Below are 144179 nucleotides of genomic sequence, written 5' to 3' on the forward strand. Positions count from 1 at the left end.
TGTATTGGGTCACCTTTTATCATTTGTCTCAACATTTTGATATTCCCCTTCCCTAGTTCAGATAACTTTTAATGCTTATGAATTATGCATATATATGGGAGTTTGGAATAATGGCAAATTTATGTTTTTAAATTCATCATACAAAGACGCATAAATAATAAATATAAATACAAATAAAGATATATAAATAAAAATAAATACAGTTAGTTTGGGGCTTATAGAAAGTTGCATGATCCATACTTTATAGTTAGAATTGATACTGGTTGATAAAATAAGAATAGATGACTTTGGGATATAGGAATTTAATTGTTTTGCCTATCAAAGCATCAGTTCAACCCTTTCAAAATGATTGGTTCTTTTTAAATGTCACACTCAAAATTCATTTATATTTACAGAAAAAATAGAACATTGCTTTTACTATTTTCTTTTTAATTTTCAGGCAATGTTCTCAAGTAGAAATGATCTGTTTTAAAGAGAGATTAGCATAGATATCATCATAATGTTTGTTTACAAGATTACTTATTAATCTATTACTTTATATTCTAACAGCCCAACTCTCATTCTGATTCAATCTGTTAACATAATGAAGTTCTTGAATTTCTCTCCTGTGCCTATTTCTGCAAGGTAATAAATCTCAAAGGTAAACTAAATTAAGTTCTCTAGGCATTATAAGACTCTGATTTGCATATTGTTATCTTGCTGTGTTATGTATATAAATGCACAGGAAAGACATTAATAGGTAACACCAATAAAAGTAATTCTTTTGAGTCCTAGAAATTGAGACAAATAAAACTAAAGCAAAAGCATTGGAAATGCTTAGCAGCCATTACTGTGTTATTCGTCTCTTTCTGCCTCTGGAATGGTCATTACACCATCTGAACAAGAACAGTTCTTCAGGCCCAGATGACCATTCCTGAAATCATAAACATGACATGGCTTAAAAAAAAAAAAAGGAGCAGTTCAACTCTTTAACTCTGTCAGTGTCATATACTCCAGCTCCTTGGATTTAACAATATTTCTACCCTGCTGTATAGTACAACATAAATAAAATTCAGTAGCTAAAAAATTCTTTTGTTAATTATGTCTCAGGTGAATGGAAGTCAACTTTCAATGACAATCTACAACCAAGTTCTGGGCACCATGTTTTGTCCTGTTTTAAACATTTACGTGTAAGCACTATGTGGAAAATATAAATTTCAAAAAAACCTATATAAGTAACATTTTGGATATAAATTTCTCTGAAATATAAATAAGCAAAATGAAACAATTCATTATTTATGGAAGAAAAAGAAAAATACCTTATTAATTGTATAATTCTTGGCATATACCACTTAACATTTCTTTCTTTTAGTTCAAAAAATTGCTCTCCTTAAATGTAAACATCCCTTGTATGTGTACAAAACTCAGCTTTCATGTCTTAGTTATGCCTTCAGGCAAATCATGGATTAATCTTTAAATAGAATGAAGGAAGTTTACAATTTGACAGCACTGAATAATAGCATATATGAAGAGAGGATGTCAGTAAGAATGGAAAGATAAAGAAAGGCAAATACTGAAAGTGATAACAGCTGCCATTGGTGTGGCACTCACAAATCCTTACACATACAAATGCTGAAACTTATACCATATATTACCTACAAATAGTCAATATTAAAATGATACTTAAATCAAGGAGTCACAGACACCCAAAATGTTCCCGGTATATTGGGTAGTTTGCATCTCACATTTTCTATTTATAACTATACCTGGCCTATGCTAATGAGTGTAATTTTAAAGCAGTAAATATCTTTTAGTTTCAAAATAAATATAATCTAAAGGAAGGAATGAAACTCAAATATCTATTCCAACTTTTATACGTAGCAGGGGAAGTAACCATTTCATTTCTCTTATTTACTCTTAGAAACATAGTTATTACATGATTTGCCAACCACAGTCAAAGGGAAATCTAAGAGTAGCACAGAGGTCCACTCACTCCCTTCTATCTCTGCTTCCTTGTTGACCCATGTATCCATCCTGTATTCAAAGCGTGTCCTCAGTGAAAACATCAAAAGCATATTAGTAATGCATGCAGCCATAGTGGAGACCATGTCAAATAATGTTTAAAGAATGTTTCTCCTAAGAAATATCTACACTTTAACATACTTTGTTAAACTAAAGTATTTAAGTATAGAACATGACTATGAGTTTTTCACAAGTAGGAAGAGAGCATAGTACTTAAGAATCCACACCATAATTTCCATCCTCTACCCAACTCTTGACCTACATCACAGTTGCAAGTATTTTCTGAACATTTATTTCAATGGTCTAAGAAAAAAAAAAGAGCCCAGATGCTTCACAGAGATATGGATAGAATTCACAAATAAACCTGCTGACTTATTCTGAGAAGAAAGGCTGATAGATGGACAAGGATTGGGTACATAAAGTGAGGATTCAGAAATAGGTTTATGCTTGCACCTGTGGAACTGTTAAACATGAAGAACCATGGTAGGCACAAGCGACTGAGGATATGGAGAAAAAACAGTTCCCAAAATTTAATGTAAATAAGCAAATTCAATATCAAGCAGCACAATTGAATCATTATCTACCCCTAGTATAAGTCCAAATCTTTTGTAGCATACATCAACGTATAAATGACAAGAGCTGGGAAAAATCATTAAACAAAAAAATTCAATCTCACCATTAGACATATGGAAATCCATGATACATTTGTACATAAAATATCCTTTTTCGGCTCCTGTGTCAAAGATCGGTCTTCAGCTGGTGGGACAATCACCCCCTTACTCTGCTTCTTGCCTTCTCTGGGGTGGAATAACTTCTGTCAGACATTGCTACCTCCATGATAGATTTCCTCCAGCCTAGTCAACAGCATGAGCTTACCATAGACTGAAACATCTGAAATCACGAGCTAATAGATAGATAGACAAACAGACAGATAGACAGATAGATAGATATGTAATATATATGTAATATATGTAATATATACTACATATATATTACCTTTGGATTGTTCTCTCAGGCATTATAAGTCACAACAATGGAAAGTCTAACAAAAAATAGTACCAGAGAAATGACCATGAAACTGTTACACGTGTTGCACAGGCCTATGTGAAGTTTGGAGATGATGGTTATAGAAAGACTAGGATGTTGTCATGAAAGCATGAGAGATTAATAGTCAATGACGGAAATAGCTCAAAAGACCAGATTATTGACAGGAATGTGATGAGTGAAAACAGGTTCAGGGAGTTCCAGATGGGAAGGAGGACTCTACTGAGAATTGGTTTTGAGGGGAAGTACGTTATATTCTGGCAAAGAATTACTTGGCACATTGTCTGTATCCTGAAACTCTGAGTGAGGATGAGTTGTAAAACAATGGATTAATCTATTTTCTTCGGTGGATTTTTATCATTGGGATCAAACTATCTGATAAAACAAGTTTAAGAATGAATGACTTATTTTAGTGCACAATTTCAGACATCTCCATCCATGCTAGGCTGATTTTATGTTTCTGGGTCTTTGTTGTGGGAGCAGGTGGAAGAAGCTTTTGTCTTCATGGTGGATAGGAAGCAGGGAGAGAGTTCAGAGACTGGAGACCAGGCAAAATCCTCAAAGTTAGAGTGCCCATAACCTACTTCATCAAACAGGAGCCACCTCCTAATTTTTTATATCCTCCATAAAGAGTGAAAATGGTGTCACAAGCTGAACACCACAGTTGACTAGATTGGAAGTACTCTTAACTGAATCAGAGACACTTGGAAAGTGTCTTTAGGTATATAGGGTATATAGGATTGTCAGGGGGAGGGAGGGAGAGAGAGAGAGAGAGAGAGAGAGTTTAACACCAAAAATGACATATTTGTGCATCATAGATGACACAAGCAATTTGGAAAAATACGTGTATATGCCAGGACAAGAGAGGGGAAAAAAAACCTGTGCCATGAGAAGATTTAGGGTATTTTGACAAATGAGGAATTTGAAAGCCTACAGGAACAGCAAGAATGGAACAAGGATAACAACATTCAGATTGTCTGGCTGCCTTAACATTTCTTAGCCTTCTCATAACCAAACTCCAACTGCTTTTTACATTAGGAAATGTAAATTTGGAAAAAGTTGACATAACATGTTCTACTTTACCAAAGTAGAATTCAGGATTGTGCTTACATTAGCAACAACTAAGAATATGCAGACCTTGTAGTAAGTACTCAAGATAAACATTTTTTAAGCTATGTATGTGTATGTGTGTGTGTGTGTGTGTGTGTGTGTGTGTGTGTATACATACACATTTCATCCTCCTACAAGCCTGAGAATTAAGTGCTTTTCAGCACTTAATTTCCAGCACTTTCACAGATGGTGAAGCTGAGACTCAAGTATTGTCTTTAAGATCACAGCAGCATTAGCTGGTATTGCAAAAACACAAACTCAGTTCTTTCTAACCAAGAAGCTATGTCCTTTTCATATTTCACTCATATAAAGTTGGTGAAGTTTGTTTATGACCAGGCTGTTCTTCTACTGTAATGGTAGGTTAAAATGTAATTCTGATGACTACAAAATGTGGGTTAGGATATTTGTAACTATAAAATGACTAACTTTGTGAACAAATTTGGAATTAAAAGATATACAAAGTTGTAAATAACTGATTGCTAAAGCCTAAAAGAGAACTAGCACCACTCAAATGCAATTTATTTTTTTATTCTTATTTATTTTAATTGCGTTTTGTAGGAAGTAAAATATGTTTCATATCTTTGGTTTCAACATTACTACATTTCTGAAGATGAAATAGACAATGACTTTGTTGAAAAAATATATGTTATTCTCTAAACATAACAGAAAGAAATTAATGAATAAATACTTTAATATAAAGATATGAAAACGATGGCTTATAAAACTGACAATTTTTATACCAATTTTATAAAAACCCATTGAGCAGGTAGTTATTACAAGTTTGAGTAAGTGTAGCTCATTAATATATAGCTAGGCATCCCTCTGTTATCAAAATATTCATGTAATAGTTTAAGTACCATTGTTTTTTTAGCAATTTGAAAATTTATCTGTTGCCAATGGTTGCCAGGAAATTGCACTTTCTAACAGAAATAATGGTCTGAATTAATGAATCAGAAAGAAACACATTCAGCCCTCAAGTTTTATTTTTACAAAATAGATCCACAGTAATTTTGACTAAGCCACTAAAATAAGTCTATTAAGCAATATTACTTGAAATTACACTTTTTAAGTATATCATCAAAAGGAAAGAAAGTGGTTTATTTCTTCTAAAACACATAATTATGTCCTTTTTAACGTTAAAATTCTTGACTTGCAATGAGGAGATTAGAAATATTTTGCATGACTTTGGAAAAATAATTTTGAGCCACCATTGAAGACTATTGTATAGTTATATATTTTATGGTTTGGGGGGGAGACTAATTTATTTTAAATGATTCTAAAACAAATCTCCCTTAAGCTTTCAATTCATTCCTTTGGTTTGGGTTTGGTTTCCATGAAAATGAAATTGAACAGATGAGTGCAATCGTCAAGACAAACTTTATATACCCAGCAAGGTTGTAGGGATGAACTGGAGAGAAAAAGAATTTACAGGATGAATTTTCAAAAATAAATAAATAAATAAAATAAGCACATGAACACTAGAGTTAGATGTGAACACAGAAAATAGAGCCCGTGGGCTGGGGATATGGTCTAGTGGCAAGAGAGCTTGCCTCATATACATGAGGCCCTGGGTTCGATTCCCCAGCACCACATATACAGAAAACGGCCAGAAGTGGCGCTGTGGCTCAAGTGGCAGAGTGCTAGCCTTGAGCAAGAAGAAGCCAGGGACAGTGCTCAGGCCCTGAGTCCAAGGCCCAGGTCTGGCCAAAAAAAAAAAAAAAAAAAAAAAAAAAAAAACACAAAAGAAAATAGAGCCTGGTCTTTTAGTTTACAGGGGCAGAGTGGATACTGGGCCAAAGAGATTACACATGCCTCACAGAGCTGGACTGAATACCTGCTCATTCACATAGAGGGGACAAGGCATGATGCAATGCTTCCAAGGAAATGACTTACACAGGGAGGCAAACTTAAATATATGAAGAAAGACCTTCCCATGCAGGCCTGGTGCTGCTAAGCAATGCCTTCAGCTGATATGTCCTCAATACTTCCCGAAGACAAAAGGGCTAAGATGGCAATAGAACATCTGTGTATCAGCAGGTCGACAGATGGACTGTCTGCAAACTGTAATTTCAAAATCAATAAAGAAATGAAGTGCATCATAAATCGGCTACAAAATTAAAATTCAAAAGATTGTTATTTTCTATGTATTATAAGGATGATGAATTTGAAATGGTCATAAATAATACACTACAATTTATCAAATGTGTATGGGAAAGAAACTATAAAACAAAACACAAGAGCAGGATGAGAGGGTAGGCAAAGTGGGAGAAAACGAGGACTGGGGTAATAATATTCGATAAGAAGTTTACTCATATATGAAACTGTAATCCTCTGTACTTCACTTTAACAATAAAGAAGAGGGAAAAAAAGGAAGTTTAGTAATTTCTGTACTTACGTAGTTCTAACGCCTCTGTACATCACCATTACAATAAAAAAAAGAGGTAGAAGCTCTAGAAATGAAACAAAAAAGAATTTTTAAATGCTGGAAAATAGAAATGCAATTTTAAAAATTCATAAATTAAGAGATTAAGTTGAAAAGAAGCATATTCAAAGAAAAGATTCAAATCCTGACCTAGTTTCGAAGATGCTGCATTGGTTTGAATATGGAATGGCTCTCATATGTTGTCATGTTTGACACTTGCTTCCCAGCAGATGGCGCAGTTTGTGGAGGGAGGTAGTGGTGTTTGAAAGGAGGCTGGAATTTGTTGATCTGAGGTCTACCTGGAAGCATGCCTTTGAAGGTTTTGCCAGGTGCTTAATTCTTTCCTCACTCTGAGCTACCTGTCCTATGAACTGATCAGCCTCTAACACCTTCTCCTGTCCCATGATGTTTTGGTTTTCCACATGCTCAGATTCAATGAAGCCAAAGAATATGGAGTGAAGCATTTGAAACCACAGCCAAAAGAAGTCTTCCTTCATTAAGTTGTTTGTGTCAGGTGTACCCTTAGAATGGCTGCCACATAAACTTGAATTCATGAGTATATAAATGCAGTTTAGCAATGTAGTATAATGTTTCCCCTGGAATAAGTAGCAGTAGCAATAAATGTTACAAGGATTAATTTTAAAATTGCACATATGGAAATAAAAGAGAGAGTCTCTCTCCTGGGTCTTAGGTAATCATGAAGTTTAATATCATTCTTTTCAAAATAAAATCTCAGAATATGTCAGCAAACATCGTTTTCTTTTTAGTTTTTTTTCCTGTTGAATCTCTGTTGCAATGAACTTTTAGTTTATTTTTAACTGATAGAAAGAAACATAGAAAATGCACTTATTTAAAGGGTACTTTTGATATTGGTATATGTAAATGATTTATAATTTTTTAAATTGTTTTGTAAAGGTGATATACAGAGGGGTTTACTGTTATATAAGTCAGGCAATAAGTGCATTTCTTTTTGAGCCCAGTCATCTCTTCCCTCATTTTTTTTCCTCTCAACCCCCTCGCCCCCAAGTTGTCTCCACCATAGTGTCTAATGAGTATCACTGCTGAATTAATTCACCCTTTGTCCCACCATTTCTATGCTTCCCCTTGCCCTATCCAAATCAGATTAACTTATATAAAAGATAAAAGGTACAGAAGTCAAAAAGAGTGACAAAATGAGAAATATAGAAAAAAACACAGAAAGTAAAATTAAAAACCCTCTTGTTTCCATTTCTTGGAATTCATTTTGATGAGCATCATAACATTTGCAAATATTTTCTAGTGAAAGCATGCAAATTCCTTCACCTAGCTGTTTGAAACTTGACCTATATCACCATAATCTCTAGTCATGCTTTGGTGCAAGAGCACACTGGAAATTTATTCTCCAAATTAACTGTAAGTTAGTGGCCCCTGATCAGCTTTTAAATTAGGAAGTACATCACCATCATCTATCTTGACCAGTCACCTCTTCAATTTTAGTCTCCATTCATGAGTCATAATCCTATGTTTCTTATCTTAAAGCTAATATGTTTCATCTATGCCCTTAAATAAAATTTCAGAATATATACTTTGGTTCATGGATATATGCATTGTCATTTCAGCAAAAACAATACCATAATTGCACTAGCATATGCAAAAACAGGGTTGAATCCTTAGAACTACCCACCAAAGAAAATCCCTTCTTTATTGATGCCTGTTGGAATTTCTATAGGATAGATGTGGACACTTATGCAATACACATACTTATATCTGTATGAGCACAGATCATAGAATCCTCATACTAAATTTAGAAATATCATGCTTTATAAAATACTTCTACCGGAAATGAAAGATAGCACCCCATACACATGAAGTAATACTTAATAAATTTGCCTCTTTGGGTGATAGTTTTTCTGATAAGCAACGATGCCTCACTGTTTTAGTTTGCATTTCTGTGATGATGCGGATGAGATTTTCTTTGCAAATTATTTGGTGACTGAACTGAATCAAGTTCAACTCAGATTTGCATTGGAGCTTGTCTCCTTTATTAATTATTATGATGGAGGGGGTGAGTCTGATAAAAGTACGTTGTATGCACATGTGGAAGTGTTTAAATGAAATTAAGAAGTTATATCTATGTTTCAGAAAACAATCCTTCAATAGTTCACCAGTTTATCACTGGTATCGTACCCTGAACAGAAAAGCTCATTCCTGCTTCTTTCATATTTTCTTTCATGCTTTGGTCTTGTACAACAATTGCTACCTACAGTCCTTTAGGCTAATTTCCTTCATTTTGTTTGTCATGAAAATTTCACAAGCTCGGCCGTGGGCATATTTGGGTTCTACATCTGTATTGGGCATTAAAAAAAAAGAGCAAAGCTTATTAATATTCTTTAGGGGGTATATTTTTCTAGTACTTCTTGAGTATGGATTTATATTACTATGCTCTATCATTAACAGTTGCATCTATTCTAAAATTTATATTTTCTTTGTCTATTTGTTCCCAGATAACAAAGATCACACTGGTTTTATTGCTGTTTATAAAAATGTCCCCATCTCAGGCTATCATTTCTGTTAAAGTGAACCCAGCAGCAATATTCACTGTATCTGCTACATATAATTTTAGAATGTAAAATTTGCCTCAGATAGACCACATACTCATTATAAACTTTGGAGATTTTTTTTTCTTATTTGTGGGTTCACTGAAATTAAGTTCTTAAATTCTCACATGTTTACACTGTTTAGTTATTGAAACACAATTGTGATGTACCATTTTTATTATTCAACTTATTTGGTCATCTTCATAGAGTAACTAATAATATACTAATATTAGTATATATTAATATATGCTGGTTTATTAATTTATAATTATATGTTAATAAATATGCCCTTTTCTCTTTTGGCAGTACTAGGGCTTGAATTCAGGCCTTTACACTAGGTAGGCAAACTCAATACTATGTGGACCATGCCCTCAGCTCCTTTTGCTTTATTTATTTTTCAGGTAGCATTTGGTCCAGGGCTGGTCTTCTGATAAAAACCTATTTCACTTCCCACATACTACGATTTCAAAGTTGCTATAATTCCCAGCCTGTGACCTGTTTCTCAGTAAAGAGTGCCATCTTGCCAGGTTGCTTCATTTTTGTAGTAAGTTTGTGCTTGAGTTTTATAATTACTTTAGTTCATGATTTTTAGTGGATTTACATAGTTATATTACTGATTTCAAAAGTTATAAATTTTTCTAAACATTTTATATGCATGTTACAGATCACATAAATATGTATGCTTTGTCATATATTTGAGATACATTGTAGGTAGTATTTTGTGTGCATATATTTAATATATTTCCCAGCATAAATGTTATATGTGTGCATAATTTTTCAGCCTTTTCATTAGTGAATAGAATTCAGGTAGAACTTGGAAAATCTAGGAGAAATAGAGAAGATGAACAAGGATTTATGCACTCAGAGTACTTTATTTATCTTAATGAAAATTGAATGAGGCTTGTTGAAACTGGTTTGGGAAGAGGGGGATAAAGAAAAGTGATGCAGGAGGTGAGTTTGATCGAAGTACATTGTGTGTGGGTATGGACAAATGGAAATGAAATTTACTTGTACAACTAATTGACGGTTAAACCTCTACTACACTAGAAAAGTATGCAATTACTATGTATGAATATTTATTTATAGCTTTACTATGGACTAGATAATCGCCACTCTTCAGTTCTCTACAGGAATGGACAGGGGGTGAAAGCACTAATCTCCAATGTCATTCTCCTTGTAGACAAGGCTTTAGCGGGAAACAAATTCAGATAAGAACAATGGGATTAGTGCCAGAGCTCCCTCAGTTCTCTCCATCATGGGAGGGCACAGCAAAAGCTTACTCTCTGTCAGGGAGCCAAATTGATAGGCATTTTAATCGTGGACTTCCACAACTATGAGAAACAAACTCTTGTTGTTTAAGCCACCCAATCAATGGCAATTATTATGGCAGCCCAAACTGACTACATATTTTTTCAAATTATTGTGTTTTTTTTTTTACTTAAATGAAGTTTGTTTTTCACAATTCCTTTCCTGCCCTTGACAAATCAAAATTCCTTTAGAATGTATTAGGTTTATACATTTGTGATTGCTATCATTATCTCTTCCTTCAATTTCATATTTTTTAAAAATGACAGTAGTTCTGCCTTTCTGCAAAGAAGACAGAGTTTAATAGGTCTGTCTTCCTCTGATTCTCAACTTCCTTCACAGACTTTTCTCCTAGAAAGCATTATATTTCTTATGAAACCCAAATAAAATTATACATAGAAGGTCAGAGTTTATTTGTGAAAAAATAAAATTTAAACTTTATAGGAAAATATAATGGCTTCTTATAGAGAGAAAACTTTTTTGTTTGTTTTTGCTTTGTTGAGGCAGGGCTTCCCAACTTAGCCAAGACTAGCTTCTAACTTAACATTTTTCCTGCTTCAACCTCCTAAATACTGTGTATGCCACCACACTTAGAGAGAAAAAAATATTCTGAAGCCAGATTACTTTCTAAAATTGTGTCTAATGCTGAATGAGAGCATTGTACTCAACAAATGAATAACACTAACTGACTGGTTTCTTTCTCTTTTGCTTTTCTGAAATTTGGTTGACTAGCTCTGAAAAAAAAATCAAGTGAAGTTTTATTCAGGGAAAAATCATATATTTTCTTTGTGCAAATTTTGAAAAATTTCTAGACATGAATATTTAGAGACTGATAAGCAATTTTCAAAGTTTCTCTGAAGTTATTTTATATTCCAAGGAATATTCACTGCTTTCCTCAACTGTACCTGAATAGCATGGGCAAAAACAAACCCTTTTTATTTCCCTTTCCACAGGCTTTTTCAGCAGACTTAACAATAGATTAAGAAAACACTGTGCAGTGTAATCAGTATATAAGACTTAAGAAACTATAAATACAAATCATCCTTAAATAATTGAGATTAATTTAGCCTTTATGAAACCAATTAAGTGAGATTTTATCGCCATCTACTGCCATAAAGTGGGATCACATCTTAGAGATGAAATTTACCACATCAAGGGCATTTAGAGTGGACAGTGAGTGATTCACAGCAGGTCTGGCCAAAGATGCTGCTTTTTGTTCCCTGGTTACTGATCTGAGAAATATCCATGCAAGGAAAGCTATTGTTGGAACTAAGAAATTGGCCAAATATTTACAATGCCAGTTAGTAGAATTAATCACTCGGGTATTCATGTTAAAAATAGAAAAGCTTGAGAAAAATGGAAATTCTGATTGGGTCAGAAGAAGAATATGATGGTGCTTATGTAAATCAAGGATCACAATAACACCTTGAAATAATAAAGTTCACATATCTCAGGATATAAGTGTGAATGTATAAATAAGGACACATTGGGATCTTGCTTTCTCTCTCACTGTCTCCCCTTCTCTCTCTCTGTCTCTCTCTAATGTAAATAGAATATTTCAATATACCCATTTTGGATCTGAAGTAATAAAATAAGCGAAAACAAGTAAAGAACATAGAGACTACTGGTAATGAAATCAATATACTTGATTACGTACTATGGTGATATATCAAGAGAAATCATCTTAATTTCACTAACAAAGGAATCAGTGTTATTGTGTTTATATGGAACATTTGAGAAAATATCATGCATTTAACCCACATGAGAGTCTTCAACCCAAAAGTAGCATGTTTATAAAGCATATCCTAAAAGTGTAGTCAAAGTAGAAAAATAAAGCAAAATGCATCATAAATATTCAGAAATTAAGAAATATACTCAATTATTGCTAAAGAAAACAAAAGTTAAAAGTTATAAATGAACAGTGAAGAGGAGAAAATTTAATAAAATTTAAACCTATGGTGTACATACAAATCAGAATTGAGGAAAAAATATGTTGTTCAATATGTCCATTATTAATGAAAGTAAATAAAAAGCAAAAAATAGAAATTCACCTTAAAATATTAGAAAATGAACAAGAAGCCCAATAAAATAAGGAAAGAGAATTGTAAATATGAACAATAAAGATATTCCCCTACTAAGAAACAACAGCTTTGCTATTAAGAACAAATAGATAAAAATAAAACTGTGATTCTCTGTATCTACTTAACATCCAAGCACAAGATTATATCAAAGTCATTCCAGGGAAAATTTTAAAATCAGATTGTCTTATAAGCCCAGAGGCATTTTAACATTCATCCTCGTAGCTTTCAGTGTGTTAGCTGTCACATCTAGCTCTAAATTTAGCTTTGCTGTGTTAGAACAAATTGGATTCTTTTGTTGTCTCCCATATCTACACAGGTTTGAAGGCATTCCAAATGTTTTTCGTGTAAGCTTACAAATGTAAATATTTTAGGCTCTCTGAGCACTGGTATCTGTGTGTTCCAACAACTACACCATGCCAAGTTGCTCAAAAGCAGCCCTGAATGCATGTGAACAAATGATTATGATTCTATTTCATTACAAATTTGTTTGAAAGTAGAGAGAGACAGAGTGACAGAGAGAAAAGGTAAATACTAACTTTAATAAGTTATCAGTTTCTCCAAACAAAATATTTATATGGAAATAAAGCAAAAATATTACAATAATTATAATTGCTATGAAGGTCAACATTTTGGTGGTGTGTTTCTATGGATCCATGTGATACCTCATTTAATAGCAGCATCAAGCCTGCTGTTATTGACCTATTCCAAACAAAGAAACTGGAGTGGAGGGCTGGGATGTAGCTCAGTGGCAAAGCTCTTGCCTAGCAAGTGCAATGTTCCGCGTTTGATCCCCAGTACCAAAAAAGAAAAAGACAAAAGAAAGAAAGAAACTGGAGTGGAAAGGCAGAATGTATTCTATGTTTTAGTGGAACGGTGGTAGTGTGAATGTTAATGTCCTTCCTGCTTGTGTCCAAGTTCTAATTATCTCTGTGAAATATCTTAGAAGTCCAGGCCTTGCACATGAGGGCATTTTTTTTTCCCCCTGGGAGCACTTACTCCATTTCTTAAAGAAAGACACTCTATCCTATCTTTGTCCATCCGTGCTCAACATTAGATTTTCTCCTTAGAAATTGTGTAAATTCAAGCAAGTCTGCCAGTCCTCTACCCATGAATGTGAATAGAGGACCCAAACATCATTTGAGACCCACAGGGAAGCTCTCTGTGTATTAGAGAGAACTTTGCACAGGCACAGTAAGTGCCTGTCTGTGTCAATTCGAAGGCCATAGCTGAAGAAGCAGGGTCTCATAGGGTTCAACTCTTCCACCTGAAATGGGAGTTCAATTACAGGTTCAAGATAAAGGAAGCCACAATGATCAATTAAGCTTTACTAGTAAGAATTCTGAGCCTAATTTAGTCCTTACTGGCTCTTTATATGACTTCTATTGGTTAAGTTCTTTAAGATGGAAAGAGTGAATAATTAAAAGCCTTGAAACCTCCTAATTATAGGAACCATAGGAAGTAAATGCCTGACACAACTTGAGAACAAATCTGAATTGTTTCTGAAATGTTGTCACTTACCTAAAGTATAGCCAAAGGCAGACTGACTGTGAAATAAGCTGCGTATCTCCCCTTTAGATTGCTGTAAGTGGGTTTCTTGATTGATTGCCTATAATGAGAAGAATGACAAATTATGGTCTCCACAAGATTCACAAAGCAGTGAAGAATAAATCCACAAGGTCAGTGGGAGTCACCACTGAAATGAAAGGTTTGACATAATGATGTTCCACCACACCATGATTGATAGCAGTACAATAGAATCCTGTAAGAAGAAGGATAGTTATCCACTCTGTTTTATTTAGTGCAGATGTTTGAGCCTCTAAAAAAGAAAGTACTTAATTAAGTACAGATATTCTTTTTTTTTTTTGGCCAGTCCTGGGGCTTGGACTCAGGGGCCTGAGCACTGTCCCTGGCTTCTTTTTGCTCAAGGCTAGCACTCTGCCACTTGAGCCACAGCGCCACTTCTGGCCATTTTCTGTATATGTGGTGCTGGGGAATTGAACCCAGGGCCTCATGTATACAAGGCAAGCACTCTTGCCCCTGGGCCATATCCCTAGCCCAGTACAGATATTCTTTACGTGAAAGAATGTGCTTAGGCCAGTAAGTGACTACGAGGAGGCCTGGGACCTTTAAAATAACTGCCTGCTCCTCCTTTGATATTCTACACTGTAGAGATCTTGACTAAAGCAATGGCTTGAGACACTTATAAAGCCTGTGTCTTCATCCAATGATGCAGGAATCACAGGTCCCCTGGCATGTCCTATGGATGTCACAGTTTGCACTCTGCCATTCGCTATTGGGAAGAACTTGAGGCTGTGAGAATTCTCATTGAGGACGCAAAGAGAGGTGAGAGGAATGTCTGGAAAGTAGAAGGTTCTTTCTTAAAATGTTTTCAGGAATAAAACTTGCTAATCACACATCATTGAAAATTATATTCACTCTATACATTGGAATCCTTCCTGTTGTATATAACAACAGTAATAAGATATAATAAATAAGAGTTTTTCCCATTGGTTTGGGTTTGGATATAAGATTATACCTAAGTTACATAAATATTATGTGAGTGTACACTGAATCAGTCTTAGCAAACAGTTGGTCACTTAGTATGTGGATTATATCTGCAACAGATAGGAAGAGATAAATATCTATTAATTATTATCAAAAGAGAAGTTAAACAGTTAGCTTTAAGCTCATGTTGGTGGAAAATGCATGTATTGAACTATACATCCCCAATTTGAGATATGCAACTAAGGGGAAAATCTAATTGTAGAGGAAAATATAAATACTGATTCTAATTTCCTGGGAATATTTGTTTTAAATACATGCTTCTAGAATACCACTTGTGTAATGATGTGCATATATGTATTCTTAACTTTCTCCTCCTGACAAGTTTGCACAGTGGAATTAGAAAATAGGTAATCTATAAATATATAATCTATAACCTAATAAAACATCAAAATTAAGTTTACTTATATTTACACTGACATTTGCCTCTCCTACTTTTACTACTACTATCACTAGCAATCTCTTACTCACTTTGTCTAACTCAAGGTTTGAAAAAAATACAATATATTGAAGCTTCCTAAATCTCTAAAAAGTGAAACAAAACAAAACTGAATTTCATTGACCTTAGAATGTTCCGTAAGTCTCATTTTTCTCCTACCTCAGCAAGCTGCAGAATAATTGGTTCTTTGAGGTTAGTCAATATCACTTCTGTGTTGCTTTGTAAACCCTCAAATGAAACAAAATTGTGAGCATGGAGTGGGAGTGTTAGATTACAATTATTGTTGAAGCAAATTACCACACATATAGGGACTTAAACATAGCACACACTTCTTACAGTTCCAGAGGTCAAGCATCCTCAAATCAATGTGATTACACAGTTGCACCCTAACTGCATCTCCAGGAAACAATCGATTTCCTTTATTTTTCCAGTCATTCTTTGGCTCTCACTTCATTGTCTCCCCGATCCTTTCAACATCTCCAAAAACAAATTTCTAAAACCTTCAAAATTGCATTTTGGACAACTTTCCCTCCCTTTTATAAGATCTCTATTGAGTATATTGAACCACACATCTTAAGATCATGATTTAATCATATCTGCAAAGTTAAGAGTTTGTTAAGTAAAATGGCAAAGGTCTGAGGAGTGGAGGTTGCACATTGTTTGGTGTGTTAATAGGAAAAGTAGAATTCGGTGCCTGAATTCGGTGTAATCCAAAAGAGAGAACTAAATTCAATCAGATGGAAAAGGAGAGATCTTTTCTAAAATAATTTAAGTTCATATCTTTTTTTTTCTTATCTGATCACTTAAACTTTAAGAAGTTATTGTGATTCTCTTGACATGGGAATTCAGGAGTAAGTCCTGTGAAATCAAAAGCCAGTCTTTTTGTAGATGGTAATGTCTTACTTTGGAATGTGAATTATTTACAGATAAAACTTGCCTTCCTCTTCCTATTGTCTGTCGCATTTGTCCTTAGTATGGATATAAAAATTGAAATCAGAGGAAATCTAGTTGAGAAATTCACATTTAATAAACTTTGCATAAGGTGTATATATATTAAATTATTTATTATTATTATTATTATTTGGCCAGTCCTGGGCCTTGGACTCAGGGCATGAGCATTGTCCCTGGCTTCTTTTTGTTCAAGGTTAGCACTCTGCCACTTGAGTCATAGTGCTACTTCTGGCCATTTTCTATATACGTGGTGCTGGGGAATCGATCCTAAGGCTTCATGTATATGAGGCAAGTACTCGTGCCGCTAGGCCATATTCCCAGCCCAAGGTATATCTTTAATTAGTTTCCTGATTATATTTAACCTCAAGTAAATGATGATAAGTGTGTAGATATTGGTGTTACTTTCATGATCATTCTTAAAATGTGTCCTGCATATTATGCTTCCTAACCCTTCCTCTCATCATGCAAGTTATATATTTTTTTAATAATTAGTTATTTATTATCAAAGTGATGTACAGAGGGGTTACAGTTTCATACATAAGGCAGTGGGTACACTTGTACAATTTGTTACCTCAAAGGTATAATTTTTGAAGTTATCTATGTCTCTGACTAATCCATTGACTAACCTATGTTCCCATTCATTATATTATTTGAGTCATATTTGTCTGGTTTTGAAAGAGTTTGTTCCAGACTCTGAATGAGAAGTGGGTGTTTGGGAAAGAGAGGAAGATGTACAGGTAACAGCACATTCATAAATTTCCACAAACTTTTCCATGCTCCTGAAGACAACAATGATGATAAAATGATGATGATGGTCATGGTGGTGGTGGTAGTGGTGGCCGTGGTAGTTTTGTTTCAAGATGATGGTAGTATTTAGTAATAAATATTTATTATCAGTGGACTCAGAATTTCTAGGCACTTCATCATTCATCATCTACATGACCTCTTTGTGCTTCATGCTTTTTACACAAAAAAATAGCACTTGTTTCAGCCTTTTTCTAAATATTTGTTTGGAAGTCTAAATAGGCCATTCCAGAAAAGTGCTCAAACCAAAGTCAGGTGACAATGACTCATTCCCATAATACTAATCAGGAGATCTGAGGATCATTATTTGAAGCCAGACCTGGCAGGAAAGTCCATGAGACTCTGATTTCCAATTATCTTCCAAAGAGCCAGAAGTGAAGCTGTGCTGCAAGTAGTAGAGTTCCAACCTTGAAGGAAAAAGCTACAGGACAGTTCCCAGGCCCTAAATTACACACCATTACACACACACACACACACACACACACACGCATACACACACAGGGTGCTTAAACTAGTGACTCGGTAGATATTAACCATTATGGATTATATCCTAACAGAAAAGTCCCCTTCTAAATAGTAAGTGGAAGGAAAAGCTGAAAAAGAAGAGAGATTTGTTTTGGGTAGGAAATAGTTCCACTTTGGAGGCTATAAAGTAATAAAAGAAACTGGGATAAAGAATACCAACGCTTGTAGTTCCAGCTACTTAAGAGACTGAGGCAAGAGAATCATTGAAGTTTAGGAGTTTGAGTTCAACCGAAGCAAAAACTTAAGATCCTATCACAAATACACACACACACACACACACACACACACACACACACACACACACAAACACTCTGAGGGAAAGAAAAGGAATACTTTTTTTAAGGTATTGAAGTTAGAGTTCTCAATAATCTTGAGTCTTTTAAGAAATATCAGAATCACTTTTTTTTATTTTTAAATGTTTAGATAACCATTTTTATCCATTCATTAGTAATGAGCTAAACTCTGACTCATATCCTGCCATGGGTAGTGATTGTGTTGCAGAAATGAAATTCTTACCTGTCTTTAGTCTTTATTCTGAGAGTAACAAGCATTGGGTAAACAATCAGTTGCACACGTAGCAAGCTATTAATGGGGAACCTGCTCCAATTATGGAAGTAGAGGATTTCTTCCTACTCAGAATGATCACCAACTGTTTCCCTGGGATGCACAGGATGATTTTGAGAAGCAGCATATCTTATTCTACGACCTCAAGTGAGAAATATGATGGATGCATTCAGTGATATGACTCATAGAATTAATAGAAATGAGGATTAGAAAGAGTTTAGACATGCAGGACACAATCTTTATTTATAAAATAAATACATTTACATTGGGTTTACATTCTGAAAAGAATTTTCAACAATGAAAATGACACAATGAAATCAAAGTGATTGTGAGAGAACAGTAGGTTGGCTGGTGATGCTGCAGTGTGAGTGAGTATATGGGCTCAAAGGCTCCATAGCAGTAGAAATCAGTAGTTCATCCGAAATGATGTAATTGAAGCAAGTGTCAAGGAGAAAGTACCTCGGAGTTGGTAGTCTACATTAACTAGAAGTACATAAGACAGACAGCTTCTGGAAAGATCAGAAGACCAGAAATTATGTTTGGATTTGTTTGTATTTTTAACAAATGTATCATTATGGTATATTCAGGGGAGAAGTCCAATGGTGAATCTCCTCTGAACAACTAGTGAACACTTTAACCACAAGACCAAGAGGCTGAAACCTGTTTTGGCAGAAGAAACAGGGGCAAGGAGGAGATGAAAGGAGAGAGGAATTGCATGGCAATTCAATAATAATACTCAATGTACATGTATGACAATGGATCCATATAACCTTAGGGAATGAATCGGATTGAAAGAGATGGGGAATGAAGATGAAAGGGGTAGCATTGATCAGGATGCATTGTGCTCAGAATTGTTTCTGATAGATTGAAACTCATTTGTACAACTAATTCAAGATAATTTTCATTTAATATGGAAATCAATGATCTAGAATTGAGACAAGGGGCTGGGAATATGGCCTAGTGGCAAGAGTGCTTGCCTCCTACACATGAAGCTCTCGGGATTCCCCAGCACCACATATATGGAAAACGGCCAGAAGGGGCGCTGTGGCTCAGGAAGCAGAGTGCTAGCCTTGAGCGGGAAGAAGCCAGGGAAGGTGGGGTGACATTGTATAGTTTGGGCTCTGTTCTTTCTTCCTGATCAGAAGCTCATTACTGTTTTGCTTCTTGATTTTCCCACCTTCACTGGGTCTGTTATCATAATTTTCTTTCCTTTGACTCTCTTAAAGGCATTCTGACCCCAGAGTAGGGTGTCAATGTCAAATCACCCTTTAAGAATACTATGTCAGCTTAAAGCAGGATACAGGGTTGAGTACTCAACTCTCTATGAGATCAGTTTCTGTATGCTATGATTTATAGTTCTTTGAAAGTCTATTCCTATATAGATTTCTAGGCTTCTATTATTTGATAAACACACTCATATGCACATTGATACTTAAATCAGTACTAAAATTACATCAGCAAATACACACACACACACACACACACACACACACACACACGGAGGCAGAAGTTTAATGTGCCTGATTTTTACTGATACTTGCAGTCCCATGGGAGTAAATTGAAGGAATTGCCATCATCAAGAAAACATAAGCAAATAAGCTCCAGCTTCAGACTTTTTCTTCTGTAAAAATAGAAGACATGTTCAAGAGTGAGTGTTAAGGGTGAAATCATCATACCATTGTATCTGTGATGACTTTTGACTCTTTTAAAGTATTATCCTTAAGTAGTTGTACAAAGGAGTTACTATTTTTAACTAAGAAGTTTATGAATACAAAGTATCTTGATCAATGTGCTCACTTTCAGCATTCGCAACTTTTGCTTTATCTCTCTGAATATTTCTGTGCAGAACTAAGGCATCTCTAACAGTCCAAACCAGGAAGACTGAGAAAAAGAGTTTGTCTTGGTTACCTCTAGATTCTTAAGCTTCATTGATGAGAGTTTTTCCCATGGAAGATCAACTGTTCAGCACTTTGAGATGGTTCATCTGACTCTTTGCAGCTGCAGTCAGCGAAGCCCAGTCATCCCAACAGCTGGGTAGGAGTTTCTCCAGATGTGCAGTGGCAGGAGGAACAAGGTTCCCCAAACATGGCTTTAATTCTATAGCAGCTGGGACAAAGTCTACATGATATTAGTGACAGCTACTGAGAATTGATCTAGAAAAGACATGTGTTAGAGAACTTCTAAGGTAATACTAAGTGGTCCAGGCAGGGTATGGTAGTGCATACCTGTAATTCGAGCAGTCAGCAAGCTGAGGTACAGAACTGTGAGTTTGAAGTCAGCCAGGGCTACATAGTGAGACTCTCTTTCTCAAAAACTTAGTGACAGCTATACTTGTATAACCTAAGTTTGCCTGTGAAGCTTGAGGAATAAATTCAATATATCTAGTGTTGCCATATTTGTGAATAATTTTTTGTTGATTTTTGACCATGACATTTAAGAATGGTTATGAACAGCCAGGTTTCTGGCTTTTTTATTTCCATATTTTAATATTTTTAAGGAGTAGAACACACCTTAATTTTCTGGGAAGAACCTTCCAGCTTAACATACCTATAATCCACATTTCTTAAAATAAATCATGGGTAGAAATTCTAAACATGTTAGTAAGAATAATGATAATGTTTAATGTCAAGCCTCACAATTTTACCCAAACACAGATTTGCCTCGTTTATATAGTGTTTACATACACAGATTAACTTTTGAGTATGCTATGTACTTTTCAAAACTTGGTGTGACGAAAAAATGGCTTCTTTTTAAACGGTTACAAAGAACATTTCCTGTTAAGCAAATTTGGAAATTAGTGCAGCTGGAGATTGGGTAGTTAGAAATAAGGAAGAAAAATGATCAATACACAAATCGTTTTCCCAAGTTGTGTTAACACTCCCATTTTGTATCAAAGTTTCAATAAAGGTGGAAATGTTTCTTGCCTCAAGAGATATAGTTATTTCCTTTTAATGTCTCCATTAATTGTATTTAGAAAGTGGATTCAAATTTAACTTTCCACTGATGGCTCTTAGAAAAGGAGCTGCATTTCAAGTCTCTGTGCGCCGCGAGGAATGTTATGTTCTTCCAATTCTTGGCATAAGATTCCAAGAAAATGTCAGTGCTTGGCCAGAATAGATCCATTAGGAGAAGTGAATACTTGGACAAGGCTGTGGCTATTCTTCTTCGGTAAATAGACAAGTCCCCAGGAGGATGCTTAGCTTGCACGGAGGGACAGTGAAGAAGCTGCCTCTTGTAACTGCCAGTAAACAACCTTGCGGAGAGGTCTCACCTTTATTGCCTTGATCAATTCTTAAGTTTGTTTTCCAGCTTTTTGTAGTCGTTGCCTCAACTTCTGCAGAATGACCTAATGCTACACTTTGGGAACCCTTCATCTTCCCATCCTTGCATTTCTGGAGCAATTCTTACCCAGCAGTTTGAAGGACATTGCTCTGATGACTGAAACTGAAACAGTTATCTGAGCTGTCTGGAAGTGAAACAATCTGATCTTCCCCGGGAAATATATTAACTAAGAAGGCAAGGGTACAAGAAATGTACCCAAGACCTAATGTATGAAACTGTAACCTCTCTGTACATTAGTTTGACAATAAATAAGTATTAAAAAAAAAAGAAGGCAAGGAGTCTGAGATAACAAGGATAAACTCCTCAACATCTTCCCGTTTGGGTGACTAGTGATGCAGTACTCCACACAGAACTGTCCAGAGTGATAAGCAAAGATTATCCTTACTACAAAACTGGAAAGAATATCCTATTTTTTAATATCAGGATCTTTGCATCATGAAACCTCATACTTGGTATGACTAAGATTCTGGTGTTGGCTGTAGTTAAAACTTAACCTGGAGTTCACATCATTTGTACAATAGATGTTAAACAAATTCTTCAAGATTCTCAAATTTTAGTAGAGATTACTGTTTAGAGACCAAAGTGTATCATTTATAGTAGGAGGCTGGACTTTACCTGAACTCATTACTTACATGCAATGATAATCTATTTTCATTAATAGCTTTTAGCTTAGAAGAGAACATGTGTTCAATGAATGCTGTCTTTAATAACAATTATCAAGTCAAACTCCAGAATTTGTTAAAAATGTATTAATTGGTGGTTTGTCATTACTTATTAATGTATTTAAATTTTATTAAAATTTTTTTTAAATTCTGGACTTTTAATAAATTATTTTTCTTTTTAAAGAATTCTCTAAGTTTTGCTAACTGGATTTTAAAACTGCAGAGCTAGTCAGGTATCCATTTATAAATTAAGCGTTCTGCCTTGTTGCAAAAGTTAATTTTATTTATTACAATCTACTTATGTCCCTACAAATAAAACAAAATGGATTCCTTTCTTTGTTTTTATTTTATGCTAAATGTCAGCAGAACATAAGCTGAATGACCTTCAACTAATCAAACTTTTAATAATTCGTGATTCTTTAAAGTTTTGAAACAAGTGAAGATGAAATAGACCATTGGCAGGCAATGAAGAAAGCATTTGGAAGGAGAATATAGGCATTTTGTATGCAGAATTTTAAAAGAGAACAATGTGCTGTATTATTAACATATGCCATTAGTGCCTATAATTTCAATAAATACATCTCTAAGAAATGAATACCCTCAAGTTTGATTTTGAGCTGAAATGTACATTATATACAATGTTATCAATAAAATTTGAAATAATAAATAACATTTAAGCTATTGTTCTTAAGTAAAATTATTCTCTAGACCCAACTGTAAGTATCTTGGACATTTTACACTCTTCCCAATCTCAATGCCACCAAGAATGCTAATGTGTCACAGTGAGAATATATTTCTCACATTATCTTCACCCTCAAAAAGCCTTTCAAGGTTTTTTACCCCCTCTGCTCTTGAACTATTGAAAATCATTACCATTGCAGCAAGACTGATTTTTGTACCATTACAAATACTGACATTTATTCTTAATGGCCTTGAGTGTGGAAGCCAAAAGAGCAATTGCAATTGATTATATTTAGAAAGTTCTTTTTTGTAACAGTTAAAGCATTTGTAGAAATTTTTAAATCTGCAATTATGCTTGTCTAAGATAATTAATTCTCAATTTTATGTAACATACACAAAAATGATTTTCTAAAGCAAGATTTTAAAAAATAAGATGTGAAACTTGTTCTAATTCTGTTCCCTTTCTGTTTCGCTACTCTCTCCCAGAAAGTACTAAAGATTTTCATTGCATTCTGAGTTCTCAACACAAATTATCTTATTAAAATAAAGCTGAAGCATTGATTTCATATAAATTCCCTACAGTCTGGCTGAAATTTCAAGATGTGACTTTTTCCCCCTTAGAGCACTTTAGTGCTATAACTTTTGTTTTCTTAAGCCAAAGTGGTTTTTAAATTGTCTAATGTCCTTTCTGCCAACTTACATCTCTCTCTTTCCTTATCTTTCCTTATAACCATTATGGGTGAGGTTCAAGCATTTGATCAGGAAGAGAATGAGTCTTAGAATTCTTTATTTTCTTTTGCTTTTTGCCAGTCCTGGGGCTTGAACTCAGGGCCTGAGCACTGTCCCTGGCTTCTTTGTGCTCAAGGCTAGCACTCTACCACTTGAGCCATGGTGCCACTTCCGGCTTTTTTCTATTTATGTAGTGCTGACAAATCAAACCCAGGGCTTCATGTATATGATGAGAGCACTTTACCACTAGGCCATATTCCAAGCCCCCAGAATTCTTTGTTCTTATCTTTTTTCTTTTTTTTTTTCTCAAATTTTTATTATCAAACTGATGTACAGAGAGGTTACAGTATCATACGTTGGGCATTGGATACATTTCTTGTACTGTTTGTTGCCTTGTCCCTCATGTCCCCCTCCCTCCCCCCCTTTCCCTCCCCCCCCAAGGTGTTCAGTTCACTTACACCAAACAGTTTTGCAAGTATTGCTTTTGTAGTTATTTCTCTTTTTTTACCCTGTGTCTCTCAAATTTGGTATTCCCTTTGAATTTCCTACTTCCAATACCAGTAAACACGGTTTCCAATATACTCAGATAAGATTACAGAGATAGTGTAGGTACAAACATAGGAAGGTGATAAAAGAACATCATCAATAATAGAAACTACACATACACATAGGACGTTGAAAGTAGTTACAACTGTGATATATCAATTGTTTCCATAACATGGAGTTCATTTCACTTAGCATCATCTTATGTGTTCCTAAGGGTATAGCTATTGGACCTTGTGATGCTCTGCTATGACTTGCCTAAACCTGTACTAATTATTCCCAATAAGGGAGGCCATAGAGTCCATGTTTCTTTGGGTCTGGCTCACTTCACTTAGTATAACTTTTTCCAAGTCCTTCCATTTCCTTACAAATGGAACAATGACATTCTTTCTGATAGAGGCATAAAATTCCATTGTGTATATGTACCACATTTTCCTGATCCATTCATCTATGGAGGGGCATCTGGGTTAGTTCCAGATTCTCGCTATGACAAATTGTGCTGCGATGAACATTGTTGTGCTGGTGGCATTACTGTGATTTTGTTTGTGGGCTTTTGGATAGATACCCAACAGTGGGGCTGCTGGGTCATAGGGGAGTTCTATATTGAGCCTTCGGAGGAATCTCCATACTGCTTGCCAGAGTGGCTGAACCAGTTTACATTCCCACCAACAATGAAGTAGGGTTCCCTTTTGGCCACATCCCCTCCAACAATTGTTATTATTAGTTTTCTTGATATAGGACATTCTTACTGGGGTGAGATGGAATCTCAATGTTGTTTTGATTTGCATTTCCTTTATGGCCAGTGATGTAGAGCATTTTTTCATATGTCTATTGGCCATTCTCATTTCCTCATCAGAGAAGTTTCTTTGTAAGTCTTTAGCCCACTTGATGAGGGGGCTATTGGTTCTTTGCGGTTTTGTTTTGGAAGAAGGTAATTTTTTTTAGTTCTGCATATATTTTAGAGATGAGGCCTTTGTCTGTTGAATGTCCGGTAAAGATCTTCTCCCAGTCTGTGGGCTTTCTGTTTATCTTGAGAGCTATGTCCTTTGCCCTAAAGAAGCTCTGGAGTTTGATGCAGTCCCATTTGTCCAACCTTTCTTTGATTTGTAGCCTTTCAGGGTCTTTGTTAAGGAAGTTCTGTCCTGTGCCAAGGAGCCCAAGTGTTTCTCCTACTCCTTCCTTTAGTGTTTTCAGGGTGCCTGTTTTGATTTCAAGGTCTTTAATCCATTTGGAATTGATTTTGGTGCAGGGTGATATATAAGGATCTAGTTTTAGTTTGTTGCATGTGTTGAGCCAGTTAGGCCAGCACCACTTGTTAAAGAGGCTATCTTTCTTCCATACTATTGTTTTAGCTCCTTTATCAAAGATTAAGTAGGCGTAGTTCTGTGGGTTTAATTCTGGGTCTTCAATTCTGTTCCATTGGTCTTCAGGCCTGTTCCGGTGCCAATACCAAGCTGTTTTTATTACTATAGCTTTATAATACAGCTTGAAGTTGGGTATTGTAATTCCTCCAGCACTGTTCTTTCTGCTTAGGAGTGTTTTTGCTATTCTAGGTCTTTTATTGTTCCATATGAATTTCTGGATTGCTTCCTCTATTTCATTAAAGAATGGTGTTGGGATATTAATGGGTATTGCATTGAATTTGTAGATAGCCTTTGGCAATATTGCCATTTTGATTATATTAATCCTCCCAATCCAGGAGCATGGGAGGTTTTTCCATTTTCTTAGTTCTGACTTAATTTCATTTTTCAAGCTTTTAAAGTTCTCTTCAAAGAGGTCTTTCACTTCTTTGGTTAAGGTTATTCCTAGGTATTTTATGTTTTGGGGGGCTATTGCAAAAGGAGTTGCTTTCCTGATTTCAGCCTCGGTCTTCGGGTTGTTAGCATAGAGAAAGGCCGTTGATTTTTGAAGGTTTATTTTATATCCTGCAACTTTGCCAAAGTTTTGGATCAGCTCTAGTAGCTTGGGGGTAGAGTCTATGGGATTCTTAGGTATAGGATCATGTCATCTGCGAAGAGAGAAAGTTTAACTTCATCTTTTCCTATTTGGATCCCCTTCTTGCCTAATTGCTCTGGCTAGGAATTCTAGTACTATGTTGAAGAGCAGGGGAGAGAGTGGACATCCCTGCCTTGTTCCTGATTTTAAAGGGAATGGCTTTAGTTTTTCCCCATTTAGAGTTATGCTTGCTGTTGGTTTGTCATAAAGTGCCCTGATTATATTCAGGAATGTTCCCTGGAATCCCAGTTTTTACAGGGCTTTTAGCATAAATGGGTGCTGGATTTTATCGAACGCTTTTTCCGCATCCAGCGATAAAACCATGTGGTTCTTTACCTTGCTCCGGTTGATGTGGTGGATTACATTAATTGACTTGCGTATATTAAACCAGCTTTGCATCCCTGGGATGAATCCAGTTTGATCGTGGTGTATGATTTTTTTGATGACCTGTTGAAGTCGATTGGCCAGAATTTTGTTGAGAATTTTTGCATCTATGTTCATCAGGGAGATTGGTCTGTAGTCCTCTTTCCGTGATGAGTCTCTGCCTGGTTTTGGGATGAGGGTTATACTGGCTTCATAAAATGAGTCTGGTAGTGAATGTTCTCTTTCAATTTCATTGAAGAGTTTGAGAAATATTGGAGTGAGTTCTGTTTTGAAGGCCTTGTAGAATTCTGCGGTGAATCCGTCTGGACCTGGGCTTTTCTTGGATGGGAGATCATTTATTGCTGTTTCTATTTCAATACTGGATATGGGTCTGTTTAGAAGGTTTAAGTCTTCATAGTTGAGTTTGGGGGTATCAATTTTTTCTAGGAAATCATCCATTTCTTCCAAGTTCTCGAATTTGTTGGCATAAAGGTTTGCAAAATAGTCCCTTATTATGGTCTGAATTTTGGTTGTCCCTGGCTTCTTTGTGCTCAAGGCTAGCACTCTACCACTTGAGCCATGGTGCCACTTCCAGCTTTTTTCTATTTATGTAGTGCTGACAAATCAAACCCAGGGCTTCATGTATATGATGAGAGCACTTTACCACTAGGCCATATTCCCAGCCCCCAGAATTCTTTGTTCTTATCTTTTTTCTTCCCTATTACTAACAAAACATGATCTCTAGGAATGTAAGTCCCTTGTTCTGATAGCTCATAATAAAAGAATTTACACAAGCCATCCAAAATAAAATCAATTGTTAGGGATTTATTGTTATGTTATTCTTGGCATTGGACATTTTTTGCTTAGTAATCACATCAAAGGGGAAGTTTTTCTTTATAGTAACTTTTTTTTTTTTTTTTTTTTTTTTTTTTTGGCCAGTCCTGGGCCTTGGACTCAGGGCCTGAGCACTGTCCCTGGCTTCTTCCCGCTCAAGGCTAGCACTCTGCCACGTGAGCCACAGCGCCGCTTCTGGCCGTTTTTTCTGTATATGTGGTGCTGGGGAATCGAACCTAGGGCCTCGTGTATCCGAGGCAGGCACTCTTGCCACTAGGCTATATCCCCAGCCCTCTTTATAGTAACTTTTAATACTTCCATGTTAATGCACTTAACACATCACACACAAAGTCCTACTCATTTATCTCAATTTCCTATGAGATTAGAGAGGGTCTGGCACTATCTAGAGCCCATGCATGGTACTGATATAAAAGCACCCGTTTTTTCTGCTTTCCATATGGGAATTACAAAGCAAAGTTGTAAAGTAGTTCATGGTACAATTTATCAAAACACTCTATTTCCCTCTGCTTCCTTTTTGAAATGCATCTTCAAGCATGCCAGAAAGAAGTTAAACTACATCCTGTTTAGAGAACATTGGCAGCTCTTCCAGTCCAAGAATTCACAATTTCTAATTTTTCTTATAATAACTAGGAGAGGAAATGCATGATGAATAAATATATATATTATTTTTCAAAAGAATATATATATACACACTGAATATGATATGACATTTTAAGTAGTCTTACAATATGTCAGTTACCCAAATACTTGTTTAAATATTATTCAAGGTATGTCTGTGTGGTTGTTTCTGATGAAGATTTAGTTGACTGACTAATGCAAATTTGCTGTTGAAGGAGGAATAAGAAACATTTCTCCAGCACCGTTCTTTCTGCTTAGGAGTGTTTTTGCTATTCTAGGTCTTTTATTGTTCCATATGAATTTCTGGATTGTTTCCTCTATTTCATTAAAAAATGGTGTTGGGATATTAATGGGTATTGCATTGAATTTGTAGATAGCCTTTGGCAATATTGCCATTTTGATTATATTAATCCTCCCAATCCAGGAGCATGGAAGGTTTTTCCATTTCCTTAGTTCTGACTTAATTTCATTTTTCATGTTTTTAAAGTTCTCATTGTAGAGGTCTTTTACTTCTTTGGTTAAGGTTATTCCTAGGTACTTTATATTTTTTGAGGCTATTGCAAAAGGAGTTATTTTCCTGATTTCAGCCTCGGTCTTTGGGTCGTTAGCATAGAGAAAGGCCATTGACTTTTGAGGGTTTATTTTATATCCTGCAACTTTGCCAAAGTTTTGGATCAGCTCTAGTAGCTTGGGGGAGAGTCTATGGGGTTCTTTAGGTATAGGATCATGTCATCTGCAAAGAGAGAAAGTTTAACTTCATCTTTTCCTATTTGGATCCCCTTTATATTTTCTTCTTGCCTAATTGCTCTGGCTAGGAATTCTAGTACTATGTTGAAGAGAAGGGGAGAGAGTGGACATCCCTGACTTGTTCCTGATTTTAAAGGGAATGGCTTTAGTTTTTCACCATTTAGAGTTACGCTTGCTGTTGGTTTGTCATAAAGTGCCCTGATTATATTCAGGAATGTTCCCAGGAATCCCAATTTTTCCAGGGCTTTTAGCATAAATGGGTCCTGGATTTTATCAAACCCTTTCTTCGTATCGAGTGATATGACCATGTAGTTCTTTACCTTGCTCCGGTTGAATTGCATTAATTGACTTGCGCATATTGAACCAACTTTGCATCCCTGGGATGAATCCAGTTTTATTGTGGTGTATGATTTTTTTTTTTTTTTTTGGCCAGTCCTGGGCCTTGGACTCAGGGCCTGAGCACTGTCCCTGGCTTCTTCCCGCTCAAGGCTAGCACTCTGCCACTTGAGCCACAGCGCCGCTTCTGGCCGTTTTCTGTATATGTGGTGCTGGGGAATCGAACCTAGGGCCTCGTGTATCCGAGGCAGGCACTCTTGCCACTAGGCTATATCCCCAGCCCGGTGTATGATTTTTTTGATGACCTGTTGAAGTCTATTGGCCAGAATTTTGTTGAGAATTTTTGAGTCTATGTTCATCAGGGAAATCGGTCTATAGTCCTCTTTCCGTGATGAGTCCCTGCCTGGTTTTGGGATGAGGGTTATACTGGCTTCATAGAATGTGTCTGGTAGTGAATGTTCTCTTTCAATATCATTGAAGAGTTTGAGAAATATTGGTGCGAGTTCTGTTTTGAAGGCCTTGTAGAATTCTGCTGTGAATCCGTCTGGACCTGGGCTTTTCTTGGCTGGGAGATCACTTATTGCTGTTTCTATTTCAATGCTGGATATGGGTCTGTTTAGAAGGTTTAAATCTTCATGGTTGAGTTTGGGGCTATGAAATTTTTCTAGGAAATAATCTATTTCTTCCAAGTTCTCAAATTTGTTGGCATAAAGTTTTGCAAAATAGTCCCTTATTATGGTCTGAATTTTGGTTGTTTCTGTGGTGATGTTACCTGTTTCATCTCTCATCTTGTTTATTTGAGTATGCTGCCTTCATTTTTTGGTCAGGTTTGCTAGGGGTCTATCTTGTTGATTTTTTCAAGGAACCATCTCTTTGTTTTGTTGATTCTTTGATTTTTTTTTTTGTCTCTAATTGATTTAATTCTGTTTTGATTTTAATTATTTGCTTCCATCTATTGACTTGGGGTTTGGCTTGTTGTTCTCTTTCAAGGAAATTAAGGTGCTTCCTTAAATGATTGAGTTGCTGTTTCTCCAGTTTGTTGGTGTATGCATTCAGACATATAAATTTTGGTGGGAATGTAAACTGGTTCATCCACTCTGGCAAGCAGTATGGAGATTCCTCAGAAGGCTAAACATAGAACTCCCCTATGACCCAGCAGCCCCACTTTTGGGTATCTTTCCAAAAAAGATCACAAACATAATCACACTAAAGCCACCAGCACAACAATGATTATCACAGCACAATTTGTCATAGCTAGAATCTGGAACCAACCCAGATGCCCCTCAGTAGAAGAATGGATCCGGAAAATGTGGTACATATCCACAATGGAATTTTATGCCTCTATCAGAAAGAATGACACTGCCCCATTTGTAAGGAAATGGAAGGACCTGGAAAAAGTTATGCTAAGTGAAGTGAACCAGACACAAAGAAACATGGACTCTATGTTCTTCCTTATTGGGAATAATTAGCACAGGTTTAGGCAAGTCACAGCAGAGGATCACAGGAGCCCAATAGCTATACCCTTACGAACATACAAGATAATGCTAAGTGAAATGAACTCCATGTTATGGAAATGATTGTTATATCACAGTTGTAACTACTTTCAACGTGCCATATGTAACTGTAGCCTCTATTATTGATAATCTTCTTGTATCACCTTCCTGAGGCTGTACCTGCACTTTCTCTGTATCTTATCTGAGTGTATTGGAAACCGGGTATACTGGTTTTTGAACTAGGAAATTGGAATCGAATACCAAAATCGAGAGACACAGGGTAAAAAAAAACCAAACGATTACAAAAGCAATACTTGCAAAACTGTTTGGTGTAAATGAACTGAACAACTCATGGGGGGGAGGGAAAAGGGGAGGGGGGAGGGACAATGAGGGATGAGGTAACAAACAGTACAAGAAACGTATCCAATGCCTAATGTATGAAACTGTAACCTCTCTGTAATTCAGTTAGATAAGAAAGAAAGAAAGAAAGAAAGAAAGAAAGAAAGAAAGAAAGAAAGAAAGAAAGAAAGATTTCTCTGTGTTTTTTTTTTGAGAATAAATTTCAAGTGTCTCTTACTCTTCTCTTTAGACTTGTAGTTATATTGGAGCTATAACAAGGACTCCGTGAAGTCTATAGTTCATTAAATGTACAAGTCAGTCTCCATAATCATGTAAGCCAAATACTTGTGTAGATGCATAATGTATAAATACATGTCCGGTGATCCCATCCTAATGTGATGAGAAATTAGTAAGAGGGAGTAAACAGCAGAGCAACAAGGGGGAGATGGAAGGTGAGAAGAGCAGACTCCTAATATGCCAGGATATGTTAAATATTCTCCATATTGGATATAGCCACTAATATCACCAAATTTAGATCTATATGAAAACAGGTTTGATTTCTGAACAGAACTCTACAAACATCCTCATTTAATATGAAAAGTCTTAAATCCTAGCAATATGCATGAAAGATCAACCAGCTAGCATAAGGGGCTGAATTTGAACACAAGGGGGCAGTAGGGTATTTTCTTGTAGAAAACACCAAATAGCTAAATTCTTGCCAAAAGGGCAAGCTTAATTTGAAGTTTTTAATCAGCCATATTTAGAAAATGACCACTATATACAGCTTCTTGAAGAATACGTAGGGGAAATTTCTTACAAAATAATATTCAGATGGGTGCGGTGGTGCATAACTGTAGTCCCAGATACTGAGGAATATCAGGAGAATCATCAGGGCCCAGGAATTAGAGCAACACTGTGAGATGCCATGCGTAATAATAATGATGATTATGATGATGATGATGATGATGATGATGATGATGATGTTCATAGGTCTTTTAAATAGAATAGTTTCATTTCATGAGCTATACTGGAAATAGCTGAAGCCCCTGTGGCTAATGAACACTGTGTTGGCAGCTCTGGAACATTTCCAACACTGCAGAAAGCTCTTTGAGGCAATGCTGAACTACAGAAAGAGCTAGAATCTAACCAGATCTCTTGAGAAGATATGTCAGAAAAATTAAGCCAAAGCAATGAGGTGCTAGCAAATACAAAATTTCAAAAAGGCAATAACACAACAGAAGTGTATTCTGTCACTCAGGGGGGCTTCCCTAAGTTTTTACAGCACCTCCCCTTTCCATCAGCATTTTTTTTTTTTTTTTTTTTGCCAGTCCTGGGCCTTGGACTCAGGGCCTAAGCACTGTCCCTGGCTTCTTTTTGCTCAAGGCTAGCACTCTGCCACTTGAGCCACAGCACCATTTCTGGTCTTTTTCTATATATGTGGTGTTGGGGAATGGAACCCAAGGCTTCATGTATATGAGGCAAGCACTCTTGCCACTAGGCCATATTCCCCACCCCTCCATTAGCATTTTGAAATAAGACATCAGGACTCTAATTATGTCAACAAATGAGTGTAGAAACAATGCCAAAAAATGGTAGAAGTAAAAGATCAAGGAAAAGTACACTTACACAGCAGAATACAGTGGCATCAAGCCTTTGTACTTTCTAGAAGGTATTTTGTCCTGAAATAGTTGCTAATTAGTGAGCTGGACAAGAGCATTTCAGTGTGTGAGGAAGAGCCCAAAGTCAAACTCCAGAAGAAAATAGAAATGGAAATGGAGTGAAATGAAAGCATAATGCTATGCATGAGCTATTCTTTAAGTGAGAGACAAAAGGTTCCTGCACTGTCTGCCTTAAGAATATATCAACATCAGACTGGTTCACAAGTCTATGAAACTACAAAATGTTCCATGCATTTGTGCCTTTTAATTTTCTGTAAACACAGTGGACTACATCTCAATAGGCAAGTTGAATAGAAGAATTAAGAAGTAAAGAATAAGACATAAACACTAACTGAGAAGGGTACTTGAAGAAACAGATAATGCAAAGAGAGAGACTGAAGAAAATCGTAGAAAAGTCTCCTTCAAACTTGTTCATCAAAGGCGAGGAAGGCAGACAGAGAAAGAGAAGTCTTGAATAATAGTTCAAGAAGTCCTGCAACTTTGTCCATGCTACTTTCTATTTCTTGATTTCATACAGGCCCTCTCCACAGTTTTACTAAATGTAATCTCTACATAGAACATTATATATGTAAACATATCTATCATATTTTGTAGAATATATTTGTAAACATAGATTATAAACCAACTTATTCACATGTTTAAGCACTTATAAATAAATGGATGTGATCAGTACTGTTCTCCTCCTTATATTTACACATACAAAGACCAGATCTATGCAAAGATAGACCTAGACGCAGTATAACTTTAAAATTTTTAAAATATTTAGCACTTTGCGGAATCTTACTTTGCTACTCACATGCATAATTTAGTTTCTACCTTTCCCCAATATGTTCCAAGTCCTCACTGTACTGTACAATAAAGCACTTACAGTTCCTGGGAAGCGTGTTTAATTATAACACAACACTACCTCTTTCAACCTGTTTGTATTGATTTTATTCTAAATTATATAATTGGAAATTACTTTGTCAGTCATTGTTCTAATTATCCTGAAATAAACTCAATAGTAATATTTATTAAATAATTGCCATATCAAACAGCCTCATAATAACTGTATCACTTAATTTTCCCATTGATCAGAGACATAATAATTAAATTATCATATATTACAGATGACTTAATAAATGCAACAATTCTTTTGTCTCCCCTGCTCATAATGTTAGGTCCTCAATCCTACAGTCCATCAGGAAATATATGGGGTTTCTAAAGAGACATAGTAGTAAGGAAAACATAGTATTCCCTGACTCTTTTGATGTTAGATTTGGGGAAGAAGATATAAGTGAAACCAATGGCACAAATAACAATTTCATTATGTTAGAAGCTTGTAACTGAGCTGATGGGAGAGAGCATTGAATTCCCCATATATTTTTAGATGAAAGATAAGCAAATGTAAGCTAATTAAAGTAGGAGACAAAAATAATGATATCCATAACTAGGACTCTATTAAACCAATGAATAATCACAGTATAATGTTAATCATAGCTCTTTACGTATATATATTTCTTTACATATATATGTGTGTGTGTTTGTTATTTTTCTTAGACTTAATATTTGAAAAACCTTTCAAAGTTCTTATTTTTTTAACTTGTTTCCTAAGGCTTTTCTCTAGTCTGAATTCTGTAGTTGGAATTGGGTTGTCACAGACCCTTCTCTGCACCTAGCTCACCCATCTCCAGCCTTATAAAATATCTCTTCTTGTTTTCCATGTGATGAAATTGTACTTATTGGGCCCCACCAATGCTTGCTTTTTACAGTGCAGTAGGTAAATCTTAATGCCTTATGCACGTTAGGCAAGTGCTCTTCCAATGAGCTCTAAACTCAAACATTTTTATATTACTTCCTCCTGGAATATATCACATTTCTTAATAACTTCTTGAGCAACATTGAATAAGAGATTTTTTTTAAAGTGAAGACACAATATCTGAGAACTTCTATGTCTAAATTTCACCTTTTTTCCAAATTGATGCTCTGTTAGCACATTAGATTGATTTTTTTTTTCTGTAGAAATTTGAATATGTCCCCCATGCCATCTGGATTCCAATGTTGATATTAACATAGCTGCTTCCACTGATAGTCCAGACACTGTCATGGTTTTAAGGCTACAGATTTACCACCCATGTTATTTCTCTGATTTAGCATCCCCTCTAAAGCTCCACAGTACATCTTGGGACCATGTCTCTCTAGCCTCCTGATCTTTATTTGCCTTTCCAAACAGTGGCAACTTTGAACAGTGCTTTGGAAAAGTTAATTTGTACACTAGTTCTCAATAGTGCTTCTCTGACACATTCTTCTGATCTACTTGAAGTTATAAGCACTTGGCAAAATACCACAGGAGTAACTTTGCTACCACACTGCATTATTCAAAGTTGCATGCTGCTTGTTTTATTATTTGTGATGTTAACTTTTATATATTTGCTATGTTGTCCCCTACCAGGACACTTTATTAAGTGTCAAGTTGCTCCTTCTTCCTTTGTAATTAATACCTACCTAAGGCTGGAATCTTTTTGGATCTATGGAAATATCTTCCTTCTTATCACTAGTTCTTATCAACTAGCTTCAGTATCTATGTATGATTGTTTTCTTAACTAACAACAGTGAATTTTATTTATAGACCAGCTTTATACTTACAGAAAATTGAAAAAATAATCAAGGATTGCTGTATATACCAACCACTCCCCAACCACTCTGACACATGTTGTTTCCTCGGATGCTAGCATATTACCATACAGTGGCACATTTGTTATGATTAGTAAAACAATATTGAATTATAATTATTAACTAAGTTACAGAGATACTTCAGTTTATCCATTAGTTTTTATTTAATGTTCTTTTTCTATCCTAGACACTGATACAATTCACTGTATTATCTTTAAATGTAATATCCGTAGGCTACTGTTGTACATACTGTTGGATAACTTTGGAGTTTCTGTATTTTTTAGTTTTAAAGAACTCTGCTTGGGCATATTTGAAAGTGTTGCTCTACTGGAATTTATCTGATATTTTTTCTCTTTATTGATCTGGTTTAGGTAGAAAGACCAAAGAGAAAAATCTTCATTGCCTTTATTTCACATATCACAAGTGTATACTTATCAACATTGTTTGTAAGAGCTGCTAATGACTTTGATCACCTGGCAAAACAATTAGATTTTTACACTATAAAGGTAGATATTCATCTCTGTATCTTTTCTCCCCTCCAGATAATTTCTAAAATGTTATTATTAAACCATTTAAGAAGCAGCTAACATAAATTAAGCTTCCAAGAACCCTGATATATATATATATATATATATATATATATATATATATATATATATATATATATATATGGTTCCTTTAGATTTTTCCACCTTTATTGAGGTAAAATCAATAGATCATATACATTCAGAGTACAGTGTGATGAGTAATATATGTACACATTGCATAATGATAATCACACCAAATGAATCAACACATTCATCACCAATTACATTTATTATGAGAGGAAATGGTAAGGACCCTTAAGGTCTACTCTCTTATATAATTTGAACACAAAAAATTTTATTGATTATAATCAACACTGCAGGCAGTCACCATCAGATTCCCAGAACTTGTTTATCTTCTAAGTTTTCATCTATTTCAAGTTGCTATAACAAAATACTTGAGTTAGGCACTTTATGAAGAAATGAGATTAGTATCACTCCTGATTCTAGTGGTAGAAATTTTAAAGAGCATGTACAAGCAGCAACCAGGGACTAACAGGCAGCATTCCAACATGGCAGGGAAAGTGAAAGGAGAAAAAAACACATGTAAAGAGGCCAAACCTGAGCTGGGGTAGCTTGGGAGAAAGGCCTTCACCCTTTTTGAGCACTGAACACATTGCCTCAAGGATCCAATTACCTCCCTGCTGGCCCCACCTCCTGAATGTTCCAGCCAGGGGTGATTCTTTATGGTACAAACCACAGCTGAACAAGCACTTTTGTAACCAACTTTTAAATACTTTAACCAGCATCTCTCCTAAGGTTTCCAGTTTCCCTAAGCCACAGCCCTTGGAAACTGTGGGTCTACTTTGCTTATATGTGGAAAGTTGTTTGTTTTTGTTGTTTCCCCCTAAGATTCTACATATATAAGACTTAACATGCTTTTGGTATCTTCAGGGAGGAAAAAAAAAAACATTTTATCCCAGTCTCGATTTTGCTGGTGGTGGTGCCATTATTAGGGTACAAAAACCAAGGTCCTGTGTCTTGTTAGACATTCATTCTGACACTTGAGTTACACTTCAATTTTTTTTGGCTTGCTTTTCTGATAGGCCCTTTTGCTTGTGCCCTGTGTCTTTTTAACAGATATGAGTCAACATGCTATGCCTTTTTAAAAAAATGTAGGTCAAAGTTTTTTGCTTGGGATAACCTTGAACCATGAACTCTCAAGAAAATAGGATTGTAGGCATGGCCAGTATGCCAGATAGTATGACTTTTTGATAGGTCAGTTAGATTTTGTTTGTTTCTTTACAAATCATTTATTATAAGCCCACTTAGCATTTCATACTAAAGATTATATTTTAATGTTATAAATAGTGGTTTCACAGAAAATATAGTAAAAACTAATTAGTCTTCCAAAACACTGGCCAAGAAAATATATGAGAGGAAAATATGTGAGAAACCTTTTCAGCTGGCTATCATACCAAACCAAATAAAAAGTGACATGAAAGAAATATTGTAACTGCAATAACTAATGAATTCGAGGAAATTTACCAGAATCTGTAATTATATTATTCAATTGGAATTCTGTGCCTGATAAGTCTAATTTAAATGGGGAGGAAGGTTCTGAAAAATTTTTATTATACCTCTGTAAGCCCTTAAATCTTTAGAAATCACAACATATTTTACATATTTCAGCTTTTACCTGAAGTATATGCTTGAATACAATGCCAAATGCAGGGAGCATCGCCTAAAATTTGTTACTTTTTCTCACATTATTTTATTTAATTTCCTGCATTCTTTCCATTTAATTTTAGCAAAGGAAGAACAAAAAAAAGGAGAGTTTTTAGTCAGCCTTGAAAGCACCATATTGATACTATGATCTGGCCAATATGATATGAACTAAAGAACATGTAAAATAAATATTTATGTATGCTTTAGTCTGGAATATAAGTGTTGATAAGCCAGCATGAATCACAAAAAGGACATTCACTAAGGATGGCAAATTAGTAGCATGTATAGAGTCCAATTTTTGTTGTTTTGTGCCTCTGAACTGCTTAGACCTGAACCCCTACATTTGAGAGAAATTAACTTCTGTTGTGTTTATGTCAGTGTTGCTTTTTTGCTAGTATCAGAATTTTATTTATTTTTAAAATTAATTTTACTTTCAAGGTGATGTACAGAGGGGTTAGAGTTAGATATGTACAGTAATGAGTACTTTTCTTATCAAAGATTTTTATCCTCTCCCTCATTTTTCTCCCACCTTCCTTCACCCCAATACCCCACCCCCACTTGTAATGAAATGGAAAGATTTGGCAAATGTATATTAAGTGAAGTGAGCCAGACCCAAAGAAACATAGACTCCATGGTTTCCCCAATTTGTAATAATTAATATATGTCTAGGATAGTCCTAGCAGAGCTAGGCTCAATAACTCAATAACTCAACTAGCTCAATAACATATGACCATATAAAAGGATGCTAAGAAAAATGAACACAAAAGATATGGAAACGAGAAGTTTTTCTTTCTTCTAGTTTTTAATGTACTGTGTCAAGTTATTTCTTTTTTCCGTTGTTCTTTTTTCCCCCCTTTGGCTTATGAAATAAACTTTACAAGTCACTGTTACTTAGGTTTGTATTGCAATAGTCAATTCTGAAGCATGCACATAACCCGAACAATTCAACTATTTCAAATACAGGCATATAAATAACAGTGGCACTTCCAGATGAATTACAAAAACCTCAGCCTTGTATGTTACATTTTTTGCTTGAAATATTCTATGCTCATTTTAAGCTTGTCTTAAAATTACTTTCAAATTTATTTTGAATATGAAATTGCTAATGGAATATACTGTGTTTAGAAATATTTTGAAAACTCTAAATGAGTCTGTGACATTGATAATCTTGTCCTTTTGACACCAGAAGGGTTATGAAATAACATAATACTTACAGTTCAACTTATACTATATCAGTTCAACTTATACTGTTTTCCCAGTGAGATGCTTAAAATATTCATTTTCTGACTTTTACTATTCTATTTTTATTTTTTAATACTCTATTAATTATGTTTATATTTTGAAGACATTAGGAAACTCAAACTAGGACAATACATTTATGTGTAATATCCCTGGAGTTCTGAGAAACTGCAACCAATTTGGAATTTTGCCAGCTGATAATTGATGTCCTCAAAAAGAAGTTTGCCAAATTTTTGTAGCATTCAAGTGGCTCTTACAATTAATGGCCTTTTTTTCCCCTTCATTTCTGAGAATCCCTAAGGTACAAACTTTTTATTTTGCTTTTCTGTGATTGTCAAATATCTCTTTACAGTTGTATCTACTGATCAGGCACAAACTTTTATACTTCATGAATTTACAATGATAAGATTGGATATGTAGCCCAGAGCTCTGCACTTCTCCTTGACAATAAAATTAAATTTAAAAAATAAAATTGAGTTACTATCTTTTAAAAAAAAAAGATTGAATATGTTGACAGGTCTTCCTGGAACTATTCCAAGAAACTCAAATCCACAATTAGCATATAAAGTGTTACAAAGTTGCACAATGACAAGGAGCTAATCTGGTTTTGCTGCACTGTTTTTGAATGAGTATGCAAGGATGATAAGAATGGGCATTTTCCAGAGAGATTGCAGGTGATACTTGGAAAGTCATGTGACATGAGCAATAGGTCTTAACATGTATAAAATTCTGGGCTGAGGGTGTAGCTAGGTGGTATAGCACTCACCTAGCATAACATTAAAATGTTGAGGAAGACATACTTCTAAAATATTACCTATATTTTACTCATCCTTTAAAAATGTTGTCCTGGGTTCTGATTACAACCCCAAACCAGCATCTATTAATTATGTCTCTGTGAATCTGCTTGAGAATGGAATTGTTGCTGTAGAGAAAACAGTCCCTGTTTAAACAGGATGCAAGAAAGATGTAGAGCTTTGAAGGAACAAGGTAGTTACAGTGAACAGAAAAAAGGTGATCACCAAAATCTAACTTTAAAGTAGTATTTCCAAAACCATTGCCTTTCATTTGAAGTCCGTTGTGATGTGTAAATATAATGCAGATGCGGCAGGATTCAGTCAAGCTAATTAACATCGCACCTAACCAACTGTGTTACGGTGAGAACACAAAATGTATTTTTAACAATTTTGAATTATTCAATACATTACTATTAACTGGGTCCCCATGCAGCACAATAGGCCATTAAAGATTTAATCTTCCACTCTAACTGAATATTTGTGCACTGATCAAAATCCTTTCTTTCTATTTTCCTCCCTTCCCCAATCCTCTAGAAACCACCTTTCAACTTTGATTTTTTTGCTGCTGCTGATATTTTCAGGTTCTCCATACAAATAAGATCATTTGTCATTTTTTTGCTGCACCTTATGTCACTTAACATTATGTGCCACAGTTCCACCTATTGTAATGGAGCCTCCCCCACAATGTAATGGGGTGAGGGGGAGGGGGATTCCCCCTTCCCTCCAAGAGTCCACCACTCAGAGACAGTCTCAAGTGAAAGGATGGATTTATTGGGGAAGTCAAAAGTACACTGACCAGCCAGGGTCACAGCCCAGACTCAGAAGCTGGGACCGTGCGCCCCTGCCATGTGCAGGGGTCGGATTATAAAAGCAAATACTACATGGTCAAGCCTGCCACACACAGGTAGCCAATGGGGTTACAGTCTGTCTCATAGTATCTGTTTGAACCAACCTATCATTCTATTTAGAATTGGCCCATGGATTTGGCGGGGCTCACATGATGCAGTCAGATATGCCTACTCATGGGAGGGCACAGGTTTAACCTTGAATGTTCTACTACTCAGGGAGTCAAGCAGTTTACATAGTCTTATCACAGTAAAGGGGACCTTCCCTGGATTCTGAGCAGACAGGGAACAGTCCCAACCCTGAAGCTCAGGGACAGGGCAGATCTTAGTAAAGATGAAGTCAACTTCTGCTCTCTTTAACTAATCTGAGATGTGGTCAGTCTGGAATCCATCAACAGCCAGTGGCCAGATCTGACCTACATATTACACTATCTTGTAGTGAATAGACAAATATACTTCTTTTTAAAGGCTAAGTAGTTTTCCAGTATGCATAAACACCACATTTTGTTATCCACTGATCAGGAAAGACAGTAAGGTTGCTTCCAATTCTTAGCTACTGTAAATAATGCTGAATTAAATAGGAAAGTGTATATGTTCCCTTAATTTATCAATTTCAATTGCATTAGAAGTGAGAAAATGAGATAATTTGGATAATATTAAGTTTAGCTTTTGAGTGATATACCTACTTTTTTCCAAAAACAATGCATTAATTTATATCCCCATCAACAGTGCACAAGTGTCCCTTTTCTCTACACTTTTCCAACACTTTTTATCATTTATTTTTATGATAATATCCAATAAAATATTATCCTCTTCCTGTTAAAATGACTACTGGGGAAACATCAGAGCTCCCTTTTGATGCTGACTACTTTATTTCCCTGAGCTCTTGGCATTCCCTGTAGACAAGATTGACATTGATATTACTTATCATTTCCTCTCTGCCAGGTCTTTCTGAGCTCTGTGTCCAGTTTCTGCAGCCTGTGGCATTTTCAGACTTACATATTCATACATTAGAAAATCAGTAGTATAAATATGCACAATCAATGAAGCAGAATGAAAGTATGTCTATGACTATGTCTTCCTATGTCTTTCATATTCATATTGTACTGGCTGCTCTCCAGGTGAATCACTACATTCAAGTATCACTAGCAGGCCAGCTCAACATGCTGTCCATTCCTTTAGGAAATTTATTCTATATTGTAATATCCATTCAAAGCACTAGGCTATAGAAGGAAAGAAATCATTCCACCTGTCCTGCAGGCATACATTCTAGTGGAGCATGGTAGAAAATACACAAATGAGCAATGGATATGTAATAATATAGGTAAGTGCTATGAGGGAAAGTAAAGCAGTTTCTATGACTGAATCCAAGTTGTGAGTCTGTTAATTAGGTCTGAGGTGGTGTGCAGTGGAGGAGAATATGTGAGGGACACAGTCAGTATTTAGACTGTTGCAAGTTTCATCCAAATTGCTATTGGCATCCCAATGGATATGAAGGTTATTAAGAATGACAGTGAGAGTTTGGATATAGGAGAAAACTGTCAATCATAATATAAATTTTCAATGAGTAAGAATGTCAAAAGTTGGATGATTATGAAGAAGAATAAAAGAAGAAATGTTCAGAAGAAAAGCATGGTACAGAGAGAGGGTATATTTTCAAAGGAAGGGTTTTTATTTCTTGATGTAATAGTAATATAGATCTAAATAGGAGCACCATATCCATCCACATTCCTGATGCTGAATTCTTTGAGGATAGAAATAAACAACTCCCAAAGAAAAAGGCTGCCAGAGAAGTTGCATCTCCTGGGCCTGTGTGGTTTAAGTTAAGTGAGAAAGGGCAGTTTTTTCCTAACATTACAGAACAGGTGAGTCTAAAGCTTCTACCCTTTGAAACATCAGATGAAAACAAAGGTTAAAAAGTATAACAAAGCCAGGCACCTGTGGCTTATGACTATCTATCTACTCAGGAAGCTGGAATCTGAGGATTGTGGCTGGAAGCCAGGTTCCAGGACAGGAAAGTCAGAGAGGCTCTCATCTCTATGTCTAAGTAACCACCAGAAAATCAGAAGTGGTGCTGAACTCAAAGTGGTAGAGCACTACCCTTTGAGTGAAAAAGCTCAAGGACAGTGCCCAGGCCCTGAGTTCAAGGCCCATGACCAACAAAAATGAAATTTTAAAAATCAAGTAGATATTTGACACTACAACATAATTAGTGCTGGTTAGGTGTGATTATAGAATTGTGTGAAATCGCTTAATCATTAGGAGACATGGTAATTAATCTTTGGGTAAAGTGGTGTGATACTTGGATGTGGTAGGGCTGCAAAATGAGTGTTTGGCATTGTGTAAATTCTTCCATACCACATCATGAAAGATGCCCCAACACTTTTTCCTTGCACCCAACTTAGATTATTTCTACCTACAGGTACCACGTTTAAAATCACCACAGTGGGGGAAAAATATACATCAATCAAGTTTTTATAGTCGTTTCAACCAATTGTGTCCTAAACAGCTACAGTTACAGACAACAGAACTGCCATGTAATTGAAGCATGTCCAGATCTGCATGTTGCCGGCTCACAATTTTTCTCACATGCTTTACTTGAGCAGCTAGACCAGGGGAGAGGATGAAAAAGGAATAGATAGGTAAAGAACCTGCCTTTGCTGCCTCTACACACACACACACACACACACACACACACACACACACACACACACACACACACACACACGCAAAATGTGGCTATACCGTGCTTTTTTTCTTCTGGCTTTTCTCTGGCTCCTGGCCTGCAGGCCAGCCCCCTCCCATTTAATGTTCCGTGTTCCTCTTACAGCCCTTATTCCCAAGTAGTTGTAGGAGGAGAACCACAGTTGCCACCACAGCTGCCGCTGCCAGCTGCTCTCTGTTGCTCTCTGCAGCCAGCCCTGCTCTAGCAACACCACCGCAGCAGCTCCCAGGCTCCGGATGCAGAAGCCCAGCTCTGATCTGGAGCTGAGGGCGGGGGAGAGTGACTTGGCTGAGAGAAGAGAGGGCGGAGTGTGAGGGAGATAAAAACAACTTCTCTGTAGCCAATGGGCAGCGGCAGCTCCATAGGCACCTGGCAGTCGGGGTCTGCTGGTTCTTGGCTCAGGAGCAACCCCAGTGACTCGGTTTCCAGCTGACAGGTCTCTGGGGCCAGCTTCCTGCAGAGCTGGTGAAGGCGGACACTGGCTAGCTGATGAGGTAGCCACACCTAAGGAACCAGCGGCCAGGATATCAGAGATCCCTCAAGAAACCAAAGCCCAGGAAAAAGAGGGGGCGCCCAGGAGCCTTGTTCTCCAGGGGTTCCTGAAGGTGCTGCTGTAGTTCTGTCACTTGGTGTCAAGTAAGTGCGTTTTCCTTGCTGTAGGGTCCACTCCAGGATTGTCATTACTTGCTGCTGGCTGCAGCTTTTCCCGCTGCTCCTCCCCGCACCCCACCCTATGCACACCTTAGGGTCCCCAGCAGACAGGCAGAGATGAACGTCCTGGACCTGAATTCAGAGTTCTAACTTCTTAAGAGCAGCAGCCCTGGAATTCCGTCTGCTGCGTGTGTCTGCTTAGACCCTTCCTCCACCAAGTAGGACCCATAATCAAGTTCCTTTCTTAGCGTGAAATTTCTAGAAGTCCTGTATAGCAATGGTTTTCCTATCGCAAGTCTGTAGTGATGGTGTGTATATTTCCAGGAATCCTACATCGGAGTATGTTTAGGCATTCAGGATTAGTACTTTTAATAATTTTTATGTAATCATTGTCAGTCCCAAAGAAGAGGCAGAAATACGACTGGAAATAGTATACTTTATTATAAAAACTGAGAAACTGGGTCTGTTTGGATCAAAGGTGGTTTGTCTTGTCTTGTTCAGGTTTGTTGTATTGTTTAGATCTATAGAATATGTACCTTTTAAGCATTTCGTTTTCTTTTAGAAGTGATGATGTGGCTCTGATGACATTTCATGCAACACGCAAGACATTGGTTAAAGTACAATAAATTCTTTTTTAGTACTAGGTTTATCCATGGGTGAAAATTGAAGCAAAGTAAATATTGACCAGGAAAGTATTTTGAAAAAGGATTAGGTGGTCTTTTTGTATTCATTTCTGGAGAATGATTTCTAGCCAACAAAAAAGAAATAATGCTGCAATAAACAGATCCTGAGGCTTTATCCCTGTTAATACACATCCTAATTAATCGTACTATAATCTAGCTGGTCCTTTTACAAGTAAAGAAATGAATTCCACAAAGAGAAAATTAATCAATGAATAACTACCTAATCAATAGCTACCTTGACAATGGCTAATCAATGAGAGAACTAGATGTCCAACTGGAAGTGTTTGGGATTCCAAATAATAAAATATGACTTAGAGTTTTCTGTGCAAATGCAAAAAATTAATTAAGGGTTTTTTTTTTTTATTCCTAATTTGTAAAGGATACATAAAAAAGTCACACAAAGGACTGATATAGATGTTACAGGGAAAAAACAAGCACTGGAGCCTCACACCTCTAATCCTAACCAGTCAGGCGGCTGAGACCTGGAAGCGTTCAGATTGAAGCTATTCTGGTCAGAGAAGCCTGCTAAATGTCACCTACAGTTAGCCAGCAAAATTCTGGGCTGATACATGGCACAAATGAGAGGGCTCCAAGCCCTGAGCAAAATAGTCAGTGGTAGTGAGAGGACCAGAGACAGAAATTAAGCCCTGGTACCAGTGAATAAAATGTGCAAAGAAAGAGAAAAAAAAACAACAACAAGAGAGGTTACCCTAGGGGTTTTATGAAAATAAACATGTTTGTAATTGTTGTTTGCTTAGAGAATTGTTTTGTGTGGTTTTTTCAATCAATTTTCACCATTCTCAAGGGTTTCTTTCTTACTTTTCTTCCTTCTTTCCATCTTTCTTTCTTTCCTTCCTTCTTTTCTTTCTTTTTGTTTTTCCACAAGTCTTTGATCTCAAAAGGAGAAAGTAAAATCCAAACCACTTTATGTCCCTTTTTCTTTTTATAAGAGTATTTAGTCTCAAAAGGAGAAAGTAAAATTCAACCCCTTCCCCCACCTGCTCACTACTTCCATAATTTAAACCACATTCTAGCCTGTAAACCTCCATTCTGGCATAATCATAGATATTGACCAGCCACTTGTATTTAAATATTTTTGAATATTCTCTATTCTTTGAATATGCTTTAGACCTTTCCTGTTTCCAATTTTAAATTGTAGTTTAGGTATGTGCTACTATTTCATGGAGTTGAACTTATCAGTATATTAGATACTGTTGACTTTATGGAGGATATTCATTTATATAGGAGAAATCTAAGTTTAGGCACAAATACTCTTGACTACAGAGACTCATTCAACTCTTGCATCCCAGAACGATGTACTGTGATTCCATTTTCCCCCACTGATGGGTTTAAAGTCACAATTGAAAGATCTGAAACTTGACAGAGCCTCTGAAAAAGAAGTTAGCAGATCTCAAATGGCATGATCAGATGACCTAGTGCTCAACTACAGAACTAGAGAAGTAGCCCATGCCTTAGGAGCTGGGTATTCTGTCTCTCGAGCTTTGTATGGTACAGAAATTGATAGAATAATTGATATGTAATCTTACTAATTTTGTCAAAATATGGTGGATGCATGTCTGCACATCAAAATAACAGTATTTTGTTCAATCTCTTACTTAGGTAAGAATTATGCTGATAAACTCAGCGCTATACTCCACTGATACGAAATTTTGTATTTCAAGTTGAATATATGAGGGATCCAGTTTATCCATAGCCCTCTACCTTCCTTCTCTCTTCAATGCTTATGGTAGAAGCAATAGTGTATATAGAAAACTCTTAAGTTCTAAGTATCTGACTCTTGTTTCCATTAGCCAACATCTTCAGTATTTGTCAGTTTGAGAAGAACAACTGAAACTTCTGCTCACTTCCAGGTATAGTCACTCATCATCACATGGATGAGCTTATAGAAATTGATCTTACAAATCATCCCTTGTCTCTTTTCTTCTGTGATGTAACTACCATCAATACCAGCTACATGATGTCTTACATAGAAAGAAAAATGCCAATATTGTAAAAAGAAGAACTTTGAGATTTAAGAGAATCTTTCCTGGGGACTTCTGGGGATATTTTTCTTTTCAGCTGTAGCATATTTCTTGATCCAACTAAGAGCATGATTTCCATACATTGTGTTAAATCTCTGCTTTTTTTCCTAATCAACTCTCCATCTTGTCATTCAGCATCACAGTAGCATTGGAAAGCAACTATTCCTGCTGTTTATTCAGTTTTTCTCTCTGAATTTAGCATTGAATTAACTGCGAATAACAAGCAGTTTGGACAGCTTTGACAGTCATGAGTCAATTTTCAACAACAAAAAGCATAACTGGGGCTGGGAATGTGGCCTACTGGTAAAGTGCTCGCCTCACCTACTTGAAGCCCTGGGTTTGATTCCTTAGCACCACATATATAGAAAAAGCTGGAAATGGCACTGTGGCGTAAGTGGTAGAGTGCTATCTTTGAGCAAAAAGAAGCCAAGGACAATGGTCAGGCCCTGAGTTCCAGCCCTAGGATTGGCCAAAAAAAAAAAAAAAAAAAAAAGAGAGAGAGAGAGAGAGAAAAGAAAAGAAAAAAAAATCACGACAGAAAAAAGTGGACCTTAGGAAATTCTAAATAGAAAAGCATATAATTAGGATAGAATGTTAGGTTTTAAATGGAAGTATCAGATGGCATTTATTTAGGAGCTATATTCTCTAACCAAGTATATTATATCAAGTAGAAATTTCTACATTTTCGGCTTTAAATACTGAAGTGAAACTTGTAGGCTACCAGACTCTGAGGTCCTCCAGAGTCTGAGTGGTCTAAGTACCTGATTATAAGATTTAATTTTGGCTTTGGTTCATGTCTTCTCTCTTCCTTTGGTCATGAGGTCTAGACTGGTCATATTTTGTTCAACATAAGGTTAGATTAAAAACTACTACTTCATGTGCACACCAACGTGTTCTAAAGCTTCTCTCTAACCTGGCATGAGGATGGTATATGTCAGATTTGGCTCCATATTTGAAAGCTAGAATATATTTATTGACAGGAAGAATGCTAACAAAAATAGACTCAAAGAAGATGTAAACAACCAGTTCTAAGAAGCATCCTAAGTTCTGAGAAACATGCCAACTCTGAATTTAAGGGGGAAATTTTATTTCATAGATCCAATGGCATCCAAATGTGCAAACATAAGGTCACAGGTTTGCTGGTGACCCTACAAGCAACAACTGTCACAGGATCTCCATTGTTGGTCTCCATCAGAGACAAGAATGCATTCCTCCCTTTTGAGCTCTCAGTTGGCTTCTTGTCAAATTTTTCTTGTGAAGAGTTTAGCTGACCAGAGTAATTAAAATAGTTCTGAAGAGATTTTGGCTTTTGCCCAGTAAGCTTGTCTTGGCAGACTGGACATACAACATCCAGCAGGAAAGTTCACATCATGCCATTGAGAACAAAGGCCCTTCTAATGAACCATGATGGATTCAGGGAGAAGCCCAATTGGACATACTCAAAATGAAGTGGTTTTTCTTCACATTCCTGGAACCCTTCCCGCCTCCATTATCAGGAAAGTCATAAAAGTTCATCCAGGGAAGGCCTTATCTTCCAGAGAGGACTAATGTCCTATGAAGACCATAAGGATTCCCAATGTCCACCAACTTCCTGTAACTCATTCTCATAATGGAATTTATAACCAAGTGCCTATGTAAAGTCTTTTGTTTTTGTTTTTGTTTTTGTTTTTTAGCCAGTCCTGGGGCTTGGACTCAAGGTCCTGGCTTCATTTTGCTCAAGGCTAGCACTGTTCCACTTGAGCCACAGTGCCACATTTGGCCTTTTCTATACATGTGGTGCTGAGGAATCGAACCCAGGGCTTCATGTATATGAGGCACGCACTCTTGCCACTAGGCCATATTCCTAGCCCCTATGCAAAGTCTTTGTTCTATGTCTGACCTTGGAGTGTAAGTGGACCATGCCACTTGGAATAAGTGTAATGAGCACCCCTGTTTAACAGAGTGAACACACCTAAAAAGCCTTCAAAACTTCAATGCTTTAGAAACTAAATTTGCTACATTGCAGATAAAATTTTTCTAATTGGGAAGAGACTTGTACCCTTGGGGTTGTGCTGGTATTCATTTGTTTGCTAGACCATTTGCCAGGATTTTTAAGTCAGAAGAATGCTTCTATTAAAAATTTTAAATATTATAGTTGAGACAAAATGACAGTGTACAGGACAGGATGCCTTGCACATTTATTTTGAGACTTCACAGTATTTCATTATGTTTATATGCCATATTTTCTTTGTCCACTCATATATTGATGGGCACTTAGGCTGTTTCTATGTCTTGACTGTTGTAAATATTGCTATAGCAAATATGGCAGGGTGAATAGTTTCTGAAAATAATTATTTCAACTCCTGCCGAATATAAGACACATTTGTATACTATATAGTGTGCAAATGTACTATTTGTGACTGCATAAATGAATCTGTGGAATTAGGCCAAATCAATATGCCAATCATTGAAACATAATGAAGGAGCCCTTGATAGTCCCAGGGAACTGGAATCAAGATCCCCTATTAATCCCCAAATCTTCACAGCAGAAATCCCATTGTATAATATCATGCATTGTAAAATATCAAATGTGCACCAGATAATCTGTAGATTACTTGCCATATATAACAAATGTAAATAGATACAAATATCTTATACAGTATGGCTTACAGAATAATGACAAGAAAATGTCTTTGCATGCTTAGTGCAGACCTCAAGTCTTTAAAAAGAACAAGCAAACATTTGATCCACGGTTGGTTGAATCTTCAGGTACACAATCCATGGGTACAGAGGACCAGCAGTGTGGCATGCATGGAGCTAAAGTAGTCTACCTACCTCACTGAGGCAGAGAGTAGAAGGATGGTTACTAGAGGCTGAGTCAAGGTGTTGACAGAGGACAAAGAGATGATGTCAGTAAATATGTACAAAGTTTCCATTGTACATGAAAGATGTCTTAATGATCTGTTGTGCAATGCAGTTATTATAACAACCTTGGAGTGTATAGTCATTCCTAATAGGGAAAAATTGTAAGTATGTAAGATGCCTCTGGGTAGCTCAAAGTATCAAGTTATTGATCTCAGAGCGTACAGGATTCGGGATATCTCAATTTGACACTGGCATTCATAATCACCCTCTCTGGGTCTTGTACGTTGCTGAAGGATTCTTGTTCATGTCAAGCCAATACAGAGCCAGCCTCTAACTAAACCAAGAGTTTGAAGCTTATGGTAAGCCTTCTACAATCTTCTATCTTCTCAAAAATGTAGGATATAATTTGTGAGCCTATGAGTTTAGTTCCACTGCTGAGAAATAAAGCACTTGAAAATTCAAGGAAATGCAATGATCTAACCACAGATGAAGAGGATGCTTAATGTGGTCAGGTAGTTCTGAGAGGTTCTTATGAACCCTATGGACAGATTGAGTTCTGGAAGTTTTCTCAGAAATTGAACTAGGCTTTGTATCTCAGAGGACTCAGATGATCAATGACCTCAAGATCAAAGGCAAGTGGATAGGGTCTGGGTACTCAACAGAGCCTCCTTTGTGTTCCTCTGGGAAGTGAAAGAGGGTACTCTTCTTTCACTTGTTGATCCTTAATGTGGCCACTGGAAAGGAATTTGGGGTGAAGGATATAACAGTCTGGGTCCTCTACACAGAGTTGTAGTACAATCTTGGCTCATTTACAACTTGCCCATTTTGAAGGAGTAACAATAGTTGATTCAGGAATCCTTGGGAATAATTTCACAGATGCAATGGAAGTTTTGAGAAAATCCAGAGAAATAGTAGAAATTGACTGAATTGTTGAGTTTACTTCTCTTACCCAGGGTCACTGGTACAGTAGTAATGATATCTATTGTTTTGTCATGTGGGAACATTTACAGCAGAAGCAGTACTACTCTGTGAGCATGGCAAACTATTTCTACTGCCTTTATCATGACCACAGTGGAATTACCTACAAGGTCTTCAAGAAGATGTATATTTTACTGCCAGTCTTGGGGCAAGAAGTCAAGGTCTAGAAACTAACCCTGAGCTTTTTGTGCTCAAGGTTAGCACTCAATCACAGCTCCACAGCATTTTGGTGGCTAATTTGAGATAAAAGTCTTAAAGATGTTTCTACCTGGGCCGGCTTCAAACCTTGATCTCCATTAGCTAGGGTTATAAGTATGAGCCACAAGTGCCCAGATAAGGAAGATCTTATTCCCATTGATGTGTGCACTCTCCTGCAGTTGCCTATCATCACTCTCTTCTTACACTCATTGCTTTTGTGCATTTGCATTCAGAGGCAGGTAGAGATATTTAGTTTAGTTTTCTGTCAGTATTGGTGCATTTTGAATTTGATCATGTCTCCTGATGCTGCATTTTGAAGCTAAATGTCTAGACTACTTCCTCCTTCAAGAAGATATGTGCTATTGGATAAAGAGACAAACTGTAGAATACAGACCCAAAGGTGTTTGGAATTATTTTGATAAGTTTAAGCCTTACTCTTGAAGCTTTAAAATTCTTTCAGATATGAACATTAAAGAACTGGCTATACTTTGTTTACACGTCTATCCCCTTAGTGTCTTTATGGATTACTTTTGTTTTGCCAGACCTAAAGCTTGAATTTAGGATGTGGGTGCTGCCTCTGGGCTTTTTCTCTAAAGGCGAGAGTTCTACCACTTGAGACAGAGCTGTACATCCAGCTTCTTGGTAGTTAATTGGAGATAAGAGTCTCAAGGTAATTAGAAACCAGCTCTGTCAGAAAAGTCCTAGAGACTCTTATCTTCAATAAAGTACACAGAAAGTCAGAAGTGGCACTGTGTGGCGCTATTGGTAGTGCACAAGCCTTGAGCACAAAGAGACTCCAGGACTATGCTCAACACTATCACTTTATCTTATCTGAGTACATTGGAAACTGTATATATTGGTATTAGAACTAGAAAAGTGAAAGGGAATACCAAATCGAGAGACACAGGATAAAAAGACAAACAACTACAAAAGCAATACTTGCAAAACTGTTTGGTGTAAACCAACTGAACAACTCATGCGGGGAGAGGGAAAGGGGAAGGGGGAGGGGGGAATGAGGGAGGAGGTAACAAGCTGTACAAGAAATGTATCCAATGCCTAACATATGAAACTGTAACCTCTGTGTACATCACTTTAACAGTAAATAAGGAAAATAAACCCAGTGTTTTAGCCCCAGGACTGTCCCCCTCAAAAAAAAATGGACAGACAGATGAAAGGGAAAGATTTCTGTACATGTTGTCTTGTATATAAGTTTATCTGATTTGCGGAAGGGAAGAGGAATCACAGAAATGGCCAGATAAAAGGTGAAACAATGCAACAGTGATATTTACTAGACACTATGTTGGAAATGAACTTTACAACTTGAAGTGGGAGTGGAGTCTGGAGAAAATGAGGGAGGGAGTAAAACTGTTCAAAAGAAAATGTACTCAATATCTTACTTATGTAGCCATAACCCCACTCTACATCACGTTTATGATTAAGACAAAAAACAGTCTCACAGACTTTCCTACAAGATGACTTCAAATGCACTTCTCAGATCTCAGCCATTCGAGTAACTAAAATTATAGGCAAGAGTCATTGGTGCCCAGAAAGAATTAACTTTATTAATCCTTCTAGTGCTGCTGCCTGATACTATATAAGTCGGTACTAATCATATGTTCCACAAACAAATGTCAAAAATGTAACACATATACATAGATAAAAGCCTATTGTACCTCATAAATATATACAAAATGTGTCAATAAAAGAACGTAAATTAGGGGCTGGGGATATGGCCTAGTGGCAAGAGTGCTTGCCTCGTATACATGAGGCCCTGGGTTCGATTCCCCAGCACCACATATACAGAAAATGGCCAGAAGTGGCGCTGTGGCTCAAGTGGAAGAGTGCTAGCCTTGAGCAAAAAGAAGCCAGGGACAGTGCTCAGGCCCTGAGTCCAAGCCCCAGGACTGGCCAAAAAATAAATAAATAAAATAACGTAAATTAATGTAAAATCTCACTATGTGGGAAATGAACTGTACATGTTGTAATTGGGGATGGGAGGGAGAATCTGGGAGGGAGCAAAGGAAGGGGAGACATGGATCAAAAAGAAAAATTGTACTTATTATTCATTACATGATTCATGTAACCATAACTCATTTGCATATCAAATCTGCAATAACAATAAATATACATATAATATATAGTAACCATAAAACCATCATAAACTTTGTCTTTGAAATGGTGAGATGTACCTCATATCTGAAACAAAACAAATCTTCCTTTCCTTACTTTTGAACTAGAATTTTTTCCTATTTGCATATTGTCTATATGAATAACACTTAATCTTATAACTCAGGTAGTATAAACTTCTATAAAAGTCATCTTGATATACAGTTAGAAATAAACTATGGCGACCTCTTAAAATAATGAAGCTAGTGGTAGACATCATTTCTTGTCAACACCTACTTATAACAATGTATTTTGACAGACACAAATATGAAAGAAGGGATGATGGGAGCTCTCTAGTTCTTTATCTTTCTATATATGCTTACCAGAGTGCAAAACAAAACTCAATCAACAAAAAACCCACCACCAACATAACCAAAATGCAAATAATTCTAAGACTACATTATGCAGTAAGTAAAACCAAACCCATTTGAGCTATATGCCATGGCCAAAATCTATTGAAAATGTACCAAGAGAAAATGTACCTTTTTTGGGAACTAAATTTTAATATAACTGAAAGAAAGAGAATTTCCCACCCCCACCCCACCCCCCATGGTAAAACCCAAGTGGAAAAGCATTCTGTACAAACCACCTATGTTGATCACTGATTAACCTGAAAATTTCCACTAAAATAAACTCAAATTTTTGTAGGCTGTATATTCTACTAACACTTCAGGTTATGTGCAATGACAGAAACAATAACAAAACTATGGGATAAATTAAAACACAATTTTAAATCTTTTAAGTCTGAGAGAGAAATGAGTTTGAGCTCAGACCACAACATCTATCAAATGGTATAACCAGTAGAGTGGATATTAATAGTAACTACTAGAGCATTACCACTGATTCCTCACCTTCAATTCACTGGACCCTGCACTCTACCCTGAAAAGCACTGAAAGCTATTGCTAAATGACTGCTTCTTACAAAAACAATTTTTTACTGCTCTCTTACTTTATCTCTTTGAGTATGAGTTCAAAGTCCTGAGCTCATCAATGTTATTCATTTGTCCAAAGTCATGTTGTTTCAAGCTGAATGAGAAGCCAGAAAAAAAATTATTTTTTTGGTATTGTCTGGCTCACTGTTTCAGCTCTTGTGCTGGAGTCTGCTACCACAATGCATACAAGTGTGCTCAATCTGGATAGTGGCCTACCGTGTACCTAGTACCTTGTAATCTGCAATTGGTGTTCAATATGCTGCCTATCTTCAATTTTAAAAAAAAATGGAAACTATTTACTCTTGTACCAATCAAATACAGAAAATTTCTAGACACTATCACCTGGCATTAACTTAGTTGCTAGGCCAAGTTCTAGATTCAGTAAACAATGAAATCAATTGCTTACACTTTTTCTAAAAACTGTTTCTGTATACATTTTATGATATATTCTAAAGGTATATGAATTTAGATTTAAACACAACTGGATTAGAATTTATCTCCATGGTCGAACTATGACACTGCCCAACCTCTCTCTCCTAATCAATGAAATAAAATCACAAGGATATTAAGGGAGAAAATGCGAAAACACAACTTAAAATGTCTAGTTTTATGCTAGTTTATGGGTACAACTACTCCGTAAGAGTGGCAATAATTATAAATGCCAGAATATAATGATAAATGTTGGTTCATGTTCCAGTTTGAAATTCTAGGAGAATAATTTCTTTTTTATGAGAATTCATTCCAACTAGCTGCTGGTTCTACAATTTTGAGCAGATCTCCAAGATAAATGCCTTCCATTTCAGTCAACAATATAAAATATTGCTAGAAGTGGATATGTTCAAGTCCAAGCATGAAGTGAGTGCAATAGAATTATTGCCAAAAGCTTGCTTTTTCTATTCAGTTCTTTGGGAAAGTCACTCTAATGGACAGATTAACTATTAATCTTTCTATGTTTTTCAGGTTTTAATGCTGTATTAAGATAGCTCTCCGGAAAGCATAGTGCCTGGACCATATTATATAAATTCCCCCAGGAAAGGCTTTTACTGAATTATGACTTAATGATTAATAATTTATAGTCTGCACTCAGCCATCTAGAAGTCAGATGTATGCCAGTTTCATTTGATAAATGCTTGCGTTTGCTTTGCTGTGTTATGGAAAACAAATGACTGCCAGCCATTAAGTCAACAATTCGGGGGTAGTTTCATTCAACATCAAAATTATCTCAGAAAGACTCATTTGGGATAAATGAATGTGTTGAGAGTGAAAACGAGTTCTGAGGAAGGCAGTTCTGTACTCCAGGATTTCGGTGTTGTCTGACTTACTCTTTACAACACCATTAAATATATGAAGGATTTTAAATGAAAGACATGAAGAAAATAAATTTTAGGAGATGTTATTGAGGTCTTATAGCTAGTGAATAAAGCTAGTGAAAAAAAAATAAAGCACCAAAGGATTTTGTGGCAACAGGGAAAGTTAAGGTAGATTATATTTGGACTAGACAATATAGAGATGAACTGAAAACTTGAATCTTAAGGTTTCAATAAAAGATGTCTAGAACGCTTTCTTTAAGGGGATCATCTTTGCTATAAAATCAAAACCATTCTTTAAATCTACTTTTAATAACAGTATTTTAGCATGCTTAACCTTAATAATGTGTTTTAGTCTTCATAATGGCTACATAAAAATAGCAGATACAAGAATTATTCATAGGACAAATTGGGTGGTTTACTACTATAATCACCACCAGTCTACACATTTAGGATTGTGTCATCGAGCCCATCCTAGAAATGAACAATAAAAATAAAATTTAAAACCACTTCCTTCTATGGAGAAAAATGGAGGTGGTTTTAATTTTAATAAACCTATGACTTCAGTTTCACTAATGTTTTACTTTAAACTTGTAGATCATATAATACTGTGCAACTAAGTCAATACAAGAACTTTAACATTAGAAGGTTTCAAATTACAGGTTCCTGATAAGAACTATGAATCATGTCACCCAACAATCCACAAGTTCCCACGGCTAGTTAAGAGAATGATTTAATACTCAAATCAGCCTGTTTAGTATTTTGAAAGCAAATTGAGAATTTCTATTATCTCAAACCAAATATGTTCTGCCTTCAACTCTTCAATTTTCATTCATTTTTTGTGACAAAGAAGAGAGGTTAATTTTTTCTACATGGTAATCATTGAAATACTTCAAAACACGTTGCCATTTTTATCTTCTCTATTTTGTTATGACTACAATAAATACAACACCTCAACCTTTTAACTGAGCTCTACCTGTTGTCACTGTACTGAAATCAACATTCTGGTCCCAACTTAGAAAATCCCTGTGTATGTTCATGTGCATGTACTGCCACCAAGTAGATTCCCTCCTCCAACATCTGTCAATACAGAGAAATATTGTATTAGTTTTCTTGGCAGAACACAAATTGGTCATATTTTATTGTAATTAGTGTTAAGTAGGAATTCATAGGCATTTTTCTCTGCCACAAAAGCATACCCCTTCTCTATAGTGCCTTTGTGGATTGATTAATGTAGTTTAAATTTCCAAGTTTTATATGTATTACTACTGTCTATATTTTTTGTTAAATTTAGTTTACCATTCTACATTACTAAATGCTATCATGCCCAGAAATTCATATTCATTTTGCTGCTATTATAAGACAATTATTGTACTTGATCTTTTTGTCCATATCTTATTTTTTGTCTTTTTTTAAATAAAAAGAAAGTCCAGTTTTATGGATGGTAAAACAGATGCAAGAAAAATAGGTAATAAGTAACTTGATTTTCTCAGAACATTAGCAAAAGTTTGGAATTTGAACATCAGGCTTCCTGACTCCAATGTACATGATTGTATTTATTTTGTTTCCCATAGACTATTTCTCCTTCATGACCTAAATTGTTGATATGAGAGAAAAATCATATACAATAAACTTGATAAATATTCATACAGAGACAGAAATTAAAGTTGACTATGACAAAGGAGATAGGCTGAACTTCAAAAAGTATCAACAATAAAACTTGGGTTAAAATTTGCCTATATTCCTGGCAGTATAGCTCCGTGTGAAAACACATCTTAAGCATATGCCAGGTGCTTGGTTTAATACTCAGCACTGCTAAAAACAAAGTGACACATAAATGAAGCCAAAGGATGCAACTCAAACTATACAAATAAAAAATAAGAATAGGGTTAATGAATGCAATAAAGACTATTTGGAGAAGAAGCAATTACTTAGAAAAAAACCTCAGCATGACTGTGTTTGATCAAACTAAAGATAACACATCCTTTGACCACTTTTTTTTATTACAGTAGAAAATTGAAAGCTTGAATTTCACACACACACACAAAAAAAGAGAAAGCACCAAGCAAGCAATGAACAAGTGAATTGAACTAGCATAAAAGTACAAATAAAGGAAAATATTAAGTACAGTAAAGCTCAGAACAAAATTTTTGTTTTTGTTCTTTTGCCAGTCTTGGGCCTTGGACTCAGGGCCTGAGCACTGTCCCTGGCTTCATTTTGCTCAAGGCTAGCACTCTGCCACTTGAGCCACAGCGCCACTTCTGGCCATTTTCTGTATATGTGGTGCTGGGGAATCGAACCCAGGGCCTCATGTATATGAGGCAGGCACTCTTGCCACTAGGCCATATCCCCAGCCCTCAGAACAAAATTTTTATTTACAAAATTCAGAATTATGTTTCTCATATGCACTTATTTAGTCCCTGGCTTCTATATTCATTGTATCCTAATCTTGCATGACATTATTGATATTTTCTTAATAAGCCTATATTTTATATAAAACGAAAGTAAATTAATTTCTTATAGGTACACAATTGGGAATGTCGGTGTTGCCAGAACCGAAGGGTCTTGTCCCTTTCACTAGAGAGTCTCTTGATCTGATAAAACAACATCTGGCTAAGAAGCAGCATGATGACCATGAGGAGGAAGAATTAGAACCGAATCCTGACTTGGAAGCTGGCAAAAAGCTTCCATTCACTTATGGAAATCTTTCCAATGGAATGATGTCAGTGCCTCTAGAAGATGTGGACCCTTATTACTACATGAAAAAGAATGTGAGAACTGTTGCATTGGTTCACCTTTTACCCTGTCTCTCCATTTTGATGTTCCCCTACCCTTTCCTAGTTCCAATAAAAATATTTATTACACCCGAGGTACCAAAATCGTTTACAGTGACATCAAGGGTAAAACCATGGGGAAGAAAGACAGAAGAAAAAGGCATAACTTCACATGTACATTGAAAATAACAACAATGATAAACCACTTATTTCCATAACTTGAAGTTAATTTTGCTTAGCATCATGTTATGTGTACATTTGTACATAGCTTTTGAGTTATTGTGATCTTCTGCTACAACTATCCTAGACAAGTACTAATTAGTACCAATGAGCGAAACTATAGACTTGATGTTTCTTTGAGACTTGCTCATTGCAGTTAATATGATTTTTTCCAAGTCTTTCCATTTCCTTACTAATGGGGGCAATGTCATTCTTTCTATCAGAAGCAGAGAACTGCATTGTGTTTATGTACCACAGTTTCTTAATCCAATGCAACAGAAACATTTACAAGACCATATGCTTTAAACCAACTGTACAACTCAGGAGGGAAGGAAGAAATTAGAAGGGGGAGGGGGGAGAAAAGTTAGGGAAGAGGTAACAAGTTGGATATAAAATGTACTCACTGCCTTACATATGAAACTGTAACCCCTCTGCACATCACATTGACAATAAATAAATAATTTAAAAAGAATGTGAGAACAGAAGTTATTATGAATACATTTTTATTACTTTTTTCCAAACATGTAAGTGTAGTTGTGATAAGACACAGAAAGTGAATGACTACTATAGAAATAATAATATATTTTATTTTGGGAATATATTTCAGATTTCTATCAAAATTTGTATCAGACTGACTGGATAGGTTGTTTTCGTTACTTATTAATGTATATACTGACACTCCTTACTATAGATTACTTGCTTTAAAGACATTAGCTAACCGTTTGAGGTTATTAATTTAAAAAAACCAAAATGTCCAGAATGAATTCCTCTTCTTATTTTATTGGTTTTTAATATCACAAAGATTAAATTTATTTCATACAAAATTATTATTGATTATTATTATTGATTGATTTCTTACAGACTTTCATTGTATTAAATAAAAAGAGAACAATCTTCAGATTCAATGCATCTTCCATCTTGTGCACACTATCTCCTTTCAATGCTATTCGAGGAACCAGTGTTAAGGTCTTGGTTCATCCATATCCTTTATAATAGGTTTGTTCTCTGTGCTGACCCTGGGGCAGATTCCAAATTCAGCCATTGTGATATTCAGCTCTCTGTGTGGAGATGTTTGCTTCCTCATTTGTATCTCATTCAAGTTATTAGGGACCTGAAATAGACTGTATTGATTATTACATGTTTACAAGTACATTAAACAATTATTTGTCAATGAAGATAGTAAAATAATAATTATCAAAATGTTTGTATTTTATTTATATAAATTTATTACAGAAGTAGTTGTCTAATATTTTAATGACCTTTTTATCTCCTTGACTATAACTTACCTTTTTCCAGCTGTTACTTTTGATCAGTGTTCTCACTGATGGCATGCTTATGACCATGAATAGCCCACCAAAATGGGTTCTAACAATAGAGTAAGTTGTACAATTTTACTACATTTAATACCAACTCTAATAACCACTTAGTTTTTAAGATTTTAGGTATTGATCTAACAACATGAAATTAGATAGTGTGTTATATAAGGTATTATATAACAGTATTTATATATATACCTCATATGTAATGATGTATCTCTGGAATAGGTATAGTAAATGAATTTCCCCTCCAAGAAAACTATAAAGCTGACATAAATATATGTTAGTTCATCAATTTTAATTTTCCTGCCATTTATTCTTACTCTCTCACCTTTTCTCCCCTCCCCTTTTTTCTTTTTCTTTTTTTTCTTTTCTTTTCTTTTTTTTTTTTTTTGTTTTTTGAGTCAGGTCTTGCTATGTAGCACAGGCTGTCCTCCAAATTGTGTTCTTCCTGCCTCAGTCTTCCTAGTACCAGGATTATAGGGATGTACTACTCTGCCCTTAACTAGGACATTTCGATAGCATTTGTTAGTGAGATTTCATGGCTGGTGCCACAAGACTTAGTCATGCTACAAATCTGGTCTGAAGCTCTAAACACAGGTTCCTGGGGCCCTCGTGTTTTTATTGTTGTCTGATGGGTTGATGATTAGTTATTTTAGCCTACCAAAGGGACGTTTAAAAAATATTTTAATGACTTATTTTCAAATACTATATAGTTACTTCAAAATAGTATTTTAGTGTTGACAATATGTTATTCTAACTTTCACAGTTTATATGAAATTATTTTTTTTTCTGCAGGAATTCTTTGCTTGGAATTTACACATTTGAAATATTTATAAAAATCATTGCCAGAGGTGTGTGGGCAGGACCTTTCTCTTTCCTTGGAGATCTATGGAACTGGCTGGATTTCAGTGTAACCTCATTTGAGTGCGTATTCTTCAAGTTGCAACATCATGATCTCTTGTTAAAAACATCTACAAAGATTGCTGCTTGCAAATTATCAAAGATTAAAAATTATTTCATCGGTGTTATTCACAGGAATAACTCAGGAAGCTGTTTATGAAGTAAAAATATGAGATAAATTTGAAAGGAACATTTTCCAGTTTTTGTCTTGATTAAAGATAGGGATTCAGTGACTACAATTGAAGTCATTTTTTAATTGGAAAATTCCTTGAATTTTACCTTGCTCTCAGTCCTTAATCAATCCTTCACTAAGCTATACTCTTTTTTGTAGTCTATATGAAATTTATTTTTTAAGACAGGGTCTCTCTAGGTAACCCATGCTGGCCTAGAATTTACGATCTTCATGCCTAGTCTCCTGAATGCTGAGATTACAGGAAAATACCCCTATGTCTAACTATCTCTTTTTTTAATTGTCAAGATGATGTACAGAGGGGTTACAGTTACATACTTAAGGTAGTGAGTACATACATATTTCTTGTCATCTCTGTTATCCCCTTCCTCATTTTTCTTCCTTATCCTCCCCCACCCCTCACCTCACTCCCTGCTTTCTTCATTATTTTTTCAAAAACCAAAAAGAAAGAAAGAAAGAAAGAAAGAAAGAAAGAAAGAAAGAAAGAAAGAAAGAAAGAAAGAAAAGAAATCTTATCCTTAATATATATTGGTACATTGTCACTCTAGTCTACAATGCTTATGTCCTCTATGATTATTAACTGTAAAACAATTCCTTCCAGATCAGGTAATACATACATATGCATCTCTTTTCTTTTGCTGAGTGTAGTCTGTTCCTTCTTTTTCTCTTTTTCCCTCCTCCCCACTGCCCTTGAGCTGCTTAGTTTGTTCTCATCAGTGCCCATTGCAGCTGTTGGGCCCTTTCTACTGTATTCCCCCTCCGCATTTTGCATTCATTTGTGTCCTCCTCCCAGCTTCTTTCAGATGTGTACCTGTGTACTTCTTATGTGAGGTAAAGGTAAAGTGTCCTTTAGCTTCTCTAAGATTGATTACGATGAAGTCTTTTGCTTCCTTATCTTTGGTGTTCTTTGCATAAGTTATACTCTTAAAATGATGTAAGTATCCAAGTAAGGTATTTTAAACACATTCTTTGTACTGTTACAAGAAATTCCAATTATTTCATGCTTACTATTTCAATGCTTCTTTTTGCTATCTATTTTATATGTAGAAATGACTTAGTGATATAAAATTTCTGTTAAAATAATTTTAAAAGATACCTAGAATTTTATTATTTATAATATAGTCTTTTTAAATGCATAAGCAATGACTGCCATATTATGACTATTTTAAAATAGATAATATCATTGTAATTGTTAATGTTACTATTTCGACTATTACTACCATTATTTCTGTTCATGAGGCCTTTGGTTAACACTTATAACTTAGGTAATACTTAACACACTGTGTCTCTATATGCTTACTTTAAGAACTTCACAGTAAAGGCTTCAGAGTCGAGAAATGCCATCTCTATTTTACAATGGAAATGATTGTAGAAAGATTAAGTAAATGCCCTCCATCATATATCTAGTATTCATGGAGCTTACATTTTCACATAGGCACCACAAAGCATAGTGTATAGGCATTACCCTCATTATTTAAAGAGCAAATATATTAGATGAATTTCATACTTTATAAAAACTCAGGTACTAGGCTTTTTCATATTAACCATCTTTTCAGTAATATTTTATTTTTTCATAAACAACAAAATGTTTATGAACATAAAACAGCATAATTGGTAATAAATTTAGAGTATTGAGTGTTAACTCTGTTATGCACTCTAATAATTGTAGCATGTAGATTATTATCTGATTATTTTTCTCTGCATTGAATTTTGTCAAGGGAAATGCTTAGATATGTAGTTAAAAAAACACTTTTAGAGTCATGAATACCAAGGATAAGTAGCATAGTTTCAATGTGACTTCTAAATCACTCAAATTTACTTCTGCAGACTAATGACCAGGTATTCACTTCTAAAAACTCCATTGTTTAAAACTATAAGAAGTTTGAGAGTTTTGAAAATCATTCCTTTAAACCAAGGTAAGAAATGGCATTGGATTTTTTTTTCTTCATTGTTTTAGATAGTTCCATGTACTCATCTCATGTGAATTCTGTTTCTTGGGGAAAATATAAAATTATAGATCTTTGTACTTTGAACCCTAAGTATCTCTTGATTTTTTAAAATTTGTGACTGGGAATAGCAAGAAAAAAATTATTGGCGGTTATTTAGGAGGTTTGGACTCAATATTGATGCTACCAAAAATAAACTATTCATTTATGCTTTCATTGTTAATTATTTATTTTACTTGTTAAATATGAAATTATAAAACATTCCTTAGGAAATGTAAAGAAATACTGAAGGTAGGTGTCTTAATTTTTCTCATTGTTTTCCTCATTGCATCAAGCAACCTAGTAAAGTGAGCAAAGTAATATAAAGCAAATGTCCCTTGTGTTTAGTGCTTGGATCACATACAATGATCAGATGTTTCACAAACAAAGCTGAAAACTGTACTCAGCAATGAAAGATGTAGTTGTACCTGGTACAACATTATTTCCTGATCATATCCAGGCTAACTTATACCAACATCTAACATCTAATTTAAGGTTCCAAATCATTAAAAACAATTAAATAAAGGCTGAGGAGGTGATTGAAGGGATTGAGCACCTGCCTAGCAAGTGCAAGCTCCTGAGTTCCAAACCTCAGTATTGGAAATGAAAATCAGGCAAAAACAATCGTATTTAGAACTGTGGCTGCTGTGAGTTAGAAGTAGTTTGCAATGACAACACAAAACAATGAATGTACTAATACCAAAACGAGGTCTTTAGTCAAGTTCCTCAGCCTGGAACATTATAGAGAAATATAGAGAGGCAAATTATGTAGCTTGAGTTCAAGCTGGGAAAAAGTGAGAAGGAAGGAATGGATCCACAGCATGTCAATCTCTTTAAACACTCAATTACAGGCATTGAGCAGATTAACTCTAGGATTCTAAGTTAACATCTCAACAAATGTGTTTAACAATAATAGGGAGGTTGATCAAATCCAACAAAGAAACCAATGACTAGGGGAAAAGGAGTTCCTGCTCTAACTCCTTTCCATGCCTTCTTTTTCTTTACCTTCCCCCGCATTCCCCCTTCCTTCTTTTTCATCTGTCCTTCTACTTCCCTTGCTCCCCTATTTTGTGACATATATATATATATATATACATTATACACACACATATATACACTACATTAAATGTTGTATTTAACAATGTATAAGAAAGTATGGTTATCTGGGAGCAGGTGGCTCACACCTGTAGTCCTAGCTTCTGAGGCTGAGATCAGAGGAAAGTTCCTGTGAGACTGCTTTCTCCAATTAATCACCAGAAACCCAGAAGCGGTGCTGTTGCTCAAGTGTTAGAGCAGTAGCTCTTGTTGAAGATCTGGGGTATAGCCCCAGGCTCAGTGTTCAAGCCCCACAACCTAAATAGTGAGAGGCACAATATACAATGTCGATCTGCCGACTTCAATGGCGTGGGGAGGGTTTGCTACAAGTTTGTCTGTACTAAGATTTCTATTATATGAAAAACACACCTTTGTCTTCCCAGGTTTAAACTGTCTCGTAGGAACCTTGATTTGTGGCTTGAAGAAACTTATTGGTGCCATTACTCTAACTCTGCTTTTTCTGAGTGTATTTTCTCTTTTGGGGATGGGACTCTTCATGGGCAACTTGAAGCACAAATGTGTGCATTGGCCCCAAGAAAATGAAACGCAGCACAACAGAACAGGAAATCCATATTATATTCGAGGTAAGGATCATTTACCGGGTAAACTAAAAATAGAAACTTCTTACAGGATGAGAAGTTTTCACCAAAATGGACATGCAGTTTCACAGCATACTTCATAAATCTATGTTATAAACAGACATGGCTGCAACTACAGTGCCTGATTCCTGTAAATACAAAATTGACGTTTCATTTACAGTTTTCATTGCCATCATTTTCGGTTATTTGGAGGGATTTTGTGAACTGTGACTTAATGTTAGCAAAAGTCATGGTTGGAATTAGGTGACATCAGAACAAATTGGATGATGAACACATTTGACGATCAATGAAGAAGAGTCAACTTTGCTTTAGGAAAAGAATCTAAACCCCAGAGATGCAGGAAATGTAGCCATCTTCATGTATGTCATCTGGAAGATACATTCAAAGGAGTTCTCATACTTTCAAACAATGTAGCCTTTATCTGAGAATTTTTCTTTAACAATTACTTTATATTTTTATAAAATTTATTGTAAAGATGATGTACAGAGGAGTTACAGTTACATAAATAAAGTAATAAGTACATTTACTTTTGAAATCCCTCCCTCATTTTCTCCCCACTCCCATCCCACCCAAGTTGTAAAGTTTATTTCCAACATATTGTCTAGTGAGTCTCACTATTGCATGGCTTCACCCTCTGTTATTTAACATGTTTTTAATTTGAGAAGTCTAGTTATCCCTTTGTATTTTATTCATTTCCCTGAACATTAATTTTGAAAGGGATTTTCTTCTTCTGCTGAGTATTGTCAGTTAGAGGGTAGTGAAGTTTCTGGATTCCCAAAGGCTTTATTTTCTGGATTTTCAAAGGCATGTACATCAGATGGTAGGCAAAAAAGGCCAAGTCATTAGCTTCTTTCTTTTTAGCTCTAGAAAATGAGATTCATGATATCTTTTGTATAAAAAAATTAAATCATATTTAAGTAGTTGAACAAAGGAATTGCCATTTACCAAAGCAGTTTATGGATGCAGTGCATCTTGACCAATGTCACTCCTTTCAATATTTTTCACACACCCCTCCCAACTCATCCTTTCCTTTGCTAGGTAGGTAATGTATTGAATTTATTTTGCAATTTAAAAAGTATTTTATGTGAACAATGTGTCTTGATCTGTGTCACCACTTGAACATCTTCACTTCTGTGACATATACTATGAATTCTTGCCTGCACTCTTCTCTCTGTTCCTTTCATTCTTCTCCCCTTGTCCCCACCCTCCTACCTTGTATGTACCCTTTCCGTGTACTTAATTTATTGGGATTTGACTTAGTCTTTTTAAAGAAGAGAACTCACCCAAGTAAATAAAATTAGAGACAAAAACAGGGCACATCACAACAGAAACCAGCAAAATTCAGAATATTATAAGAGAATACTTTGCAAAACTTAATGCCAAGAAACTGGAGAATCTGCAGAAGTGGATGCCTTCACAGAGAACATTGATATAGCCAAACTGAACCAAGAAGTTTTAAACCAATATATAGATCTATAAAAAGGAATGAAATTGTAATGGCAATAAAACACCTCCCATCCAAGAAAAGCCTAGGACCAGGTGGATCTAAAGCCGAATTCTATAAGGCCTTCAAAGGAGAACTCACTGCCCTGTTCCTCAGACTCTTCGATGAAATAAAAAGAGAAAGATCCTTACCAAACTCATTCTATGAAGCCAGCATTACACAGATCCTCAAGTCATATAGGGATGAGTAAAATTTTTAAAAAGTAATAAAAAACAGAACTATAGACCCATCTCTTTGATGAGCATTGATGAAAAATTTCTTGATAAAATGTGGCCCGCCGAATTCAACCAGTATCTAAAGCAAAATCATACAATAGGATCAAATGCGATCCATTCTAGGGATGCAAAACTGGTTCAATATATGTAAATCAATAAATGTAATACAACACATCAACAGAAACAACACAAGAACTAAAAGATGCAGAGAAAACTTTTGACATGGTCTAATACCCCTTTATGACAAAAGCTCTAAGAAGCTAGGAATCCATGGAGTAGACCTCAATATAATACAAATTAATCATCTGTGGAGATTCAAATCAACTTGATGATGCTAATTCCAGAGTAAGTGAGGAACATAATTTCCTTCCTGTTTTCCAGAAACTGAGCACTTTTACTATATGGAAGGAGACAGATATGCTCTCCTTTGTGGCAACAGAACAGATGCTGGGTAAGTGGTATTGAGTTATCTCTTGCCAAGTCAATATCATACATCAGATGCTATCGTAGTACTGACTGATTGTTTACTGCCTTGACCATTGGTCTCAGTTGATTGCATTATCTCATCTTATTGACTAACATATTTTAATAAGTGACCTATTTTAATTTTTCTTGGAGAAACCATACAATAGCAGAGAATGGCTTCTAAAGAACAGAAATTCACATTTAAAAGCCAAGTCTTTTAAAACCACTTTCTGTTAGGCTTACACTGTATTCTCAAATCTAACTCTTGAGCATATCTCTTTAAAGTTGTAGTATCTTCATTTCAACTATATTTTTATGCAAAATCTCAATTCAAATATGTTCTGAAAAGCATTTCAAATGGTGTCTGGTCTCTGAGTTCCCAGTAGACAATAATACTTCCCTAGACAAGAAGGACACGTCACTAATGGTTACCTATAGTAGTCATTTTTGTAGTGTGGAAATTATTGCCTTAATGTAACAAAAATGCTTTTGATCAGACTTTGCAGGTCAGCAATTTAAAGATTCAATACACAGGTGCTTTTTAAACCTCTGCATTTTTCATTAACCATTGTCTAAAATACATGACTGACGTGACCAAACACAAAATAATGTGAGAGGCTCTGCACAAAGGCTTGGACAGGGGGAAGTATAATTTATTGAGCCACTAATGTAATAATCTACCACATCACTCAAGCTCCTCCATTGATAAAAGTATTAAAACTCCATTAAAAGAAAAGAAATAAATATTTAATCTGATCTTTCTCCCCAAGTGCAAATACTATTTATAAATTATTGAAGTGATGTTTTCTCCCCTTAAATTATGGGATCTAAGAGTTTGAAGTGAGAGCATTTGAAAGTTAAGTCTTCAACTATTAGAATTTTATTTTTATCAATACAATTTTCAGGTATTTCCCATTTCTTTCTCTCCTTTGTTTTCTTTTTCTTTTTTTTTCATATCACTTGGATCAAACACAAGCCTTTTACTCACACTTGGTAAGCATTCTACCACTGCAAAACACATTAACCTTTCCAGTTTTACTTTAGAACAGGAAAACTATAGTTTACCATAAATTGTTTTTAAAAAGTGCTAAAGTGGTAGATTTTAAGTGTTTTCACTACAAGTAAAGATAGGAATCTTAAGTATACACATATTAACTACCTCAATTTAGCCATTCCTAATAGATACTTCTTTCTTCCAAAACACTTTGATGTACATGATAAATATAAATGACTCATACCCATTAAAGTAAATAAGTCAATGCTTCTACTCAAATTTGCAAAAATAATTTCAAATGTTTCTATTTTATTTTGCCTTAATGGATGTCATTCAGTTGTACAACCTAAAAATCTAACTCAATTACTGAGTTAGGGCTTTAGATTATTTTTCATGGCACATGTGATAATTTGGACATCACCTGAAAATCATCTATCAGTAAGCAGGTTGGTTTTTTTTTCTTTGCCTTTATTAGTCAGTGTCCTGAAGGATATGTGTGTGTGAAAGAGGGCATAAATCCTGATCAAGGCTACACAAATTTTGACAATTTTGGATGGGCTTTCTTTGCATTGTTTCGATTAATGACCCAGGATTACCCTGAAGAACTTTATCACCAGGTAAGAACACAGAGAATCTGTACTTATTACTAAAATAATCTCACTCACTTCTTCTAAAAATATTTTAGTGGTTTCTAATATTTTTGTGAGAAGAAGTTTGGTACCCTTTAAGATGCGCTCTAGAAACCCAGATTTTTTTTTCTCACTATTTCCTAGATTGTATACTCTGCTTCATTTGAGTATACTAAGAACATTTCTCTTAAATTCTTATTTCCATATTTCTGTCCTCTGCCTAAATCAAAGTATTTTTCTGCCATGTTTCTAGGTTAAATGTTCTCCTTGAGATTTTACTTGCTCAGGTTTTGAAGAAATTTATATTTAAAACATTCACGTGTGTGTGTGTGTGTGTGTGTGTGTGTGTGTGTGTGTGTGTGTGTTCCAGTCCTGGGGCTTGAATTCAGGACCTAGGTGCTTTCCTTCAACATTTTTGCTCAATGCTAGTACTCTACTGCTTGAGCTACAACACTTTTGTTTTTTTGATAGTTATCTGTAAACTTTCATGCCAAGGTTGTCTTTTAAAATTGATCCTCAAATCTCAACCTCAAGAGTAGCTAGAATTATAAGTTGAGCTCATGACACCTAGCTCAGGCTTTTTTTTTTATAGTACAGTTCATGCTTTTAATAGTATAGGTGATACTTCCCATGACCCCAGCCCTTAAGAAGCTAAGACAGGATGTTTGCAAGGTCAAAGTCAGTTTGAGCTCCTAGTGTGACCAGGTCTCAAACAAACAAAAGTGCACTAAAAATAAAAATAAAGCAATTTTACCATCTACTGGCTTTGCATAGTGGACAAAGCATTCCTCATAAATGTAAGGTCTTAGGAATTACTTTCCCTATATGAGGATGAAGTAATAACTGCAGATGTTTATTAATAAGCATGTCCATGGTGTATACTATAATATACAGTCCTCACTGATGGATGTTTTTGTGTAAATAACAGCTAGCTCAAAACATAAATAGCTGCTTTTCTGGGATACTAGGCCATACTGAAAATGTGGTTAACAGTTAGTATGGTCAAAGTTAATAAAATTGGATTCTGATTGTATGTTAGAAATTCTTATTACTCTGTACACATTCTTAGTTTATCTACCCATATAACATTTTGTGTAGGTAATACTTTGCTGTTGATTCAAATAGATGCTAAAAATTAAAATGATTCCCACAAATTTCTTTAAATTTTGTGCATCTAATTTTAGTAAAAAATTATAAATCAGAAGATAATATTTTGTGTTTGTGATTTTATATTTAATAATTGCCTATACATTTTTAATATTCTTTTATTTCTGATTTAATTATTAGGAAGTTACAGCTAAACATGAACATGACAAGCTCAGTTCAAAAGCATACAACTTTAACCCTTTAGAGTTTTCTCTCTACCAGTAGTCCTTGCCTTGATGATTTCATATAAATCATACTACTCTGATGAATTTTTCATTTCATTTCTCCAAAGATCTTTAGCCAAAGCGGTAGATACTCTGGTAGGCTTCAAATTAGTACTGCTCCCCATTATTATGTAGTCCTGATTTTCAAATTTGTTCTGATTTTTCTATAAATTCATGATCAAAGAAAAATACTATCTACCACATCCCTCCACTTGAATAGTGTTGCTACAGTAATAACATTAGAAAATAGAAAATAATTTTTCATATTGAAATTGTTTAGCTTCTCATTCAGAGATCATTACTTTTTTCTGTTCAGTGAATTTTCTCTTTTAATGAAGACAAAGAAGTCAACTGTTCACACCAAATGCATTTACTAATTTTATCCCTTGGTTTTGTAGCATGTATCTTATGCTTAAGTGTATGTCTAAAGTTTATTTCTGCATCCAGCATTTAAACAGTCTTGTAAGTACATTCCACTCATTTTTTAATTTTAAAATAGAAGAATATAGAATAAATAATATTTCCATCTATTTTTCTGTGTTCCATTTCTCCATAGATCCTTTATGCATCTGGGAAAGTCTACATGATATTTTTTGTTGTGGTCAGTTTTTGGTTTGCCTTTTATATAGCAAGTTTATTCCTGGGAATACTTACCATGATCTATGAAAAAGAAAAGCAGACAGCTGCTGAGAAAATTAAAATGACTGAACAAGCATTTCAACAGACTGTAAAAGAACAAGAAGGAAATGACGCATCTGAGGTACAGCATTCATATTCTTTTTAGATCCACAGTACTAAATGAATTTTCCCAGTCACATATTATGTGGCCTTCAATAGATTATTCCATTTATATATAGGACATAATCAGATGAAAGGTGATTATAATAATAGTATTTGGTGGGCAGTATTGGCCCATTCATGTAATTCTACCTCTTCAGAAGGCTCAGATCTGACATCTCCATTGGAAGCCAGCCCAGGCAGGAAAGCAATGAGACTCTTACCTTCAATTAACCACCAAAAACCGAAAAGTAAAGCTATGGTTCAACTAGAAGAGTGCTACCTTTGAGCCAAGAAAGCTAAGGAGCATGCCTAGGCTATTATTTCACGCCCTGGTACTGGTAAAATAATAATAATACTTGCTTAGGATATAATATTTCTTCCATATTACATTGTGGTAAGAGTCAGCAATGTGCTTAAATATTTAATACATAAAATTTATGTTCCAAAAATTGCATTATTAAGATGACAAATCATAATATATTATTTTTAGGATTTGATTTCTCTTAACACATGTAGAAATGAAAGTCAATTTACTTCAGATAATAATGCATCCCCAGCACTGAAGATGCAGCCCAACGGGTAGAGATCTTGTTTACCAAGCCTGAGGACTTGAGTCCAGACCCCAACACTCCCCCCAAAAAATCTGATGTAAAGGTTACACATCAAAATCAACTTTGGAAAAAATGTTCAACAATTAAGTGATAGTACCCTGGACAACTTTCTAGTTTGTTCAGAAGAAAAACACAATTACGATATAGAGAATGTTCATTTTATGAATAATTATATCCATGACTAGTGAGAATTAACAATGTTTACTTTAATGTTGCATTTGGGGTTTTCCCCCAGAATATTAGCTTCATATAAAATTATGGCCTATGAACCTGAAACTACTTAATAGAAGTAACATTAAAGAAGTTCAGGAAATAATTTTTAAAACAATTTCACGTGTATGCCATTAGTGTGCTGACACAAAATAGAGGACTAAAGAAGACAATCAGAAACAGATTTCTTATAATTCACAGGAAATGCCACACTTCTTCCTCGAACTTTTTTTTTGAAAGATGGAAAAATAGATCTAAAATGAGACAGATGTCAAAGACACGTGATACATGGGAACCTGTGCATATAAGCAGAATAAACAATCAGGGGCACTAAAGGGCCAACACCCAGTGACTCCAAGTTGACTGTGTAGAAAGAGAATGACTGAGAGCTTTACAACTACCAGAGATAAGTAATGAAAGGCAAACTTTTCTTGAGCCAGACCTGGGGCTTGAACTCAGGGCCTGAGCACTGTTCCTGACTTCTTTTTGCTCAAGGCTAACACTCTACCACTTGAGCCACAGAACCACTTCTGGCTTTTCCTATATATGTGGCGCTGAGGAATCGAACCCAGGGCTTCATGTATTTGAAGCAAGCACTCTATCACTAGGCCATATTTCCAGCTTCCAAAGGTTAACTTTTAAATATACATTTGTCCATCTTATCAGGTCACCATCAGTGAAGAAGTTCTAGAAAATTGTTGTGCCAAATGTGAAGTTTGAATGACTAAATTCAGTAGCATACCAATGACTTGATACATGTGTGTCAATAACATGCATACAATTGAACAAGAAGCAATTATAAGTCTCATGAAAAAATATGTATGAAAAGAGGCTTTTATTATCCATGAGTTAGTCACAAGAAAAGGCATTACAGAAGCTTTCTGTCTCTATAAATGAGTCCAAGACCCTTCAGACAGAATGATAACAATCTGAATGCTATGTTGAAGGTGAAATTTGTTTTGAAACAGGATTTTGGAATCTCAAGAGCCAAATGCACATAAATGTATTCAAGAACATAACAATACTTCTTTTATCCCAGGAAGAAATGCTCTATGAGCTCTAATTAGGAAAGAACTTGGATTTTCCCAATATCTCCTTTCACTTCACCTTCCTGCTTTTAATTAAAATCTTTCAATTGTGAAGAAGTTCTTTTCCTGCCAGAATCCTGGAACATTTTTTTTCATGCAGAGATTTCTGAGAAGTTAGAGTAAAAGCCATCTCCTACAAGGTTTATTTTCTTTTGTTTTATTTGTGTACAATTAAAAACGAAAAGAGAAGGATTTTAGATAGAAAATAATAGGACTCTGGTTAATTGACCTGATTAAGGTCACAGCCATGTTTAAACGTTACAGTGCTGGGATTTCAGAGAGACACTTAGATGCTTCAAATTCTCTCATTATAGGAAAGCTGTAGATAATTTTGCCTATAACCACTGTGCTGCAGTCAGATGTATATATTTTAGTCTACTTTTACCCCTTAATTGATGTAGAATATTTGCCAATTTGCTAACCTTGACAAACTTTTGACAATATTCATCTGTAAAACATATATACACATTTATAAACATATATAAAATATTTATATAATATTACACATGTAATACTATGTATCGTATATTCAATGTTATATACTATATATTATGTACACAGATATAATTACAATCCTTTTCCAATTGACTGTTGTAAGTTATAAATGAAAATGCATATAATACTTTACAGTGCTCAGAATATACTAACAAACTGAACAAAGCACTGTAAAATTTGTCAAGACATATGATATTTTCAAGTATTTTTAAATAACATTCTATTAGCACACTTCCACACAATTATCTTTACAGAGTTGCTGTTTGGTATGATATTGCAATAAATATTGTGGCTATCTGAAAAATATCAATAAGAAAAAATTCTTCCATAAAAAGGTATTACTTGAGATATGCACTCCATTACAAGCTATCACCTTTGTGAAGATACATGCCTGACTGTTCCCAGCAAGATGCTTGTAACACAGATATTTTATTTCTGTTGGTTTTTATCTCATGGAAATTTGGAACTATACAAATACAGCTAAAAACACTTTCTTAATAAGCACAGTTTAAGTAAACCTAACCAAAATGGTGAGGTTGCTTTTTTAATTAAAACTTTAGTAAGTGAAGCTCTATACACCTATAGAGTATATCATGTATTTTTTTAAATTTTATTTTAAGTTTTTATTATCAAACTGAATTACAGAGAGGTTACAGTTTCATACATTAGGCATTGGAAACATTTCTTGTACTATTTTTTGATGATTCTCACATTGACATGTGACTGGTTTTAAGTCCCATGGCTCTATTATTAATGGAAACAGAGTGCTAAGCAAAATGAATGTAGTGATTTCCTGATATCTGCTCTGCTACTTCAGATATATGATGACAGAATTTGCCAACACCAGTGCACTGGACATGAGTTACTATTGAGGCTCAAAGAATATTCTCAGGGGGCAGGGGATATGGCCTAGTGGCAAGAGTGCCTGCCTCATACACATGAGGCCCTGGGTTCGATTCCCCAGCACCACATATACAGAAAACAGCCAGAAGTGGTACTGTGGCTCAAGTGGCAGAGTGCTAGCCTTGAGCAAAAAGAAGCCAGGGGCAGTGCTCAGGCCCTGAGTTCAAGGCCCAGGACTGGCCAAAAAAAAAAAGTATAAAAAAAAGAATATTCTCAGGGTAAAAATTATCGGTTAGTCAACACCATTAAAGGATCATCTAAGGTATTCACTCCAAGCGCACAAACACATAATTACCCTAATTTGGAGATGCTCAATGTAATGTTCTTGATAATCACTGTCTTGGAGTGTCATCCACCCACTGTTATTTTCTTAGAGTTTAAATATGAATACAATTTTACATGCAAGGCTTTTCTTGTTATTGCTGCAAATGTACAGAATTTGAAATATCTGCATCAAAGGTTAGTAATTGTGAATACATTCCTAATACAAAAAATTTTATTTCATTGCATTAGCAAGATAAACAAAGCAGAACATGACCCAAAAACATTGCTCAAGAGGTGCAACAAACAAACAAACAAACAAGGATTCCTTTATGGAATCTTGATTGTCCTGCTCATTTACTATCATAATTTTTCTATCCAAGGCAAGCCATTTGAATTCATTGCATTACTTTTTATGTTCCTTATATATTTCATCTTCACAAGTCCAAATCATTGGATTTTATTAAGAGAATTTACAAAGTTACAAAGTGGTATATTCTTAAGCAAAAAATTTAAGATACTAAGGAAATATTCTGATTATTCAAAATTACATTTTCCAAGTGGTTATTCTATAGTAATCTTCCATTGTATATTGAATCACTTCTCAAAATTAAAAATACCATATATTTACTAATGTTTATGCCTTTTATACTTGAACTTTTTAGTATAAATTTTGGCTTGTTGTAGGTTGTATAAGTTAGCACATTAATTTTCTGAATAATCCTAAATCAGTCTAAGGATTGTTATAGAAAATGGCAAATAATGAAACCTAGGAAAGCTTTTTGAGGTTAGAAATATTTTTAAAGGAAGATTATATGCTATTTTATGATTATAGTCTTGAGCCTGAGCAGAAAAGTAGTCAATATTAAATTCATTCCACTTCCTTTCAGACCAAAACTATACAAATAGAAATGAAGAAAAAATTACCAACTTCTGAAAACACATCAGTGGATATTTTAGAAGATGCTACTCTAAGACATTCAAAAGGTAAAATTAGAAAACAAAACAACAACAACAAACCATTTGGCCACTTTCCACTGACGATACTATTCCATAACATTCATACTGAAGCCCTGCAGTTCTAATTTTTGTCTGTGATTAAATTTATGAAATAACATGAAAAAATTAGGAAGAATATTTCATAAAAAATTCAAAAGCAAAGTATCTTAAGGGTTGAAAATGACATCAAGGAGCAGGACTCTAGACATTTACACAGTCCAAAAAAGAAGAGGAATCTCATAGGGAAAGAACCCAAAGACTTAACTCCTGTGAACATTTGAAGTACTATTTATCAAAACAAATTCGAGGACATATTAACCCAGGTTTTTGTTGTTGTAGTTCATTGTTGTTGTTGTTTGCTTTGAAGGATGTTTTTTAGGAGAGGTAAAGAGAGCAGCACAGAACTGGAGGGAGGGAAAACAAATGCAGTCGTGATATTCAGTATATACAATGTGGAAAATCAACTATTCAACTTGTGGGCAGAGACTGGAGAGAGAAAACGGGGAAAAGCTAAGTAAGGGTGACATTTGCAAAAAATAATTGTACCCATTGCCTGATTTATGAAATGGTGCAGCACCATTTTATAACAATAAAATTATATTTTAAAATTAAGGAATTTTCTTTAACATTAATAGCATTAGAATATTAAATTGTGACAAACTAGAAACTGTATTATGCAATCTACCTTTGAATACATTGGGTTTGAACTGTGTCTATGTAGGGATTTATTGAAAGGTATCTGACAATTTGTGAAAGTTTTCAGATGAACTGTGTAGCCCACAAATACTTAGCTCATCTGATTCGTCTAAATAAGCAAAGAGAAAATAAAATAATTGGGTGCTAGTGGCTCATGCCTCCAATCCTAGCTACTCAGGAAGTTGAGATCATAATCCTGTGATTCAAAGTCAGACTGAGCAGGAAACTCTGGGAGCAAAATGCACTGGGACAGTGTTCAGTGAGTTCAAGCTCCAAAAAAGAAAGAAAGGAAAGGAAGGGGAGGGAAGGAATTTACTATTCTTTTTTATTAGTATAGATTATTTCTGTTTGCTAATTCCAAGTCAAAGCCTAGTTTCAAGCTTTCCTTTAAGTGAAAAGTTAAAATTAAAACGAATTGTTAATATGTAACTTTTTTTTGTTCTTCCATTTCAGACCATCAAAAATCCAAAAATAGATCCCCATTGTGTTGCCATAAATTTGCAAAAAGTTTCTTGATCTGGAATTGCTCTCCTTGTTGGTTAAAATTAAGAGATTTTTTCCATAAGATAATCATGGATCCTTTCACTGATCTTTTCCTTCTGGTATGCATCATTTTAAACATATGTTTTTTGGCCTGTGAACATTCTCAAATGAGTGTGAACACTTACTATCTTCTCAGCATTGGAAACTTGGTGAGACTCTTATTATTTTCATTTGTGCTTTTAATGTTTCTTGGTTCATTGTTATCTCCAGTATTGAATTTTATAACCCAAGTATATAGACACATGCACTATGGAATTATTACTAATTAATATATATACATGGTCTACCATATAGCCCCTAACCCTCCACCCTGTAGATGTTATTCCTGACAGTTTTACAACTAGAGACTAGAAATCTGTCATTTGAATTGAGAATTCTTAGCTAGCTTCATGGCAATGAAGTAAAAATTATTGGACAATAATAGTGGCTATGTAAAATGTATTGAATGAAATGGGGTCTAGCTAAATTTATGCTCCAGGTTGGCCTCAAACTGTGTCCCTTTTAATTTCTACTTACCCAATATCTGGGATTATAGGCATAAACTACCACATGCAGCTATGTGGAAATTACTTATTACTCCTTTTTCCCCAAATGTATACTGTCTTGTAACCATTGCCCCAGCAGATGAGAGTAGAGAAGAGGTGAAATGACCAGCACTGAGATCTGAACTTAGAGCTATCCTGTCAACTAATACTTGACCCATCTGTTCTAACCATCTGTCTTAATGGAGCTTATCCTTTTTTCTGCATTATCTATATATTTGTATTGTTTGTTGGATTGAAATATCAGTACTTTGGCATACACTCCATATCTGAAAAGAATCTGTTTAAAATACTAAGTTTTTTTTACTCTCAAGTATTTTTTTGTTTTGCTTCAAGAATGGATAATATTCTATATATATGTCTAACACTAGATGGTTAAGCAAAATGTACTAACCTGTTGTGGTAATTCACCTCAAAACTAGTCAGATCTTGGGAAGCTTGAAGAAAATAATACTACATCTTTAAGTTGCTGTGTATAAAGTTTCTTCATGTAGCCCTGAGAATCATCCTCACCTGTGTTTTTTGTTCTAATTTAGGTTTTCCTTGGAATTTTTACAGCAGAGATGATTTTTAAAATAATAGCAATGCATCCATATGAATATTTTCAAGCAGGATGGAACATTTTTGATAGTATAGTAGTATTCCTTGGTTTCTCTGAAATTTATCTAGCAAACATTGAAGGAATAGCTCTTCTGTGCTCATTCAGAACCGTAAGTCCATGGCCTAATTTTTGTGTTAGAAGAATTTCTGTCTCTTTTCTCAGACATAAATTGACAATTTGAACATAAAATGTTTCCACTGGAACAGTGCTACCACTAAATGAACTAACTCACTAAAGAAAGAGTAGATATTTTTGCATTGTCATTTGAGTAAAGAATTAAAGGAAAACAATTCAAATGCACTGGATATTGGAAGTGTAGTTATGGGAAACATAACCAGGGTGACAAACAACACAAGATTCAAAAGTGGAATAGTGAGCAAAGAGTCCTAGAAGTGAAAACTGAGAAACTCACATCAGGTAAATACTCTAAACAGAGGGTAGAAATTTTTATTCTTAAAACAAAGAAGTATGAGATGGAAATTCAATGTGCAAATTTATAGCATTTGGAGGTGGAATTAACAATGTATATATAGAGTAAATATATAGTGGTTAATATTTCCAATATTTCTTTCAAGACTACATATGTATATGTGTAACATACTGATAGATATATACTTCAAAAATGTACACCATAAAAAATTACTAGCCAGGCTTGGAATGTGGCTTAGAAGAAGAGAGTTTGCCTACCATACATGAAGCCCTGGGATCAATTCCTCAGCACCACATAAACAGAAAAAGGCAGAAGTGGCATCTGTGACTCAAGTGGTAGAGTGCTAACCTTGAACAAAAAGAAGCCAGGGACAGTGCTCAGGCCCTGAGTTCCCAGGACTGGCACACACACACACACACACACACACACACACACACACACACACACACACACACACAGTACTAGCCATTTTTATTGTGTTTTCCTTATTGTTATTTTTCTTATGTGTGTTCTTTATTGTCATTTTCCTACCAGTTGCGAATTTTCAAGTTGGGAAAATACTGGCCAACCTTTGAGATTCTCATGATGAATCTTGGTAAATCACTAGCGTCCCTGAAAGACCTGATGCTCTTGTTGCTGGTGTTTGTCTTCTTTTCTGCTGTGTTTGGCATGAAGCTATTTGGTTGGAGTTACACAAGTGATGTCTGCCGCATAGACAGAGACTGTCTCCTTCCGCGCTGGCACATGGCGGACTTCTTTCACTCCTACCTGAATGTGTTTCGCATTCTCTGTGGGGAATGGATAGAGACCTTGTGGGACTGCATGGCAGTCTCAAGACAATCCTGGTGCATTCTTTTTTATATGATGGTCATTTTAATTGGTAATTTATTGGTAAGTATTCCATGGTTCTACCTTTTCGTTGTAAAGCGGAATATCATGCAGACTGGCAATTATGATATGGATAGACAGGATCCCGTGATCTACCACTGAGATGTGGCATGTAGTGACAACTATGCACGTGTGGATGCTATCAGGGGAAATAGAACTGGTCTGAAGTAAGATGTGCAACAAGTGTAAAATATATACATATTGAATTTAAGGTCTTATCCAAATTTGAATATAAATTATGTCAATAAGATTTGCCTAATGGATTTTTTCATATGGACTATTTTAAAAAATGGTTATGCAAATATAATTATATTTAGTTCAATCAATTCCATGAAAAATGAATTTTAGCTATATTCATTTACAGTTGCTTATCTTTTTGTGATAATTGCACATGTGACTTGCATCACATTTCCATTATAAAGCAATAGTTTGTGACCTTGCTACTTGAAGTAGCCCTGGCATCATGTGGGAGGCGGTTAGAAATGCAGACTCTCGGAGACCATCCCAGATTTGCAGAAGCATCATCTATTCTAACAATAGCCCCAGGTGATTTGTCTGCCCACTATGTTTTAAGAAGCACTTAAATATAACACTGGTTGTCAAAATTGCCTGAACATAGAGCTACCTTGGGAATTATATATAATAAACTGATGTCTTGAATCTACTCCCAGAGATTCTGGTTTTATGGGTATGTGAATATGGCATGGTCTTCAGAATTTTTTTTTTTAAATCTCCCTTGTCTAAATGTGCAGTAAAGCTTGTAAAATTGTTATGCATTATCTTGCAGCATAGGCTTTTACTTTAAACTTCCCTTATAATTAAATTGGTGTTATATGAATTGAATAAAATTTTTTATTACTTCTAAGAAAAACCTATGGCTTATAAAAATGGTTGTTACAGAAAAATATCCAATATTTTCATTTTATTAATGTCATAAAGATCAAGTGCTTTCCCCAAAAGCCTTACTAACAATCATAAAAATATGATAGCTTCTCTAAATGTCTCTACATTTAGTGAGACATTGACCAAAACTGTAATGCCTTCCTCAGTGTTCTTGTAACAAAGTGAAATAGCCTAGTACTCTATATGTAATTTGTAAGTTGTTTGCATTTACTTGCAATGTAGAAGTTTTTACCTCAGATGTGCAGATTACTTTTAATTATTTAGAAATTTTAAGAATCTTTTTATAGAACTCTGTTTTCTTTTTTGCCTGGTACTGAAGCTTTAATTCAGTATTGCACGTTCTGGGCTTGATTATTCCTGCTGTACAGCTTGAGCTATACCTGTAACCTATTTTAGAGCTATTGGTTTCTCTTTTTTTTCCCTTATTTATTTTCAAAGTGATGTACAGAGAGGTTACAGTTTCATACATTAGGCCTTGGGTACATTTCTTGTACTGTTTGTTACCTCCTCCCTCATTCCCCCCTCCCCCTTCCCCATTTCCCTTGCCCCCCATGAGTTGTTCAATTGGTTTACACCAAATGGTTTTGCAAGTATTGCTTTTGGAGTCATTTGTCTTTTCATCCTTTGTCTAGCGATTTTGATATTCCCTTTCACTTTCCTAGTTCTAATACCAGTATATACAGTTTCCAATGTACTCAGATAAGATACAGTGATAGTGCATGTACAACCACAGGAAGGGAATACAAGAGGATCATTAACAATAGAAGCTATGGTTTCACATGGCATGTTGAAAGTAATTACAACAGTGATATAATAGTCATTCCATAAAACGGAGTTCACTTCGCTTAGCATCATCTTATGCGTTCGTAAGGGCATAGCTTTTAGGCTCTTGTGATCCTCTGCTGTGACTAGCCTAAACCTGTGCTAATTATTCCCTATAGTGTCCATGTTTCTTTGGGTCTGGCTCACTTCACTTAGTATACTTTTATCCAAGTCCTTCCATTTCCTTACAAATGGAGCAATGTCATTCTTTCTGATAGAAGCATAAAATTCCATTGTGTAAATGTACCACATTTTCCTGATCCATTCGTCTACTGAGGGGCATCTGGGTTGGTTCCATATTTTAGCTATGACAAATTGTGCTGCGATGAACATTGTTGTGCTGGTGGCTTTAGTGTGTTCTTGTCTGGTCTTTTGGGTAAATGCCCAAAAGTAGGGCTGCTGGGACATAGGGGAGCTCTATATTTAGCCTTCTGGGGAATCTGCATACCGTTTTCCAGAGTGGCTGAACCAGTTTACTTTCCCACTAACAATGAAGTAGGGTTCCCTTTTGGACACATCCCCTCCAACATTTATTATTGTTAGTTTTCTGGATAAAGGACATTCTTGTTCTTGTTTTTGTTTTGGCCAGTCCTGGGGCTTGGACTCAGGGCCTGAGCTTCTTCCCTGGCTTCTTCTTGCTCAAGGCTAACACTCTGCCACTTGAGCCACAGCACCACTTCTGGCCATTTTCTGTATATATGGTGCTGGGGAATTGAACCCAGGGCCTCATATATACGAGGCAAGCACTCTTGCCACTAGGCCATATCCCCAGCCCGATAAAGGACATTCTTAAACACACATGTTCTTTCTCCATGTTCCTATGATTTAGACAGTTGCCACTCACTGAACTATAGTATCTGGTTATGGTTTCATAAATCAAAATATAAGGAATGCAAACAAAAAAATAAATAGCTTAACCCAAAATGGAGTTTAAGTTTTTAAATCATAAATTTGTTATTCCATATACATTCCCAAGTTAAATATTTGTAAATATGTAATTGACATTATATTAAAATAAAATATGTCACTATTTGTCATATCTCTGATATATGTTTATGCCTGATTTGATTCCAAAGAAAAATAATTACTGAACCAAATTTGTTTTTGTTTGTGCCACTATTTTGATGCGGGTACTCAATTCTCACTCAATATGTGGTTTTATATTTGAGGAAGGTAAGAGCAATTTTAAGGAGAAATATTTAAATGTTTTGCCTTATATCCATTATTTTACCTTTTAACTCAGTACAAATACTAATTATTTCCTTTGACTCAGACTATAATAGTGCTAACAAAAGAAAGCTGGTATATAATATAATAAGCATGTGTTTTCTCTCTTTATAAAAATAGTCACCAGAGATTAAGTAAGTGATCCTTCATAACCTCTGACATTATATTTACAAGCCTGAAATTCCTTTTTTTTCCTTTAAGTGTTCAGGTTATTTTTTAATTAGTAGCACATCAGAAAAAAGTGATAGGAGTTTGCAGTGCTATAAAGGTCTTTCCTTACACTACTCTTCTGCAGCAGTTGGATCTTTTTACATTAAATACATTTGAAGATTTTCACATCCTCCCTAGACCGGGCTGTGTATGTATATATATGGGGGTTGCTTTGTCTAAGAAATTTTTTAAAATCTTATAATCTCATAAAAACATAATCAGCACAAGGCATACTTTCATTGACAAAATACTACCAAAATATACTCTTTTGTACATTCTGTAATCCACTTTATGATAAATATTTATTTGTATTTGCATTTTCCTGGCAGTGGTTATATAACAGAGAGCTGGGTATGACTGAATTGTTTCTTCTCTGTCATTTTTCTTTGCCTTCTATCTTCCTTTATCTGGGCACAGATAAAGCAAACAAAGAAGGAAAAAGAAACAACCACATGTTATATATGATACAAGTGGCAAAAATAATTTTAAATTTAGATTATATTATGCAGAGAAATCTGAAACACAAGCAGCCAAATATTATTTGATTCTATATGTAAGTTTAAATAGGAAAACATGCATACATTTTTCAGCATAATGTGTGAAATTTGAACTTTCTTCTCTCAAAATAACATATAATGTGTGGGTGAAACACAAAAGTACAAAAATACCAGAAAGATGAGAAAATCTAATAATATTTAAAACAAAGCAAATGAAAATTTCAAATAACTAAAGAAATTTAAAATCCTTCAACATATGTCAATGCTCAAATTCTTATTTTAAGTCTGATAATAAATACAAATCTTCAGTAATGCAGCACAAAAATATATTCTGTGCCCTAGAGTTTCAAAAAAAATCAAAACCTGAATCTCTGCAAACTGGCTTGGGCATTTTTCTCAATATTAAAGTTAGAAGTAACTGTCCCTTAGTTTTAAATAGCATGTCAGGAATGACCCCTTTATCATTATCTATTTTTTATTTGAGCAAATGTTTTGCAAAGAAAATCCACTACCCTACCTAATGTCTGTTTGCAAGTCTCAAAATAACATCTGTGAGCTTCAGCATCATGAATCGCTCCTCTGTGGCTGATTCCTCTGTTTCGCAAAGCCACAGTCCAGTTTCACAGGATGAGAGCTGAACGAAGTCAGAGTGCGATGCATTTTCTTACCTTGAATAAAACAACCTGGCTTGATGATAAAATAAGTTTTAGAATAAAACAGAATTAAATATAATCTGCATGGCATTTGGTATTTAATATCCATTTAAACCTTGAATTTTTCATCTTGTGAAGAGAATAGACAAGGGTGCATTGAATATTCTGAGTTTAAAATGCATCTAGCCATAGGAACTGTTTGTATTGCACCTAACATATTATCACTGAATATGACACAATAGCAATGGAGTTCATATGTTATGATTTCAAATCTCATGTCAGCCTTTTTAGAACGTTCTCTTGTATTTAAAATAAGATGAAGAGTGAGTTATTTAATCTCATTTTAGCTTTTTATATTTAGGTACTCTACCTGTTTGTGGCATTGGTGAGTTCATTTAGTTCATATAAGGATTTTACAACCAGAGAGAGCAATGAAATAAAAAACGTCCAGTTGACAATGGAAAGGATGACAAAGGGAATGAGTTATGTCTTAAGTAAACTGTTATGCAAGAAGAAAAATGTTCAAATGGAAACAAACGACCATGTGAGTGATACATATATTAAAGAGAATATTTCTGACCATACTCTTTCTGAACTGAGCTACACCCAAGATTTCCTGAAAGATAAGGACAAAAGCAGTGGCACAGAGAAAACCCCACTGACTGAATATGAAAGTCAATCACTCAGGCCCAGCCTTAGTGCCTCAGAAACTGTACCAATTGCTTCAGGAGAATCTGATATAGAAAATCTAGATAACAAGGACATCCGGAGTATGTCAGGCAACAAAGACAGCAAAGAGGTAAGATGTTTTATTATCCTAACTGCTTAGAGCTGGTTTATTGTTTTGATGACAAGGAAGTAGATCAGTACTGAGGTTTGAGTCAGATGATCCATTCAATGGCCACCACTCCTAACTGCAAAGTCTATGTCCTTGCCCAACTTACTTAAACTTTCTAAATGTTATTTGCCTCATCTGTAGTTGAGGATATAAACTTGCACTTTCTAGGGAGGATAGTAGAAATAAAAAAGTACAATCTATAAAGAAAAATTAATGACATAAGCACTTAGAATACATTGGGTGACATAATGGTTAAGTTCTGTAAATTAATAAGAAGGCAATTTGGAGTTATAGAAAGTATTCTGCAGACACTTAAATTTGTCAAAATCATGTGTAAGAATGGCAAGACCTGTCAACTTTCTGGGGCTTTATTGTCGTTAAAATGTGAAATTAGGCTTAAAACAGGAAACTACTCTGCTAAAATTCTAGAGAAGTCTTATCAATTTCTACAACATAAAATCTATCAAATTAAGTTGTAATTAAAGAACAATGAAATAAAGAATTGCAAGTGACTGACAGCTTCATAAACAAATACCAAGTTGGACAAAAAGAATAGTCACATTTTTCCCTTCCTTCCTTTTTATTTTTATTTTTGCACAGATGAGGAACAAACTCAGAGCCTCACACTTGTCATGCAAGTGCTCTTCCACTGAAATAGATCCCAAACCCTTTGAGTCACAGTTTTTGAAAGAATGGTATAGGGGCTGGGGATATGGCCTAGTGGCAAGAGTGCTTGCCTTGTATACATGAGGCCCTGGGTTCAATTCCCCAGCACCACATATACAGAAAATGGCCAGAAGTGGCGCTGTGGCTCAAGTGGCAGAGTGCTAGCCTTGAGCAAGAGGAAGCCAAGGACAGTGCTCAGGCCCTGAGTCCAAGCCCTGGGACTGGCCAAAAAAAAAAAAAAATTGTGAAAGAATGGTATAGATTTGTAAAATATTTACCCTACCAGGAAAGTTTTATTTCCATTTGCAAATAGTGTAATAAGTTAGTAGGAGGTGTCGTTTCATAAGAACCTGTATCTACAGGAAGAACATTTGCACTGTGAGCTTCTTGTTTTGGACCTCACTGGGGAAGTAGATCAGTCAAAGGCCTTGGACAATGAAAAAACATGTCTTCAGGTCTCCTTGGAGAATGAAAAAAAGATGTCTTCAGGCCTCCAGTGCTTCTGGCACCACTTGATTCCCCATATTTGGTCTGGTTTGTCAGGCATTGTATTAAATGGCTTCTCAAAATGGTCCAGAAGTTGAGTTTCAATTATTCAGAAACATTTTTATTCCTCGCAGCTATTTAACATTAATTAATACCATTGCAAGGGAATTACCCATCACATTTCTCTACATTCACTGAAGAATTTGACAGTCATCCACTTCTTCGCTATTTATTATACTTCATCTTGTTAGAGGATTCATGGGGAGTTCTTGAAAATACCACTAGAACGTCTGGAGTAAAATACAAATAGAAAAGTTGTAATGATTACAGCAGTGATATAACAGTTGTTTCCATAACATGGAGTTCATTTCACTTAGCATCATCTTATGTGTTCATAAGGGCATAGCTATTAGGCTCTTGTGATCCTCTGCTGTGACTAGCCTAAACCTGTGCTAATTATTCCCTATGAGGGAAACCATAGAGTCCATGTTTCTATATCACTGTTGTAATCACTTTCAACATGCCATGTGAAACTGTAGCTTCTATTGTTGATGATCCTCTTGTATCCCTTTCCTGTGGTTGTACTGCACTATCACTGTATCTCATCTGAGTACCCTGGGTACTGTATATGCTGGTATTAGAACTAGGGAAGTGAAAGGGAAAATCAAAATCAAGTGACAAAGGATATAAGACAAATGACTCTAAAAGCAATACTTGCAAAACCATTTGGTGTAAACCAACTGAACAACTCATGGGAGGAAAGGGAAAGGGGGAGGGGGGGAATGATGAAGGAGGTAACAAACCATACAAGAAATGTACCCAAGGCCTAATGTACGTAACCTCTCTGTACATCACTTGGACAATAAATTTAAAAAAAAAAAGAAAAGCTGTAATGAAACTAAAACATTCAATAAAATGTATAATTAAAGGCAAATGATGTCATTATCTTCACATGTACAAAGCAACAGCCACTTTGGCTTAGCCAGCTTCAAAATTCAGTCAGGAACAGAGTATAAAAATAGTCCATCTCTGCATCCAGGCTCTCACCATACCGCTTGTGTTACTCTCACAAGACACTCATGTCCTGACTCCTTGTCTCTTTCTTCCATTTCACTTCTGCATGGTTTTATATCCAACATCAATGATGACAAATGCAAGGTCTGCTACTTAGTTATCCACTTATTTTTAGGATGGAGGAATGTTTTGCTTTGATTCTGTTCATCTAATTGAATTAATGTATATGGAAAACTGCCCGTCACCTTAAGAAAAAAGGAATAGAATTTCTTTCATAAACTAGAGGTGGCATATAAATATTGATGAGCAAAATAATATTAATTAATATTAAATTTAACCTCAGTTTATTCTTTTAACTCTATTAATTCAATTAAGTATATTTTTCTTAAATTGAAGTTTCAACTTGTGCTAATACCTTCCGATACTAATCATAAAAGTGGCATGAAGGCTTTTCTTATACTTGATCGCATTTGTTCTGTAAATATTTTTGGTTCTGAAAAATTAAATAAGTCATAACTATATTTTACAAATTAAAATTTAATATAATTTTTGGTGGAACCATATGTTTTTTTAGAAAATAAAGCCATCTAGCTCCTCAGAATGCAGTACAGTCGATATTGCTATCTCAGAAGAAGAAATGGTCTATGTACATGACAAGTTAAGGCATCTTAAAAGTGGTAAGATATTTTTTCTGAGGAATTTTTCCTGAAATCTTAACCTAAATAATGATTTTGGGGTTGTTTTCAGTCTTAAAGAGTTCCTTAAATTTCAAGGCGTCACAGCCATATTAACCTGTGTGAGTGGGTACATACACCACCTGTATTTCAGTAGGCACATAATAGATGCCAAGATAAAAGTCAAAGAAGTTTGCTGACATAGCTTACAAAGATATCAATTCAATATAAAGTCAACTCAGAAAAGAACTATTGAGCAGTATTATGTCAGTATAATATTAGCGATAATGTTGATAACAAAGTACATCTTATGCCACAAATAATATGGGGTAGAATATACAAATTTAATTATCTAATTGTATACTGATAATAATGCAACTGTGTATATTAGAACATAGCATAATAAAAAGTAATATGTGTAGCTAAATCATCAGTGGAATATATTTGTACATGTGTCTACAATGTAGTATACTTGTTCATTTTATATAATGTAATATAAATTATGTGTTAAATATTACATTATAGATCAAACATATTGAGTGAAATATTTTTCACTTTGTGAATTAAATACAATATTTTACTCATTACAAAAACACTAACTTTCATAGCAAAGCAAATTATAATGATGATATATATATTTCACATGAGTATGAGTATACAACTCCACTTATCTAATGTACTTGATGTATAATAATTAATCTCTTTGTGCTTATAATTTAACTTGATTTCCTGCCAAAATTAACAACTTATTATCAGTTTGGTCATATGAAAGCAATGGGAAGTCATCATAATTTTTACTGCTAAGTGATCAATTTTCTAACTTTGGAATAAGGCTATTCTCACCCAAGTAAACCCAAGGACATATATCATTTAGTACAAAACAAGAAGCATATTTTGCTTCACTATTGATGGTAATGATCACTAACGATAATAATTTGACATTGAGAAAAAAAGTTAAACTAAAATATTTTTTTACTTTTAACTTACCTACATCCATTTCTTAGAGTCTGTAATTAGTTGCTGAAGAATGCAATGTAGCATTTAGGATGTTTATTTTTTCTTGAGTTTTCTAGATATTTTTCCTTCACCATTTCATTCTTGACAGGTTATAGACAGGGATCTTCAATTGGTCAGATCAGTAAACAATCCAGGAGAAGAAAGATTTGGCAGAACATAAGGAAGACCTGCTGCAAGATTGTAGAAAACATTTGGTTTAAGGGTTTCATTGGCCTTGTCACTCTCCTCAGCACTGGTGCTCTGGTAAGTGAGCAGTCATGGTAAATTCAGTTCATTGACAAAGTCACCTTGCCAGACTACATCCCCAGAATGTTTAATATCCCACCAGATTTAATATTCTATGAGTTAATTTTGGAAACTCTGTGTTACAGTTTCTGTATCTATCATTCAATATTAAATTTAAGTATGAAAATTGCATAGATAATATATTTTAAAAAATATATGAGCCCCATACAGAAAAGTCTCATCCATTCAAAACCTGGCTCAAAGTGTTAGAATGCTAGCCTTGAGCAAAAGGAGTTCAGAGCCAGCACCCAGGCCCTAAGTTCAAGCCTTAAAGCCAACAAAACAATAAGTATGAATTGTAATGGCAAAAGAGAATGAAGTAAACTATAGAAATGATCCCTGAAAGTATGAGGGAGGAGGTAACAAACAGTACAAGAAATGTACCCAAGGCCTAACGTATGAAACTGTAACCTCTCTGAACATCAATTTAACAATAAAATAAAAATAAAAAAGAGAATGAAAATAGATACTTAAATCTTCTAACTTCATTTACATTTTACTCATGAAGGAAATTAATAATTTGAACATTTAAGGTAAATGGTGCTCAATAATGAAATTGACTGGTGCTCAATAATGAAAGAGGAGTATCACATGCCTTTTGAAGGGCTTTGGAAGTACAAAGCATTTAGTCTTCAATACAAATTTATTAGAGAATATTGTACTTTGCGGATGGGTACATGTGCCAGTTTTATATACAAGGTTATTCACAGAAATATTTTTGGAAATAACGTAATTTGAGTTTGGCATTTATAATTGCTAAGGGTCTAGATATGCTATGGTAAAAATCTCCCTAAACAGCTATTACTCAAACATAAGAGCTGATATATATATGTATATATATTAATTTCTAATTCTGTCCCTTGTATAAAAGAAAGTAAGAAATTTAGAGTATGTAGTGAATTGTTTGTGTTTGCTCTATGAACAGAGCGATCATTGCTGAGAAGTAGACATAGTACTGGAGTTTGAACTCAAGGCCTTGCACTCTACTATTTGGACCATAGCTGTATTTCTGGCTTTTTGGGTTTTTTTTGTTTTTTTTTTAATTTCTTTTTTCCCCCTGTGGTAATTAATTAGAGGTAAGAATCTCACCGAGTTTTCTTATTGGGCTGATTTCAAACTTATTCCTTGGAACCCAGGCTCCTGAGTTGATAGGATCAGAGGCATGAGCCCCAAGCACTGGTATGTGTATACTTCTATAGTATAAAATAGTATTTATCACACATACTATATATTGCATACATTAGGGATACCCAGGATTACTGATCACAGAGTGAATGAAGCTGTCACTTAGCATGATAGATGGAACATCCCCTGAGTTCCAGAATTACACAGTTCTGGCATTTAGTTTTAAATGTACTGTGAGTCTTTATACTAACTTTCCCTCACACATGAAAAGCCAGTATACAGACTTCAACTGCCATAGTTGAAAACATTAGTTTTCCCAGTATTTTTAGCTTTATAATAATAGATTCAGCCCTTATGTACTTCTTTATTTTTAACTCCTGTCATCTGGTTGCGATGTCCACTTCTTTATTATAACTGGAGGCAATTAGCCCTGCTAGCCTGCTCATTCTTTCTTGTACCTTGTAAGAAGTCACCAGTGACAAGTGGCTGCTTAGCCTTAAGTTTAGTGAAGACATAGTGTGTCCCTTAAGGCCCTATTCCTGAATACTCTGTCCAGAATTGATTCCCCAGACGCTTGGATTTTAACTTCACAAAACTGATTTCAGATATCTGACTTCAAGATTTGGAAGCATTTATATTTGGGTGGTATTCAGACATTCACCATGATAATCTGTCACAGCAGCCATAGGAAGTTAAAAAAAAAAAAAAAAAGCACCTTCCCACACACTGAGGATCTTCCCCCAGCCCAGGCAACTTCATCTTACCACATATGTACCAGGTGCTTTGACTTGCACTCTTTTCCTTCTTTAGCATTGCCAGAATTTTCCTAACTTCTTTATGAAGAGATCTGACTGTTAATCTACCAGGGGTCAGGAAAGAAGTTCAAGGCAGATGTTAAAGAGGTGATTTCTAGGTACTTCCCACATTGAAGGGTTTTTCCAGGTCCTCAAGCCAAACTTAAGTCTGATCTGACAGGGAAGTTCTAGACTCCAAAATATACCATATACTTACACTCTGAGTAAGGGTATTTCTGAGATTTCTCTATGTTAGCTAGCCATCAGCTGTGTTCCTCTGTCTCCTGGGTGTTCCTGGTGTGGTAGAGGCAATCCTCCATACAGTTTCAGTTGTGTTAGGAGACAAAACTCAAAGTTGCCGTGAAATGGTAGCTATTGGTGAACAACTCTACTTACAATCAACTACAATATTCAATATGTACCTGAAAAGTATATGGTACATGATGTGATAGGTATAATTATGTCATCTTACATCTATTGACTCCATCTGGCATATACTGTTCAATATAGTGAAGGCCAGTTTTTCTCATTAAGGCTGAGTGCCAGTGGCTCATTCCTTTAATCCAAGCTGTGCAGGAAGCTGAGATACAAGCCAGCTCAGGCAAGAAAGACCATGGGACTCTTATCTCCAATAAACTACTCAGAAAAACCTGGAAGTGGTGTTGTGGTTCAAAGGTTAGGGCACTAGTCTTGAGCACAGAGAAGCTTAGGGACACCTCCCAGGTCCTGAGTTCAAGCTCCAGGATTGGAAGAAAAAAAGTATATGAACTATTCCACCGTGACTTATTTCTGTAAATTTTGTTTTAATTTTATCAATGTTTTCATTACTAATTATTTTTGCATACAAATTTTTAAATGACATTGATTGCTTTATTACTATTAGAGTTCTTTTTCTTCAGTTTCGTATCTTTAGCTGGAGGTGGAATGTCACTCCTCTCAGTGTCAGAGCTTTCAGAATTTATATATATGCTAATCCTTAATCTTTTATTCACAGGCTTTTGAGGATATATATATTGATCAGCGGAAGACTATTAAAATCTTATTAGAATATTCTGACATGATCTTCACCTACATCTTCATTCTGGAAATGCTTCTAAAATGGATAGCATATGGTTTTAAGGTGTATTTCTCCAACGGCTGGTACAAGCTGGATTTCATGGTTGTTATTGTACGTATTTTTAAGAAAGAATTTGAAGGCTGATTTAGTTTCCTTTTCCTCTTGACCTTTTATTTAATTAAAATTCATTTTCCCCTGGTGTTTCAAGTTCCAACCCTATCATTCCTCATCTGTTATGTTTAACGTTCATCCATATCTTGTCATTCTAATACTTCAAATACTCTCAACACTATACTATTCAACATTCTAATAACTCGTCTATGAACCTTATGGTAACAGAAGAGCTTGTGGCACAATATGGTGAAAATACAAGAGCTCTACTATTTTTATTTTTAATAGTATATCCATAACTATTTATTGGAAATTTCACCAGCACTCACAATATTGAATTGTTCATTTGAATTACTCTCATTTGTTCTACATTGGCATCTTTGCTTATGCTACATTTTTAGCCATTTCTCTGCTGATATTTGGTTGTTGTATGTGTCATGGCTGATATGAAACTACTCGAGTTAGATCTTTTGTTTTTAATTTTTATTATCAAACTGGTGTACAGAGAGGTTACAGTTTCATACCTTAGGCATTAGATACATTTCTTGTACTGTTGGTTACCTCCTCGCTCATTTCCCCCTCCCCCCTCCCTTTTTCCCCCCACTAAAATACAACTTATACCAGCAGAGAATTTTTCTGTTTTCTTCTTTGTTTAATTTCTATGCCTAGAGCAAGTCCTATCATCTTATAGGCGCTGATAATATTTTGTGAATGAATAAATGGCTGTCTATTCTATAATAATGAAAAGTCTTCAATCTAGAGTTGAGTTGTAACAGGTAGCCCCATTCTTCTGAATTATTCTTGCCAATTAGGCTTCTACTCATACCAAACCAGAGGACAGCTAAAAATTTTTCCTTGTCACAGTTTTTAGATTTTATGCTTATGTGAATGATTCCCATCCTTCAAAGACACATTAAAGACCATCTCCCCAACAGAATAATAAAAAGAAAAAACAGCTGAGTGCAGTTGTACATGCCTACAATCCCAGCTACTTGATAGGTGGACCTTGGGAGTATTATTGTTTGAGAATAGCTAGAAATAAAGGATTGGGCCATGACTCAAATGAAAGAGTGCTTGCCCAGGAAGATAGGTTAAAATCCAATTACCACCAATAAAAAAGAAAGAAAAAGAAAAAAGTGCCAGAAAGACACTAAAAAATGTAGGCTATGTTTTCAGCCCTTTTACCTTAAGTTATTTTTCTTATCAGTCTCACTTTTGTCCCCCGTTGGATCACAAGTTTGTTTATGGATACAGCAAAGCTGAGATGACAAAAGTTTTCTGCAATGCTATACCAACAGGAGGTGCAACCTTAAGTCTCCAGATCTCAGTGGCCAGAGAGACTAGAATTACAGACATGTGTCACCACACTTAATGTGCAGTTTTTACTTTTGATTAAATAACATGCATATTCTTCTTGATTTCTGACCCCTGGAATAATACTGTAACTGTGACTATATACAAATGGGTGTTTCAAACTCCATTTTAATGAATATATGTGTACCATTATGGTAATGAAAGTAATCATAAAATTGATTCTTAATTTCAAACTAAGATATAAATATTTACCCTTGATCATAAAGAGTATAAGATACAGTGACATTACTCAAAAAGGAATGTACTCTATCTGATTTATGTAACCATAATCCATCTGTATAGAGGAGTTTTATACTAAAATTTTTTCATAATAACAATAAATTAGTCTTTTAAAGATTATCACAAGTATTGTGAGGTGTTAGTGATTCATGTTCGTAATCTTAGCTACTCCAGAGGTGGTGATCTGATGATTGCAGTTCAAAGCCAACTCAGGCATGAAAGTCTGTGATACTCTTATCTCCAATTAACCACAAAAAAAGGTAGAAGTGGAACTGTGGATCAAGCAGTTAAGTAGTAGCCTTGAGCAGAAATGCCAAGGGACATCACCTAGGTCTTGAGTTGGATGCCAAAGATAGACAGAGAGACAGACACACAGACAGACAGACAGACAGACAGACAGACACACACACACACACACACAGAGAACATGAAAAATAACTATACGATGATTTCTTAAACATTGTTAATCTATTAATAAGTTATTTTAAAGCCTTTCTTGGGTTTATCAGTAGGTTGTGACTGTATCTATAGTAAATGCATAGGTTATTTTAGATACTCTTTCAATTACTGTGATCATATTGACTCTTTTTTAATATATATATACAGGTGTTTTGCCTCAGCTTAATAGGCAAAACTCGGGAAGACCTAAAACCACTCACTTCCATTAAATTCCTTCGGGGCCTCAGAGTTCTGTCTCAATTTGAAAGAATGAAGGTAAGACAAAACTTTCTGAACTAATGTCTGGGTTTTATTAGGGACTGGACTGCTAAATTTCTAAGAACTAATAATTTGTGTTTCATTCTTAATGAGACCTTTAACCTCATCGATACAAAAAAATCCTATACTCTACTGCATAAAATTAAGGGATGAGTATAATTTTATACGTTTCTTATTAATTAATAGATATGAAAACTAATAATGATAAAGAGATGAAAGTAATAGCCAAAAGATAAAATATAATTTTAAAATAATATCTTTGTAACCCATATAGATAATTTCTACATTAAAAAAACAATATAAAGATCAGAAAATGAAAAATTGCTAAGTTAATTAACTTTAAATTTCATAAAATTGTACACACTAAATATTTACTGAACAAATGGAAGTTTGAATTTCAAAATAAAAATTATGTTACACACTATTAATTAATATTTGTCCTTTCTGTCTTCCTTGAGCCTTATTTGACCAATGTGAAGTAAACTGAAAGAAGATTCAACTATAAAAAAATGGCGAATATTGAGTTAAGGAAATGAAGACAATGATTATAGACTGTTCCTAGCAGTCAAATTTAGTTAGTAGATTAATCTGCCAAATCTCACAGTCTTGTGTGACTGACCAGTGGTATAAAATGATGTAGTAAAGAGGATTGAGGTTAAGTTACAACTGACTAGTGTTTGCTGAAACAGTGTTTGCTTACAACATACTCCTGGCTTCATGGCCTTTTTATTCCCCATTTCACCCCTTCCCTGGGCCCCTTGCAGGTCCCAGAGAGTAGGGCTTCAATAGTTAGCTATCCCTTCCCTCCCATTTTACATATTTTCTAGATAATTTCATACAAACACAGGTTTATTTATCTTGACCATTTCTGTTACAGTACAAAAACTTATTAAACATATGTTGAGCTGCTGAAATTAAGACTTATTTGTACTAGTTAGCTTTATTGCCTTTTACTGATATTTTACTACAAAGGATTTGATACTATCAGAATATTTAACATATATTTTCATTAAAATTAAATTACTATTTAATTATTCCAATACTTGCATATTTACTGCTAAATGTTGAAATATAACCTTTTTTTACCATGTGTTATATTTATATCAAATAGTATTTTCTACTTCATAAGAAATTAAAAGAATTTCACATTTCTTACCTAATGTATATATTTTTAATAACAGGTAGTTGTGAGAGCATTGATAAAAACAACGTTACCAACCTTGAATGTATTTCTGGTCTGCCTTATGATCTGGCTGGTTTTCAGTGTGATGGGAGTGAACTTGTTTGCTGGCACTTTCTATGCCTGCTTTGACCCAACAAGTGGAGAAAAATTCCCTGTATTTGAGGTTATGAACAGGAGTCAATGTGAAAGCCTTGATTTTAATGAATCCGTGCCATGGGAAAATGCAAAACTGAACTTTGATAATGTCGGAAATGGTTTTCTTTCTCTGCTTCAAGTAGTAAGTATATACTTTCTAAACTTTTTTAAAAGAAAGAAAATGAATTCTACGGTTTTTTACATTGTAGATGGACTATAAAGAATAAAATGTGGATAATGAATACATTCAATTATACAACATATTGGCAATTATTAGTTAATAGAATGTCACAGAACATAGTGTATTCGGCTTTCTTAAAGTGACAAAGGGGAAATAAAATTTTCCTGTTGGCAGAAAGAAGTAAGATGAACCACTGAACATGAAATCACAGGTCTTGCCTAATTATTTTCCAAATCAATAACTGATCATAAGATTGCAATTCTTTGGTCCAATTTGCATTAATACTGTTTTTATTCTATGTTTTATTTTACATTTTTTGTGCTGGTCTTATGGCTTAAACTCAGGCACTGTCCTTGACTTTTTTTGCTCAAGGATAGAACTTTACCACTTGAATCATTGCTTCACTTCTGGCTTTGGGGGGCAGTTAATTAAAGTTAAGATTCTTGTAAACTTTCCTGCCTAGTCTGGCTTTGAAGCTCAATCCTCAGATATAAGACCCCCAAATAACTAGGATTATAGGTGTGAGCCACTGGTCCTCAGCTTGTTTTTACTATTTAATGACTCAATATTTTGTATATTGAGTAAATATATTTATATGAAGGGGTGCACCATTTCATTTTTATTTATTCAGAGAATCGATGTGTGTGTGTGTGTGTGTGTGTACACACACTATTTGGAAGGATGTACTTACTATTTACCTATCTTCTTTATTTTCTCTTTTCATTCTGTTTTTAAGTGAAGGATAAACTAAGTAAAATAGTTAACAATTAAAATAGTTATATATTTCAATTATACAGAATGTTTAAGTGTGGCAGTTCCTTAAGTCCATTAGAATATTAACAACAAATGTAGTTTTACTTTTATTTATTATGAGATAGAGATTTCCATAAAAGTCAACTATATTTTGTTTATAACAGGCAACATTTAATGGATGGATTGATATCATGAATTCAGCTGTTGACTCTAGAACTGTAAGTACAAAATCAACCTAAAGCTCAAATTGCTAATACAACAAGAGCCCAATTTTCGCAATTGAAGGATAGGATACAAAGTACATGGGTATTTCATGGGCAATGGCAACTTTCTGTAATGTGGACAATGATTGAAGACCAGTAGTCCTACTTGAAGACTACCATACTTTGTAGCAATAACTAAACCAATGGAGAAAAATTTTAAGTGCAAATCAAGATAGCAATGGGAGGGCTGGGGATACGGCCTAGTGGCAAGAGTGCTCACCTCGTATACGTGAAGCCCTGGGTTCGATTCCCCAGCACCACATATACAGAAAATGGCCAGAAGTGGCACTGTGGCTCAAGTGGAAGAATGCTAGCCTTGAGCACAAAGAAGCCAGGGACAGTGCTCAGACCCTGAGACCAAGCCCCAGGACTGGAAAAAAAAAAAAAAAAACAGGAAAGCAATGGGATTCTTTCACTGAGAGAAGACATTATTTCCATAGCATTGCTGTATTTCCTTATACCTAATCATTTTATAAAGCATTCATTTTAAAATGTTAATAAGTGAAAAATTAAATATGACAAAATAAATAAATAAAGCTAAAAAGTTCTTTCAAATATGTATTTTAATACAGTCACTTTCTGCTTAAATATTTTGCAAATTCTGGATATTTCTGAACAACTAATACAGGTCTACCTGCAATAGCAACACTTAACCATGATGTCTAATTGTATTTTAAATATTCAGTTTATGGCTAAATATTGTATATTTCAAATTTTCTTAAGTAAAGGTGAATAAATTATGTCTAATATATTGCTTGGAAGCCTAAAATTAAACCTTAGAAGGTGGGTAAATGTAAAAATTAAGCTATGAACTTTTTAAATAAATAAATATTTTGCTGATTTTTAATTCAATTTTAGGTAAATATGCAGCCTTCGTTTGAAAGCAACCTCTATATGTACTTATACTTTCTCCACTTTATTATCCTTGGATTATTTCTTCCCCTATGTATGCTGATTGGTGCTATAATTGCTAATTTCAACAAGCACAGAATAAAGATAAGTATAAGTATTATTTGTTCCTAAATGCTAGGAAAAATCAGACACATTTATAAAAATATTATTCTTTGGTAATTGGCTTTAGATTCAACTTGCTCAAATTTTAACTGAGACATTTCTAATAAAATGACTGATGGTCTTGCACATCATTAAATACTGCTATAGTATTTATTCTGGCCTTGCTTTCAGTATTAAAATTTATTCACACAAGTTTGAAATTTACAAATCACATTTGTATGTGTTTTTTAAATAATAATGTGCTGAAAAATAAGTAATACCATAGTATTACTGCTGCAAATATGTGAATACACTAAAAGAATGATACCTTTTCTCCCTTATTTCTCCCTTCTCTCCCTATCTTTCTTTTTTGCTGTTTAGAAAATCTCACCATGTAACCCAAACACTCCTCAGACACAAACAGCTCCTATCACAGCCTTCCAACTATGTGAAATGACATGTTTATGCCACCATGACTAAAGCCTCCAAAGGCTCTTTTTGGGGGCATATTTGAAAGTCCAGAATCATAGCCAGAACCAGGCAAATTTCTGAGTTACAGTTGTTCCTGCTGCAAGCAGTAGAAAAAGTAGAAAGTCCTAGCTGAATACCAAACAGGAATGCTTGAGTCCATGATTAAAAATAAAAGTCAGAGACAGAACTAAACAATCACTGATAACATTCTGCAGAGATTCTTCCTGGATTTCCACAAATGGAAAACCATTAATAGGTCATCTAGGTCCACTCATATGCTCTGCTAAATGTCCTTCTTTCTATAAAGTATAGAAAAGACAAAAGAATCAAAGAACGAATAATTTTGAAATTCTACTTACAATCATGCCATCAAACTGTAGCCATTTACTTAATGTGGCCCAATACTCCACAAGTCTATGAACCTTTACGGAGAGCTGAGTTGATCAACAATAGTTTTGAGTGTATGCTGCTGCTTGATGGAGACTTCAGTCCAATACAGTAATACTGTAGACTTTATTTCTGGTCTTCATTATGGTGAACCTTATCAGTTTTAAGTGGCCAGTTTCTGTTTTATAACATTAATGACTGAATTCTTACTTAATTCTAACATTATTCACTTTATATAGCTTACTTTGGGATGCTGAAATTAGTGTGATATTTTTTTTTTTTGACCAGTCCTGGGCCTTGGACTCAGGGCCTGAGTACTGTCCCTGGCTTCCTTTTGCTCAAGGCTAGCACTCTGCCACTTGAGCCACAGCGCCACTTCTGGCCGTTTTCTGTATATGTGGTGCTGGGGAATCGAACCCAGGGCCTCATGTATACGAGGCAAGCTGTCTTGCCACTAGGCCATATCCCCAGCCCCGGGATGCTGAAATTAGAAGTAAAAAAGACACATCAGCATTAAAAGGTGCAACAAAGAATTTAACATAATGTCCTTCTGAAATTTAAAACTCTTCCAATAGTACTTATAAAGTGTAATAATTTATAGCCATATGAACAGTTGATTAGTCCTATTTATCCTTACTTGTTAAAAGGTGCAGATAAACTTTATCTCTTGTATTAAATCTTCCTAAAAAAACTCTCCCAGATCTCCTCCATTGTTTCTTATTTTTGTTTCTCTCTTACAAGAGAAAGTCTTTAGTAAACTCAAAGATTAATATAGCCTTGATTATGTACACGAAAGTACACCAAAAGATGATTTAAAAATTCACTCAATACCAGTGTATTACACGCTATGTGCTTCATGTGGATTTCTGCATAGAAAGTTGAATATGCTTAAGCATGATTTCACAACAAATTAGGTCAATAACTGCCATATTTTTCTAAAATTTATATTAGCATTAAGAATAAGTTGGGGGCTGGGGATATAGCCTAGTGGCAAGAGTGCCTGCCTCAGATACACGAGGCCCTAGGTTCGATTCCCCAGCACCACATATACAGAAAATGGCCAGAAGCGGCACTGTGGCTCAAGTGGCAGAGTGCTAGCCTTGAGCGGGAAGAAGCCAGGGACAGTGCTCAGGCCCTGAGTCCAAGGCCCAGGACTGGCCAAAAAAAAAAAAAAAAAAAAAAGAATAAGTTGGATAAACATTATTTTAATACCCCTTTCTTTAATATTTTACCAGGGAGGCACAAATATCTTCATAACAGCCAAACAGAAGAAACAGTACCGAGCACTGAAGAGGCTGATGTACGAGGACTCTGAAAAATCAGTACCTCGCCCAAGAGTAAGAAGTACTTTGGCAAAAATTTGATTGGTTGCTTTTGTTTTTTGCCATGTTTTGATAACACGCTAGTTGGAATTTTATAAATGCTCAGACTCTCACTTACTTTCATATTAGGTAAAGAAAGGTATAACTTCCTGATTAGGTGAAGGAAGCTGTAGATTCTTAAAAAAAAAAAAAATGTATATGGGCCCAGGACCTAACTCAGTGATGGAGCACTGGCCTATCTTGTACTACATACTGGGTTTGATCTCCAGCATTAAGATTGATGGATGAATGGATAGATGATAGATAGATAGATAGATAGATAGATAGAGAGAGAGAGAGAGAGATAGAAAAATAGTAGACAGAGAAGACAGTGTTTGTCAATGTGTATCATGTTAGTAAGAGGATTACCATTAATTTTCTTCGCCTACAGAACAAGTTCCAAGGCTGCATTTTTGATTTTGTAACAACTCGAATTTTTAAAGTCATCAGTATGGCTCTGATCTGTCTCCAAGCACTAACCCTCACGATACAAAGTGATGGGCAGAATCTACAGATGGACGTGTTTTTCACCTGGGCTGAACTAGTTTTTGTGATCCTGTATAGTGTGGAGTGCATACTGAAGCTCATCTCCTTCCATTGTTACTATTTCACCATTGTGTGGAACATTTTCGATTTTATGGTGGTTGTTTTCTCTATTACAGGTAATATTTTTTGTTTGGTTTGGTTTGCATTTGTAGTAACATTAATTCAATCAAATTAATGTAGTATTTCTAGAGGAAAAATAACGAAGGACTTCTTTCAGGAATGCCTCCGTTTGTTGCACTCAAATATGTTTACATGCTTGACGAATATGAAATAATTAACAAATGTATTTACTAAACTCATAGCTTATACTTCATGTTAGAAACCACTGATAAATGCCTAATCGTCCTTCTGGAATATAATGTACATGGAAGTTCATGGATGACATTAGAAAACCTTTATGCCTTAGAATGATGCAACCAATCAAGCTTACTCAGGGCACTGACCTTCAGCTTTTTCACTCAAGGGTGGCACTCCACCACTTGAGCCACAGCTCCACATTTATCTTTTGGTTGGTTAATTGGATATGAGTCCATGAGCTTTCTTGCCTGGGCTGGCTTTGAACTATGATCCTCAGATCTCAGCTTCTTGAGTAATTAGGATTACATACATGAGCCATTGGCTCCAGCTTCATTTTATTTTTGTGAAAAAATGATGAGAACTAATATCATGGCATTATTTGTACCCCTTCTTTCTCGTTGGGGAGAAAAGAGGATACTCTTTCTATCATTTTCCCCTGAGAAATATAAGGTGAAGTAGAAAAAGCCGCTTGCACTTCTGCAAATGTAGCACAGGAAATAATGTCATCAGGTTCAGCCAGGCTTCAGATAAGAAAATAAAGTTTGAAATTTTATTAGTGAGCTAGTTTAAAGATTTGTTTACTGGGGCTGGGGATATAGCCTAGTGGCAAGAGTGCCTGCCTCGGATACACGAGGCCCTAGGTTCGATTCCCCAGCACCACATATACAGAAAACGGCCAGAAGTGGCGCTGTGGCTCAAGTGGCGGAGTGCTAGCCTTGAGCAGGAAGAAGCCAGGGACAGTGCTCAGGCCCTGAGTCCAAGGCCCAGGACTGGCCAAAAAAAAAAAAAAAAAAAAAGATTTGTTTACTAATAAATGAGGGTAAATCCTGAATAGTGAAAGAGTTTAGAAGACTGAGGAGAAATGAGAACTTCAGTGAGAATGGAAGATACTCTAAAGTACTTATGGGCCGAGGGTAAAAGACAGGGTAAAACACCACAAAGATCACTTTACAGTGGTCCAGATTAAAAGAAATGATGCTGATTGATACTTGCTTCAGATAGCCTCTATATGAGGTTCCCTTCTCTATCATCTTCTCAGCTAAATTATTTCTAAGTTTTAAGAAAACACACATATTCTTATTGAATTAATATTTAATGTATCTGGGACTCAAAATATTATTTGTGGAAAACAAATAAATTACAATTAATATATATCAGACATCTTAGTAATTGCATTTAGAAGACCTTTCTGCTGTGCATTATATTTATTTTTAAAGTCAATCACCAGCTACAGCATTATAAAAATCTTTGAAACTAGAAATGGTATCCCTTATCTTTTCATAGTCCCATGATGCCTTTATAAAGCATTGAATAAGGGTTAGATTGAACTACATGTTTTGAAGCACATAAAAAAAAGATTATTGTTCTAGTTTATTGATCAGGTTATCTGTAATTTTTATCAGTACTGTTTCTAGTGTTCTGAAGATGATAGTACAGAGAATTATCTTTCAATTTTGCTCTCTGCTATGTTCATTGATATCGTTAATATTTATCCCAAAACTTTAAATATATTATTAGAGGAACTTTAGAAAATAAGAGGGATTCGTAAGATAAAGGAAAATAAATTAAGCACAAAATAATGCATATCTTTCTAACACACTTATGTATGAGTGAATTGATCATCTTTGTCTTTTCCACATGAGGTTTGCTGGTGCCTGTGACAATAGGATACTACCTTGTTCCTCCTTCCCTGGTACAACTGATCCTTCTCTCTCGCATCGTCCACATCCTACGTCTTGGGAAAGGACCAAAGGTGTTCCATGATCTGATGCTCCCTTTCATGCTGTCTCTCCCAGCATTGTTGAACATGGGCCTTCTCATCTTCCTGTTCATGTTCATCTATGCCATCTTTGGCATGTACAACTTTGCCTATGTCAAAAAAGAAGCCGGAATTAACGATGTGTCCAACTTTGAAACCTTTGGCAGCAGTATGCTCTGTCTTTTTCAAGTCACCATTCTGGCAGGGTGGGATGGGATGCTTCACGCCATTTTCAACAGTGAATGGTCTGACTGTGATCCTAATAAAATTAATCCTGGGACTCAGGTTCGAGGAGATTGTGGGAATCCTTCTGTTGGGATTTTCTATTTTGTCAGTTACATCCTCATTGCATGGCTCATCATTGTTAATATGTATATTGTTGTGGTAATGGAGTTTGTAAATATTACTTCTAAGAAAAAGGCCAGGACTTTGAGTGAAGATGACTTTAGGAAATTCTTTCAGGTATGGAAGAGGTTTGATCCTGACAGGACACAGTATATAGATTCTAGCAAGCTTTCAGATTTTGCAGCTGCTCTTGATCCTCCTCTTTTTCTGGCAAAACCAAATAAGGGACAGCTTGTGGCTCTGGATCTTCCCATGGCTGTTGGAGACAGAATTCATTGCCTTGACATCCTCCTTGCTCTTACAAAAAGAGTTATGGGAAAAGATGAGAGGATGGACAAAGTCCTTTCAGAGATAGAGTCTGGGTTTCTGTCAGCCAACCCATTTAAAATTACATATGAACCAATTACAACTACTCTGAAACGAAAACAAGAGGCAGTGTCAGCCACCATCATTCAGCGTGCTTATAAAAGTTACCGCTTGAGGCAAGGTGATAAAAAAGCATCAGAGAGTCAAACAATTGATGATGAAAGAGATGTTCAAGGTGCCAAAGAAGATGTCCATTTTGAAAAAGTTAAGGAAAAGTCATGTGCCCAAAGTCAGATATAATCCCACTTTCAGCTTTTGCTTTCTTCATTTATCCTCCAATGTAAATACTTCATTAAGAAATGAAAGCAAAAGGCAGAAAGAGAAGGAACAGTGACCTGGGGTTTACAATGTCTCAATGTAAATCTGATGTTCACAAGTGTCCATTCCAAACTCACTTTTATGTTTATCATTTAATTTAATCCTCAAGGAAAAAGACAAGCCCATCATACTGTTGCAGTTAGTAAAAATAAGTTAAAGTTGCCTTTTGCCAATATACAAGTTGCTCTGAGTTAGCTGGAGCGTGACTCTTCTGATTAAAGATTAGCAGCAAAAGATTAGTAAAGATTAGCAACAAAAGAACCTTCCTCTTCATGCCTAACTTAAAGGGCTTTAAGTCGCCATTACTAAGGTTTGCAAAAAGTGGAGTACTTATTTAATGTGGTTTTAGATTTTAAAGTCACAGTCCAACAAAATAAACTCATAGCCCAACAAAATAACACCAGAGAAATAAGTACTGGGAATTGAGAGACCAGTAGAAGGAAGGTAGACAAATGAAAGAGAAAAAGGTGGTAACAATGCACTCATGAAATTCAATGTGGCTGGGAATGTGGCTTACTGGTAGACTGCTTGCCTAGCATGCATGAAGTCCTGAGTTCGATTCCTCAGCACCACATAAACAGAAAAAAAACAGAAGTGTTGCTGTAGTTTAAGAGGTAGAGTGCTATCCTTAAGCAAAAAGAAGCCAGGGACAGTTTTCAGGCCCTGAGTCGTAAGCCCCAGAACTGGAAAAATAAGAAAAGAAAAAAAAATGGATCAGGAAAATGTGGTACATATACACAATGGAATTTTATGCCTCTATCAGAAAGAATGACGTTGGCCCATTTGTAAGGAAATGGAAGGACTTGGAAAAAATTATACTAAGTGAAGTGATCCAGACCCAAAGAAACATGGACTCTATGGTCTCCCTCATAGGGAATAATTAGCACAGGTTTAGGCTAGTCACAGCAGAGGATCACAAGAGCCCAATAGCTATACCCTTATGAACACAAAAGATGATGCTAATTGAAATGAACTCCATGTTATGAAAACGACTGTTATATCACTGTTGTAATTACTTTCAACATGCAATGTGAAACCATAGCTTCTGTTGTTGATGATCGTCTTGTATCCCCTTTCTGTGGTTGTACCTGAACTATCTCTGTATCTTATCTGAGTACATTGGAAACTGTGTATACAGGTATTAGAACTAGGAAACTGAAAGGGAATACCAAAATCGAGAGACAGAGGGTAAAAAAGACAAAAGATTACAAAAGCAATACTTGCAAAACTGTTTAGTGTAAATCTACTGAACAACTCATGGGGGGAAAGGGAAAAGGGGAGGGGGAAGAGGGGAATGAGGGAGGAGGTAACAAAGAGTACAAGAAATGTATCCAGTGCCTAACGTATGAAACTGTAACTGCTCTGTATATCAGTTTGACAATAAAAAAAAAACAAATAATAATGGACATCTACAAAATTAAGAAAATTGACGAAAGTAGTAAGGTATGGAGGGATGGAGGAGAATGATGAAATGGGTGATTTGGATCAAGAGTCATTATATTCATATACTGTTTTGTTGAATAACAACTCAGTTGTCCAGCTACTTATTTTTAATAGTTTTAGAAAAGGAAAAACATAGTGAAATACCATAGGCCATTAAATCCTAAACTGACCTAAACAAATGCTCAAGGTAGAAACAAATGGAGACAATTATATTATGCCTTTCTTTAGAAAGTGCCTTTGAATTCAAACACAGGGACCAATCCAAAACACATATTAAAATAATTATTTGAAGACCTATGTTTTCTTTTTGTTGGTTTTTCTTTTTCTAGTGGTAGTGATGTTGCTCCACTATTCTTGGACTTCTGTTTTTCTCATCCCTTTTTTTTTTTTTTTTTGGCCAGTCCTGGGCCTTGGACTCAGGGCCTGAGCACTGTCCCTGGCTTCTTCCCGCTCAAGGCTAGCACTCTGCCACTTGAGCCACAGCGCCGCTTCTGGCCGTTTTCTGTATATGTGGTGCTGGGGAATCGAACCTAGGGCCTCGGGTATCCGAGGCAGGCACTCTTGCCACTAGGCTATATCCCCAGCCCCTTCTCATCCCTTTTGTTTTCTTCAAACTTACATATTTCACTTTAAATTAGTATATAGTAATTAGAGTAATAGATATGTTAATAGACTCAAGTACTAGCTCATGACAAATCTGAATGTCTTCTTACCATATGGCCATATTATAGCATTGAGTATATATGGTCTGTGTAAGGCATGTTATAACATGAATTAGAATTGATGAGAACAACCAGTGTGTCTGGAGTTTGGGTCAGGAGCTTTCTTGGGAAACTGGAGCCACTTTAAAGTAGTTCTTTCTGCACTTTCTACTTTTCTTAAAGTAAGAAAGTGATCATTTAAACAATATGGTACTTGTGAATTAGAAAATAAATGTGTAAAATTTTCTTTTATAATATTAATAGGTGAAAATTGTGTTTTATTTGCTCATTTTTGTCAGGTTCTGTTTTCTTTTGTTTTTTTTTTTTTATCTCTGAATATATACTCTAACATGTTTTGTGTTTGAGAACTACCAAATCCTAAATATGAGTTTTGCCTATTGAATATCTTTTTAGTTTGTCACAAAGAATTGTTTGTTGAATTAGTCATAAAAGTATAGTTGTGTACATCAAATGGCATTTACTCCATTTGTATGAAACCTCATTGCAATGTGCCTAGAAACTGCTAAAAGATTTAAAAAGAAAATCTGTACAATGTTGACTAAAATGACAAGCTTTAAATATGTTGTATGACACTTAGTGTCATTTACACACTGGTAATTTTATGAATTGTTATGAATGCATGATCTTGAGCCTTAACAAATTATAATCAATTTCTGCTCTTCAGAAATTTAGTAACTTTACCAAAATGCCTTTAGGGGATCTTCAAAGTAATTGCAGTGACAGAGTTCTGGGTTTGTTTGTTTTATTACCTACAAATATTTCTTCCCTTTCTCTTCTCCATCCCCTGAGAGGAACCAGGGAGAATTTGGTGTAATATATTGACTTAGTGACATGGTAACAGCTGGTGCTTTACAAATAAGCTTCTCACTTTTCTATTTCTTTGGAATGCTTTACTATGGAAATTGCTTCAGATACTTAACTGAACCAAAATTTGCTTCCCTAAAATTCTAAGGATCACAAACTGATAATGGTTCAAAAGTATTGTTCTTACTTTGAAATAGTGTTTCCCAGTAACTTTCCAAATGCTGCATTAAGATTTATTTTTAGCAAGATATTTTCCAATATATTCTACTTTTTAGTTAAATACTATACAAAACAATAAATGCAACCTTTTAACCACAATATGCTTTGCTTGTTTTTCTTTTGTAATGTTATAAGTAACTCTGGCAACTTTGTATGGTAGAATTTAAAACAGTAATTTTTGTACAAATTCATTCATTCCGAATCATACTTGGATACTTACAATATTTATGCAGACTTCCTTTAGATCACTTAATACTGTAAAGTAAGGAAGCTTACTTTTAATGCTTTATCTTTGGCTTTTGAAATATGCTTTGTAATTAGCACATGTTTAGAAAATTTCCACTTGTTTCCACATTATTGATTCATAGTTTAAATCCCTTGTGTCAAAGAATATACTATGTGTATCTTTGGTTCTTTTAAGTCCATTAAGTTGTGTCAACACTATGTACTTTTGTGCCTTCTTTATGACCATAGATTATGCCTTCAGTCTTCATTAAAGAATATTGTTCACTGGCATACCAAGTCACTGGGGAACTTTCAGAAAATATCATTTCCTGGTCCTTTTGATCCTAAAAGAACATCTCTTGATTTCTGTTTAAGCCTTGCCAATATTAAAATTTAGGTGACTTCTGTCCTATAAAAGATACAATACTTCCTTCACAACTCTATATGAGTCTTCTTATTGAAAATAAGATGACAATTCATGTTTCAAAAGGGCTATAAGATAGGTGGAAAACCCAAGAACAGTTAACTCCAAAATATCCCCACCAATTATATCACTTCTCCCCCAAATTTATGTTGTCCAGTTTTTTTTATATTCAAGTTTCCTTTTCCCTTTCTACACCCTGCTTCATAGAAACATATTTTCTCTATTATTTGGACCAATTCTGTTGTGACTTGAAATTGGAACCAGTAATTGTTCCATTCCTTCTTACTTTCTCTTGCTATTTTTCTCTGTCTCCATCTCTCTGTCTTGATCTTATGAAACAGTGAAGATCTGAACTTATTCTGGAGAAAATTATAGAAGAGAAGAAAATAGGAAATAGTATTTAAATTGTTTCCATTTTAAGGTAAAAAATTAACTGATGTACAAATCAGGAACATATGTTCGCTATGGAAAAAGGCATAGTACTTCAAGGAGATAATTAGAAGGGAATTTAGAAATGATGACTGCACAGTCACATTTTTCAGATAATAGATAAAAGAGTATTTTCACAAGTTTTATCTTAATTATTCTTTCTCTCCTACTTTGACTTCTATTTTTGAATCCAGTGTTAAAAATCCCCTCTTTGTTGTTCAAATGTAGCCTAAGTATTTGAAAAATGTACTGCCAAGTTTCAAAGTTCTCAAAGCTCCAGTTTATGTGGTAGAAATAGAAATAGCCTCCTTCCCATGGTTGGTCACTCTGAAAAGCAAACCTGGAAACAATTTAACACTCAATAATAAAATCGTTGGAATAATTTAAACAATTGTAAACTTTAAATGTTATAAAAAGTTTACTTTCTTTTACTTTTTTTTAAGATCAAATCTAGGGCCTTGCAGAACTAGGAAAGTGCTTTACCACTGCACACAGTCATTCTGGAGTGATATTCCACACAATCTTTTTTCAGTTATGTCTGATCATGTGACTAGTCCTTTCTCCCTTTTTCACTCTGATAGAAACCTGGATTAGAAGGTGAGCTTCCCACGATGAAACAAGTGACACTGGAGAAAGCTGATTCAGAAAGCCACAAAACAGCCAGAAGTAGCTTAGGTGTTGTCTTCTTTAGGCTGTCCAGAATTAAGAACAGTTAAGTGGCACTAAAGTAACATCCAAAACCCCTTCTCAAAGTGTCCAAATAAAGATGCAAATAATTCATCCCAAATCCACATCATTTACAGCAGCAGATGCTATTTAAATCAGAATTTTTTTTACAGTAGTAATAGATAGTCTGGCTGCCTAATGTATCATTTTATTATGAATGACTCTTTATCACTCCAGGAATATTACAGGCAGTAGTCCCTAGACCTGTTTTAACCTTTATGGTTTACATGACAAAAATATCTCCAATATTCCTAAATGACAGAATTGTCAGAAAATTATTATCATAAATCCATAAAACAAATAGTGCAAGGTAAAATTAGACAATCCTTTGATCACAGAATATACATTAATGAATAAATGTTAAAATGCTAAATAAGTTGCTACATAAAATTTTATAATTATTCTATCAACTCTGCTTGATAGTGCTGTATTGGTTCTTTCAAGTGATTGAAATATCTTTAGATCAAAGTAAGCACTGTCATATTTAAAACAAGGCTTCACAATAGTTTGATGCAGTTAAAGTATATATAGTGTTTTTTTTCTTTTATGTTGCAGAAAGAGATAAGACATCTGATCTCTAACATATCTATTGTTCTCCTGCACCTCAAATTGGTAAATATATTGCAGTGTCCTTACATTTCTTTGTGCAATAGAACAAACTGAATTCAAGTGCACACAAAGACTGGACTGTCATGCATGTTAAGAACAGTGAGACAAGGGCTGCTGGGATCCCTGCTACAGCAGCAATTGATGCACACAGGAATTTTCTCATAAATAATGTAGTTATAAACAGGTGGCCATATCAACCTCTCTTGGCTTAATGTTATTCCCAAATACACTCTGAGGGAAGTAATTGGATACCTTCATTAGCCATTGATCTGTACAGGAAGAAAGTGTGATTAAAAGCCTTCAAAGCATCGATTGCATGTGCATTAGCTTGCTGGAACTGCATTATTTTCTGCAGAAAACTGATGTGCATCTAAGCTATACCACCCAAATGTCACAGTAAACAGAAATGTAAAGCATTTGAAAGCTTCAAGTATGAAAAAAATCAAATTCTTCTACTGCTGCCTATGTTAGAAGTAAAACCAGCTATCCCAAAGCCACCTACTAATTGGGTAAGTGCTATTGAGATAGTGCCCAGTGCTGACATGTTAATGATAGAATAGCTTGTAGATTATGAATCTATTCTGGTCCATTTTCTTAACGCCAATGACAGGAACTATTGAGAGGTTTGAAAAGCCTTACTGGAAGAGCTGTTATTAATTTCTACTGTGGTCACATTATCTTTTTACTATTTTACATGGAAAATGAGAAATGTTCCCAATTCTAGCTGGTGTATTAAATTTACAACATCACAGTCTTTATGTAACATTCACTTTGCTTAGCCAAAATTGTCAATACAATCATCTAAGCTTAATTGCCATTACTGGTGGCGAAAAGGTAGAAAATCCTAGGGTAAGTTTGTATATTACCGACATTAACTTCTTAACTTTTTTACACAAATCTTCAACCAGAAAGGCAAATAGTACCTGCTACATATGAAAAGAATAAATAGACATTTGTTAATCTGCATGACAATGTTGTCAGTATATTTAATTTTGCTTCACACTGTTTTACCTTGGCTATTATTCTGGTATCAATGTAGACTATATAATATTAACTATGTGTAATTAGTATTTTCTCTTGGAAATGAATTATAGAAGCAAGAATGGAATTAAAATGAAAGATAAAAGGTTGATAAATATGAAAGAGTGCCAGATTTTAAAGAGCACAGACAGAAAGTCCTACAAAACCAGGACAACTTGACACAATGTATTATACTGTACAATACCCACATTCATGTACTGAGGACCTCAACTACCTTTCTCATCCCCCCAAATATTTTCTTTTGTACCTCTGTTCACATCAATAGTTCTGATGTCATTCCTTCTTCAAAACTCCTCTAAATATAAGGAACATATATGCAATTGTGTATGTGAATGCTTTTGTATATATATATATATAAAACACTTTTGTGTATATATGTTTTTGTATATGTATAAATTTATGGTTTTGTATATGTATACACATACATATATAAATGCATATATGTTCTGAGGATTGAACCCTTGGCCTCATGTATGCCAGGCAGGCAACTTACCACTGAATTACAACCAGAGTCCCTAAAGTGTATGTTTTTTATCTTTGTTGCACAATGTATGATATATGTGCATGCATTGTGTAAAGCATTACACATGATATAAACAAATACTTTTATTTCTATATGACAGAATTACCTAGCTAGTAAAAAAGGAGAAGATTTAGAGAAGACAAGTTACTGTTGGAAATGAACTGTCAGTATCTTCTCTCTATACTAAGAATATTCAAGAAGCCAACATGAAATTTGGAAAATCATAACAAAAGTAATATAATTCCTAAGATGATTCAGAATCCTTCTAATTATTCAAGGGAGTAAGAATGTCAGGCAGGGTTGTGCAATCTATAATCATAGGACTTAAGAGAGTGAGTTAGAAGAATCACAATTTAAAGATCTGCCTGGGATATATAGTGAACTGTCTAAAAAATAGGCCAGCAAAAGTGGTTCATGCTTGTAATCCAATAACTCAGGAAGTAGATATCAAAAGCATCTCAGTAGATATCAAGGGCATCTCAGGGAAATAATTAGTGAAGATCCTATCTCAATTGAAAGGCATACTGGTGCATGTTTTTGATCCCAGCTACCAGGTGGGATGGTAGTCTCAGCAAAAATGCAAGAATCTGCCTGGAAAACTACTAAAAAAAAAAAAAAAAAGAAATGGCTGAGAACATGGCTCAGGAAGATAGAGGGGCTGCTAAGCAAGTTTCATATTGTAGTTTAAAGTCCAGTATCAACAAATAATTAAATAAATAAACGATAAGCAAGTAAACAAAGAAATATAGAGACATTTTAAGAACTACTATATCTATTCTTTCAAAAGAATAAAAGGGTGTGGCACTGATCAAAAACATTGTACCCATAACCAGACACAGAATGATAAGTTCTTTGTACAACTATTTAATTTTTAAAACATTTAAATTCAAAAGAAAAGAGAGAGATGTGGATTGGAAACCTCGAAATCAAAAATATGTAAATGCTTCTACAGTTAATAAAAGTCTCGTTAATTTTATCACCCTGCTGTTTCTATTGCAACTGGGCCAGATGATCCTAAAATTTATGTATCAAAGACAATTATAGAAAACAAAAAATAAATCATTATGTTAGACAACGTATTAGACATTTGCAGATCTAACAAATAACTTCAATCCTGTTTTTCCTTTCTTGCTTTCTCCTTCCTCTTCTAGCTTTCATAAATTCGATCATCTTTCTCTTTCTCTATGTCTCTGTGTTTCTGTCTCTGATTCTGTGTGTGTGCTTCCCTTTATCCTTCTTTTCCTTTCTTTGTGTTTGTGTAACTTAATCTCATAATGGAAAAGAATTACTTTAGCCAAAGTATTGGAAAACAATATTCTGAGTAGCACCTGCTCCCTTATGGCTCACTGATTTCTAGTATAATTTGTGTGTGTGTTTTGGGGGTGGGGGGAGTTGTCAGTGTTCATTGCCTGAATCATCAAATATATTTAAATGAAGACAAAATATCAAATGTAATGATTTTCAAAGAACTGTCTTTAATTCATCTAAAGTTGGCTTTTACACCAGAACACAAGCAAAACACACGACTGCCCTTGCTTATAACGCAACCTCTGGAAAGTTGACTTTTTATAACAATACTTCTTTTGGACAGAAGGTGGCAGCACGGGTAGTTTTGGTTTTAGTCAGAAAGTGAGGGTGAATTTTCAACTGTAGTCAAATATTGCAGGCAGAGTTCACTGCCTACTGTGTGCTAGAATGTGTACTGGGAAAGATCTCTGAAGGGAACTATGATGATTCAGTGCTTTAAAGAAAAGTAATATTTTATTCTATTGCTTGTATTCAACTAAGTCTCATGGAACCATTTCCCTTACTCAAAATATTTCTCCAAAACACAAATTAATGAAAATATAAATGCATGCCACATGCCATGATTATCTACTTCTAATATGCTCAGTGCAAACTTATCTTATTTAAATTCGACTTATAAAATTGTACATATCATTAAATATAAACTAAATATGATAAAGGAGAAAGTACCTGAACAGTATTTCCAATTCAGAGTTCCATGGAAATGTACACAAATGTATTCACCTAACTATGGTATATACAGGAGGGGGTTCAAGTGGTGTAACTCCTTAGACAAACTAACTCACAATGAATGAGTAAAATGAATACTAGGAACCTGATACCCGAGATGTGAGGAGGCTAGATTAAGGGAGTGGGCAGATGAGTGTAGAGGGAAGAATGCAGTCATAATATGCCTGAAGATTCTATGAAACTAGGAAAGTTGAAGGGAGGATTTGGGTTGGGATGGATGAGGGAGAATTATAAAAAAAAAAAAGGTAATATGAATCAAGATGTATTTTGCTTAAAAATTGACAGGTTAAATGATATCCTTTTTTGTAACTATATAAAAGTAAGAAAATATAATCAAAGGCAAATTAGTGAAAAATTTCCCATTTTCATAGAAGGAAACTGAAATACACAGAAATGAGACATGACAGGCTGTGCAGTAATAACAAGCAAATCAGGAGACAGCTTTGCTTCTGTGTTCACAGTGAGATTTCATTTAACTTCTTTGAAATTATCTACTGCAGTCAACAGGTGTGTTTATAAATGAACTACTGAGAGTTTTACTCACATAGTGTTTATCCTGGTCTTCTACATGTGCAAACTTTATTTTCACTTCATAATTATAGCCTAACCACTCATATATTTTCTTTATTGAGATAGAGTAGTCTATTCCTAATGGGATTAGAAGACTATGGTGCTAAATATACACACTCTACAGTCAATTAATTAAAGCAGACATTTTGGCTGTTGGCTATATAAATGGTATATCTTTGGCCAAATTGTCTAGGACTTTATATTTTAGTAATCTTACCTGAAAGAAAATATAGAGAATAACAAAATTGTCTACTTTTGAGAGTTGTATCCATTGAATAGGTTAAATAGTTTTGAGATAATTTCTTGCACTGCTAGAAATAACTTATGTTATAAGAGGTTATTGTTTTTGACTGAGAATTCACTAGGCCATCAAGAACGAGGCAAAAAAATCAAATTGTAACCTTACTGTAACCTCCTGAAAATTCAGGGTTAAAAAATTAACAGCCACACCTCTCAAACAATCCAGTTTCAAATGACATGATAAATAAGTTCACTCTGTCTTAGTCCTGTAGTAACCTGATCTCACCCGTAATATATAACACAAATGAAAGGATCAATTAACAGCCTGCACTATTTTTATTGACCAATGTAATTGTTAAGAGGGCTTCCTATAGCCTTATTCTTTTTTTGTGTTTGTTTGGTAATGGTTAGGCTTTTAAATCTTTATAACCAGATTCCTTGGATACTATTTCAGTTTGGACACCCTCAAATAAAGACAATTATTTGTGATGATGTGCCTGCCCTCTGGAGCAGAAGCAATCATCCCATTGAAACCAAACTCGTCCCCTCAAGTAATGACTGAAGTAAAAAACTTTTCTGGAAACTCCAGGTAGATCAGAATGATGACCAACCAGGCCAGACATTCACTGGAACTGTTTACTTTTTATACTTCCCTTCCTCTACTTCCTTTCCTCTATTTAAACCTAACGCTAATGTCTGACCCCAGAAGATGGACTGAAAAGCTTACTTTGATTCTTCGTTGGTGTGGGATGCCTGTGCGGCATAATAAATCTTTCTCTGCTCTATGCCATTACTGGACTCCACTTGGCTTGTTGGAGAAGTGGCTGGACAAGACACATTGAAGCCCTGTAGCTGGACCTCCCCTCTAGAAATCTGGTGATAAAGACTAGATTTAATCTGAGCTCTTTTCTGTCACTTCTAATGTAAGAATTAGAAGAAAAGTACTATCTCCACCTGGCCAAGAGCTGGATCCTACATTCCACCTTCCTCTACAGAAGAGTGGAGTCTCAAGCAATGTTGAGTGTTGCTTGGTAGTGAGGGTCCTGAAGAAGGCCTGTATTTCAGTCAGTTTAGTATATGAAATTTGTTGTCGTCAGATTACAGTGCATTTTGCTCCATAATTCAGATCTACCTTGACTCTGACTGATCTTCTGTCTGAGTCCAATAAAAAATATGTGAGTGTGAGTCTGAGCATAGAGGAAATAAAAGAAAATATATTACTCCTCCTGGCTGGAAAGGGTGCTGTCAAATATAGTGGATCAGACCTTGATTCATGGTCTGCAGTGATTGTGTATGTGCGTGTGTGTGTGTGTGTGTGTGTGTGTGTATGCTCATGTGCACAGGAAAGCATGTCTGTATACACTTTCTAAATCATACCTATTGCTTTTATAGTGAATTTCAAATTTTCATATTCTAATTTTTTATAGAAGTTTTATTTTCATATTATCTTCAATTTCTTTCATCTTGTTCACACTTTTTTCTACTGCATTTAGAATCAAAGTACATTTTTATTATGGAATTCCATGTCCTTATTTGCTAATTTCCTCACTTTTGACATTTCTGGGTCTGTTCCTATTAACTGAATTTTTTTTTCCACTGGCTACAACTCATATTTTTTTCCTTTTTTTATGTTTCCATAGTAATTGTAATTATTATTAATATTATCTGATTATTGTTATTACAACTACCATTAAGTAATGCCAGTCAAGGTAAGTGTTATGTTATTAAACCATTTTAAAGGTGTTGGATGTTATTCTGGCTAGCATTTAACTAAGCTGAAATTATTTGGATTCTTTCAAGATTTGCTTTGTTTTTAGGCTTTGTTGGGACAAGTGCAGACCAACTTTGGTTTTCAGCTAGCCCCACTACAGACAGGATATCCTTCCTCCCTAGGATTCTACCTAGAATTTCATGGATTGCAAGGTCTTTTCACTTTGACTAGAGAAAAGCCAAATCAGTTCTAACACTTTCTAAAGTCTAGGGCTTTGTAAACTTGCTGATTAATGTGAATTTTTTCTCTGCCTTTGGGCATTACTGTTCTCCTGCAATTTCAGATGAAACAGAAAACTTAGGGAAATTTAGATCTCTTATATGGCCCCTCTGCATCTTCCCTCTCTCTGCAATTCTTTTTTTTTTTTTTTTTTGGCCAGTCCTGGGCCTTGGACTCAGGGCCTGAGCACTGTCCTGGCTTCTTTTTGCTCAAGGCTAGCACTCTGCCACTTGAGCCATAGTGCCACTTCTGGCCATTTTCTATATATGTGGTGCTGGGTAATCGAACCCAGGGCTTCAGGTATATGAGGCAAGCGCTCTTGCCACTAGGCCATATTCCCAGCCCCTCTCTGCAATTCTTATGCATCAATTGCAAGCTGTCATAGCCTCCTAGACACTACTTTCTATCTTCTCAACCCAGGGAAATTACTAGACTCTTTTTGATTGACCTTTCTGAGATATTTAGAAGCTTCTTTGTGTAGTAAGTTGTAATAACCACAGGCTTGCCTTATTTCCCCTTTTGAGAGATTTCAGTCTTATATATTGTCATACTAAGCCAGCTCAAGGAAAAAAACAAGACCTTATCTAAAAACAAACAAAAGTAAATAATGCTAGCGCCATGGCTCACCAGTGAGTTCAAACACAGAACTGCTAAGAAAATAAGAGCAAGTAAAAGCAAACAAAAACTCCTAGTCTTTCTTTTTTCCCCCCTCTTTTTTCTTTTGTTTCTTTTGTCTAGTTTAAAGCTTCTTCCTACAGAAATGGGGCATCGATAACAATAATTACAGTCAAAAAGCACCCCCATATAAATCTCATTATGAGCACAAACCCCATTCCAGTGAAGGCCCTAACAGTGCGTTGTTTGACTTTCTCAGAAGAATTCTTTATGAAAATTCAATGAGTCAATATGTCAACTAAGCATCTACAACTTGATAGAAAAAAACATTTATTTCCTTCACATGACTTTACTAGTGATTGTTCTAGGCTGTCAAACTAGACCAGCAAATACTCTGATGCTGGTATATGTAGGAAACCTCTTTTGTTTAGTTATTTTATTCACCATTTGTCCAAGTCATCGTTCCAATTTATGTCAGGTAATCAACAAAATGAGAAAAATCACTATTTCTAAATTATAGTTCTATTTTAGCCTAATCCTACTTTGAAGCTCTAGCTTGAACCAGCGTTGGCTATTAAAACAAGAAAATGTATAGATTTATTTTTTTCCACGTTTACAACAGTAAAATGTTTTTCCTAAATTAGAGTATGTACAAGGAATTAGGTACATTGATCAGTACTTTGCGGGGGGCAAAAAGAAACAAAAGGAATAGACTGTTCCCATTTGGCAACTATTAAAAGGGAAATGTACTTTCCTAACTCTTTGTAATTAGAGACAAGTAATCCCAGTGCTGTAGTGCTTTAATTTTATAATCTCAATATTATTGTGTACTGTATCCCTATAATGTGTAATTTTCAACATTGAGTGCCAATGGTGAAAAAGACATACATGTAGATTTAGGTGCTACTACAAGAGTGAATTAGTCTTTAGTCCTTTTTTAAAATTTTAGTTTATTTTTCTTTTTATTGTTATTGTAGAGTTGATATACAAAGGGTTTATAGTTACATGAATGAGGTAATGAGTACAATTCTTTTTTAATTCTTTTCTGTACCTTTTCCCTCACTCTCTCCCTGTTTTTCCCTCCTGTCCCCACCCACAAATTGTATAATTCATTTTCTATGTATTGTCTAGTGAGCACGGCTGCTGCATTTGTTCATTTCTTCCAACTTTTCTGTGCTCCCAATTACCCTCCCAAATATAAACAAACAAGACAAAATGAAAAGAAAATGCAAACAGGAACAACAGAAAAGAAAAAAATATCTCTTGTTTCTTTTTCTTGGAATTCATTCCATAAAATATTTTTTATGTGATCATAACATGTGGCCATTGAGCCTCTGTCAACTACTCCTAAGTATATCCTCCTTCCACCTCAGTGTGTGTACGTCTATAGTCTTATGTAACTCATTATGTGTGTGTGTGTGTGTGTGTGTGTGTGTATTTCAGTGTGTTTAATTGTAGATTTATAGGCACATTCTAGTTACCACAAATGAGGGAAATCATGCAACCTATGTCTCTTTGGCTCTGACTTACTTCACTTAATTTAATTTTTTCCAGGCTTTCAATTTTCTTATGAATGCTACAAGATCACTTTTTTTAATTGTCAAACTGATATACAGAGCGGTTACAGTTTCATATGTTAGGCATTGGATACATTTCTTGTACTCTGTTACCTCCTCCCTCATTCCTCCCTTCCCTATCCCCCTTTCCCTTTCCCCCCATGAGTTGTTCAGTAGGTTTACACTAAACAGTTTTGCAAGTATTGCTTTTGTAATCGTTTGTCTTTTTTACCCTGCGTCTCTCAAGTTTGGTATTCCCTTTCAGTTTCCTAGTTCTAATACCTGTATACATGGTTTGCAATGTACTCAGATAAGATACAGAAATAGTGCAGGTAGAACCACAGAAAGGGGATAAAAGAGGATCATCAACAATAGAAGCTACGGTTTCACATCACATGTTGAAAGTAATTACAACAGTGATGTAAGATCATTTTTTTCTGGTGGATAAGTAGAATTTCATTGTGTATATATACCACATTTTCATGACTCATTCATCCACTGAGGGGCATCTAGGCTGATTCCATATCTTTATTTTGAAAACAGTGTTGCCAGGAATATGGTTTTGCTGCTAGATTTGGTGTATTGTTGTTTGGGTTATACTGAATAAATGTCCAGGAGTGGGATTTCTATGTCATAAGGTAGCTATATGTTTAGCAATTTAAGGAACCTCCATACTGCTTTCCAGAATGGTGTACAAGTTTACAATCACATCAATAGTGTAATAAGTTCTCTTTTGTTTGAATCCCAACCTGCATCTGTATTGTTTGTTTTCTTGATAATGGCCATTCTAACAGGGGTGAAGGAAATCTCAATGTTGTTTTGATTTGCATTTCTTTTATGGCCAAAGATGTTATACATTTCTTCATGTGTTTATTGACCATTCTTATGTCATGCTCTGAGACGTTACTCTTCAAGCCTGTAGCCCATTTATTGATTTGGTTATTTTGATTTTGAGTGTTTATTTCTGGGTGGGTTTAATTTTGTGAGCTTTAAGTACATTATAGATATGAAACCCTTGTCTGGTGCAAAGCTAGTGAAGATCTTCTCCCAATATGTACGCTTTCTATTTATCTTGCTTACCATATCCATTGCCATGAAGAACCTCCTGTTCAATGCAGTCCCATTTTCCCAGTCTTTCTTTGATTTGTTATGATTCTGGATCTTTACTTAGAAAGTTTTCACCCATGCCTAGAAGGCCTAGTGTTTCTCCTATCATTTCCTGTAATGTTTTCAAAGTATTTAGCCTTACTTTGAGATCTTTGATCCATTTTCAATTGATTCTGGTGCAAGGAAATATATGAATACCTAGCTTCAGTTTCTTGCATGTTGATAACCAACGTTGCCAGTACCATTTGTTGAAGAGTCTGTCTTTCTTCCAACCTCTATTTTTGGCTCCCTTATCAAACATTAGATGCCTATGTGTATGTTGTGGTCTTATTTCTGAGTCTTCTATTCTGTTCCATTGGTCCTTAGGCCTATTTTTGTGACAATAGCAAGCTGGCTTATCTATTATTTTTTTTATTTTGGCTTTGTAATCAAGCTTGAAGTTTGCTATTGATATTTCTCCAGCACCATTCTTCTTGATAAAGGTTGTTTTGCTATTCTTCTATTTTTTTCTGTATGAATTTTTGGATTGATTTCTCTATTTCTTTGAAGAAAGTTGTTGGGATTTTGATGGGTATTTCATGGAATTTGTATATTTCTCTGGGTGGTATTGATACTTTTCAGCGTTAATTCTTTCCATCCAAAAATGGGAGGTTTTTCCCGTTCCTTAATCTGCTTCAATTTCTTTGTGCAGAATTTAAACATTTACATAGTAGAGCTCCTTCACAGGGCGTGTTCAGTAGATTTCGAGGATAAAGAACACTACTCTGTGTGAGAACATAATGTTGTCTTATGTCATTATACCTTGTGTAAATGCACGGAATGTTCAAAAGAGTGAACACTGTTCTGTAATATGGACCTCAAATGATACTTATGTGTCAATTTAGGTTCATCAGTTTTAACAAGTGTGCAGCTCTGGTAAAGTATACCAATAATGGGAGAAATCTACTGATATCTGGGGCCAAGAGGTATCTGGAAAATGTCTGTACCATCCTCTCAATATTTCTGTGAACCTACAATCACTCTTAAACCAATGATAAAATCCTGCGAACATGGAATTGTTGGCATCTAATCAAAGGGCTGTCATTCCTATTACAATTAAGCTCTTCTTCTTATATCTACAGCCAGAGAAGAGATGAATGACTTGTCCAGCCAATGGTATTGAGAATTATTCCCAAGGGACGCACACCACTGCCCAGAGGAGAGGCCCAGAAAAGGAAAGATTTCTTCCTTCAATAAAGAATCTTAGAATTTAAGGGAGTAAAAAACACAGGGTGAATCTCAGAAGCTCTCAAAGCACTGAGGAAAGGAAGGCCCTGGGGCTTCAGATCCTCTGGGGTTTACTTCAAAGTGCCATTTCCATGACAGAAGTGGAAGTCAATAACATTGCAGCTGCTGATATCTACTACTAGTGCTCAACCTCTCTACTCTAAGGCTTAGTTTGGAAATATTTCCAGCCCAGGGCCTTGCAGATATCTTCTCTTTGTGGAAATCTCTAGCTTCTCTTCGAGGAAGATAATTCAATCCTGTTTTCATTCTTCCTCTCATGCTGCTGAAGAAAACACACACACACACACACACACACACACACACACACACAAACACACAGCACGTACCATACTACACACCACATCATATAGAATTATGAAGAATTCATGTTTGGGGCTGGGGATATGGCCTAGTGGCAAGAGTGCTTGCCTCCTATACGTGAGGCCCTGGGTTCAATTCCCCAGCACCACATATACAGAAAACGGCCAGAAGTGGCGCTGTGGCTCAAGTGGCAGAGTGCTAGGCCTTGAGCAAAAAGAAGCCAGGGACAGTGCTCAGGCCCTGAGTCCAAGCCCCAGGACTGGGCAAAAAAAAAAAAAAAAAAAGAATTCATGTTTGCTTCTACTTAGTTCAGAAACTCAGCACCTATATGGCAGATTATGTATTCCCAAACTGAAGATTCATTTCTTCCCCCCTGTTCCTTCCAACTAATGACAATCTCTGATTCTTAATCCACCTATGGAAGGAAACTGATGCTTTGTTTGCCTGGAAAACAACATGCAGATTGAATGTAAAGCAAAAGAAAGGAGAAGGAAGGAAGGAAGGAAGGAAGGAAGGAAGGAAGGAAGGAAGGAAGGAAGGAAGGAAGGAAGGAAGGAAGGAAGGAAGGAAGGAAGGAAGGAAGGAAGGAAGGAAGGAAGGAAAAGGAAGGGAGGAAGTGGGGAGGGAGGGAGGGAGGGAGAAGGATGGATGGAGGGAGGGAAGGAGAAGGAGAAGTAACCAATTCCTGGCCCCAATTCCCATAGGCCAGGGCCCTGGAGACAAACGGCTAGGAAACATTGTCTGGCTCCCCAACCATTCCCCCAGCCCTTTGCCAAGGGTCTCTGCCTCTTCTTCTGCACCGGAGATTTTCTCGGGCTCTGCCACCAAGCAAGTGACTTCTGGGAAATTTTAGCAGATTCTGCTGAGCAGGAAGGAAGGAAGAGGATGGTGGGGGCGGGATGAAACAAAGTAAAGATTCACTGGTTGTTGAGTATCCACTTATCCATGCAGTACGCGTCCCCCAGAATGAGGTGGCCCTTTCCGGAAGGTTTTGTGACCCCGGCCTTTACTTTCAACCTTTGTAGGGTCGCCCCACCTCCCCACAGGCTGGTCCGCGCAGGGAGGGAGCAAGGGTTGTGGACTAGGGCGTTGAAGAGGGAGGAGAGGAAGAGAAACGACCGGCGCAGCTGCGGGCAGAGGGCGGGGTTGCCGCCTTCCTGGACGCGCCTGGGAAGGAGGGGAGCTGTCTGGGTGCAGGCCCTCTTCTAGTGCTCCCACCGAGGCTGTCTGGTTTCCAGTTCCTCCCTCTTAGTTGGTTGGGGCTGGGCTAGTCTGAGTACCCGCACTAGTAGCTGGAGCCCGCTGAGCAACAGGATCCCAAAGAAAGAAAAAAAGGGAGCCTTGGAGAAGCAAGCGAGGGAGTGTTCCCGCAGCCGCGCTGAGCGCCCCTGGACAAGACTGAGCAGGTGCACTTGCTGGGCATGATCAGCAGGCCAGGTCGCAGGTAAGGGTCTTTTCCCTTGCTACACTGGTGCGGTGGGAAGGGAAGCTGCGGTCCTCTGGCGCCAGTCCGTGCCTCGGTGCCACACCCACCTGTGTCCATTTTCACCTAATTCGGTTCTGTTCTTATGCCACCTGGAAAATAGAGCAAGAGAACGCGGGGCAGGGGTGGTCTGCGTCAGGGGAAGAAGAGCTCAGGGGAAGGAGAGCTCAGAAGGCAACTGTTTGACTGGCGAGGATGCTTCTTGGCTAGTTCTGATTGTGTGGGTTTGATGCCAGGTTCTGAAAATGTAAGAAGGGAAGATAAGCTATACCTAGAGCTTTATTGTCTTTGTTTCGGTCTGTCTACTCTAGCTGAGTTGCTAAATGGGTTTCAGGACCAGGGTCAGCTCATATATCTTCAGCAGTGAAAGCCAACGCATCGCTGTGGTCAGGATTGCCAGGCTGAGCACTCAGCCTGCTGAGCTGCTGCCCTACCTGTAAGGAGACACAGGAAGCGCCGCCCCAAGAAGAGCACACCAACGCAAATAATGGGAGCCCAGATCAGCCACGATTTCTCAACGCAGTTTGTTTTCTTACAGCCAGTAGTCACTTCATAGTGAAATTCGGTTGGGATTTAGAATCACTTTAACTTTTAATGCACTTCAACTCGCATGTACTTTTAGGATGAAAAAAACAGATGTTTTCATGCCTTTTATTAAAGACAGCTGATCAGTGCAAAATTGTCACTCTAAAAATAGAAGGGAAAGTTTTCATGATTATAGTAAGAATTTTACGTGTCCCTGCAGTATTTTTGGACAAAGTTTTAGCATTTTTATCTGGTAAAATTTATCTTTCCTGGAGAGGAGAAATCTTCATGAGTAAGAAGCTTAGGAGAATCTTTTAAAAGCCCAATTCGATAAGGACTATATGAACACCTGTGTTTAAACATTTGTTGTTGCTGTTATGGTTGTTCTCAGTTACTAAGTGAAGTCTGTGGTTGGGAGGTTTAATTCTTTTCAGAAAGACTGTAATGAATTTTTCTATTTTTGTATTTTGAGTAGAGGAAAGATACTTTTCTTTCAAATTTGTAATCCATGATTTCATCATTCTTGCTTCTACATCAATGAAACCCATTTATATGCAATTTCCAAATCACATCTAATGAATAAGTTGCCTGCTTTATTAAGAAATCATCAAATTCTGTTCACACTATTTTTTTAAAGTTTAAGACAACATTCACTCTCTTAGAACTTATGGTATGTAGGATTTACATATTATTCAAAAGTTAATTTTATCTGATTCCCATGTGTGGAACTCTGCTGGCTGTTGTCTTTTTCAAAGCAAAATCATAGACAAAATATGACATTTGGTATAGTAAGGATATGACAGCTACTAGGCAACTGACAATTATTTTGCTTAAGATACCTTTCAGAAATCTTTGTAGGTGTTTACAGGGAGAATTCCCGTTAGAAGCAAGTCAGTTTTAGTAAATCAGTCATGGGATATCATGACATTATCTGCAGAGGTTGAGTATAAAGCGTACCATTATTCCTGTGGTGCAGAGCTGGGCACACAGGGTCCCTGATATTTCTACAGAAGAAAGCTGAGTCAGGTTTGGCTCTCTGCCAAAAGCATCTTGGAGCCTCTTTAGTCCCAAGGGACCCCAGGTAATCATGGGAGCCTTCTGTGGTAATGCAAACACACATTTGCTACCTGTTGCTGGGGAGAGTTTTAGCAGCAAAGAAAAACTGAGAAATTCAGAGGAATGATCAGTGGGTCCTTACCTTATGTAATATACCTTGGTCATTTTCTCTGTGGCAAGGGAAAGGCATAATTTTACATTTCCATAATAAAATAATTAAAAAACTTACTGAATTTCTATTTGTATTAGATATGGATGATGTACGTGATCCTTTTCTAAGATTGCTCAAGTCCATACAGGGAGCTAAAATTTATGATTGTGATGTTGATTCTCAATGTCATATGCCAATAACTTATGCTTTTTCCCTAAAATTCTTCCCCCATATCTTGATAATCTGAAAAAAAAAGAGACTGCACCATATGTCAACTTTGGTTGCTTTCTTTTTTTCTCATGACTCCAATTCATTCCTATCTAGCCCACATACAGGTATATCAATGTTCTATGATAAACATGCCTCTCATCCATCATTCTTCTCTTGTGTGTCTTTTTTTTACCCTTTTTCTACCTCTATACAGCAAATTGGTTCATCATCATAATTTATCTACAATCCTACTACCACCTTCACATTAAACTCTCCACTTTCACAATTTACTATAATGATTCACTAGTCAAATCATTCCTGTAATTTGTTCTCCATTGAATCAATACTATCATGTCTTCCCTTAACCATTCATTAGTATGTGACTGCATTAGGAAAAAAAAGAAGAAGAAACACAGAAGCATAGACATTGGTCCATGGAAACAACTAACTCCTTCTTTATCATACAATTTACTCTCATCTGTCCTTTTTCTCCAGCTTCGGCACAATCCATGTTCCTGTCCTACATGTGCTCTTCCCCATATTGGTTGATGACAGTGTCACGCATATTCTGTGTTTCAACATCTAGAAGCATATACAGAGACACACTGTGCATGGCAAAAAGCCTCTCTCTGTACTTTTTTTTCTCACTTCTGCAATTTTCAAATCTTTAAAAATAGTAAGCAAGCAAGTAGTTTGGTATTTAGTTGAAAATTTAGCTCACAGCTGGGTGACCACCATGGATTAATTGTCACTTTTGCCTAGCAAATGGTCACGCACTTTGTGGGTTTGTTTGATTTTCTGTTTCCTTTTCTTTTCTGGTTAAAATTAGGCAATCATGTATCATACTGAAAGGTTAAATGGTTGCATGCATTCTCACCAGGCATTTTGTAAAATTTGCTATGAAGATGGCACAGTGTAGCTTCTGCATGGCGCTGGAGGAGATCTGTATATGAACTGAAGATAGTCCTCCATTTTACCACAGATGACCTAGTACTTTTTCTTACACAAAAATGATTTGACATCTCCAGATCTCTGTAAAGTTAAGTGAGCAATGAAGAAACTGAAGTTATAATAAAACTGACTTTATAAAATTTTATAAAAGTATTTTTTAATCAGAATGTATGGGACAACATCCAGAAATGTTTGCAGCACACTTTTGTGGAATGGGAAAGAACAGTTTTGATGTGTTGCCAGCATACAAAATGAAATTTCTTCACTGAAGATTTTTTTATCCTTTCCTTTGCATTACTGGAAAGAAAGAGCTTTAGACAACAGAGAAAGCCATCAGTTCTTGGCAGATAGAAGAGGAGTGACGCTTGGACAATTAAAGTCCTTATGGGCAGTAAGGACAAGTGCCAGACCATGATAAAAAGGAAGGAAGAGGGAAATCCCTGAGCAATGCCAGGAAGAATAATTCAGCCACAGATGAATTTGAGTTGGCATTATGTATGGAAATAAATTATTTTACATCTTTCTAGCCTCTTCTTTCTTTAAAACAACAATTTATCATAAATAAAACAGGCTGTCATTGCTTCTTCAGTGCAGAAAATGGAACATTTTGGCTTTTAAAAGTGATATTACAGTAAGCCAAAAAGGCCATGCAGTTTTGTTAAGCACAAACACCACTAGTAATTTCATTACTATTATGTTCATGATTTCCTTTGGCTGTCAAATCATTCAGAGAATTATGTTATCATAAATTTCTCAAAATATCTTTATATTTTTAATAAATCTTTTGGAATTATTTATCAATTGAAAAAATACTTAAATGGCAATATTATTGTTCAGTTACAAAGTTAGATAGTGGGCACATTTGTGATTTCATGACCCTAGCATAGTGCTCTGATGTAAATGCCTTTTTGAATTCCTTGTCTTTTTTTAAAAAATTTTTATTATCAAACTGATGTACAGAGAGGTTACAGTTTCATACGTTAGGCATTGGATACATTTCTTGTACTGTTTGTTACCTTGTCCCTCATACCCCCCTCCCTCCCCCCCCTTTTCCTCCCCCCCCCCGGAGGTGTTCAGATCACTTACACCAAACAGTTTGAATTCCTTGTCTTTTTTATGTGTCCTAAATATCTCCTTCTAAACATTTGAAATAAACCTACATTTCTAAACAAAATAGTATAACATTAATAGAAAATTGGAATTGTAATGAAAGATAAATAAGATGAGACAGTCACATTAAACTATAAGCATAGACACATTATAGAGATTTAAATAAAATTTTATGTTGCTATGTGTCAATTTTTACTCTATATGTTATCTTAGCAGTTTGTGAAAAGTAAAGGTGATTTATTTGTTGTCTAGTATGACAACATTTACTGATTGCTCATAAGCTATACTTCAATACCCAAAGTAAATAGCTTAAAATATAACATCATTTTAAAGGTCAACATTTTTGAAATGAAAAACAAGAATGTAGATATTTAATGTCATGCATCCTCAATATCTTGAATATGAGGATTATAGGCACATACCATTATATGCCACCCAGCTATATAATACATATTTTTGTTACTGAGAAAAAATGTGTATCATGGAAATTCATGTGGGAAGAACACTCATAGCTATCCTTTCAGGGGATAATACCAAGATATAGAATTGTTTAAACTTTTCAGAGATTTGTGATTACTAAACTTGACTGGCATGCCCATTACTTTCATGGAAGGAAAATGTGTGTGTGTGTGTGTGTGTGTGTGTGTGTGTGTGTGTGTGTGTGTGTGTGTATGTGTGTTGATGTCCCTGTTTCAAACAAACAAACCTAATTGTTATGCTACTAATTCTGGAATCATAATGTAGCTAACAGAATCTACATTTGCAATCAAACGAAGCAAAGCATGTAACTGCCACTGTAGAGAATTTTTTAAAAGGAAGACTGAAGATTTTTTAAATGTTCATTTTACATACTGACTCTTGGGAGTTGCATTTGAGATAAACTAAAGTTGAGATTTAGGTGGAAATTTGAAAAGCTTCTATACATTAAATTGGGGGGGTATTTTAGAACTTGAGTGACAGCTTTCTTGGTTTAAGAGTATCAATATACTATTTTGACTTGACTTCACTACCAATAGAGTATTTTCTTCGTTTTAATATGAGACTAAATTTTTTTTTAAATGTGTGACACCAAGCCATTTCTTTATTTTTTATTTATTTATTTATTTATTTATTTTTGCCAGTCCTGGGCCTTGGACTCAGTGCCTGAGCACTGTCCCTGGCTTCTTCCCGCTCAAGGCTAGCACTCTGCCACGTGAGCCACAGCGCCGCTTCTGGCCGTTTTTTCTGTATATGTGGTGCTGGGGAATCGAACCTAGGGCCTCGTGTATCCGAGGCAGGCACTCTTGCCACTAGGCTATATCCCCAGCCCCTAAAATTATTTTTTAAAAGGTCTCTCTCAAGGTAGGCAAGAGTTGAAGGAAGAAACATAATGTTAGTAAAAGTGAAAAACGACACATGTATGAAATGTCAAGGATGGAGAAGAAATGGGCTGCATTTATACATATAGGATCCTGGGTGTTAGATGGACAAGTAGAGAAACAATGTGACCTTGTGTAGGCTAAGGAAAAAGAAGACAATGTTTATTTTAATCATTTTTATACCTAGGAATTAAGAATTTGGACATTTTTAATTAATGAATGTCAATATTTACAGTACGAAAAATATAATCTAATGTAGCCAAATCATAGTTCCTAGTCTTAAAAAGTTAACTATTTGTCAATTAGTGTTTTTAAAGTAGTAATTTAGGACATTGCTCTTAAACACTTTAATAACATTTTAGAAAGCTTATTTTTTATTCGTACAATAAGTTTTAATCATTTTTTTCTGTTGACATCATCTATTGCTCCCTTAAATACTCTTCTGGAAGTGGGACATAAATTCCAAAAGAAATCGCCTCTCTTCCTGAATTGTGTGATAGACCTAAGCCTGTTATGCTTGTGGTGGGTTGGTAGCTTGTTTATCAACTAGATTGCTTGTCTACCAGACAGTGAGATATCAAATCATACCTAAGAAGATGGTTATTAACAAGGTAAAAGGAAGTTTAGGATAAAAGATGGGGGCATAGTAGGGGACTGAAGTGTTTTAGCCATTATTCACGACATAATCTTAGTTAATCGGGAGACTGTGACTTGAAGACAGAGCTCCAAAGTCAACACAGGAAAGTCTGTGAAATATCCCCACTTAACCAAAAAACTGGAACTAGAGCTATGTCTCAACATGGTAGAGCAATAGCCTTGAGCAACAAAGCTCAGGGACAGCACCTAGGCCCTAAATTCAATCCCCAAGACTGACAAAACGAGCAATAGACAAAGAAAAAAGAACATGTAAAATTATCCTGAACTAGCAATCTTTCTCATGGGCATTTACATCCAAAAGGATTGAAATCAAGACCTTCAAGCAACAGCTGCACTTGAATGTTCATTGAAGCAATATACTAGTCAAGTATGAAAAAAGAAAACTTGTCAAGGTGAATAGTTAAAGTTAAAGAAAATGTGATATAAGCATGCAATTGGATATATCCAAACTAACAAGGGAGAAAATCCTACCACCTGTTTTAAGGCTGACCCTGGAAAACATTAAGATAACTGAAAAAGACAACCTCAGAAGGAAAAAAAACAAACTATTACATAGTTCCATATACATGGCACATCTAAAATGGTCAAACATAACAGAAACAGAAAATAGAATGGTGAGTGCCAAAGGATAAAGGAGGGAGAAGTGAGGAGTAATTTTCAATGGGTATAAGGTTAATTATACAAGAGGAGCAAGTTCTAAGTTCTATATATATGATATTCAGCATAGTGTCCCTACTTAACAACATGTGATTGCTCACTTAAAAATGGGTTGAGAGATGGAAATATAGTTTAGTGTTAAAGCTCTATTCTGGCATTAGTGAGTTCCTGAGTCTGATACAGAGCATGAAAAAGAAAAGAAAATAAAGGAGAAGGAAAGAAAAGAAAAATTGCAAAGAAAAAAGAAGGAAAGATGGAAGAAAGGAGCAAAGAAAAACTTTTAGAAGTGATAGATATGGTTATAACATGAATGTGGTGATATTATTAATGTATGCATGCATATGTCCAAATTAATTAGATTATGCAAATTAAAGGTGTGGTATATATAATAATTTTGCATATCAATTATCATTGTGGACAATAAGCCTATTAAAAGGATAGAGATAACTTATTCAAAATATCATCCTCCTTTAGGTCTTTCTCATAAATAAAGCTGAACTTTGTTTAGCTTTTTGTCATTACTAGGTGGTTTAAAGTGTTTATTTTTTAATTTAATTTTATTGTCGAGCTGATATACAGAGGGTTTACAGTTACAATAAGGTAGTGAGTACATTTCTTGTCAGACTAGTTACTTCCTCCCTCCTTTTTCTCCCACCTTCTCTCTTTGCAATCCTCACCCCTTCAGTTGTAGAATTAATTTCCAACATACTGTCTTGTAAGTATCTCTGTAGCACTGGTTCACCTTTTACCCTTGGTCTTGCCATTTTGATGTTCCCCTTCCCTTCTCTAATTCAGATAAACTTATATACAGAGGAGAAGAACAACACTTCTGCTTAGTTTTTATCACAAATTGGGCTCAGTGGTGAAGTATGTATCCTTCTTTGTACAAATGAGCCAAAATAATTTAATACATACTCAGACTGATGCCTTAAAAAGGTTGCATCTGAAGTAATTTTCTAAAAATAAGGGTTAGCTTAAGGGAGGGCTAGTATTTGAACATATTTGTTAAACACCCATGGAGTGGAGGATTAAAGTTTCAGGTGAGTTTGGGTCAACATTTCTCAAGACCTAGCTAAAAATAAAAGGAAAAAAGAAAAGACAGTGAGGCATGCTTTAAGTAGCTACAGCACTTGCTTAGCAAGTACAAGTACTGAGTTCAATTCCTTGTACTGAAAAGGGTGAAGAAAGAAGGAAGGAAGAAAGGAAGGAAAGAAGGAAACCGGGTAGATAAGGGTGACAGTAAAATAGTCTAAAATCACCAAATGATCTGCGTTGGGCTGACAGTCAGTCACGGGAACCCCATCTGGTTGGCCTCCAAAATGTGTAGGTCAGGAGTTGGCATGCAAGCTGGTATTGGAGCTGTTGAGGTTTGTGAAAGGGAGGCCTTGGCAGAGATCTAGACACACTGGTGGGCTGTGTGGAATCACCTCAGGGCAGTCTCAGGAGGCTCAGTACTACTATATGCTCACCATGTGTTTGCTTCCTGGAATTTAAGATAATCCTTCTTCTCCCACAATCCATCCCCCTCTTTCTCTCTTCTTTTTCTCTCTTCTTTTTCTCTCTTCTTTTTCCTTCCTTCTATAAATTTTTACTTTTGTCCTTTGGGATTATACTAGCCACTGTATCACAGCAGTGAACAAAACATGGAAATTCCATGAGACTTTTGAGACAGAGATAGTAAATAGTCATCAATCTCTATGATTGTACTTTAAGAAATTGTGTGAAGGAAATCAAGGTAGGACAGAGAGAAAGAGAGGTATTATTTAACAATGGAGGGTGTGCTCAGAACATGCTTGGGGAAAAATACATGAGGAGAAGCATGAAGGGGAGGGGGAAATGAGGGAGTAAGCTGAACAACCTAAGAATCATTGACATCCCAGAGCCTCAGCTGCTGAGGTCCAGGGCATCTTGGATGTGTATGCAGAGCATCAGGAAAGCTAGGTTGGAAGAATCGCAGGGAGCAAAGCTAATAGCAACAGAAGATGAGGATCTTGTCTTAATTTTATGGATTGTTAGCCCTGCCTAGACACTTTATGATAGGTGAAAGGTACAGTGTCCAGCATAGGACCGCTTTGGGAAGGTATGCAAGTGTCTCACCAGATCTTCTTCTGGACCCTGGTAACATACAGTCAGAGTAAATGCACTCTCATAGCACACTCAATCCCCATAATTCTCACCTGAAATTATCAGTTTTTGGTGATGTGTGTGTGTTTTTTTTAATTTTCTTCCCACCTACAGTTGGTTGACTTCTTGAAAGAACTAGTACCATTTGAGTCAGTAAAGGCTAATGTGACAAAGGGCAAAATTGCAAGTTTCTGATGGTTTAAATTCTGGAAACTAAAACAGTACTGAGAAGACAATAGTAGTTTCCATACTTAAGAAAAGGTTTATGTCTGTTGCTGGGCAGATGTAGATGCCTACAGCTCAGCAAATACAAACCAGGAAAACCCACCACCTCCCCCATGTTGATCTAAACTGCTGGGACTCTTACCCTACTGATTCACACCTCCTCACTGATTTCAGAAAATACTCATGGATTAAGAAAAGTTCTTAAAGTCAAATAATGTAACATGACAGTTATCATTTTATCCACTTTTGCGTGTATAATTCAAAGGCATTAGATTGTTGTAAAGATATATCCTCCATCCATCTTCAGAATGTTTCCCAATCCAAATTCTGCACACATAAGGCAAAAACCCCTTTAGCACCGGGTAACCTCCATTGTATTTTCTTTCTGTCTGAATTTTACTTTCCTAGGTACCTCCTTTGAGTGAAATCATGCAATGCTTGTTTGCTTGCATTTGGTTTATTTCAGTTAGTGTAATGTTTTCAAGGTTCATCAGTGTTGTGGCATGTCTCAGAATTTTATTCCCTTTTAAGAATATATAGTGTTCTGTTGTACATATTTGCCACGTTTTCTTTATTAATTCTTCTTATAATGAACATTTGAATTGCTTTTACCACCAGGCTATTGTGAATAACCTTGCTACAAACATTTGTGTACAATATCTGTGTGTTAGAATCTGCTTTATATTCTTTTGGTTTTATACTCAGAAGTAGAGTTTGTGAATTATATGATAATTCTTGACTTAATATTGTGAGGAACCATCATACTCATTCCATACAATACCCATTGTATATCATATATTGCATGTCTTGCATGGCCACCAGCAATGCACAAGGCTTCTACTTGCTCTCTCCAAAATTTATGGTCTCTTTTGACAATATCCATTCTACTATGGCAACTCATTGTGGTTTGTTCTTGAATTTTTCTAATGCCTAGTGATGTTGAGTGGCTTTCCATGTACTTGTTGATCATATACATTTGGGGCGGGGGGTGGCAAAATATCTGTTTAGAGCCTTTGCTCATTTTAAATCCAGATAGGTATATTGTTTCATTGTAGGACTTCTTTAATACTTACACTAATCTTTTATCAGATAACATTTGTCAATATTTTTATTCTCTGGGTTACCTTTTTATAATAGGAATTGAGATACACAGAATTGATAAATAACCTTATTTTTCTTTTCTTGCCTGGAATTTTGGTATCATAGCTGGATTTTTTTTTTCGCCAAATTCAGTATCCTTAGATTTTCTCTGTGTTTTCTTCTTAGAGTTTTATAATGTTTAGAACTGATGTCTAGTATGTAATCAAGAGATGGGTTATGAAAACATAGCTATGAATATCATATATTCTGAGGCTTTCTGATTTCCCCTCACTCACTCTTCCCACAGTCTGCTATTTGATTTCAGTGTGTCTCAATCTGAACATTTAACTTTTCTTTGTGTGATCCTGTCTTCATTTTGTTTTTTTATAATTGGGGAGTGGGTAGTTGTAAGGTAGATTTAAATTCCTTAACTATACTAGCAACTTGGGAGAAGTAGTCATGAGGGAGAGAGAAATGTTATATATTCATATTCTCATACTCTGTTGTGAAGCATACTTTCAGACCAATCATATTTCTAAAAAATGATTCAATTTTGTTCCTCCCAAAGTAGTATAAGAATTGTGTCTCTTTGTTTTGTTAAGAAATTCATATTTTCTAATGTTAATAGATATTATGGTAAGGTAAGCATAGGTTCTGACTACTTGTAGTCATAATCGCCAAAGACCATAGCAGGGTACCTTGCATAAAATGGGCATTCACTAGCTCTGGAATCAGTAAACATTATGTCAATTAATGATAAAGACTGTTTTATCCTTTAGTGTGTGTGTGTGTGTGTGTGTGTGTGTGTGTGCGTGTCAGTCCTGTGGCTTGAACTCGGGGCCTGAGCACTGTCCCTGGCTTCTTTTTTGCTCAAGGTTAGCACTCAGCACTTAAGCCACAGCACCACTTCCGGCTTTTTCTGTTTATGTGGTGCTGAGGAATCGCACCCAGAGCTTCATACATGCTAGGCAAAGCGTTCTACAGCTAAGCCACATTCCCAGCCCTGTTTTACCTTCTTAACACTTTCTTTTCAAGAAAATCATGATTTATAATACCTGCAATATTTTCTTGAAAATACTATTTAATTTTATCATCATCATCATCATTTTTTGTCAGTATTTGGGTTTGCACTCAAAGCCGCACAAGTGTTTGGCTTCCTAGTCCAGCTAACATTCTTCCACTTGAGCCATGCATCTAGTTCAGCTTTCTACCTGGTTATTTTGGAAGAGTGTCATAGATTTTCCTGTTGAGGTTATCCTTGAACATTGATTTTCTGAATCTCAGCCTCCTGCCTAGCTAGACTTGAAGGCTTGTTCCACCTGCACCTGGCTTAGAGTTATCTTAATAAATAATTCCTAAAATATTCTCTCTTCTTCCTCTTCATTCTTAGCAAAGAAAATAACTTCTTCCTCAATTTGATGCAAAGGGTTTGCTGCTGAGAACTAAAGATTGAGGCTAGAGATAGTACCCAGAAATATTCTTGTTTGTTAGTCCTTGTAAAGGTTAAGTCCTTACTAGGTAACTGCTAGTCAATGAAAAATGATGACAAAGAAAACTCAAGAATACTGAATAATGCTTGTATTTTCATGAAAATATGACATATGAATAACTTTTATGTTTGGCATCCTAATAAGAATAGTAGTTAAAAGAAACAAAATCTGTAAATAAAAGCTAAGTATATCTTTGCCAGTGAGTTACTATAGAAATATATATGGTATATTTTTGTTGAAATATTTATGTTAAATTTAAATCCATGAGGAAATAAGTACTACATAAACAGAAAAGGCTGGACATGGCACTTCGGGCCAAGAGGTAGAGTGCTAGCTTGAGCAAACAGAAGCCAGGGACAGTGCTCAGGCCCTGAGTTTTAAGCCCCAGGACGGGCCAAAAAAATGTAATGCAATATTATATATATTTTAATGCCTTCTCAGATAAAGATTAGGGTTAGCAGGTACCTTGCTGTCATTATAACCTGTGATTCCAAGAGACTACAGAGAAGGATCAAATAAGAAAACATTCCCTGCTAGAAACATAGTACTTTTCAAAGAGCTTGCTTGTAAGTTTATACTACAAATTTCATAACCCTTTAACATTTTCTAATAGATTTCTACTACATATGCTGTTCCTTTAGAATCAATCATTTAACCATATTATCCCTTATCCTACTAAATGAAACACCCAAGGATCAACAGCCCAATTAATAAATGGGCAAATGAACAGACAATTATCTAAAGAAAAATTGTTCAATTAATACATAAACAAACTCTCAACATCCCTATCCATAAAGGAAATGCAAGTTTTTGATAAAAAGCATTGGCATATCATCTCACTCTAGTAAGAATGGTCATCATCAAGAATATAAACAACAAATGCATGTAAAATAGAGGTTATGGAGCTTTCTTCAAAAACTAAAAGTAGAACTGCTATACAACAAACCCAGTCATGTACCTCTTGGGTATATGTCTATATAAATGGAATTCGAGATACAGTAGAGCCACTGCCACACCCATGTTCTTTGCAGCACTATTTACAATGGTGAACTATTGGAACCTGTCCAAATGCTCTATAACTGATGAATCAAGAAAATGTGGAATTTGTAAATATATGAATATATACAATATGCAATGGTATATATGCAATATTATAATACCATAAGGAATAATAACATTATGTCTTCTTAAGGAAATACATGGAACTGGAAATCATCATATTAAATGAAGTAAGTCAGATTAAACTTCAAAGGTAGCATGTTGCTTTTGCTCATATGTAGATGTTGGACCTCAAAAATAAATATATACATAAGCACAGAGAGAATCATATAAATACAGATAGAGCTATCTTTATGTATGTGTATATAATATGTTTGTGAGTGTGGAAATAGAATGTGGAGGGTGAACAATATCAAAATACACTGTACCTGTGACTAAAGATTATAAAATGAAGTTTACTGGAAGCTGTTGAGTAATAAGAAGTAAAAGGAATGGGGAAAGCAAGACTAAGGGTCAATTTGATTAAATACTGCATATGCATGCATGAAATGCCAAAGTGAAACTCCTTTGAACAATTAGTGTTCACAATAAAAACATCGATGATGAATGCAAAGCAGGTCCTGCTCAGGGGGTGGGTACCAGTGGAAGAGGGGAGGTCAAATATAGTCAGTATACGTGTGTGTGTGTGTGTGTGTGTGTGTGTGTGTGTGAGAGAGAGAGAGAGAGAGAGAGAGAGAGAGAGAGAGAATGGAACAGTGAATGTATGTGTATGAGAGAGAGAGAGAATGGAACAGTGAAGCTTGTTGAGATTGGTTTTATAGTAAAATAAGAAGAACCCAGGAGAGTGATGGAAGGTTAAATCTGGTCAAGGTACATTATATATGGATAAGTCAAATTGAAAATTCCTTGTTCAACTAATTTATGTTATTAAAAATGCAGTGAAAAGTTGGGTGTGGGTGGCTCATGCCTGTAATCCTAGCTTCTTGGGCTAGGATAAGATCTGAGAATAGCAGTTCAAGGCCAACCAGGGCAGAAAAGTCCCCATGAGACTCTTATCTCCAATAAATCACTCAAAAACTGAAAATGGCACTGTGGCTCTATTGGTAGAGCTCTGACCTTGAGCACAAAGAGGGTCGGAGACATCACACAGGCCCTGAGTTCAAGCTCTACAACCCACAGCTGACAACAACAACAAAGCAGGGATAGAGAATGTCTACACTGAAAACATTATGATTAGATTTCACCATTTCTGGGTAATGAATTTTCACAAATGATCCACAGACTCTTGGTAGGCCTGATACTTAACTCAATTTTTGAAATCTTAAAGGCTTGAGTCTCTGGGACCAATTCTCTCCTGTATAACATCACCAGTTATCATTGTGCTTAAGTTTAAGCATCAAGTTCTGGACAAGCCAGTGTTAATGAAGAAAAGTCATTTGAGAAGTACTAAAGATTTTTTTCTGTTAAAACAAAGTGATGTTTGGTTGAATTATTCATCTGTTGCCTAGGCTTGGTTTTCACTTGTATAGCCTTGCTCTGTTCTGAAAAATTGCTTCTACTCTCAACATCATACATTCATACTTTCAGTACCATCACATCCAGTGATTTTGTTGTATAAATCTTCCAACACTCTTGCTATATTTGCATTTACTATGCCTGGCCGATTTAATACTTTTTTTTCAACCTTAAGAATGATGTATACATCCTCCTGTACTACAGTAGGCTAGTAGAAATTTGTGTTGGTGAGGACTAAAATGGCTGTATGGCACATATACTGCCATCTATTGTAGGAACCAGTATAGTCAGAGCTTGTCAGGGAAGTTGAGTTAAATCTTTAATTCAACTTTCAGTACATCAGAGCTTAATAAGACTGAACGATGTAGAACATGGACTTGTTCCATTCCAGATGTATGAGAATGATAAAAGTGGCATCTCCAATACATTAGTTAACAGGATTCATTGAGACAACTAGATATCTATGTGGATAAAGAAAACTTAAGATCACTGCCTGTCTTCTTATTCCAACCAAGACACATTTTAGATACATTAAATATAAATACAAACCACAAAAGTGCTAAAAGAAAATGTATATATTTTGTGAAAATCTTGAAGTAGACTTTTCCCCCAAGTTTGTGTTTTACACAATAGCCTTTAAGGAAGGATTAATGAATTTGCTTTAAAGGGGAAAAATGGATGCAATAAAAGACAGAAACTGTCATATGTCTGTAGAAGACATAAGTTTTAGGCAGGGAATTGGGTGATATTTCCTTTTTTAAACTTCAAGTGTAAATACAATTATGACTCAGCAATTCTAGCTTCAATAATTTGACTAAAAAATATCATTCCACACTGTGAAAGTATACATCACAAAAGAGTCAGTGCAGCTCTGGGAAAAGCCTAAGTATTTTACTTTGGGTGAATAGCTAAGTAACCTTGGCACTTCCATACAACAGCATTTTATGAAGCTGCTTTAGGAAGAATGGCTGTGTTTACACTAATGTAGAAATTTATTCTGATTGGAAAAAGTATTAAACTATGTGGTGATTGTGTGAAAAAAGATTGCATGGATGTATGCTGATAAAATAATAGGTAGATATACAGGTATATTTCTGTGGTGGTTTTCTCTAGGGCAGTGATCTGGCTGGCTGGGAAATAGAAAGAATTACTTTTATTACACTGTAAGAAAACACTTCTGTGGTTTTTTTTTTTTCCAAAATAAAGTACAGGCATGTAGAAGGAATTTTGGAATCATATTCTTACAGTTTGGGCTCAGTTATTCAACTTAAAGTGTGCTGATCATGAACTTTAAGATAATCAGCCTTCCATTTATCTGGAGTGAACTTGAGTGAATGAAAGCATGGATGAAAGATGAAACATAAAAAAGTAGGAGGAATCAAACCATGTATAAAAGTGTACAATATATTAGTAATCTTAGTAGGAACACAGGTATCTGAATTTAAGGAGCTTTACTATACAAAATTATAAAGGCACCAAAGGAATTCTGAGTCTATAGACCTTATTCCTGTTTTGTTTTGATTTTTTTGGCTTCAGTCTCCCTACACTCTGCTTTTATAGTAGACTTATTGTCTCGGTTAATTTCAGTTAATAATTTGCCATGGCGTTTCATTTTTTTAAACTTCATTTACTATTTAAATTGCATTTACCTGCTTTATTGCATGTCTCATAGCAGAGGAATCAAAAATGTAAATATTTGTTAAACAGTAAAATCTCTAGAAAGTTATCATGAATCAATATGGATTTTTCTGCTGTGAACTTCCGCTTTTACCATGTTTTAAACTGGATTATGTACAATAAAATGTGAAAATGCTCATCATCATTAGTTATCATAGAAATACCAACAACAGACATCATTCCACTCTAGTTCAAACAATAACAATAATTAGTGAGGATGTAGAGAAAGGAGAATCCTTTGAAACTGCTGTTGGGAAGGTAAATTAGCTGGTAAACAGCTGTCATGGATGAAAGTATACAGACTCTTCAGCTAGTCTAAATGCTAGTACATATTCAAAGGAATATTTTTTTTATTTTGGAAACATAGTTATACTTCTATGTTTACTGTGGAACCATTCACAATACCCAACCTAAAAAAAAAATCTGCTGAAATGTAAAGTAGTAGATGAAAGGCTGAAGAAAATGTGGTACATAGATTTGGCTATAGCTCAAGGTAGAGAGCACTTGATTCTTGTGTGTAAGCCCCTAAATTCACATAGGAAAAAATGTAATACACATACTTTCATGCACCCACAATGGAATACTATTCAGCTATAAAAATAATCATAATGTTAACCAAACTAAGCTACACACACGAAGACAAACCCTGATTGATCTCACTCATATGGAATCTAAAGCATTGATTTATTCAGAAGTAGAGAATAGAATGGTGGTTATCACAAGAGGGCAGTTAGAAAGCAGGATTAGGAAGATGTAACTCAAAGAGTCAAAATTACCGTTAGGAGGAATAAATTCAATGATTCTATTGTGCAACAAAATGACTTCTGGTGATGATGTATGGAGTCTTCAGAATCCAAAGACAGTACACAGTGTATGTGTTCTCACCTCAAAGAAGTAACTATGAAGTTGGGTGCCAGTGGCTCACACCTGTAATCCTAGCTACTCAGGCTGAGATCTGAGGATCACAGTACAAAGCCAACCTGGGCAAGAAAGTCCATGAGACTTTTCTCTCTATTGAATCACCAGAGAACCAGAAGTGGAACTGTGGCTCAAAGTGGGGTAGAATACAAGCCTTGAACTGAAGAGTTCAGGGACAGCACCCAGGCCCAGAGTTCAAGCCCCATGACTAACAACAACAATAAAAAAGAGTAACTATGAGTTATTGTATTTATTAAGAAATTGGATACCACATTTCCACTTTATATATGCATTTCAAATCATATTGCTTACAGTGAATATACACAATACTTTCTGTAATTAAAAAAGGAGGTCTGTGCAAATCTGACACTTCAATTACATTTTGATTGGAAAACAAATTAATTTCCAAATTATTAGGATATGTTTCTATTTTATAAGTTTAAGATTTATTTTCTAGATATGTTAAATACAATTTCCTTATGAATATGCAATGAGGGGAACAATAGGTCATCAATAGTCCTTGATGTAATTTATCTCTTTTACTTTTACTCTTTTATCTCTTGTACTTTTGACTGTAGTTTTTAACAGCACATGCATCATATTATACTGGGATGTGGAGAAACAATTTAAGAATTTTTACATTATTATAATATTGTAACATCTTACAATATTGTACTACAAGTTGTAATATGTAACAACTCTTAAGTCCATCAAATATATTTATGACAGACTTCATGGAAATTATTTGTAATTTAGAATGAGTTTTCCTCCCATTCTAGTCTAAAAGAGTAAGATAGTTTGTTAAAATACTACAACTGACAATAAATTAATAAAAGTCATAAACTGTCTTTTGATGAAAGCTATCCATATCAGCCCTTGACTCTCTATGTGTGGACATGGTGAGTTCCTGAGTCCTTCCTACCCAACCTCCATTCCTAATAACCTGGCTGATCTTATATCCTCTTCTCCATAACAAAGGCAGAGGCATCAGCCAGGGAATTCTCCACCAGCTCTGCTTCTCTGAAACCACAAAGTCAGGAAATGTAATCAGAGTACTCAGCTAAACCAGAGCAAGAACTGTCCTAATGGGTAATGGTGACTGGAGAAATCACATCCATTAGATAAAGTGATTAAATATGCATCAGTCCTTTGGCAAAAAAGCCACAAAGATACTGCAGTAGTGCACCAGCACAGGGCCTACCTTGGCTGCTTGCGAAAGAACACGCTTGTACCTTTCCTGTGTATCATCCCTAAATTCTCAATTCACCAAGGTGCTTGAAGCCATTTTTTTCATGTTCTTAGAAAAGCACAGATAGTGACTTTGTAAAAGTAATTTTGTGCTGATAAATATTATACAGAATGTATTTCAGAGTTGTTTGTTTCCACTCTTCCATTGTCAGTTTTGTTTGTCATTATTGTTGTTTGTGTTTTATGAATTTCATACTTCAAGTTATTATATTGAATCCATGCCCTGGAAGCCCTTTGGTCCCCAAATTATATTGTTTCACTTAGGTATGTATGTCTTCAACATCTAATTATTAAAAAAAGGTTGATATGTGTTACATGCAAGTTCCTACTTCCTTTCCAGACCAGCTCATTTTAAAAATTGTTTGAAAATACTTAGTTATAAACAAGTATCACCTTGTCTGTTGTATGGCTAGAGAAAATCTTCTCACAACCCGTGGGCTTTCAATTTATCTTGCTACCTGTGTCTTTTTTATTTTTTGGATTTTTTTTCAAATTTTTATTATCAAACTGATGTACCAAGAGGTTACAGTTTCTTATGTTAGGCCTTGGGTACATTTCTTGTACTGTTTGTTACCTCCTCCCTCATTCCCCCCTCCCCCTACCTTTTTCCCTCTCCCCCCATGAGTTGTTCAGTTGGTTTACCCCAAATGGTTTTGTAAGCATTGCTTTTGTAGTCGTTTGTCTTTTTATCCTTTGTCTCTCAATTTTGATATTCCCTTTCACTTCCCCAGTTCTAATACCAGTATATACAGTTTCCAATGTGAAATAAACTCCATGTTATGGAAACGACTGTTATATCACTGTTGTAATTACTTTTAACATGCCATGTGAAACCATAGCTTCTATTGCTGATGATCCTCTTGTATCCCCTTCCTGTGGTTGTACCCACATTATCACTGTATCTTATCTGAGTTCACTGGAAACTGTATATACTAGCTATGTCTTTTGCCATGCAGAAGCCCTGCTGTTTAACACAATCCCACTTATCCAACCTTTCCATTTGGAATTGATTTGGGTGCAGGATGATATACAAGGATCTAGTTTTAGTTTTCTACAGGTTTTTAACCAGCTTTGCCAGCACCATTTGCTGAAGACGCTGTCTTTCTTCCATCCTATTTTTTGGGACTCCCTTATCAAAGACTAGGTGACTATAGATTTGCAGATTCATTTTTGGGTCTTCAGTTCTATTCCATTTATCCTAGGGCCTGTTCTTGTGCCAGTACCAAGTTTTGTAATAGTAGTTTTGTAATAGTGTTTAAAAATTGGTATTGATATTCCTCTAGTACTGTTCTTCCTGTTAAGGATTATTTTTGCTATTGGGGGTCTTTCATTATTCCTTATGAATATTTGAACTGCTTCCTTTATTGCATTAAAGAATGTGTTGGGATATTGATGGATATTGCATTGAATTTGTAGGTAGCCTTTAGCAATATTGTCATTTTCACAATGTTAATCTTCCCAATCCAGGAGCATTGGAGGTTTTTCCACTTCTTTAGTTCTGTGTTGATTTCCTTTTTCAGGTTTTTAAAATTTTCATCATAGAGGTCCTTCATTTCTTTGGTTAATTCCTAGGCATTTTTGAGGCTATTTCAAAAGGAGTTGTTTATCCCCTGTTGTCACTGTATTTGACTTTGGCACCCTGAATATATTATATATGTTTATCTGAATTAGGGAAGGGAAGAGGAACAAAATGGTGAGACAGAAGACAAAGAAAGGGTGAACCAATGAAAAGTGACAATCATAAGACAATATGTGGGGAATGAACTGTACAATTTGTCAGAGGGATTTGAGGGAAGTGAAAATGGGAGAAAAATTTTGGAAGAGGTAACAAGTTTGACAAGAAATGCTCTCACTACCTTAAATATGTAACTGTAACTCCTCTCTATGTCACTTTGATAAAATTAAATTTTAAAATAAAGAATTATCACCATTAAAAGCATTCACTTTGTGTTTAGCACATTGGAAACTGCTATTTCTTTTCATTTAAACTATTTTCAATATATGCTTCCCTTCCTGTGTTATTACATTCACCAGGAACCTACTTTGAGATCATACATTTCCCTACAATATTCATTTCAATGTATGAATCATCTTCGACATTTCCCCTAGTGAATCACCCAGCGGGTACATGTTCATTGAGAAGAAAAAAAAATTTTTTTAACCTTTGGAATCACAGATGCTTCCATGCAGTTAAAAGTTCCTTCATACTAGAGAGTTCTATGTCCTCACTTACAGAGAAGTTCAAGGGAGTGCACCTTATTATGTGTAGTATGATTGAGATAAAGTTAAATAAATAATAGAAATAACTATCACTAATTCTTCTCCCTACAAAACAACTTATTCCCATTCTATGAAATTTTCAGAGTCTTTATCTTATCAGAGGTGATAGGATGGACGATGAAACTCTGATTTTACTGTTTTATGAAACTGAGCCACATACAAGGATGCTCAGAAACCAAGTGATGGGGATATTACACACAAATAGGCAAGAATGGAAATTATATACTTTGTGTGGCAAGTATCTTCACTAACTTGTTTGATAATCTCTCTACTTATATAAAAAGCTCAAAGTACCTACAACATTTGCATTCATAAAATTAGAATCATAGAGGTGTATACTGTAAGGCAACTCACACTACTCTTGCTAAAACCATTCTGTAGATGTTGACCCCAAACACCAAAGCAAATCATAAAGAAGTCCATAAACCATATGGGCATTCCAATTTTAACTAAAAATATAGCAAACCAACAATATCAACTAGAAATATCTTTATATACATGACAATTCTAGATTGCTAAAGCATATTGACTATTCTATTGTCTTAGGTTTTTACACAAAATCATGTCCTATTTTAAAATACAGTATTGATGCAATTTTCAGAATTCAAGGATTTTAATTGTGTCTAAAAATTAAAAGTAATTACTTTATGTTCCTGTACTACAAAATGATGAGAAATTGCTAAGCCAATCAGAAACATGCCTATCCCAATGAGACTGAAATAAATGGGATTATACAGAATATTAAATATAAGAGCAAAGTGACATTATCCATTTCCTAAGTTTGTGACTTTTTTCTTTGTTTAGGCCCTTTGTTTTCTTTTTTCTGAAGTAAGGATAAGGGAGGGAAAATGAATAAATATTTATTGACTATCTGCTACATTTCACAGTTAAATATTTATAATGGAAAAATAAGATGTTCATAGGCTAAAGGAAAGATAATTATGTTTAACCATAGTGAGAATAACGGCTTTGGAGAAATAAGGAAAATGAGCATGGGTTAGATAACCCTTGGGCTATCTCTTGAATGACAAACACATGCCCCCTGGAATAAATCTACCCAGATTTCAGTATGCTAGATAGACCCTTGGGAATGAGTAACAGAGAAAAGTTTGGAACCACTTACAAAAGGCACTTGTGGGGGAATCCTCCAGTGGTTTTTAAACAGAGAAACAACATTATCAAATTTAATGACCATTCTAACAGTAAAATATACCTGATGGATAACAGAAAAAGAGAATAAAATCTTAGAAACTGAAAAAGCATTCAGATAGTGCAAACAAAAGAGGAGACCGGAAAAAGCTCAATGGGCCTTAGAATGACTTACAAAGTATCATGAAAAGGACAGGCTGATTTATTTGCCCATAGTTTATTCTCAGTGAATGGAATTTATGATTTTGGCACTGGCTACTGACTATTTCTATGATTTAAATAAGTAGGGTAGTGTAAAACATGAAAAACAGAATTTTCTGAGCCCTAAGACATATGTAAATAAGAAATAAAGTGGTGTTCTTATTTTTACAGTTGAAAGTGTTTCCATTAGTTTATGGGAAACAATGTACATGGTAATCAGTAAACAATTATGCATGGCCAAAGATGTATTGTTAGCTAACTTCCTACGGCTCATAGTTGATTATTTTCTGGTATCCTTTTTCATTTCTAAGAGTCAGAGATGGTCAGCTGAAAAGTGGGAGATATTTCTTCAATGAGTGTGTACTTTATTTGTGTATCTGACATCTTGATATGGTGGAAAAAAGGCTTAGTCCTTCTGGAGCATGCTATGAAAAGTTCCCAATTTATTATGTAGGTTCAAGGTTTATCTGTGATTTGAATTTGACTGGGAGTCATATATTTTAATTGGCAACAGTATCCTATTTTTTCTAAATGCTCATCTTTTTATGTCTCCTCATTACTTTATTATAATAGCTCAAAGTCAGAATGTAACAGATATCATTAAATTCTGGAACAGTAACTTTAAATGCATATGAAGCTTGGGGCTGGGAAAAGATTGTCTATTGGTTGATTCCAAATACTTTAGACATGACTCATAAATTTATTTTCATTTATTGATTATTTCATATAAAGTCTCAATGTGTTTATAAAATGAGGATATTGGAATAATGCTATTTGTGCCACAGGTGTCTTTCGAGCACTAATTACTTAATTATAAAACCCTTAACAGTTGAGAAGCAGTGCAGCAAAGAACTCAAGGATTTTACCTCAATTGGGGGTCCTCTTAAAAAGCACTTTATTAAGCCAGGAGAAAAAACACAACTTGTGCATACTCTACATCACCCACTAGGAAAGCCAATCTAGGAAAGCGATTGACTACATGCAAATAAATCCCCTGAGTGCCAAAGCTTTCTAAGAGCAACAATTCAGGAACACCCCTGCTCCTGGACTAAACACAGTGCTTCAAGATTATTCCTCACTTCATTTTAAATAGTTACTTAACATGATTAAAACCTATTATATGTTAAACAATGAATTGTAGTAGTATACTCCAAAAAATGTACAGTCTCAGAAGAGAATAAGAGCTGGAAGAAATGGACTTAGAAAGATGGAGAGAGGACTGGAGTACTGCTAGAAATTTTTAGATTAACATATATATACATATATATACACACACAGACTAATATACATGTATATGTGTAATCTTTAACTAGTTGCACAAAGGAGTTACTATTCAACAAAGTAGTTTATGAATGCAATGAAGCTTGATAAGTATCACCCCTTATAACTATCTCATCCATCTCTCCCAGTCTACCTCTTCCCTTAGTTTTCTTCATTTTGTTGAATATGCAATGAATTTAGACTGCATTCTTTTCCCTTCTCTATTTTACAGTAATTCTTAGTACAAATACCTCTTGTGTTCTTTTGAAATATTATTGCTTTTAATTCAACATCACTTTTTAAATACAACCCTGAAAAGTGGCTTGAAATGTTACCAGGAAATTGATTGGGAGAAACATGGCAGAAACATGGGACAGCCCAGTCCTAGTCTCAGTTCCCTATTCGTTTTTATTTGAAATATTCAGCTCTTTAAGGGAACTGAGTTCCATTTAGTTGTGAAGCTCAAATTAGCTGAATGAGGGTCTCAAACTATTCCACATTGCTGGGATGGGAAAACACTTCTTTTTTAAAATTTCTATTTTTCATTCTTTTTTATTGTAAA

General features: G+C 35.4%; 1 protein-coding gene across 2 annotated transcripts; it reads left to right on the plus strand.

The window, feature by feature from the left end:
* The first annotated feature begins 43641 nt into the window (after positions 1–43641).
* Scn7a (sodium voltage-gated channel alpha subunit 7) lies at positions 43642–102656 on the plus strand. Of its 2 annotated transcripts, none has more exons than XM_048345298.1 (25): positions 43642–43909; positions 57598–57845; positions 58929–59047; positions 59354–59443; positions 60182–60310; positions 62304–62392; positions 63940–64140; positions 66256–66325; positions 67809–67950; positions 69889–70092; positions 74571–74667; positions 75829–76067; positions 76997–77170; positions 78026–78382; positions 83053–83490; positions 86270–86372; positions 87475–87629; positions 90585–90758; positions 92958–93065; positions 94250–94528; positions 95485–95538; positions 96442–96579; positions 98667–98771; positions 99187–99457; positions 101282–102656. In XM_048345298.1, exons 2-25 carry the CDS (start codon positions 57612–57614, stop codon positions 102346–102348), a joined length of 5037 nt encoding a protein of 1678 aa, XP_048201255.1. In that variant the 5' UTR covers positions 43642–43909; positions 57598–57611; the 3' UTR covers positions 102349–102656. The 2 variants fall into 2 exon arrangements, with proteins under 2 accessions (XP_048201255.1, XP_048201256.1); XM_048345299.1 differs by lacking the exon at positions 43642–43909 and adding an exon at positions 56698–56834.
* The last annotated feature ends 41523 nt before the right edge of the window (positions 102657–144179 follow it).

The sequence above is a fragment of the Perognathus longimembris genome, chromosome 4, assembly GCF_023159225.1.
Source record: "Perognathus longimembris pacificus isolate PPM17 chromosome 4, ASM2315922v1, whole genome shotgun sequence".
Lineage (NCBI taxonomy): Eukaryota > Metazoa > Chordata > Mammalia > Rodentia > Heteromyidae > Perognathus > Perognathus longimembris.

Bases quoted from the DNA above. Each gene is read 5' to 3' on its own strand.
- Scn7a (XM_048345298.1), top strand. From the start codon at position 57,612: ATGTCGGTGTTGCCAGAACCGAAGGGTCTTGTCCCTTTCACTAGAGAG. The intron at 60,311-62,303 runs GTGCGTATTCTT...TTACTTCTGCAG, and splicing joins TTCAGTGTAACCTCATTTGA to ACTAATGACCAGGTATTCAC. The intron at 83,491-86,269 runs GTAAGATGTTTT...ATGTTTTTTTAG, and splicing joins GCAACAAAGACAGCAAAGAG to AAAATAAAGCCATCTAGCTC.